This window comes from Lissotriton vulgaris, chromosome 7, assembly GCF_964263255.1.
Source record: "Lissotriton vulgaris chromosome 7, aLisVul1.2, whole genome shotgun sequence".
Taxonomy (NCBI): Eukaryota; Metazoa; Chordata; class Amphibia; order Caudata; family Salamandridae; genus Lissotriton; species Lissotriton vulgaris.
In genome coordinates this window covers 652,832,122-652,976,300 of record NC_141695.1, presented here as the reverse complement: position 1 = coordinate 652,976,300, position 144,179 = coordinate 652,832,122, and positions in this window count along the sequence as shown.

The window sequence follows — 144,179 nt, the reverse complement described above, 5'->3', positions numbered from 1 at the left end:
ACCGCCAAGAGTCACCATTTCCAGGCACACGCGCACAGCGTCCCCGGGACTGCATTTCCCGGTGGGCTTAGCGGCGGCGCGTCCCTCCCACCGGGAAACAGTGCCAGGAGGCGCATTAAAACAGTGCGACCCCGGCAGAGCGGGGGGCGCCACTTACCAGGACTTGGGAGCCGGGACGGAGAGGACAGACATGCCGACACCGCCAAGAGTCACCATTTCCGGGCACACGCGCACCGCGGCTCCAGGACTGCATTTCCCGGCAGGCTGAGCGGTGGCACGTCCCTCCCACCGGGAAACAGCGCCAGGAGGCGCATTAAAACAGCGTGACCCCCACCTCGCGGGACGCGGGCGGGACGCCGGGCTAAGCCCGGGCAAAGGGCGGGCCCTCTGTGGCCCTCAGAGGCCGGAAGAGGCAGGGCAGGGCTCCCCCACCTGTCTCTTGCCTGCTTACTGCTGGATAAAGAAGGTACTCTTTTTCTGCTACCATAGATCCCTAACAGATTTTGCCCCGTTTACTTTTTGGTTGACATTCAAGGATTATCATGGTTGCTATGTAATATGTTGGTCTATCGCCGGAGTCTTCTTATACCACATAAGCAAGGCGCATCATGAGTGGCAAAGAAGGTATACAAAATGTTAACTCCCAGGGGGGGCCTCGGAAGGGGACTCTGGACAACTTCCTATTCAGGGTTACATCGGACATTCAATGCGAACTAGAGAGAGTTGAACAAAGTCCTTTAATAGAAGCCATAGACAGTTCCCAATCCCCTCTAGCGGTAGCAGACCGATGCCAAAATCTCACCCTATTGGACGAACTTAATCAGCTCTGCAAAACTGTATATGTCGATGTTGACGAGGGAAACAAACAATCGGGTGCCTCATTCATACCTAAAGCAAGTCTCCCGGGAACCCCCCTTTTTTCTCCTGCAAAAGACAGCACTAATTCAATAACAAACCCTAAAATTCCTTCCATTAAAAGAAAGCGTAGAGGTGTCAAACTAAGGGGCAGACTATCAAAAAAACAAAAATTGTGTTCTAGTCCCCCCCTAATTAACAGCAACACCTCAAAATTACCCAGGGCTTGCTCAATTCTAAATTCCCCCTTATCTACCTTAACACCTGTCCTACTGGACCAGATCGAACTTCTTGTCAACTCCTTATTATCTCCACTGGTAAAAAGAATCATGGTATTAGGGGATAAGGTCAATAGTATCAGAAAAAAACGAAGGAGAACCTGAAACTCTTAAAAAGATTAGCGGGATCGAAAGAGGTAGAACCTCTAGTCACTACTGAAGTTCCCAAGCTTCTGGTACAAAGCGTTACTCCCTCAGCCAAGTTAGTTGCCCTAAAACGCCAATAATAGCAAATACTCGGTACCCAATACGAAACTCGGTAGTACCGCAGAGGACAGTTAGTAGAGTAGGGCTGACAAATGCTCCCACGCCCTTAGAGGGGACTTTTCCTAATCATGGCTATACGCAAAGAAAGTTTACCCACATTGACCAACCGCCGGAGGCCGCCCCTTATGTGATTATTCTCTCAGGCGTGCCCGAATTAACCAATGGAAAGATTGAAGGTCAAGGGGAACTGGCAAATAAGGTATCCTCCTGGCTAACCAAGAACAGGCCCCTTCCACCAAACATTGAAGGGAAAATTGTAAACGTTAGAAGGGTGCAGTGGTTGGGACCTTTATCTAAAGATACTGTGGCTGATCAGATTATTGTAAACTTCAGGGACCTCCGCGTTGTCCAATATTTGCAAGGCTGGCAGCCACAAGTAGGAGACGGCCCTATAACTGTTTGAGCACTGAGAGATTTTTATCCTAGAACCGCACACTTGCCCCCTGTAAAGAACTATGGTAGAGGCTATAGAGGCCATATATCCACCAACTCTAACATTCCCACCTGTAATCATTTTTTCAGAATGGCACGTTAAAAATGACTCCTAGCCTGGGGTTAGCCTTCACTTAAATAAGCTTTTATGAAATCTGGAATCCCGCATATTCTGAAGCCCATTTGTAATACTGTGATGAACTTATTGTCTACACTAGGAGAACTGTGGAGGAGACAGTATTAAGTGTGGAAAAGTCTTTATGATTAGATCATTCTCACCAAGAGACATTGAGGGTTGCTTCTCTTTTTACTTTATCGTTCCTTGATACAGTATTTTTCTTTTATTATGTATTGTAATGAATGTATTTTAACTTTTGTATTGTGCTTTTATGGTTGCTTTTTTTCAACCGAATAAAGCGTGTTGATTGAATAATGAGTACGTGAGTGGTGGTTCACCGGAAATCACCTTGAACTTTGAAATTTCTTGCTCAAATGTTTCTGTACTACAATGTTGTACTCATACTCAGATTAGCTTTATTCGATTTTCATAGTATAAAAAAATCATAAAAGCAAGAACACACATATATACATTTTTGCATTCATATATTAATAAATAACATTTAAGTTAAAAAGTATTAAACCAAGTTATAGTAAATCTAGCAAATGTAAAATATTAGCTAATCATTGAATTGCGTTTCCTTAAAACATTTTTTAAAAACCTGTCATAACCATAGTACATGTGACATTTCCCAACTGCTGCAAGCTAAGTACGCTGGCCTACATTGCCACCATGCTCCCTGTCTCAGGTATTGTTTGATCCATCTACTGCAATCCTTTTCGTACAGTTTGCAGAACAACACCACATGAAAGGTGGTTTGAGGTGACATATAGTCACATGGGCAAGGGGCTAAAGTTCAGCTCCAGTCTTTTTTAGTTGGGAACGTGACTAGCCGATGAAAAAGGTTAAACCTGAGTCTAGTCAGGATAAAACGATCAAACCCTAGGGTGCTGAGAGTTAAGTATGGTTGTATTGAATAACAGGTCAGTGACAATTGATGTTCAATTACCGTTTTCTTAGTAATCTCCCCTGTGCACCTTAGCAGGCCAAAGTGATTCATGCATAATTTTTTTAATACTTTTTTTGGAACCTCCCGGATCAAGTCCGGGTTACTAAACCACTCAGGCCTTTGGAGGTCAGTTAGCATTTTCTTAACATACTCAAGCCAGTTAACACGCTTTGAATTATCCAGACCCATGACATCTCTAATAATACCCTGGTTTAAGCCAAGGGCTTCTGAGGCCCATGCTCTCCGCCAAAGCAGAATAGGTTGCAGTTTAATCAAATCAGTTATGTGGTCCATACCTAGTTCGGCGTGACAGTTATATACAGAGGTGGCCTTAGGGAGAGCTAACAGGTATCTAAAAAAATTATTTTCTGCAGTTTGCAAGGATGATATATCCTGATACCCCGAGATCCCTGCCCCATACAATGCGATGCTTCTACATTTGGCCACATAGATATTTAGCATAATTTCAGGGGGTCTTTTACCTAATTTGGTGGAAAAATGAATCAGCGCCGCTATGGATCGTTTAAAGGATAGGGTTCCTCTTCTTAACCTCAGGTCCCCAGGTGCCTGATCCATCGATTAGTACCCCCAGGTATGGAAAGGTTTTAGTGTGTTCGATTTGGAGACCTGCCACTTTGAGGTGTTTACAGCTTGCACAACCTTTACCACAGCACATCACAAATGATTTCTTAGCATTAATTCTGAGGCCCCTAACTTCCATAAATTCTACGTACTTCAGTAGGGCCCTCTGAGCACCCACCTTCATTCTAGCCATCAGTACCGCGTCATCCGCATAAAGAAGGGAAACAATCTGCTTATTACTATACTTTGGAGAATCAATTTTACTGTCCCCCAGTTCAGCCTCCAAATTATTTGTGTATAGTGAGAAAAGAAATGGGGCAAGCACGCAGCCTTGTCTTACCCCCTTCTCTATGCAGAAAGACCCCGTACACTCCCCCCTTAACCCGTGTCTTACTTTAGCGGTTGCCCCTGAATAGAGCTGCCGAAGAAAAAGCACAATGGCGGGCTCGACATCCATCTCCTCAAGTATTTGCCACTGCTTCGCATGCTCCACGCAATCAAAAGTGGTTGAGAGATCGACGAAAATTGCGTAAAGACATCCCTCTTTAGCCCGGGTATATTTCCCTTGCATCATTACGAAGTTCAAAACCTGCTCCACTGTGCCCATCCCTTCCCGGAACCCGTACTGAACAGGGCTTAAAATGCCATGTTCCTCAGCCCACCTTTGCATTTTGTTTAAGACCACTCTCCCTGTGATTTTCATGAGCGAATCTAATCGAGATATGGGTCTGTAATTAGATGGGCTCTCCCTGTCCCCCTTTTTACATATCGGAATTATGATTGATTCGAACCATGTCTTAATGAAGCCTTTGGCGCAACATGCTTCTAAAACCCGTGTGCAAAGAGGGGCCCAAAGATCAACATTCATTTTGTAGATGTTATTAGGGATCCCGTCTGGTCCGGGGGCTTTATTATTTTGACTGGAGTTTGTTGCTAATTGTACTTCTTCGAGGGAAAACTCCATGGCAATTGGGAGATGGTCACGCTCTGTTAGAAAATACCATTTTGCCTCGGCCTCATTCGTGGTAGCCCCTTTTATATTTCTATAGACATCGGAGAAAAAACCTATCCATGTTTTTTCATCTATGGCTATTTCAATCCTTGCTGCCTCCTTGTTAGTAAAAAAGGGTGAATTAACTGCCTGCCAAAATAATTTGGAGTCTCTACACATTTTATTCTCATCTAACTTGTTATAACAATATTTACAAATTTGTTGATCAGAACCCAAATCAAAACAATTTTCTACCAACAAATAAGTTGCAAGTTCCACCCACTCCTTATTATTTTCCTTTTCACATTTTAAATACAGTTCAACAGTCCTGGTCTGATTTTTATAATGAGTACGTCGACAACAAATACAAGAATAATTTGGTGTTTCACCGGAAATCACCTTGAACTTTGAAATTTCTTGCTCAAATTTTTCTGTACTACAATGTTGTACATTCTCTTCCACATTTCCTTCTATTAATGTATCTATTTCTCCACTGTGTTCCTCAGGATCAAAGTAACTAACCTGAATTTCATCACACACGTTTGTTACATCTGATACAGATCCATGCAAAAGAGCACTGTTGAACTTTTTTAACATTAGTGCTGGACTTTTTGCATAATACAATGTTCTCACTAATTTCCTCATTTCAGTATGATGTACTGCTAACATCCTGAATTGGTGAGAAATACTTCAACATATTTTTTTAGAAAGACAAGCCAGAGAATGACCTTGCAAACCAGTATTTTCTCTCACTCTGCAAGGGTCTAGTCCTTGCAACATCTTAATCTTTTGTTTAACACTTTTCTTAGTATAGTTACATAAGAAATTGCATAAAAAATCAATAGATTCCTGCCGTACACTACAAATACTACTGCAATTCCCAGTGTACACTGGACCTTTAGGACGTCTCCCTAAAATTTTATCAGCTAACACCTCTTCTACATTTCTAGGAACAATTTTCTCTTTCTCAATAGGACAACCATTTTTAACCTCATAAGCACGACCAGTAGAGTCAACTGCATGCAACAAATCATTACTCTGAAAATAACTCTCTTCATTAAAAAAAGGCTCAGAAATTGAAAAAAAAATCTGAAAAATTAATTCTGTTAATTACTCTTCTCCACTTACATTTGGCCTTTATTAAATGGATTGGCTTATCTAGTGATCAAATTATATTGATGACTAAAACAAAAAGTTTTTTTTCAATTGAAAAGCTTTCTCAACAACTTTTTCAATACATTTCTTTTTCTTATAAAATACAGTATTTTTTTTACAATTCTTTACTACTTTAGTCAAATTAGTCAATACTCTATTATAGAACATCTTCTTCCTTATTTCCTTATATTGGTTTTTCCTCCTTTTGCTATACACGGTTTTTTCAACAGATGATTTTCCATGGTCCTTCTCTTTCCTCTTAGATGCAGATACAGTAATACTATTTATGCCTTTGTGCACACTACTCTTAGGCCCCATTAGGATGACGGACGGACAAAGTTGCTTGCTATGGTAGGGTGGGAGTCGCGATTCTCCCACCCTACCATAGCAAACAGCAGTGTCACAGGGGTAGGCACCCCGGGACACTGGGGAGGTGTCGGTCCCCAGGGCCATCAAAGGCTCCACGAGGCATGCAGCACCCCTCCTCCCAAAATTGAAAAGCCCCAGGGGTTGGTGGTCCCCAGGGCTTGGGGGTCCGTCACGGACCCCCTATATTCAATAGGCAAGTGGGGGGGGGGGTGCTTGAGCCCCTCCACACAGCATTTTTTTTATACAAATAAAAGCCCCATGGAGTGCCAGTCCCCGGGGATTTGGTGGGGTGTGAGCCCCCCCACATACTTTTCAAAAAAGCCCCAAGGGTGGCGATCCCCAGGGGGCCCCCCATTACATTAAAAAACTGCCCCCGGGATTTGGCCCCCCTGGGGGCTAATTAAGAATAAAGCGAACTTCGTTTTTTTTTCTTTTACAGCGCGTACGCGAACCATACGCGTACCCTGCGATTTAAAAAAAAATAAAAAATTTGGGGGGATTTGGGTGTCCTTATGGTACCCCCTGAGCAAGCCTAGGGGCTCAGGGTGTTTCTACCCTGCTCCCTTTGAGTGTTTTACACATTTGTTTCACAGCTTTCTTGTGCCTCTGTTCTACCGAGGCACAAGATGGCTGCCAACACTTCCTGATTTGGAGTGTTGACAGACAGTTGACAGCCAATGACCATGCAGCTTATGCTCGTAATGGTGGCTTTACTGTGCGCTTAGCGTAAGCGTACGGTACGTGCCTATAGATATATCTATGATTTTACTTTGGATTTTCACAGGAACTACTGAACAGATTTATACCATTTAACAAAAAAAGGGTGATCTACGAACTGAATTCTACCTCTCTGCCAAATTTGGTGTAATTTCGTTCAGTCGTTCGGGCTGTAGCCCTGGCTAAAGGTCCTATGGAAAATTGCATGGAGAAAAAGGGTTTTTGGACCCCCCTTTTTTGTCAGCCCCCGCTTCAGGAATCGCCCCCAAACTTTCAGGAAAGGAGCAGAGTGAAGCGGAGCAGGCCATTTTCTTGGAGAAATTCACGAAGATTCATTGACTGGCGCCAAAGTTAATCCAAATAGAATGGTGTGGATTTCCTATGGAAACTAGGTCCTAACTATAACTACCTACTGGCGACCGCCAGTAGGTAATATGTATATATGTTTGAGCACTATGCTCTGATTCATCCTTTGGCACATGTATTATGCATGCGTTATTTGTTTTGACGTCACATTTAATTTATTGCTTGTCTGTATTATTGTAACACCCATGCGGCCTGTTTCTTTAGGCGCTTGGGCTTTTAATCTCAATTTAACTCACTGCCTACTCCTGACGCATCATGTGACCAAGCTCCGTACGCAGAGCGAAACGCGTCAGGGAGGGCACTTGCTCTTTCACCTTTTGCACAATAAAATGCACTGCTGACACTGGACCATTGTGCTGGCTGGATGATTTAACATGATTTAACATCGTATCTTGCTCTTTGAGGTTTATGAGGTCTGCGCCCGTTTGAACCGCTACCAAGAGCAGTTGGGATCCTGCTTGTATATATATATATATATATATATATATATATATATATATATATATATATATATATTACTTACTGGCAGTCGCCAGTAGGTATATATAGTTAGGATTTTTTCTCTATGGAACTTTTGAAAATTCTATGTCTAATAACTTTGGCGTTTGTGGACGGAATCGGCTGAAATGTTCAGGAAAATGGCACATTTTGTTTCTGAGCAGCCCCTTAAAAAATTTGGGGGGGTTCCGTCATGGGGGGGCCGAGAAAAAAGGGGGGGTCCCAAAACGCGTTTTTCCCATTCATTTTTCCATAGGGCCTTTGGCCTCACTTTTAGCTCGAACGGCTGAATGGATTTACACGAAACTTGGCAAACTTATAGGGACTGTTAGCCCGATGTGCCTTTGCTGGGTCTCAATATATGTGCTCCAGTGGATTTTGAGAAATTAACGTTTTAAAAAACAGATATATCTGTGACAGCGTCCCAGATAGCGCACCAGATCGCGTACTTTTCGCGTAACTGAGCTTTTGCGTAGCGAAGCTGATCGGCTCTCCGGTGTCTGTCAACATTCTAAACAGTCCGGTGCGGCCACCATCTTGACTCTCGGTAGGATCGAGAGACAAGAGGAGGAGAAAAACGAAGGGGGAATTTAATGAAAGGGGGCAAGGTAGATCCTTCTTGACCCCCTAGGAATGATGTTGGGGTTATTAAAGGGTCCCGTGGGGCAAATAATAAAAATTTGATTTTTCGCGGTAGAAGCGCTTCTCGGTTCGCGAGGGTAACAACCAACATGCGTTTTCCCTGTGACAGGGCACGTTCTTTAAGAATTGCCATCTGCACAGCCGTCAAAACTTTCTCCACAGTGGAAAAGCGCAATTCAGCCGAAGTGTACAAGTGTGACTTGTAAGCAATAGGTACTGTGTCTCCTTCATTAAAAGTCAGGTACGTGAAACCCACCGTCCCAGGGATAACTCTTATCACCAGGTTGGTCTGATTATCACGAGTCAGTAAGAATTTAGAAGCGAGCAGATCAGCTTGCAAAGACTGCAGAATAGCCGAATGCTCTGGCAGCCAGCATGATTTGGAAAAAGATGGTTGTATCAAAGCATACAAAGGCTTGATACACTGGGCATATTCCGGAATGTAAGTTCTCCCGAAATTTAAAAAGCCCAGTAAAGATTGTAATTTTTTCAGTGTTGTCGGAGCGCGCAATTGTGCGCATTTCTCCAGGAAGTGAGGAGCCAATCCCTTTCCTTCATTGTTAAGCTCGTAGCCCAGAAACAACACTGTGTACTCAGCAATGTGCGATTTTGCAAAGTTGAACTTGTAACCTAAGTTTGCAAAGGTACAAATAATTCCGTTTACTCGGCATAGATCATTTGAAAATCATCAATGTCCAAAACGTCCTAGAAAGTCATTTTTGTCATTTTTGAGGAAGAGAGATAACCTACAGTGGTACGGGGTCGTTTTCGTTCGTACTAGGGGGCCAGGTGACATTCGTCCGGGGTGGCTTAGGGGCATTCAAAACAACTTCCCTGATACAGGTAGCATATAAAGTAGAGGCTAAATACCAGGATCTTTATCGATTGCTTTATGCTGTAGAAAAATGAAAAACACACAACAAACCTGGACCATTCATATTTTCAATGTTTCTGCGTACTATACTTTTTAACCCTTAACTAATTGAGCTGCTTCATTTCACCTGCTTTTAAAAAAAAAAAAATCGGAAACAGTGGCCATTTCTTCGAAACTTACCAATCTACGCATTACAACTACCTTTGCTTTTTCAAAAACCTTTAATAAAAATGTTGGTGCCCAAATACGGGCTTACAACTCCGTGGGCCGGCCACGGAGCAGGCTGGAACTGAAAATGGGGGGGGTAATTATTTGTGGAAAACATAACAGAGAGTCAGTGGTCGTTGATTTCATAGTAAAAAGTGCGACAAGTGCAACAAAATCATATCGATAATTCATTGTGAGCAAGTACCAAAAGTGTTGACAATTCGAACCTTCAATAATAAATACAGTAATCAATGATGCATTAGAAGTTAATATCAATTCATTGTTCGAACGTGTAATCAGTACCCGTCCCATGTCAATTCATTGTTCGAACGTATAATCAATACCCATCCAGGATCAATTCATTGTCCGAACATATAATCAGTCTTATCCCATATCAATTCATGTGCTAAAAACTGCATACATATCTCATGATATCAAGGATGAGCAATCGGGGCACAACAAGGAGTTGAGAGTTTCATTTGTACCGGCGCCATTTTGGGTGAGGTCAGGAAGGTTCAAGTATAGTCAAAATGTCTCCACCAACTCGTGGTTGAACCGGGACCTCTTTCGGCAGTCCAAAAGTTTTCGTTGAAGGGTAGCAGAGGGGACTGGTGAAATGAACCATCAGTGAAAGTGGGGTGGGAGGAAATAATCTCTCCTACCGGGTCATACTGGTGTCCCACCGGAACAGATCAAGTTGGTAGTCTTGCAGGATTTTGGTGATTTCAAGACTGAGGCCGGCGCCGGCATGAGCGCGCCGACGTCCCGCGGCTACGTCGTGGTCGTTCCGTGGGTGATCATGGCAGTCATTCCCCATCGGGGGTCGGGGGCCCCCGTGGCTCTTTAGAATCTTCAAAGTTGAGGAGAAGGTTTCTGGACGCAGGAAACTAGAAGCGTTGTTGCACCGCAACAGTGAACGAGACCCCCGCTGGGTGAGCGGAGCATCATTGCCTTGCAATAGTGGACGAGACCTTTTGTCGGGTGAGTGCAGCGTCGCTGCATCGCAAGAGTGGAGGAACCCTTTTGTTGGGTGAGTGGAGCGTTGGGGGTGCAGCTGAAGGGCCCCCACCTGTGGGGGTGGGAGAGGCTCGTTCGCGCCGCCTCTCCCTCCCAGCGCACCCCACGCCGACACCTGGCGTTGATATCCGTGATGTCCAGGCCAGGCGATAAGAGGGGGGGGTCGGAGGCAGAGGCAAGACATCCCCCCCGTGGCCTGCAGGGCGTCGCTTCAGGCCCGAACGGGGAGCTCATATCAAGCACACGTGGGAAGCGGGTCAGCGAGCCAGTCTAGAAGAACACCTCCGGCCTTGTTGACTGAAACTTCATGGACTCACACCAGGAATTCAAGGCAGCAAGCACGTCGCCAAGTGTAGGAAAACCTTTACAGTATTCAGCAAACGTGCCGACACCTGGCGTTGATATCCGTGATGTCCAGACCAGGCGATAAGAGGGGGGGTTGGAGGCAGAGGCAAGACATCCCCCCCGTGGCCTGCAAGGCGGCAGAAGAATGAATCGGGAGACCAGTACATTTTGGGCCATCCACCCCACGGCTGATGGCGGTTAGCCGGGCCCCGCCCTGCACGTGTCGAGGCCTCATCTTCCGGATGGGCGTAACTGTGGTCCTGTTGCACTTCGGGAGTTTCCGGAATGGGGGTAGGTATCTGCTGATTTGTATCTATTTCATGTTACCGTTATTGGGCGTGGCGGGCGGTGGGACAGACATGCTTGGAGCAGTGGGGGGGTGGCGGAGCCTAGCTACTTCGTGGCTGTCGTAACATCAAGCTTGGCTTTTTTCACCACTTAAGGTATTGGTGAAATTGTTTTTGATGGTAAAATGATGTGACTCCTGCAATGTGTTGCTTTTGCGGAACAGATATATGATGTAATTGTGTTGTTAATATTACGGTGTATATGTAAAAAAATGATGCATAAGTGTTGCACGGGCATTGTAGATACTCTCCTATGTGTGCTTAGCAATTTCAAGTCACTTCCCCCGGGTTCAAGGGCCTTGTAAATACGTCCCCATGTGTATCTGGTCATTTGAAGTCATTTTCCTTGTAGTGTAAGGCCCTTGTAAATACGCCCCCATGTGTAAAATTAATTAATTTGCCCTTAAATGTTGCGTTTTCTGTAATTTTACCGAATCGGTAATTTTACCGAAAATGCAAGATTGAAATGTGGGTAGCCAATTTTCCATTGGCACATGGCTTACAGAATCGGTATTTTACCATGGAATACAAATCCATGGTAAAATACCGATTCCTGTGTACATGCACATCTGTGCATGTACACACATGCCATGTGACAGACAGACATGTCCTTAGGGCATGTCTGTGTGCCACATTGCACACATGCCCGTTTTGGGGGTGCTAGATGGTGTCAAAGTGATACCCCCTGCACCCTTGACAAATTCGGTATTTACCGATTCGGTAAATACTGAATCGGTATTTGAATTGAATCCTATGGGCTTCAAGGCCCATAGGATTCAATAGCAAATACCGATTCGGTATTTACCGAATCGGTAAATACCGAATTTTTAAGGAATCGGTAATAAATCAGATGTTGGTACTTACATCCCATTTACCGATTTTGAAATACCGAATCGGTAAAATTCGGTAATATTCGGTATTTCAAAATCGGTAAATGTGATTTACCTACATCTGGCCCTAGGTGTATTATTGTTTTACATAAAATGTTTTAAAACTTTGTTTGAAATCAAATGCATGCAGACTTAGGGCCAGATGTAGGTGGTCGTTTCAGGCCATTTACCGACCGGTTACGGCCGTTTTCGGCCGTTTCCGATCGTTAAATGGCAAATCGGTATGTAGGGGCTTAAATCCAAGGCCACGTGTAGGTAAATCTACATTTACAGAATCGGAAAAATTATTTGTTTGGTAAAATACCGAATCAGTAATTTTACAGATTCTGTTAATTTGTTATGTAGGGGGGAGTCTTCTGAGTCTCAAAGGCCTTAACGAATCGGTATTTTAGCATGAAATCAAACTTCATGGTAAAATACCGATTCCGGTGTGCATACACATGTGTGCTCGCACACCTATGTCATGTGAAAGGCAGACCTGCCCTTAGGGCTGGTTTGCTTGCCACATGGCACCTGTGCCTGTTTTGAGGGTGTCAGAGGGTGTCGAAGTGATACCCCCTGCACCCTTGTGCATACTTTTTTTTTTTATAGCATTGTCGAATCTAGTTCTTACTGTTATTGATTTACTGTTTGGTAATAGTGGTTAATAAAATTTTTTATTATATTTCACCACAGATTCAACTGCAGATTATTTGGGAATTAGACAATGCCGTCTAAGGATAGAATTCGAAAGGCTACAAAACGTCAAAGACAGCTTGACCCCGGGAGCCGGCCGCCTATGTCGGGTGCGATCTCAGGCTACACCAGGGCTATAAGACTTGGGGAGGGGGTCGAAGCCAAGCGTCTTCTCCGAGTCCGTGCCATCACACCGCCCCTCGGGGGCCTCCGTCAAACGGTTTAGGGAGGTACCGTATCACATTGTTTTCAAATGCAGTCAGGTCCACAAACGGCCCCCACTTACTTCGAGAATAGTGAAGCTGCAGCAGGTGCAAATAATGTTTAGACAGTGTTACAAGCGCTGCTCAGAACTCTGAAGTATGGCACCCAACATCCAGGACTTATGCCATTTGTGCAAGGCAGTGACATCGAAGCAACTCAGGGACCAAAACCATGAACGAACACTCATGTAATAAAATTTTACTATTGATGCTTGACTGAGGCCAAGGAGATCAGAGTGCATGAGTCTCATGCTCGATCGATTGAGCTAGCCGGATCGGGCAACTAAAAGTATAAAATAGTTATGTAAATAGTTATTTAATAAAATGTTTTACCCTGTTACTTTGCTGGTGTGTTGTATATATTTATAATATTTGCATAGGGTTTGTCGTTATTTTGGGTTGGGTGGGTGGCGGAGCCGAGCTGTCTTGCAGCCATCATCGTGTGGAGCTCAGTTCATCTCACTAGTTTCGTATTTCTCATGAGGGGTTGTTCTTAATGTTTCTATTTTAGCTAGGTCAAAAAGAGATCCCATTAGTGGCCTACTGATTTTGCTCGATTCCTTTTGTTTTTTAAAACGATTTTTCACTATATGCAAAGACTAAACAGAGTATTGCGACTCTGTGCTTGTTTGTAAATAGAGAATGAACCAAAGAGAACCAATTCTAAAACAGTAAATGCTTGGATAACAATCAATCAAATGGAGAGAGAAGCAGACACGACGGATTAGAACGGGGGCAAAGGCCTGTGTTAACTACCCTTCACTATCTGCAAAGAGAGAGTACTGCTAAGAGAAAAGTGAGGGAGGGGATGGGGGGGGGCAGCGTTCAAAGTACATCAGCGTGCATAAATACGAAAATGTTTTTACCTATCACGTACTTCACATTTGACAGCTTTTGGAATTTGCTATTAAAAAACCATTGAAATTCACTGAAAAAAACATAGGTTTTATGCCATATATAGTTAGGGATTAGCATTTACAAAACCTTAATTTACTCGCACAAAACCATAAAAAATGTGCATATATAGTTAGATGCAATAACTATATATCGCGCACCCGCAATCCACTGCTGATGATGTCACATATTACATCATTCATGACATGGTCAGTGACATCACTGATGACATCACTGATGACATCTCAAATGACATCACTGATGACATCACTGATGACATCTCAAATGATATCACTGATGACATCACTGATGACATCTCATTTGACATTACTGATCACATCACTGATGATATAATTCATGTGATAATATGATCAACCTCTTCAGACTCTAATATAACCTTAGATACAATCAGTGTAAACAGACACTCACAGACTGTCACTTATCCATGGAGTTACTCACACACCTAGTCAGTCATGCAAAGAATCAATCACACCTCCATTTTCTCAACTATACAGTTATACACACCTTACTTATTCAAACATATACTTACACATATTTGCTCTCTTATACAATCCCTGATACATGTTCACAATGATCCATACAGCCACTCACACATTCACTGGCTCTTATGCACAGTTATTTATATATGTCAACGCTCACATGTACTGTGTTTTACATATGTACTTACTTTGACATGTAGCACTGAGAAATCCATTCAATCACCAATACACTTATGCAGACAGTCAACCGCCCATTCAGCTGTTTCCACATGCACTTTTGAACCCATACATCTAGTGAATCAACTACTCACACATCTATGCACAGAGTCATACACCTCGCCGCCACCCACACACACACTCAGTCTCCCATACAAATACTTGGCCAAACAATCAATAACCCTTTTAGTTACTCATATAGCTACTGATTAACACATGCAGCAGTTTACAGAACAACAGACATAATGATGCACAAATTAAGACAGTTTAGTCACTTACCCATGCACTCAGTGAGACACATTTAATCACTCACTCATACAGTCAGTCATGCACCTACTAAATCCTTCATCCAGACACTTATACATCCACTTATTCTTCAATATGTAAGACATATTTTAACACACAGTCACTGGATGATGTCATCATTGATGTCATCAGTGATGTCACTGACCATGTCATGAATGATGTAATATGTGACATCATCAGCAGTGGATTGCGGGTGCGCGATATATAGTTATTGCATCTAACTATATATGCAAATTTCTATGGTTTTGTGCGAGTAAATTAAGGTTTTGTAAATGCTAATCCCTAACTATATATGGCCTAAAACCTATGATTTTTTCAGTGAATATATATATTGCTGTGCTGTGCCGTGGTGTGCCGTGTCCTCGAGAAAATAAACTACATTGCTCACCTGCACCTGAGGTCTCCTCTCTTCTTCCTGCGCTGCGGTATCCAGGACTGGGCTCCGGGCGAGAGGTAGCGGGGTTTGCTACACATATATATATATATATATATATATATATATATATATATATATATATATATATATATAATATATATATATATATATATATTACCTACTGGCGGTCGCCAGTAGGTATATATAGTTAGGATTTTTTCCCTATGGGATTTCTGAAAATTCTATGTCTAATAACTTTAGCGTTTGTGGACGGAATTGGCTGAAATATTCAGGAAAATGGCACATTTTGTTTCTGAGCAGCCCTTGAAAATCTGGGGGGGTTTCATCAAGGGGGGGCCGAGAAAAAAGGGGGGTCCCAAAACGCGTTTTTCCCATGTTAATTTCCATAGGGCGGTTGGCCTCACTTTTAGCCCGAACGGCTGAATGGATTTCCACGAAACTTGGCAAAATTGTAGGGACTGGTAGCCCGATGTGCCTTTGCTAGGTCTCAATATATGTGCTCCAGTGGATTTTGAGAAATTAACGTTTAAAACAAGATATATATCTGTAACAGCGCTCCGGGCAGCGCTCCGGTTCGCGTACTTTTCGCGTTACGGGACTTTGCGATGCGAAGCTGATTGGTTCTTCGGTGTCTGTCAACATTCTAAACAGTCCGGTGCGGCTGCCATCTTGTCTCTCGGTAGGATCGAGAGACAAGAGGAGTCCAAAACAAAGGGGGAAATTACCATAAGGGGGCCTAGTAGATCCTCGCTGACCCCCTAGGTTTTATGTGGAGGTTGTAAAAGGTCCCAGCAGGGCAAAACATTTTTTTTTTTTTTTTTTTTTGCGTGGTGAGCGCCTAGTACGCGAACCGGAAAGCGTTCTGGGCAGCGTACTATAAGGATAATAGAATGATAGATTTTTTTAATACTGTATGTTAATTGTTTGTTGTTTTTGTTGTTTTTTTTGTTTTCTTTATTTTTAAAGTTTTTTTTTTATTTTGATTGTGTTTCATAATTGATTAAACTTTCTAACATTTCAGTGTCAGATATTTCAAAATTGAATATAGGGTGTAACATGTCCTCATTTTGAAGCAGGTTATCCACTGCTTCAACACATTGTAGTAGTTCCTGGTCTCTACTTTGATCCATAAAATCATCAATTTTTTCTTGGCTGCTCTCCTCCAGTACAATTGTAAATTTTACTTGTTGTTCGCCTTCCATTTTGCCTGAAATTATGATTAAAAAAATATATATTAGTATAGATAGGGCTCTGTTGGGATTAATTTTAGATAGGCAGTTTTTATCAGTGAATTTTTCTTTTGGCAGTGTATAGTTTCAGAGTGGAAATAGGACTATAAAAAAGTGTATGTGATTTAACCAAGACAAGCCTAATTCCATTCATAACTATAACAGAGAAGTCTATCTAAATCCATAACTACTACAGAGCGATAGTGTATATCTATCAGAAAAAGTCTACCATATCAAGTTATAGTGCACAATATACTTCAGTTTTAAAAATAACAACTTACCTTCAGAAACAAGTTGAAGTGTTAGGTAACTATTGAAATGTGATGTACAACAAGAAGTAGTAGTCAAAATGGCTGTGTTTTCTTCTCTTCCTTTATATATATTCAGGTATATAACCAATCAAATATCAGGTAATAAAAGTAGAAAATGAAAGTAACATTTTCATTGGTTGTCAATTCCAACACTTCAGATGTGTTTTGTGAAGTAATTTACCTCAAGGTATTTAGAGAGGTCTACAGGCTTAATGGCTAAATGGAATTTCAATCAAATTTGTGAAAATGAAAGGGATTGTTATGTAGTATAAGCTAATCTATATTTGGTGAGAGTGTCTCCAGTCGTTTTTCTGTGAATTACTTTCCCACCTTTTTTTTGGACCGCTTCCCGGGAAGCGGTCCGGTTCGCGAACTAGGAGCGTAACGGGAGTCCACCATTTTGTGTTTCGGTCGAATTAAGATATAAAATGGAGGGTAAATAATGTTCAGAAAGGGTAGAAGGGGACACGGTACAAGTATTTTGACCCCCTAGGTTTTCTGAGGGTGGCTGAGGAGGACCATATGTGCGGAGAAAAAACATTTTTTTTAAAATTTTGCGCGGTTAGCTTCCAGTTCGCGTACCGGGTAGCGCTCTTTGAGCGTAGTTTGTTGAAAATTACAGAAAAAAGTTAGAGAAAAATAATAATTGTGAGTGATCAGATGAAGGGTAGCTCTGAGAAGAGCTTTTGGGTTTATGGTACATTTAGGTACTTATAAGTAGGTACCAATGCACAGTCTTAAATTCAGAATGAAAATTCTGTTGCCCTCATCTGAGAAGTGAACTCCATCTCCTCTGTAGATATCTTGCATGTAGTAACGCAAGTTATTGTTGTACAAGGAGCCCATTCCATGGTCTCTCATGTAAGCTGAAACAGATTTGTTTACATGCTTCCTCGCTTTCTCAATTTGTGGACAAAATTGGTTGGACCACCTCCATTTCTGTCTTTGGCATATATTGGAATATACCAAGGCAGTTTGAGGAAAAAGTGCCATTAATTGCTAAAAGGTGTCATTTAAAAGCATTTCCAGACCTACCCTAGTCAACGTGCCCAAATCATTACCTCCACAGTGCACTATTAACAGGTCAGGTTTTGGCAAATGCATAAAGGTTTTCACCAATGGTATCAATTGGTGACATTTTAATCCTCTTTGGCCCAACCACTTAATTTCCACATCTTGTAAATTGAGGTTGTGTAAATTTCTGTTCTCAGCATACCTTTGAGCCCAGTGGATGTAACTATGTCCAACAATCCAGACCTTAAACATGGTGGGAGAAGGTTGGGCTGCAGTCAGATGAAGTGTGGTAATGAAAGGGCAGTTGAAACAGTAGGAGTTTGTAAAGAAAAAAAACTGTGGATTTCCAATGCTAATGATTCATTAGCAGTGATTGGTGCATTTCCATTTCTGAAAACAGAAAGTTAGGGTGCATGGATGTGTTCTTTGAAAGATGTAATTTGAATGGTCAAGGAAGAAACATTTAATGAAAGATTGCACTGGATACGCAGGTGCACTGAGAGTTCAGAGTTCAATTGAAACATTGTTGTGTGAATTTGCAAACATGAGAGGTCTTCCAGGAGGTGGTTGCTATGGAAAAAAGGCAGAGAGGGCAGAGGGGGGAAGGGTTTTGATTTGAAAAAAGTGAGGGAAGAGTTATGATTGGCTAATATGAGAGATATGTGAAATGAATATCTGTATTTCTGTGCTTTCAATAGCTGCAGCCTCTGGAGTGCATCCTTTTTCTTCTGCTGAAGACAATTTGGTGTATTTCTGAGACTGTTTTCAAAACTCAAAAAGTATTTGCTAAGGTGAGAAAAGATTTATTTATTTTAGATAGAGAATAGTATGATTTGAAGGGGAAAATGATGAAGAAAGCTGTGTTTTTAAAATGTGGCTTTGTCTCTAGTGATATAGAAATAGATTTTGTTACTTTGAGAAATTGTAATTGCATATTCGGTGTAGCATTCTGGCATGCAGTAACACAAGTTATTGTTGTACATGAAGCCCATTCCATGGTCTCTTATGTAAGCTGAAACAGATATGTTGTTTTTAAAAACGATTTTTGAAATCAATTACATTTCTGGATATGTACTGCTAGAGCTTCATAGGTTGTTTTGGGTCATATTTATAAGGCATTTGAGTGTCTTTGATGTTATTTTTTCCTTTTTAAATGGAAAGCATTCCTCATGGGGCAAGTGTCTTGTAAATACGCTCCTACCTGCGCTTGGCAAATTTAGATTTTGGAGTTACATAGCCATGTTAATAATGTCAAAAAAATGGTGCTAGGGCATTCCAGAAAACGCTTTCATGTGTCTCAAGGACATTTTCAGTCATTTCCTCTTGAATGCAGGTATACAATTGATTTATATGCTGTGTTTAAAAACGATTCTTTTCTATGATGTTATTTTTCCTTTTTAAATGGAAAGTGTTCTTCATGGTGCAAGTTTCTTGTAAATACGCTCCCACTTGCGGTTGGCAAATTTAGATTTTGATTATGGGAGTTACATAGCCATGTTAATAATGTCAAAAAAATGGTGCTAGGGCATTCCAGAAAACGCTTTCATGTGTCTCAAGGACATTTTCAGTCATTTCCTCTTGAATGCAGGTATACAATTGATTTATATGCTGTGTTTAAAAACGATTATTTGAAATCAATTACATTTCTGGATATGTACTGCTAGAGCTTCATAGGTTGTTTTGGGTCATATTTATAAGGCATATGAGTGTCTATGATGTTATGTTTCCTTTTTAAATGGAAAGCGTTCTTCATGGTGCAAGTTTCTTGTAAATACGCTCCCACCTGTGCTTGGCAAATTTAGATTTTGATTATGGGACTTACATAGCCATGTTAATAATGTCCAAAAAATGGTGCTAGGGCATTCCAGGAAACGCTTTCATGTGTCTCAAGGACATTTTCAGTCATTTCCTCTTGAATGCAGGTATACAATTGATTTATATGCTGTGTTTAAAAACGATTTTTTGAAATCAATTACATTTCTGGATATGTACTGCTAGAGCTTCATAGGTTGTTTTGGGTCATATTTATAAGGCATATGAGTGTCTATGATGTTATTTTTCCTTTTTAAATGGAAAGCTTTCTTCATGGTGCAAGTTTCTTGTAAATACGCTCCCACCTGTGCTTGGCAAATTTAGATTTTGATTATGGGAGTTACATAGGCATGTTAATAATGTTCCAAAAATGGTGTAAGGGCATAATCAAAATCTAAATTTGCCAACTGCAGGTGGGAGCGTATTTACAAGAAACTTGCACCATGAAGAACGCTTTCCATTTAAAAAGGAAAAATAACATCATAGACACTCATATGCCTTATAAATATGACCCAAAACAACCTATGAAGCTCTAGCAGTACATATCCAGAAATGTAATTGATTTCAAATAATCGTTTTTAAACACAGCATATAAATCAATTGTATACCTGTTTTCAAGAGGAAATGACTGAAAATGTCCTTGAGACACATGAAAGCGTTTTCTGGAATGCCCTAGCACCATTTTTTGGACATTATTAACATGGCTATGTAACTCCCATGATCAAAATCTAAATTTGCCAAACGCAAGAGGGAGCGTATTTACAAGAAACTTGCACCATGAAGAACGCTTTCCATTTAAAAAGGAAAAATAACATCATAGACACTCATATGCCTTATAAATATTACCCAAAACAACCTATGAAGCTCTAGCAGGACATATCCAGAAATGTAATTGATTTCAAATAATCGTTTTTAAACACAGCATATAAATCAATTGTATACCTGTTTTCAAGAGGAAATGACTGAAAATGTCCTTGAGACACATGAAAGCGTTTTCTGGAATGCCCTAGCACCATTTTTTGGACATTATTAACATGGCTATGTAACTCCCATAATCAAAATCTAAATTTGCCAAGCGCAAGTGGGAGCGTATTTACAAGAAACTTGCACCATGAAGAACGCTTTCCATTTAAAAAGGAAAAATAACATCATACACACTCATATGCCTTATAAATATGACCCAAAACAACCTATGAAGCTTTAGCAGTACATATCCAGAAATGTAATTGATTTCAAATAATGACTTACTTCATTGGTAGGCCTTCACATGTATTATCTCCTTTGTTTTCTTCAGTGAAAATCTTATCTGCAACCATGTGTTGGCCTCACCTCAAATAAACAAAACAGGCGATGGACCGAATGTGGATCAATGACACACATTCACCCCAGTCCAAAGATCTGGGCCTAAACAAACCTTTAGATAGGCCACACCTTATCGTCATCCTGAATTAATCATTTAAAATATTAGGGAGAGATTTATGATTGTTGTATGCCTGTTTTGTACCACTGTGTGTCATTTTTGTGATGCAGTGCTGGTGCAAAAGATTTGCTATGTTAAATAATAAGTAGGGCATTAAGTTTTTGATGACTGTTATTCATTTACTGTTTGGTAATAGTGGTTAATAACATTTTTTATTATATTTTTCCACAGATTCAACTGCAGATCTTTTCATATTTTGAAAAATGCCTACAAAAAATAGAATTAGAAAGGCTAGAAAACGTCAAAGACAGCAGGATGATCTTTTATTGCAGCAGTCCTCTTCCCCAAATACTTATCAAAACACCAAGAAAGCTCCGGGTAAGAGCACAAAATCATTCTTAAGAAATATTTTTAGTAAAAAAAGTATTTATCGCAAAAATATTTCAGTTCAGAAAAAGAAAAGCAATTTAAATGGAAAGGAAAGACCCATCAAAAATGTTACTGGTAGAGGAAGAGATAACTCTGTGCATGATAGTAGAAGGAAACAACAGTTTAGGGACATTCGAAAACGAATGTTCCGTAACAGGATAATAGTTAATTTATTAAAAAATATTAAGAAAGGCCAACAGAAAGTGGCATTTTATAAGAAGAAGAAAAATGTAGAGAAAATTATTGATCATGCTTTTGAAATTAAGCGAAAGTTGTTTATTTTGGTAATCAATAGAATTAGGAAACTAAGCAAGGTAATTTCTGATTTCAAAACAAAAAGTAGATGGAAGAGAGTAGTAAATCGTAGTAACTTTTGTGAATTTTTTTCCGGAGAATGGATGCATAGTTCAAGTTGTGAGGCATTTTTTAATGAGGAGAGTTATTTTCAGGATAATGATTTGGTGTTTGCAGTTGACACCAGTGGTCGAGCTTATGAAGTGAAGGATGGTTGTCCAGTTGAAAAAGAAAAACTTGTGACAACAGAGACAGAAGAGGCGCTAAGTGATGAGGTTTTAGGAAGACGTCCTAAGGGTCCTGTGTACATTTGGAAGTGTAGTTCTATTTGCAGTGTGCGACAGGTTTCCATCAATTTGCTTTGTGATTTTATACGGACATTTAATAAGAAAAGTTTGAAGCAGAAAATGAAGTTGTTGCAAGATTTAGATCCTTGCAGAGTGAGACAAATGACAGGTTTGCGTGGTCATTCACTGGCTTGTCTTTCCAGGAGAGTATGCCAGAGTGTTTTGCATCATTTCAGGATGCTAGCAGTGCATCATAATAAAGTGAGAAAATTAGTGAGAATGTTGTATTATGCTAAGACTCCAGCAATTATGCTTAAACAATTATGTGCTGCTCTTTTGCATGGTTCTGAAATAGATGTGAAGAATATTTGTGAAGAAATTGAGTTTTGTTACTTTGGTAGTAAAGATGAGAATGTTCAAATTGACCCTGAAGTAGAGGGTAATGTTGAAGATAATGTACAGGTTTCCAGAACAGATAATTTTCAGAAGGAAATTGCCACGTTTCAGATGAAATCAAGTGAGAGGCCTAATTTCACTTGTGTATGTTGTCGACGCACTTATTATAAGAATCAGACTAAGGTAGTGGATTTTTATGCAAAAAGTGAAAGGGAAAATAATAGTGAATGGAAGGATTTTGCCACATACTTGATGGTAGAAAATTATTTTGATTTGGGATCGGATCAACGTGTGTGTACTTATTGTTGTAATAAATTAAACCAAAACCAGATGCCTGCTAGGGCAGTTCATAATAATCTGGAATTGGTTGAGATTCCTTCTGAATTGAAGGATTTAAATACTTATGAATCTATTTTGATTCAAAGTATCCATCCCTTTCAGGCTATTGTAAGAATGGAGCCAAAGACAGGGAAGTTGCCTCCAGCAGATTTACATAGAGGATTAAAGGGAAGAGTTGTTTATTTGCCTCTAGATTTGAACAAAAACATTAACATAATTGGAGTAGAAAAAGTGAAAGAGGAACCTCTGGTTATCTTGGTTAATGGGGTTCCGACAAAGAATAAGAAAATATGGCAAGATTTAGTGGATGTTAGGAAAGTCAAAAAGGCAACAGTGTATTTGAAGAAAAATAATAAGTACTATAAGAATGTATATGTTGCAGAAGAGGAAGTAAGTGATGAAGAGGATAGCGATTTGTGTGCTGGCCAAATTGAGAAAGTAGAGGCCTCTAAAAGTGAAGAAATATATGAACATTATAGTGTTCATCCTTTGCATTCTAAGGAAGTCATGGGGAATGCTATTGAGTTGTTTCAAATGAAACAAGCCAAAGGGAGTTCCATTAGTGTTTGGGAGGAAAGTTTGGAAGCTCGGTGTTTCCCACAGCTATTTCCCACAGGTCGAGGAGGAAGATATGATGAGCGATCTTATCAAATTCCTGCGTCTGAATACCGAACTTTACGATTGTATGCAGAAGATCCTAGGTTTCGTCAATGCATTCCCTATTTGTTTCATCTCCTGTTTGAAAGCGATCTGTCTGGACTGTCATATGCAGTGAACCACATCTTAAAAAGTGGTATACAGATGCGAAATATCTCGGCAAGGGACTTTATGCATAAAGTCAATGTCCAAGACAGTATTTTGGATTCTCACTTAATTAATCTCATGGCGTGTCAGCGTGGTACTAATGAGTACTGGTACCGTCGTCATGGTGATTTAAAATGTATGCTGAGGAACTTAGGAACTCCGACATGGTTACTCACTCTGAGCTGTGCCGAGTTTGGCTGGGAAGACTTACTTGAATTTCTACGAGAGGCAAATGGAAATATTGAAAACATTGAATTCAAGACACCTGGAGAACTGTGTTCTTTGGATCCAGTGAATGTATGCAGGTACTTCAATCATAGATTTGAAGCTATGATGTCTTTCATCACAAATAAGAAGAATCCACCTCTTGGAGAGGTGTTGGATTTCTTCTGGAGAAAGGAGTACCAAGCAAGAGGTGCTCCTCATATACATATGTTGTTGTGGATCAAGGATGCACCTAAATTTGGAACAGATCCGGATGACTTAGTGATGAATTTCATAGAACAGTATTCTACGTGTGCTGTTCCAAACGCAACGGAGAAGAAAAGCCTAAGAGAACAAGTTCTACGTTTCCAAAGCCATCGTTGTGGAAAGTACTGTCGTCGTAAATTCAGAAACAAGGACAAGTTCTACACCAAATGTCTTTTCAACTTTCCACGACCGGTGATTTCTAAAGGAAGAGTGAACAGTTTGATGTCTTCACTGCGACATAATGTGACGAGGAAATCACCCAAAAATACATACAATTTGAAAAGGAACGAAGAGTCCAAGTACATCAATGACTACAACCCAGTGATTTTGTCCATGTGGAATGCTAACATGGATATACAGTTTGTGGCTGACAACTGTATGGCTGTGGCTCGGTATGTGACATCTTACATCACCAAAAAAGAAAAGACAGAACTGAAGGATATGTGGGAGGACATTTCCCATGAAAAGAGCCTCAGCAAGAAGTTGTACAGTTTCAGTCTGAAGATGTTGTCGCATCGAGAAATCGGAGCTTACGAATGTTCGGATCGATTGTCTTCAGCAAGTCTCTATGCCAAATCCAGGAGTATTGTTTGGGCGAGTCTTGGTCTTGCTGCAACGCGAAATCGAGTTCTAAAACCTGTCCGGGAAATTGAATATTTGGCAGAAAAGGAACCAAACAGTACCGACATTTTGAAGACCAACATGTTGGATACATATTATCCAAATCGAAGCAGTCACCTTGAGAATGTTTGTCTATATGAGGTTCTACAAAATTATATATTCAAGAGGAACATCAAAGAAGATATTGAGAAAGGAGTGTATGCTGTAATTGGAAGTGAGGGATGCCTGGTCAAGCAAAGAAAATGCCAATTAGTAAACCATCGAAAATTGAGTGGCGAATCTCCAGAAAAAAAGGAGTTTTTCTATTTAGCACTTTTGCAACTTTTCAAGCCTTGGCGTGCAGAAGAGGAACTGCTTGGAGATTTCCTCTGTTACGAAGACTCTTTCACTGCTGCTAAGGAGACCATAGAATGTCCTGCTTTTCCCAAATATCAAGAAATGCTAACTTTGGAAATTGAGCAGGAAGCAACGATTGCAGCCGAGATTGCCAGAGACAGTTCTCAGGACAGTCAGAGTTCTGTTTCATTGAGTTAAGATCCACTTGGAGGACCTATTATCGAAAATTAAGCTGCCACTGCTATGAATGAAGTGGAAAGAGCCATGGCACATGCTCAGGAGGATTCAGTTAACTTAGAAGACTTGGAAAAACAACTCAACGTTGAGCAGAGGAAAATATATGATGAAGTTACCAAGCAAATTGAGCATGGATTAAGTCATGAGAAGAAAGAGTGCTCATGTACATCGTTGAAGCCTGTCCGACTGTACGTGAGTGGAGAAGCGGGAACTGGAAAAAGTTTCCTCATTAAAGCAATTTCTTGTTATTTGCAGGAAAGGACTGAGTCATCGCTGTCTTGTGTTGTCACCGCTCCTACTGGACTTGCAGCACATAACATTAAAGGTATTACTTTGCATCGTCTACTGATGCTGCCGGTGGAGCATGACAACAAATTACAATACCACAAGTTATCTGGGGATGCTTGCTGTGAAGTTTCAAGAGTCTTGAGGAAAATGAAACTACTTATCATTGACGAAGTAAGCATGGTTTCCAATGTCATGCTTGCCTTTGTGCATTTGAGAATGCAAGAAGTACTTAAAACTGAATATGATGTGTTATTTGGTGGCAAACACATCATTGTTTTCGGAGATCTTCTGCAGCTGACACCAGTAAAAGGACAACCTGTGTTCAAAATACTCACGCATGAAGATACCAGGAAGTGCCTAGGGAGCATTGGCAACGTCAATATATGGTTAAACTTCAATTATGCTGAACTGCATGAAAATATGCGTCAGGCAAAAGATGAAGATTACAAGAATATTCTACAAGATATTAGAATTGGAAAAGTGACCGAGCATGGAAAAGAAGCTTTAAATGCACGATTACTTTCAAATTTATATCCCGAACAAGAGATTGTGGCTGAGAATATTTTTCAGAAAATTACTGAGAAGAAATCCGGAATATGTTTGATGCCAACTCTTGCAGAATGTGCCATCTTCAACAACAAAATGTTGAATTTAGAAAAGCAAGAGATTGTGAAACTTGAAGCTATTGACAAAATAGAGCATATGGGATCAACAATTATTTTGTCAGAGAATTTGAAATCAAAATTGGATTCATTAGAGAAGACTATATCTAAAACAGCGGGTTTTGAAAAGACTTTGAATGTGTGTTTAAATTGCCGAATTATTTTGAGAAGGAATTTACATGTTGAAAGAGGTCTGGTAAATGGATCAATGGGTAATGTTGTTGATTTTGAGAAATACAGAAATAGGGATGGAATAGAATTTTTAAAAATTAAATTTGATGGCATTGAGGAAGTAAAGCTAATTGGTCGTTGTTCTGCTAGGTTTTTGCTTGTTAAAGACTTATATGTTCGCCGTAAACAGTTTCCTGTTTGCTTGGCATATGCGGTGACAATCCATAAATCGCAAGGTTTAAGTGTAGATAGTGCATTGGTGAATATTGGCAGTTCTGTGTTCAAGGAGGGTATGGCATATGTGGCATTGTCACGAGTTAGAACTTTATCGGGATTGTACTTGATTGACTGTGATGTCACAAACATTTGTGCGGATCTAGATTGTGTTAAGGAATACAATAGGTTAAGAAGAGAGTATGCGCCACATTTGCCTCAATATCCTTTGTTTGAGAAACGTGTGGTAGGCCGGAAACGTAGAAATATCAGTAATAGTAGGGAGATTGTAGCAAAAAGACCAAAAGTCAATGAACCGAAAATTGTTAGCAGAAAGAAAGTGGATTCTGTTGAAGATGTTGTTGGTTTTCAATTTGAAAACAGTTCTGGTGTCAACTGCTATGCAAATGTAGTGGTTAATGTTCTCTTTTCACTAGAGAGTTTAAAAGAACAGATTCTGTTGAATTCAGAACAAATTTTATGCTGTTTGTTGAATTCTGTTTTTGAGAAATGTAGCACTGATCGAACAAAAGTAGAAAGTGTGTCTAAAGTTCGTTATCTGTTAGATGAATGTTCAGGTCAAACAGACTTCTCTGAAAATAATCAGCAAGATTGTCAGGAGTTTTTAATGTATATGCTTGATGTATTGCAAGATGAGGGTGTAGATGTAGATCACCTGTTTGGGCTTTCTTATCAATGGCAGCATGACTGCGAGAACTGTATGGTATCAAGTACTACTAGTGTAGACTCAGAAAGATTTATATATTTAACTTTGCCAGACAGTAAATCAGTCTCCTTTAATAAGCTAGTAAATGCAGCGGATCACAACATGGAGTGTAGCCAATGTAAATCTGAAATGATGTCAACATTATTTATACGTAGATATGGCCAGTATGTCATTTTAATGATCCAACGATGTAGGCCTGATGGATCAAAATTGTCAACTTTAATAAAAAAATTTGTGGCTTCTCAGCTGTCAATATCAGGAAGGACTTTTGTAACTGTAGCAATTATCTATCACGATGGTCCTTCAACAACATCAGGACATTATACAGCTTATTTAAAGTCTCGAAACGGCTGGTCATTCTGCAATGATTCCGTTGTAACTTTCAAAAAAAAATTGCCGTTTGACCTTAAAAATTCTTACCTGGTGTTTTTAAAACCAAAATTTTAAAGAAAGAATCTTGGGATTTCCTGTGAGGAATTGCAAAAGGTTCATCAAGTAGAGGGAATGTAAGTCTGCAATGCTGTCTAGATTATTGGTCCAAAACTTTTAATTATAATGTCAATTTAAATATCCAACTATATAAACCTGATGCAAAGAAGTCTGCTTCATAGTAAGCAGAATCAGTGTCATAGGAAAAGGAGAACATGAGTGACAAAGAAGGGTAAAATATTAGTAGTCCAGGATTGTGAAAATAATCTTAAATGTTTTCTTTTTGAAAGTTGCGAAAATAGAAAATGACGGGATTTGATTGGAAGAATTACAAGAGTTGCGAATCGCTGCAACATGATTTGGCCTAGTGGAAACATGTGATAGAATGTGAGAAGTCTTTTCTTGTATGTAACATATTTTTCAAAACGATGGAGGTTTTCTTTCAGAAAGTGGCGGGCTGAAAATATTTATAGCACAACAGAGTGGACGCTGTTCATAGGAGATCCTTCGACGTCATTGAAAGTAAGTTAATTTTAAGGAGTTTTGAATTCAGATTTCTTAGGTTGTATGGGTTTTTTAAACACAATCATTTTGATTGTGGTTTTTTTTCCCCGCTGTTATATGATGAATACCTTCAAGTCACTGATTTAAGTGAAATTTGATACATTCTGAGAACAGCAAAAATAAACCATTTAACATGTATAATTAATGTTCTGCTTTTTGTACTTATGATATACATTTAGAAATGTGAGGTAGATATGGAGAAACTGAGGCTTCTGTAAGTGTCAAAGTTAATGCTTACAGTGCTGCATTTCTGGGTACTGTTTTTTTTTTGAAAACTGAATAGACCTCACCTTAAAGAAACCTCTTGTAAAGACATATCTGTTTCTACTTGAACCTTTTCCCTTGTCTTTTCAAATTTTTAAATACATGTTTTAATATTTTTGAAATGTTTCTTCTCTCTTTTACAGATTGAAAGTATGACAGTTAACAAGAATTATAAGGTAAATGTTTTCTACTCTTTTAACCCGCAATCCACTGCTGATGATGTCACTGACTATGTCATGAATGATGTAATAAGTGGACATGACTTACTTCATTGGTAGGCCTTCACATGTATTAATGCATACACTGCTGCACTTCTGCGTACTGTTTCATATGCTGAACTACATCTGTACTATGAGATACCTAAGCTAAGGCAACACAGGTGATGTGATTGTGAAATGAGGAAAAGAAACTCCACGTTTTTCAATTACATTACTTGTGTTTTCTAAGTTTACGAATGACATTGTGCAGATGAATTTTAGGTCTGTCTATGGACACAGAAGAGGTCTGGCCGTTGTTCAAGAGTGAAGTGGATATGTTTTACTTCAATGATAGGCCTTCACTTATATTATCTCCTCTATATTCTTCAACAAGTATAAATTTGATATGCAACCCTGAGTAGGCCTCACCTTAAACAAACTTTTGGAGAGAACACACCTTATCGTCATCCTGAATCAATCATTTAATCTATCAATTTTAACATCTATTAGTTCTACTGCTTCATTTCTTTAATCCTTACTTTCCTGCGTTTGCTACTTCTCTCATTCCTTTCTCTATTACTTAATTATTCTACTCCTTCCAGTATTTTTCTCAGTCCCTCTCTTTTCATACTTCTTCATTATTATTCACTCATTCTGTCTCTATTAATGTTACTGTTTCTGAATGATCTCAAAATTTTTTTAAAACAAGAACAGTAAGTATAAGGGTAGGAAACAGACAGTTATGTTACAAGAAAGACAGCTATAGGAACTAAACAAAAGATACTGTTACTCGCAATCCACTGCTGATGATGTCACTGACCATGTCAAGAATGATGTAATATGTGACATGATCAGAAGTGGATTGCGGGTAACAGTATATTTTGTTTACTTCCTATAGCTGTCTTTCTTGTAACATAACTGTCTGTTTCCTACATAACAATTATATCCTTTTACTTCTCTTCTTAGGTAAATAAATCTATTAAACACCATTTCTGGTTTAAACCCTATAGCTGTCTTTCTTTTTACATCACTCTCTGTTTTCTTCTCTTGTAATTACTCCTTTATTTTTTTTTTTTTTAAATTTGGGGTTAGCTCCCGGTTCGCGTACCGGAGAGCTAACCGGAAAGCGAACTAAAAAAAAACAGCTTGCCAGAGTGTTACACTTTCTAGCAATTTTTGTAAAAAGGGGAGGTAGTTCTGAAAAGAACTTTTTTTTTTTTTTATTTTATTTTTTTTTTACTTTTTTGAACATTTATTTCATTTTTTTGTATTTTTTGAACACTTTTTTGTTGTTTTTTTAAAGGGAAAGAACAGAAAGAGGCATTGAAAATGGCTCAACAGGAGCAAAAAAAATGTTTTAAACTTCTTGCGTTTGGAACATTGGTGTTTCTCGAAAGCCAGATTAATCAATTTCACACTCATGTTAGCGCATGAAATTAGTGTTCCACAATACAAGCATGTCAGCTTCAGATGCACAAAATTTTTTTGTATGTTGGGCACTGTTTCGTTCTTCTCTGCCACTGACAGAGACAGATCAGAAGATGTTGAAGGCACCGAAGTTGGGGGGTTTTGTTGCAGTTCACGCATCTCTCCACGACTGTAGTTCATTGGATGCCACCTCTGCATATGTCGGTGCATTGTGTGATTTCCAAAGCTGTATTTTTTATTTGTTCCTCGGGATAATTTTTGTTTGCAGATAAGGCACGTAGCATATCGTGCATTGACTTTTTTTTCTCCAGAAGGAATGCTAAAAAATTGCCATATAAAGCTTTCTTTCCGATGAAATACCCGGGGTAACTCTTGGACAAATTGTGGTCCCTCTTCTTCCTCTCCGTCTTCTTCTTCCTCTTCCTCCTCTTTGTTTCCAATACATTGTGGAGGGGGTCCTCTCTTCCTATTAGGAGATGGGGGTGGTGGTGGTGGGGGTGCAGAAGCTGAAGCTACTATTGAAGCCATCACAGAAAATTTTCAGGTCTTCCTTTCTCAAAGTTGAAAGTCAGAGTGAGAAAAAAGGTGGGGGCTTTCATCATTTGGGAAAAGAAATAGTTCTAAACCAACGAAAAGTGTTATTTTTAGGTCATATGACCTAGTCTTACATCATTAGGAAACCAAAAGTGAAATGAACCAATGAAAAGTTTTATAAACAAGTCACATGACCTGTTCCGCTCACGTTACGCGGAGCGCGCCGCGCCGCGGATCGCTTCCGGTTCGCGGCCCGGAGCACTTCCGGGAGCGCTAACGCGGCGCGTCATAAGACGCATTACGCGACAACGTGATACGTCGCGCTTCCGCGACGCGTCACAATGTTGATTTCTAACGCGGCAGTTGCGCTAAAGGAACGTTTACCGGTTAGCGGACCGGGTCGCGGCATCAAATTGAGCTAACGGAAAGCTGACCGGTTCGCGGACTGGGAGCGAAACATACATTTTTTAAAAAAAAAATGGATAAAAAACATGTAAAATATATTTTTGGATTTAAAGAAGAATACATTTTACAGCTACAGATATTAGCTTTTAAAAAACCAATAAAATTCACTGAAAAAACCATAGGTTATAGACCATATATAGTTAGGAATTAGCATTTACAAAACCTTGAAAAATTCACTGAAAAAACCATAGGTTATAGACCATATATAGTTAGGGATTAGCATTTACAAAACCTTATTTTACTCGCACAAAACCATTGAAATTCCATATATAGTTAGTTGCACTAACTATATATCGCGCACCCGCAATCCACTGCTGATGATGCCATATATTACATCATTCATGACATGGTCAGTGACATCACTGATGACATCACTGATGACATCTCAAATGACATCACTGATGACATCACTGATGACATCTCATTTGACATTACTGATGACATCACTGATGACATCTCAAATGACATCACCGATGACATCACTGATGACATCTCATTTGACATTACTGATCACATCACTGATGACATCATTCATGTGATAATACGATGAACCTCTCCAGACTCTAATATAACCTTAGATACACTCAGTGTAAACAGACACTCACAGACTGTCACTCAACCATGGAGTTACTCACACACCTAGTCAATCATGCAAAGAATCAATCACACCTCCATTTCCTCAACTATACAGTTATACACACCTTACTTATTCAAACATATACTAACACATATTTACTCTCTTATACAATCCCTGATACAAGTTCACAATGATCCATACAGCCACTGACACATTCACTGGCTCTTATGCACAGTTATTTATATATGTCAACTCTCACATGTACTGTGTTTTACATATGTACTTACTTTGACATGTAGCACTGAGATATCCATTCACTCACTAATACACTCATGCACACAGTCAACCGCCCATACAGCTGTTTCCACATAAACTTTTGAACCCATACATCTAGTGAATCAACTGCTCACTCATCTATGCACAGAGTCATACACCTCCCAGCCACCCACACACACACTCAGTCTCCCATACAAATACTTGGGCAACCAATCAATAACCCATATAGTTACTCATATAGCTACTTATCAACACATGCAGCAGTTTACAGAACAACAGACATAATGAAGCACAAATTAAGACAGTTTAGTCACTAACCCATGCACTCAGTGAGACACATTTAATCACTCACTCATACAGTCAGTCATGCACCTTTTAAATCCTTCATCCAGACACTTATACATACACTCATTCTTCAATATGTAAGACATATTTTAACTTTACAAAAACATACAGTCACTGGGTGTTGTCATCAGTGATGTCATCAGTAATGTCATTTGAGATGTCATCAGTGATGTCACTGACCATGTCATGAATGATGTAATATATGACATCATCAGCAGTGGATTGCGGGTGCGCGATATATAGTTAGTGCAACTAACTATATATGGAATTTCAATGGTTTTGTGCGAGTAAAATAAGGTTTTGTAAATGCTAATCCCTAACTATATATGGTCTATAACCTATGGTTTTTTTCAGTGAATATATATATATATATATATATATATATATATATATATATATATATATATATATATATATACACACAGACAAATTCACTGAAAAAACTTCACTTTCACACATTTTATAGTTAGCTGGACATTTCACTCATACAAAAACTTTGAAATTTCCCCGTTATAGTTAGTTCAGATAACTATAACTCGCGCTGATGCTGATGATGTCACATATTACATCACTCATGACATGGTCAGTGACATCACTCATGACATCACTGATGACATCTCAAATGACAGCACTGATGACATCACAATTAAAAAAAAACAATGTTTTGCCCTTCGGGGTCCTTATGAAGGCCTAAGGGGTCAGGGAGTCTCTACCCTGCCCCCTTCACGTTGCCCATTATTGTTTTTGAATCACTTCTGCCTTGAGGGTGTGTGCAACGTGCGCGCACCTCGCAATTTTTTTTTTAAATGGGTTTTTTGCCCTTCGGGGTCCTTCAGGAACCCCATGAGAAGGCCTAGGGGGTCATGGAGTCTCTACCCTGCCTCCTTTTCACATTTTAAAAGCATTTGCGAAAATCGGGTATATCGTCATTACGGTCGCTCAACGTGACTTGAAAACAACACATTTGATTGGTTCATAGTAGTTTCTTTTCCAAATCTTCAAACACCCCACCCACTTCCCTCACTATCTCTTTCACTTTGCTGGGAGAAGGATCTTTGGAGTTTTCTTCCTGCTTTTCAACTTGTGAAAATGGCAGAGCAACACCAGCCAGAAGATACATCATCTGATTCAGATATTGACATTGTTCCAGAGCAGCCACTTCCTAAGAAGAGCAAACATTCATTTATTTGGAAATTTTTTAAGTATCCAGAGGGGCAGAATAAAGATAATGCCCCTAAAGATACCTGTACAATCTGTGGAAGTGTGCTTTCAAGAGGAGATCCGAAGAAGCATTACTCATTTAGTATACATACAATGATTAGGCACGCAAAAAAGTGCATCCGGTTAACTTTGCAAGGGCATCAACTCCAGCCCTTGCAGCCAACCCTCCAGAAGCTGCCCCCAGCACCTCTTTTCCAGGAGCATCTCCTTCATCCACTGCTTTGGATATCTGGCCACTTTTGAGTAATGTACATATACGTTGCAACTTCTGCACGCCCGTGCATGCGCATTGGTTAGCAGACGGCGGCGTGAACGAGCAGAGGGAGCCCGGAACACCGCGGACAAGGTAAGTGCATTTATATTTATTTTGATGTGCCCATTTAATAAAATTAGGGATGTTTGGGAGGGAGGCGGGTGGCGGGCAACTTCGCTACGCCCAAGGAGTGGGCGTAGTGCTGCCTGCGAAGGGCGAAGTAGGCAACACTACGCCCACTTCGTGGGCGTAGCGAAGTCCTTCGCCCAGGGTTAGTCTGCATAGATAGTGCACAGAGGATTGTCGCAGTGCATATGTTAGTGCCTGCCTATTTGCATGAGTATGTAAGTAGTGACTGGATTATTACAGTGCTGCAAAGAGACTGAATGGTGAATTTATAAGTTCTTGGCTATTGGCAGAGTGATTGAATAAGTACATGGTGCTGGATGGGTGATTGGTGGAGTGCAAGGATACTGACAGGACGATGGCTGCACTGCTAGAGAAGTGCTTAGGGGATTGTAGCTGTGCATGAGTTTGTGCTACTGCTTTACTATTTTACAACTACTTTTAATGTTACACCTAGGCAAATACAAAGCAGGAACCATTCACATTTCTCTGCTATAAGTCTAACCATATTACTAAAACATGCATGGATATCTCTGTACCAATACAATATGTACACCTCAAAAAATTCACAGAACAAACTTCAAATTAGAACCAAACACCAACAATGATGTGGCATATTTCAACTGTACCTATCTAGAGACTTATAAAACTAGTCTAATCAGAAATACCTTAATTCAACATATGCAAGTAGAGACAAACTTCACACACAACTCCATGCACACCTTTAAACTTGACAGACTGCACTTCCAATTTGAAAGCAACACCTAAAATTATGCGGTATACTACAAATGTATATGTGATTGGAGAAGTCTAAAGGTAGTACATGTGCACTGCAGGAGGAGTCCATAGATCCTGACAGGGTGATTGCAGGAGTGCAAAAGTAGTTTCTGGGTGATTACATAACTGCATAGGTAGGGACTACATAATTTTTAAAGTGCATCAGCACTGCCTAAATGATTGGAAGAATGCATAGATCCAGACACTGTGAGTAGAGCAGTAAAAGGATAGTGCCTGAGTAATTAAACCAGTGTATATCTATTGCATTGAGGAATCTATGACTGCAGAAGTATGTCTGGGGGATTACACAAATACATAGGTAATGCCTATTGATTCCATGAGTGCTACAGTAATGTCTGGGAGGTTTCAGGAGTAAATACAAAATGCCTGAGTGACAATATCTCTAAAAACATCTCATACCTCACTTTTGTGCTGCTGCTTTACAATTACCTATACTGTTACACCTCGCCAAATAGAAAGCTGGAACCGTTCACATGTCTCTGCTATAAGTTTCAAATTATTCCTGAAAACATGCATGGATAGGTCTATACCTTACCACTATGCACACCTCATAAATTCACAGATCAAACTTTGAATTAAACACTAGAAATTATGTGGTATATTTCAACTATACCTCTATAAACATAAAACATAGTCTAATTACTAATACCTTAACTCAACATATACACTTCTAACTTGAAAGCAACACCTACAATAATGCGGTATAATACAAATGTACATATCCACACACTGAAACAAACTACCATCATCAGTAATCCATATGCCAAAATGCACATAATAATATACAGAATCTATATTAAACAACTTTAAATACATTACATTACAACAAACTGTAATAAACATTTCTACATTTAATATTATATGTCAAATTTCAAAGTTCATGTGATTTGTTATTATGTAGGGAGAAACAAACTACCATAATCAGTAATCCATATGCCAAAATACACATAGTACTATACAAACTCTATATTAAACAACTTTAAATATATTATATTACAACAAACTGTAATAAACATTTCTACATTTAATATTATATTACAAATTTCAAAGTTCATCTGATTTGTTATTATGTGCGGAGAAATATTTTACCTTTAAAAACAAAGCCAACACATAATACACCTCACACATTTATTACTCACCATTCAAATTGATTTGTAGATTATTAAGTATCAGAAGCTCAGAAAATATTTATTTATGCACACAATAAATATGTATAGCACTTATCTCAGCAAAGCAAAACACACAAATGTCAAAGTTTCCCTCTCTTGTGGTAAATAAAGTATTACCCTGTCATAATTTCTATACTTGAACAAAGGGTCATTAAATGAGAGGCAGAGTCCGTGGTGTCCGATTCAAAAAGGGCTTTATTTCAGTAACTCGAGTTAAGGGAGAATCGGTTCCATCGCCACTAAGGTTCAGGAAGGGTCTTCCTGAACTTTATTCACAGAGTACAATACTTATACTTTCAATCTTGTACATAGGGAGGAGCGCTCCAGGCAGAGCGAGAGAAAGAGAGAGATAAGAGCATGTGGGCATGTATGAGGGCGTACATGTGGGCGTTCACTTGAGGAGTCATAGGTGGGAGGGGGTCTGCATGGCCAGCTGGAACCTTTGCCCTACTTGTGTGCGCATCTTGGTCATGACGTGCAACTAACGTGTAACTGGGGGAAAGCTGGGGGGAGCTGACTTTCGATCTAGTAGAGAGGCCTTCAGTGTCAGGACGACCTGCACGTCTGGTATTATCTGATATCTTAGGTTCGGGGATGTGTTATCTGAAGTAAAGGTCGCTCTTCACCAAGAGCCGGTGTGGGCATATATTTCATATATTTCTTTGTTCATTGCGCAGGGGCTTTGAGTTTTCTATGGATGTGAGCTCTGCAAATCACTTAAACGGAGACAGAAAGGCTAGGCCCTATCTCAGCAGACGGGTTCTGTTTACCTTCTTCACCAGGCAGGAATGTGATTCTGTAGAGCAAGCAGATAACTGTGTGCAAAATACTGTCTTGGCACTCCGTGCTGGGCCCCTCTCGGCTGTGCCAAAAGTATGCGAGAGGTCCGGGATACGTAGCTGAGCTTTCAGAGTGTCTGGAGGCATGAAACCTTAATTCGGGTCCTGGCTCAGGCTGAGCCACAAAATGGGTTCATCTCGATATAATAAACGTGCACAATGCAAACACATGGGTAACATAGGCCTCAGTGCAGAATTAACGTTTCTTTCATGGGAGACTTGGTAACTGACATTAACTGACATCCTAAATGTGGGACGGAAATGCAGAGGCATTATTATTACAGACATGGGAGGGAAAATGCATGGATGACATGCAAGTACACTAAACATGGGGTACACGCAGGGGACACATTGGCCATGTAAAATTTCATTTTCCTCACTCTTTCTACCCACAAAATAAAAAATCACATTGCTACTTAGATTATTTCAAATTCTAAAACACATTGTTATTGGTTACACATATCAACCCTTGCCAATTGACTTCTAACTGAACCCAAAGTGCTTCTGGAATTTTTTGAAGTCGCGACTCCACCGTGCACCGAAAGCCATGGCACAGCAAATCCATACAGGAGTTTAAAAATATATTACAAATAATCACATTTTTTTCAATAGCACACCACTTCTAAACGTAGCACTGACTTGGGCAATCTCACTGCAATAACATATTACTTTAATATTTATAACAAATTCATAATTCAATGACACACTTAACTTTCAACCCTACCCCCATTCTGCTTAATTTCTGTTTCCATAGTAACAGTTCATGGAACACTCAACTGAACTCACAGCTCACAAGTTCAGCATATTTTCAAGTTCACCACTCAATGTTGCAAATACAAACAGCATGTGTGGTTGACATTACAAAATATGAGCTTTTTCTATCTACTGTACCTTCCAAACATTTTTTACTAACCAATAAGAAACTTGCTATTTAAAGTCAGAAACATGTACCCTATTTTTTGCTGTACAACGTTCTTAAACGACCAATCATTGCTCTTTTTCAAAAACTGCATTTTATCCACCATTTTAGATACCTCTCATTCTACTAAATGCCTACTTCAGCTACAGACATCTTTTCAGTGCATCGAGACTTCCCTTCAAGATGCTTAGAGTGTGGATTGTGGGACACTGCTATGTTTCCTGGTGCAAAAGTTATGCTGAACACAGAGGTATTGACAAAGATCTAGCTTTACCAAATTTTAGCAATACATGGATTGGATAAAGAGGATTAAAGTGGCACCAATTGATGCCTTTGGTTAAACCTTTTTAGATCTCCAACAACCAATTGACCGCATGATTGTGCACTGTGGTGGCAATGACCTAGACACATTGACTGGGGTAGGGCTGGAAATGCTAATGAAGGACACATTTGCAGAATTGAAGTTGATTTTCCCCCAAACTTTGTATACTCTAACATATGACAAAGACAGAAATGGAAGTGGTCCAATCAATTCTGTCCACAAAATTAGAAAGCTAGAAAAAATGTCAAAAAAATGTTTCTGCTTATCTCATAGACCATACGATGGGCTCCATATAAAAGAACAATCTGCATTTTGATATGGATGACATCTGCAGGAGTGATGGTATATACTTCTCAGATAAGGGAAACAGAGTCCTTCTCAACAACCTAAGGCTCTGCATCAGCACTTACATGTAGATACAAAAAAAGTCACTAGATGCATTTGGTCGCTCAAAAAAACAAAGCATTTATTTTTGAGATATGTATCATGCTTATATGTATAGATGTTGGGTGGTTCTACAAAGAGCCCTTGTATTTATTGAGAGATTTTAGTAATTAAAGTAAGTACCCATGCATAGTCTAAAGTTCATGAGGAAGACTTGGTTTCCTTCATCTGTAAAATGTACACTATCTATTTAATAGTTGCCATGCATATTGAAACGCAGATTGTTGTGGTAAGAGGACAATATTCTATAGTCTCGTAGAAAAGTTGAAAGATTTATTCACATGTTTATTCACTTATCTGCGCAGATCAGGTGTTCCAGTCTTCCCCTATCTTGACGACTGGTTGTTGAAGGCGGGCTCACCCCAGACTCCTACCTACATACTACGGTCGACCTCTTGCACCTGCTGGGGTTGTCCATCAACTTGCCAAAGTCGCACCTGTGCCCCTCTCAGAAGCTGCTCTTCATCGGAGCGGTTTTGGACTCTGCGCAGTTTGGGGTTTTTCACTCTGAACAGCGGGTTCTGGATATTTAGGCTCTGATTCTGATCTTTCAGCTTTTATCTCGGGTCTCGGTCAGGTTGACGCTGTGACACCTGGGACTAAAGGCCTCCTGTATCCTAGTGGTACATCACACAAGGTGGCAATTGAATAAATATAAACATAGGCCACGCAGTTTGCCTCCCGTAATACACAAATTTCAGGGGGTGGTGGTTCCCGGGGCTTGAGGGGGATCGATGAAGCCCCGGGGGGTTGGACGTGAAAGTGGTGCAAGGGGGTTGTAAATCTGGTACACAGCGTTTTGTTCTACTTTGCTTTCTTTCTGTGATGTAGAAGATCCTGGTAAATATAACGGTTTTTATACAGCCAGTAACTTGTAACCATAACCCCAAACGGCTTTCTGCCTGTTACCATAGTAACAGTTCATGGAACACTTACGTGAGCACAGAGGTTAAAAGTTCATCACACTACGTTGCTAATGAGTTAGCTTCAGAATTATACTTCAAATTATAAATATAATTTCTATTGTTGACTGTTACCCCCACAAAAAAACAGACGTATGTACTTTTTTAATTAACTTTTATTAAAACAATAACTGGAACTATAACTAAAAGAGAACAATACATAACTAGAACTATAAATAACAAAACAATATAATAAACAACATATATGGACAACAAAAGTAGTATTGTAGTTAATGTGCAAAACAAAAAAGTAAATTAGTGTTTAAAATTAGACTGATGTGACAAAATGAGGCCAAACATTACAAGTCAAAGTAACACTTGACGATATTTATATATTTTTTAATGTTTGCAGTGTACCTGAAATGCTTCCACTGGCATTGTACATGCATACTAGGTATGGGCGGAAAATCCGTTTCGCTCGCGGATTTTGCGGATTTTCGGGAAATCCGCAATCCGCGAGATTCGCGAATCTCCCGCAAAATCCGCAAATCCGCGAGCAGCGGATTTTGCTCGCACTGCTCGCACTGTTCGCGTGAGTTCGCGGCTTCCCAGTACAACTTCGCGCCCCGCGAATAAGTGCTAAATTGCAGAAATACGATCTTAGCAAAACTGAAACTACGTGCCAGGTTCAAAAGTTCAGGCTCATCATTAGTAGCCATTTCCTGTAGTGCTTCCTGAGGGGCCCCTCCAGAGTTCAGTTGCCAGTTGCAACTATTATGTGACCCTGCTCTGAACCTCAGAATAGTTACACATATGCCACAAAGGTCCTGAATTACAGCTAAGGGAGACAAGCAGGAGCCAGGCTGGAAGTTAAAATCCATTAATCAGCCCCTAATTCATTATTGTCAGTTGGGGCAGGGCAGGTGTTGTAACTAATTTTGCAACAATGAAAGCACTTAGCAAGTGCAAAAGATCACTAATCAGGGCGCACTAAGGAAGCAGGTGCCAGCTAAAAAGATATTCTGTGACACATTAAGCAGCCCCAAATTAATTCAGGTCACTTGGGGCAGGGAAGGTGTGCTTTGCTTTGCCGAAAATAATGTACACTGGACAACCAGAGGGTGTGGTGATGAAACAGAGGGTGGCATGGGTGGGCCAGAGGGTGGCATGAGTAGTCAGAGAGTGGCAGTGGTGACAGAGAGTGGCAGTGATGAAGAAGAGTGTCCCAAACAGGCTGGACACGTAGAAACAACAAGTTCGCAAAACTTGCGACCCGACAGGTAAGTTCGCAAATTGCGAAATTGTAAAAACCCTCGCGAACTGGCAGAAACACGGGCGAACACAAAAAAAAAAAAATCCGCAAATTCGCGGGAATTCGCGGATTTTGCGGATTGCGAATTCGCAAATCCGCTAAATTCGCGAACGCGAGATCCGCAAAATTCGCCCATGCTTAATGCATACTTTGGCCCACCCTTTTTATCAATTTTTGCAGTTTGAGATATAACTTCCTTAGTTGTATATATCCTCCTATTCACTTTGCATGTTTATGCGCACAGCTCTTATATTGCTAGGTACATTCATCGATCTACAACACAATTAATCTTTACATTTAATGTGCTATCGTTCCAGGGACTAGTACCCTTGTTGGTGTTACCTCATACCTAATTGTCATGTGTGAGTGCACAGTTCTTAGTGTGTATAGCTGTTGTGTTGTAATCAATGAATATACCTAGCATTATAATAACTGTGCGCATAAACATTCAGAGAGAATAAGGGGTAATACCAACTAAATCTCAGGGGTACTAGTCCCAGAAATGAATTGAAGATGCATAAAATGTAAACAGTCATTATGAGTAAGCACAATAAATTGAACAAGATACACACTTTGCAATTGAATTAAATAACCATAATACATGCTCTTGTAAATAATTATGTAAATATGTATAAATTGTCAAAACTACATGTCCCATAATGCTAGATCATGGCAGATATGGGATAAAAAGTAGAAAGTAAGGAGGGCTCACTGACAGTGAACAAAGCCGGTAGGCTGAAACACGTTTGTGTGAGTGTTGCAACTTGAAATAAAAAAGCAATAATCAAGAATTTTTGTGTGCCGCGTACTTTGGAGTAAAATTGATGAATTGGGCCAGGATGGATTGAGCACGCAGATTTTTGTGGATCGCTTTGGAGGGAAAATATATATATATATATAATGGCGGATAGGTGTTTGGCTAACTAAATAATTTGCACCATCATTTGGTTCTCGCTTCGTATGATTTTTTGGCTGAATGAGCTGATTCTGGACGTCTACATACCTCATATATATGTATATATATATATATTCAATGAAAAAACCATTGGTTTTAGGCCATATATATTTAGGGATTTGCATTTACAAAACCTTATTTTACTCGCATAAAACCATTGAAATTCCATATATAGTTATAAGCGCTAACTATATATCGCGCACCCGCAATCCACTGCTGATGATGTCACATATTACATCATTCATGACATGGTTAGTGACATCACTGATGACATCACTGATGACATCTCAAATGACATCACTGATGACATCACTGATGACAACATCCAGTGACTGTATGTTTCTGTAAAGTAAAAAAATGTCTTACATATTGAAGAATGAGTGGATGTATAAGTGTCTGGATGAAGGATTTAGTAGGTGCATGACTGACTGTATGAGTGAGTGATTAAATGTGTCTCACTGAGTGCATGGGTTAGTGACTAAACTGTCTTAATTTGTGCATCATTATGTCTGTTGTTCTGTAAACTGCTGCATGTGTTGATCAGGAGCTATATGAGTAACTATATGGGTTATTGATTGGTTGCCCAAGTATTTGTATGGGAGACTGAGTGTGTGTGTGGGTGGCTGGGAGGTGTATGACTCTGTGCATAGATGTGTGAGCAGTTGATTCACTAGATGTATGGGTTCAAAAATGCATGTGGAAACAGCTGTATGGGCGGTTGACTGTGTGCATGAGTGTATTGGTGAGTGAATGGATATCTCAGTGCTACATGTCAAAGTAAGTACATATGTAAAACACAGTACATGTGAGAGTTGACATATATAAATAACTGTGCATAAGAGCCAGTGAATGTGTGAGTGGCTGTATGGATCATTGTGAACTTGTATCAGGGATTGTATAAGAGAGTAAATGTGTTAGTATATGTTTGAATAAGTAAAGATTGTATAACTGTATATTTGAGGAAATGGAGGTGTGATTGATTCTTTGCATGACTGACTAGGTGTGTGAGTAACTCCATGGATGAGTGACAGTCTGTGAGTGTCTGTTTACACTGATTGTATCTAAGGTTATATTAGAGTCTGAAGAGGTTCATCGTATTATCACATGAATGATATCATCAGTGATGTTATCAGTCATGTCAAATGAGATGTTTTCAGTGATGTCATCAGTGATGTCATTTGAGATGTCATCAGTGATGTCATCAGTGATGTCACTAACCATGTCATGAATGATGTAATATGTGACATCATCAGCAGTGGATTGCGGGTGCGCGATATATAGTTAGCGCTTATAACTATATATGGAATTTCAATGGTTTTATGCGAGTAAAATAAGGTTTTGTAAATGCAAATCCCTAACTATATATGGCCTAAAACCAATGGTTTTTTCATTGAATTTTCAAGGTTTTGTAAATGCAAATTCCTAACTATATATCCACTATAACCTATGGTTTTTTCTGTGAATTTCATTGGTTTTTTAATAGCAAATATGAAAAGCTTAAAAATGTCAAGTACGTGATAAATAAAAACATTTTCGTATTTATGCACGCTGATGTGCTTTGAACGCTGCACCCCCCCCCCCTCCCCTCTTTTGTCTTAGTAGTACTCTCTCTTTGCAGATACTGAAGGGTAGTTAACGCAGGCCTTTACCCCCGTTTTAATCCGTCGTGGCTGCTTGTCTCTCCATTTGATTGATTGTTGTCCAAGCATTTATTGTTTTAGAATTGGTTCTCTTTGAACATTCTCTATTTACAAACAAGCACAAAGTCGCAATACTCTGTTTAGTCTTTGCAGATAGTGAAAAATCGTGTAAAAAAAATAAAAGTAATCGAGCAAAATCAGTAGGCCACTAATTGGATCTCTTTTTGACCTCGCTAAAATAGAAATATTAGGAGCAACCCTTCATGAGAAATACGAAAATAGTGAGATGAACTGAGCTCCACACCATGAGGGCTGCAAGACAGCTCGGCTCCATCACCCATCCCGCACAAAATAACGACAAACCGTATGCAAATATTAAAAATATAGACAACACACCAGCAAAGAAACAGGGTAAAACATTTTATTAAAAAACTATTTACATAACGTTGGTTTATAAGATGATGTCAGTAGTGGACCGATGTGTGAATAGATCGAAAGCAGCACAAGGCTCCAAGATCCGGATGGCAAGCTCCTGGATGTTGGGTGCCATAGTTTAGAGTTCTGAATTTGAGCCTTTTTGAATGTCTGTGCTTTGTTGAATCAAATTTGCGGCTTGACACAAAGCTGACTCAAGCGTTGCTACTGATGCTATGCAGACCAAAACTGGTTTTCAGTTTGTACATTTTTCTAGATTTTTAATCCAAGTTTGGTTGACTTTGTAGAACGATGGCTTCAAATTTTCAACATACGGTGTGGTGGCGCTGACTGGGAGGGGGCGCTTCGCTCCTGCCCCCTCCCCAAGTAAGATTTTCATACGTGAAAGTACGTTAATGGTTTTGGTCCCTGAGATGCTTCGATGTCACTACCATTCTCAAATAGCATAAGTTCTGGATGTTGGGTGCCATAGTTAAGAGTTCTGAGCAGTGCTTGTAACACTGTCTGAAGCTTATTTCCACCTACTGCAGCTTCACTATTCTCAAAGTAAGTGAGTGTCGTTTGTGGACCTGACTGCATTAGAAAACAATGTGATATGTTACCTTCCTAAACAGCTTGACGGAGGCCCCTGAGGGGCGGTGTGATGGCCATGGACTCGGAGAAGACGCTTGGCTCCGACACCCTCCCCAAGTCTTATAGCACTGGTGTAGCCTGAGATCGCCCCCGACATAGGCGGCCGGCTCCCGGGGTCCGGCGGAACTTTTTGCCTTTTGATGACTCTTCAATTCTGGACCTTGTCCCACAATCCGTTTGACCTGAAGACAAGCTGTAGTGGGGCGCCCCTTTATCGTTTTAGTTGCCATTCCGCCCGCTTTAGCTACACTGTGCTTCTTCCACCATTCAGCTGTTTACCGCCCGCTCTTGCGACTACAGCGTCTCGCTCACCATGTAGTTGAGATGCGCCCGCTCTTGCGGTGCAGCGATAGGCGGCTGCCACAGGACTCTCAAAATGGCGGCCGGCTCTTCGGTTTTGGGCCTGGTCCACTAAAATGGCCCTGGGACACCTTGGAACTCGAACGCTTGTCTGCTAGGGCTTGGGTCCCATTCTCGAAAAGCGTCCCCTCAGCCGTGAAGATTCTACAAAAGTCTTGGGGGCCTCCGACTCCCGCAGGCTTCTGGTGGGGAGCGGCTGCCATGATTGCTCGTGGAATGGCCACGACGGAGCTACGAGATGGTAGTGGTCTCATGCTGACGCCAGCTTTAGTCTGAAACATCCAGAAACACTATAGACTACCAATTCGATCAGTTCCGGTAGCGCCCCAACATGACCCGGAAGAGAAGAACTTGCCCTCCCCTCTTTGACTGATGGTTCTTGTTGCCTGTCCCCTCTGTTGTCATTTAACAGAACTTTTTGGACTGCTGAAAGGGGTTGTGTTCTGAACGCTGGTTGGTGGAGACATTTAGACTATATTCTTGACCTACGTTGTCGCGTAATGCGTTTTATGACACGCCGCGTTAGCGCACCCGGAAGTGATCCGAGGCGGGGCGCGCAGCGCGTAACGTAAGCATAACAGGTCATGTGACTTGTTAATAAAACTTTTCATTGGTTCATTTTACTTTTGTTAATTTAATGATGAAAAGCTTGGTCATATGACCTAAAAATTACGCTTTTTATTATTTTCGAACAATATTTTTTTTTCAAACATATGTTATAATATTCCAGGCTAATGTACTTTCCCGGAAAATTTACAACTGTCTTGCAAGTAAAATATATTCCTTTTTCGAGAAAAAGGGCGTTTCTTCCTTCCATGACGGAGCCGTTGAGTAAAAGAGATTCGGCCTGCTGTCTTAGTCGCCGATACGCCTGATTATCAGATTCTTATCGATCACTTTATGTTGCAGACATGAAAAACACAACTGCCCTTGACCATTTATCTTTACTGCGTTCCTACATATTATACCTTTTATCCGTCATGTAATTGGACTGCTTTATTTCACTTGCCTTTTACTGATTCGAAAACAGTCACTAAAAGTAAAAACTTTACAAATGTAAATACTACTACCGTGTTTTGTTTTAAAAACCTTTATTGTGAAAATGTCAGTATACAAATACGGGCCTATAACCACGTGGGCCGGCCACGGAGCAAACTGAAATCGTATATGATGAGGAGACATTTACACTGTAGAAGAACGTAACGAGCGGGCCATTAGGTGACAAGAACAAAGGTGTCTAACAGTTGCGGAATCGGTGGACGTACATTTTGTAATTAAAATACGACAGGGCCACTTACAATAACATTTTCTAGATATACATTTGCGGGCAAGGAGTTACGAGTCCCATTTATACCGGCGCCATTTTGGGCGAGGCCGGGCAGGTCCAAGATATAGTCAAAATGTCTCCACCAACCATCGGCCAGACCAGAACCCCTTTCGGCCCTTTATGCTACAAGATGGTGTCTTCCATTCAGAAAATATTGGTGGCAGCATTTTGAAAGGAAACAGAAACAGCCGTTCTCCTAGTGAGTTTCACATTGTTACATTTAGGAAGAATGTTGAAGAGTAGTATGTGGAAAATCTGAAGCCATTTTTCTACAAACTCTCAATCAGACTTGGATGGAAAAAAAAAACCTGAAGAATGTACAAACTGAAAACCAATTTTTGTCTGTATAGCACCAACAGTAACGCTTGAGTCAGCTTTGTGTCAAGCCGCCATTTTCATTCAATCAATAGCGTCCCCCTGCACACATTCAGGGACCTGGTCGTGTCTTCAGATGAAACGCATTGTAGGAAAAGAAGCAGAAAGGAAAAGGAAAAAAGTTCCGCCGGACCTAGTGAAGCTGCAGCAGGTGCAAATAAGCTTCAGACAGTCTTACAAGCACTGCTCAGAACTCTCAACTGAGGCACTCAACATCCAGGACTTGCCATTCGGATCTTGGTGCCTTGTGCTGGTTCCGACCTATTCACACATCGGTCCACTACTGACATCACCTCATAAGCCAACGGGGCACCCCACGCCGACTTTCGGCGCAGCATTGTAGGATGGCCACACCAGTGCGGCAACTTGCTGGACACAACATCGGGGCCATCCAGATCTCGGCGCGTTCGACTCACTGTACCGCAACAGTGACCGCAACTCAGCTGGACACGCCGTCTTTCGGCGCAGCATTGTAGGATGGCCACACCAGTGCGGCAATTTGCTGGACACCACCTCGGTGCCATCCGGATCTCGGCGCGTTCGAGTCACTGTACCGCAACAGTGACCGCAATTCAGCTGGACACGCCGTCTTTCGGCGCAGCATTGTAGGATGGCCACACCAGTGCGGCAATTTGCTGGACACCACCTCGGTGCCATCCGGATCTCGGCGCGTTCGAGTCACTGTACCGCAACAGTGACCGCAATTCAGCTGGACACGCCGTCTTTCGGCGCAGCATTGTAGGATGACCACACCAGTGCGGCAATTTGCTGGACACCACCTCGGTGCCATCCGGATCTCGGCGCGTTCAAGTCACTGTACCGCAACAGTGACCGCAACTCAGCTGGACACGCCGTCTTTCGGCGCAGCATTGTAGGATGGCCACACCAGTGCGGCAATTTGCTGGACACCACCTCGGTACCATCCGGATCTCGGCCCGTTGTGCTGCCTTCGGCCTATTCGCACATCGGTCCGCTACTGACGCCGCCTCACGTGCCAACGGATTTTCTATGCTTTTTGTAGCCCTATGCCGCATAACAGGTCATGTGACTTGTTTATAAAACTTTTCATTGGTTCATTTTACTTTTGGTTTCCTAAAGATGGAAGGCTTGGTCATATGACCTAAAAATAACACTTTTCATTGGTTTAGAACATTTTTTTTTCCCAAACGATGAAAGCCCCACCTTGTTTCTGGATCATTCAGACTGAAGCTGGCGTCAGCATGAGAGCACCACCATCTCGTGGCTCCGTCGTGGTCATTCCGCGAGCAATCATGGCAGCCGCTCCCCACCGGAAGCCTGCGGGAGTCGGGGGCCCCCAAGACTTTTATACAATCTTCACGGCTGAGGGGACGCTTTTCGAGAATAGAGCCCAAGCCCTAGCAGGCAAGCGTCCGAGTTCCAAAGTGTCCCAGGGCCATTTCAGTGGACCAGGCCTAAAACCGAGGAGCTGTCCGCCATTTTAAGAGCCATGTGGCAGCCGCCTATCGCTGCACTGCAAGAGTGGGAGCAACTCAACAACATGGTGAGCGAGACGCTGTGGCCGCAAGAGCGAGCGCAACTCAGCTAGATGGCCGCCACCTGGGGAGGCCCGTTCACGCCGGCTCCCCCACGCCCCCCCCCGGGCCGCCGCACGCCAATTTTCGGAGCAGCATTGTAGGATACCAAAACCAGTGCGGCAGTTTACTGGACATCACCTGGGTGCCTGTCGTACATGTTGTGTCAGCCATGTGACACTGGACACAGACCGCTACTGACGAGGCCTCCCCCCGCACCACCCGGGACGCCCCACGCTGTTTTTCTGTGCTGCATTGTAGGATCCCTAAACCAGTGCGGCTCCCAGGCGACATCACCTGGGTGCCGTCCAGAACTCTGCACGTTGTGCTGCCTTGGGACTATTCGCACAACAGACCGCTACTGACGAGGCCTCCCCCCGCCCCACCCGGGATGCCCCACGCCAATTTTCGGAGCAGCATTGTAGGATCCCTAAACCAGTGCGGCACCCAGGCGACATCACCTGGGTGCCGTCCAGAACTCTGCACGTTGTGCTGCCTTGGGACTATTCGCACAAAAGACAGCTTCTAACCATTGTTGCTTTTTGTGTTGAGAAATGTTTAAATGTTTTTAGTTTTTGTTCCGTTCGTTAAAGTTAGTAGTTAATAAAGTTTTATAACCTTACTTTGTTGGAGTGTTATCTATTTTTTTTAAAAACGGGTGAATGGGGCCTTGAATCGGGTTATTGTCATGTGTGGGCTTTGGAAGTGTGCTGCTGCAGGATCGGACATTTCAAACTCAAATGCACGTTCTTTTTCTTACCTTTCCGAAGCATGGAGCGCAATAGCAGGCAGAGAAAGGGTGATGCACGTGTTGAACACTACCTGACCTGGCAAGTTGCTGGCAGTGCCCCCCCGCCCGCTCCTGAAAGAGGGCACACACACACCGCCGCCCCGAGTACTTCACAAATCTTTAAATGACCATGCGCTTGTTCATGAGGCTTAAATGGTTTATCACCTCTTCTAGAACCCCTGCATCGACCCTCTGACGTTTCATGGAAAAATTACCATGTAACACAATACCAAGCCCTGTCAGCTGAAACCCCCAAGGAATCGTGGGGCATATTATCAAGGGGGTTTATCTCCGCTTTTTTGGCTTTAAAAGCCATGAAAGCGGAGATAAAATTATTTCCCTATTACCAAGCTGTCGCTAACACCAGTTAGTGACAGCTAAAAGGAGATAGCGACCATCTTGGGCCCCGCTTTGCATGTCAGTGATACTTATCACTAATGACATGCAAAGTGGCGTGCCAAGATGTTAGCGACTGGAAACAGTCCCTAACATCGCTACCTTCTATTACCAACTTTTGGAGATATTCGCGCTAAGCGCGAATATCTCCAAAATCTAACACCTGCCCTGAGCAGTTCTTAGCCATGTTATCCAATGGGAGGTGGATAACATGGCTAAGAGCATTAGGTCGATAATACATGAATATCGCTGACTTTTCTGCGATAATAGCAAGGTTTATCTGCGATAAAAATCGCCGATGTGCGGCGATAATTTTTGTCTCTAAACAAGTTAGAGACAAAAATTATCGCTAGTTGTTCGTAATATGCCCCCGGGTTTTTGCTTGCAGAAATCGGGAGGCGGGAGACTAGCACTGAAATCAGTAGTCACACGCCTGAATCAGGAGGATTGGCATGTCTGAATTCTCTACAGCTGGGGCCATAAACTACATCCGCAGGCTTAGGTGATAGCCTGGGACCAGCCTGGCATCTAAAATGGCTGCCGTGCACGACAAAATTGTGGCATTCGAAAAAAGGCAAGATGGCGCAGCCGCTGGAAGAGATGTATCAACATATATCAGCCTCCTCAGCCACCCTCAGGAAACATAGGGGATTAGGATACGTCTCCCGCACCCCCTTATACCTAGTACTTTAATTAACGAAGCACAAAATGGCGAATTCCCGTTTCGCTACCAGTTTGCGGCCCAGTTCGCGGCCCGTGAAGCGCTTCTACCGTGAAAAATCATTTTTTTTTTATTTTCCCCACGGGACCCTTTAATAACCCCAACAACATTCCTAGGGGGTCAAGAGGGGGATACCTTGCCCCCTTTCATTAAATTCCCCCTTAGTTTTTCACCTTTTCTTCTCTCTCGATCCTACCGAGAGACAAGATGGCGGCCGCTCCGGACTGTCACGCAGCAAAAAAAAAAAAAAACTCACGCACAGCCGCTGGAAGAGATGTATCAACATATATCAGCCTCCTCTGCCACCCTCAGGAAACATAGGGGATTAGGATACGTCTCCCGCACCCACTTATAACTAGTAATTTAATTAACGAAGCACAAAATGGCGAATTCCCGTTTCGCTACCAGTTCGCGGCCGCGCTTCTACCGTGAAAAATCATTTTTTTTTTATTTTCCCCACGGGACCCTTTAATAACCCCAACAACATTCCTAGGGGGTCAAGAGGGGGATACCTTGCCCCCTTTCATTAAATTCCCCTTTCGTTTTCCACCTCTTCTTCTCTCTCGATCCTACCGAGAGACAAGATGGCGTCCGCTCCGGACTGTTTAGAATGTTGACAGACACCGGAGAGCCAATCAGCTTTCTGCGCGCAAAGTTCCGATAAGCGAAAAGTAAGCGGACCGGATCGCTGCCCAGAGCGCTGTTACAGATATATATCTTGGTTTGAACGTTAATTTCTCAAAAACTACTGGAGCACATATATTGAGACCAAGCAAAGGCACATCGGGCTAACAGTCCCTACAATTTTGCCAAGTTTCGTGCAAATCCATTCAGCCGTTCGAGCTAAAAGTGAGTCCAACCGCCCTATGGAAAAATGAATGGAAAAAACGCGTTTTGGGACCCCCCTTTTTTCTCAGCCCCCCCTTGACGAAACTCCACCAAATTTTCAGGGGCTGCTCAGAATCAAAATGTGCCATTTTCCTGAAAATTTCAGCCGATTCCGTCCACAAACGCCAACGTTATTAGACATAGAATTTTCAGAAGTCCCATAGAGAAAAAATTCTAACTATATATACCTACTGGCTATCGCCAGTAGGTAATATATATATATATATATATATATATATATATATATATATATATATATATATATATATATATATATATATATATATATATAAGCGCACAGCTACCCCTGGAAAGCTGTGCCAGCGCTCTGGGCGTCGGGAAGATTTTGCAAGGCGTTGCCCACAGTGACATAGTGGTGGGCTAATATGTCACTGGAGCCTGGAATCGAACTGTGAACGCTGTTGTTCAAAGTCAGGTATCATAGCTGCTGCATCACACTTTTTCCACACTTATATGGTAATTACTGCTAATTAGGTTTTAAACATTGTTAAGTTATAACTTATAACAGACTACTGTTACAGTTAGTTTTTCACTACAAAAAGTGTGCATGTATTTATAAAATACATTTAAAACAATATAGGTTTCAGGGACATTATAGTTAGAAATTAGCATTTATAAAACCTTTGAAATTCACTGAAAAAAACGTAGGTTTCACAGACGTTTTAGTTAGAAATTAGCATTCTAAATACCTTTTAAATTCACAGAAAAAACCATAGGTTTTACAGACGTTATAGTTAGAAATTAGTATTTAAAAAACTTTGCAATTCACTAAAATAAACATAGGTTTCAGGGACATTGTAGTTAGCTGGACATTTCACTACTACAAAGGCTTAGAAATTCCACTGGTATAGTTAGTTCAGCTAACTATAACTCGCGCCCCCGCAATGCCCTGCTCATGACATCACATATTACATCATACATGGCAAGGTCAGTGACATCACTGATGACATCTGAAATTACATCACTGATGACATGAGTGATGACATCATCCATGTGAAAAACTGCTGCACCTCCTCACACTCTAATATAACCTTTGATACACCCACTGTAAAATAGAGACTACCATTTACAAAACCATCAACAGACTAATACTAGTTACTACATATGCACTCACTAATTCCCAGGTTTACACACACATCCACTCAATGACCCATGCAATCACTTATACATGCAGTCACTCATCAATACAACGCTATCATATGCACTCATACACGTATTCAGACACTCACAGACTGCCACTCACCCATGGAGTTACTCACACACCTAGTCAATCATGCGAAGGATCAATCACACTCCCATTTTCTTATCTAAACAGTTATACACAAACCACCTCACTAATTCATACAGGGAGTAACACATACTTACTCTTTTATATAATCACTGATACAAGTACACATATCCATACAGCCACTCTCACAATCACTCACTCTCACACACAGTTATTTAAATACACCATCACTCACATATACTGCCTTTCACATATGTAGTTACTCACACATCTACCACTGACACATCCATTTACTCACCAACACACCCATACACACAGTCACCCACCCATACAGCTATTTCCCAATGCACTCTTGAACCAATACACCAAGTGAATCAACCACTCACACATATATGCACAGAGTGACGCGTCTCCAACCCACCCACACACACACACTCAGTCTCCCATGCAAACACTCAGGCAAACAATCAATAACCCTTATAGACACTCATAGAGCTACTGATCAACCCATGTTCTAGCTTACACAACAACAGACAGACTTATACAGACAATCACACAGTTTAGTCACTAACCCTTGCATTCAGTAAGACACGTTTAATCTGTCACTTATACAATCAGTCACACACCTCTGAAATCCTCCATCCAGACACTCGTTCTTCAATACATCTTGGCATATATATATATATAAAACATATTTAAACATTACAGAAACACACAGTCACTGGATGATGTCATCAGTAATGTCATCAGTGATGTCATTTGAGATGTCATCAGTGATGTCACGGACCATGCATGATGTAATAGGTGACGTCATGAGCAGTGCATTGCGGGGCGCAGGCTATAGTTGGCTGAACTGTAGTTTTTTCAGTGAATATAGATATACATACATATGTGCATGTGTATTGAACAAATGCTGTTTCATGCTTAGAGTATACTAAAAAGAGGAAGGGAACCCTATACAGTACCCAGATGTTTGGGGTGGGGAACACCTCCTTTATTTAGAGCACTCTACAACACCACCAACACTCTAAATCTGCTCACATCAAAGATGTGTTTTTCTAGCAGAGTTTTCAACCATAGAAATAGCACAGTGCAATCCACAACAGGATTGAAATGTGACAAAACTTTGTCTGTGTGCCCAATGCTTCTAAGGAGGGTATTTGCTTAGTATGGGTGGCAACGGTGAAGAATGACTTTTTCTTTGGCCATCTTTGTTTTCTTTGCAATACTTCCTTGAAGGTGAGGGTGGTGTTCAGAGTGGATCCAAGTGACATGCCATTGGGTGAAAGTTTTACTTCCACATTACGGGGTCGATTCCGATTCGGGAAGCAAATCCGTACGACGATTCGTATTCGTAGGCGTTTCCGTAGGAATCATACGGATCCGTCCGAAACACGTAATACGATCCGTTGCGAGAAAATACGTCCAAATCATTGCGAACCATACGAAAATGAAGGGTAAATCCGTACGACATTGACCCACACAGTGAACCATACGATTCGTAAAAATGCCGTACGACCCGCCAAGTACGATCCGGACCGGGGAATTAGTACGCGATTCGTACGGTACACATCGCGTATGAGCAATTTGTACGGAGGACAACACTATCACATATGCACCGTACCCCTAAAATCAAGGGGTGTAGGCATGGGGTGTACTCACCGTACACCTACGACCTTGGGGTATACGAACCGTACCCCTACAGTCCATACACCTACGATCATGGGGTGTACGCACGAGCACATATGCTCCGTACCCCTGAAATCCAGGGGTGTACGCACCGTACTCTGATGCACCTTACCCCTGCAATTATGGGGTGTATGCACCGCACCCAGGAGAGTCCATTTCGTACGCATTTCGAGGCAAAATCTGCTTTTACAGACGTTTTAAGCTCCTGTACAAAAAGAGTCAAACGGAGTGTTGTCGATACGATTCGTACTTGCTGCATCGGAAAATTCAGGTTCGATCCCTATGGACATCGCGTACTGCGCATTCCGAATGCGATTCATACGGATTTGTGAGTTGTATGGTCTTCGGTACGATTCATACGGAGAACTGCTTTGGGTACACATCGTACTACATCGTATGTACGGGTACAGTTCTACATACGATTCACACGGGAAAAACCTCCGTACGGCTATTCGGAGGGCATTTTACCAAATCAGAATCGACCCCTATAAGATGGCTGGATAATGTCGAACTGTTTTAATGCACAGCCATTACCTTCAAACTAAGCGCTTGAACTGAAGAGAAAATACACATAATTTTACAAAAAAATGTATAAGTAGGCTGATTTTCGCTACACCATACTAATTAAAGCTTACAGAGGATGCCCTTGGAATTTTATTATGTTAGCAGTAATATCTAGATTCAATGGTCCCGGGATAGTAACAATACTTATTAAAAATATTGCTCAATTACCAAGTTTGATACGGCCCTGACAAAAAGCCATCCAAATAGCTTTTAGCCTTTGCACACACCGCAGTTCTACATTGCCACCTGCATTTGCTTTCTGTTTAGGCCCGAAAAAATGCAAACGTGAGTCACAAAAAATAATACATTTTCCTGGAAAGAATTATTATACGACCATAAACGGAACATTTACCATAGTAAAAACCAATTCTGTAGCAGAGGCAACAGAAATTACTTCTCTTGAAATGGCAGTGCATGACCTTTCAGGACAACAGTAGTACTGACGTGGATGGTCATTACATATCTTCCTGTCACATAAGAAGCAACATCTCAACCTTCTTGCGCGTCTATCTAGCTGCTTATGGGGCTCAGCAATGTTCGCACTTTTAGATGTGCTTCTCATTGTACAGTTGCGCTAGGAGCTAGCACTCTTAGTCACATTTTCCAATGTTGCATGTTTCTTATGTAAACAGTTATAAAACTTTTATGGCCTTTATTTCAAGCGCACTTAGACAGTTATTTTATGAAAATACTTCCAAGGTAATCATGAATTTCCCCCTTTCAAATGGATTTCATAATTTGTGAGAGTTTGTAACAAATGGTTAATAGGCCAGTCTTTATAACCCCATTAGAGCTCACTATCCATACCCATTACCCAAGATAAAGAAAAAGTTCTCAGATGTCCCACAGGAAGTGATGGCTAAGACAACATTTGCCTCTATGAGACAGATGATAACATGCTTGAGAGTTTCTCTACCTGCTGGCTAGAGCAAATCTAAACAATATTTTTACTCTGTAGAAAGTTATTATTAGTATAGCAGACATTCAGAAATGTTCCATGAGGCATCAACCATAAAGTCACACATGCAGAGAAACAAATACACCTAAATACAATACATTTGCACTATGCCACAGACATCCCAGTGCCTATGCAGGCATATCAGCAAACTTAAATGCATCACAATGCACAAAGGCCACTAGTGATACATTTCACTGTGAATGAGGAGGCATAAGCAGATGTTAATCAATGGAGTACATGAAAATGTGCAGCACAGGTTACAAAGTAATGTGCATAACAGTATAAATGGTGATGTTCAACAAAGGAGGTAGGGCTATGCACATCTCAGGGTAGTACAGAGTGATGTGGCTCAATGGAGCATGCAGTGATGTGTCTCATGAAAACACTGTTGAGAACATTGAATTTTATGATGAGAGAAACACTGGGGGATAGTCTGAAGAACGTGTGATAATTATTGCTAAATTAGCTTAACGCAACTCCTAGCATCGCTGTCCATCGTGGGAAAGAAACGCTGTGTTAACGTTGTATTCCCAACACGGCGGTACCATTCAACAGTCTCACAATAACGCATCAAATGACTGTGTTAGAATTAACGCGATGCCGCAAAAATGCAAAACACGAAACTGAAATAAGTTGCAATGAGGCCAATCGCAATACAAAAATCAGCAATAGCAAGTGACAGGCCTGCAATTCCCACGCGTCATGACAGAAAATTTCCCATAAAAGCAGAACAAAAAAAAGAGAAAAATAACAGAAACTGCAGAGCACCATGGATGCACCCCGACTGCGTGTAGAGGTCAACGCGAACCCCACAATCCCCGCAGATCACCAGCAAGGAACCTTGGGGGAAGGCCAAGGAGAAGAAGGATGGGAAGACGGGGTTCAGTCCGTAGGAAAACCGGGTCGTCTTCACGGAGGTGACAGAACACTAGCAACAACTGTTCGTCCCCTCCACTGTGTCATTTGCAACACAAAGGGAAAATGGCATTCCATCGTGAACAACGTGAATGCAGTCAGACTGTCAAGGAGGAAACGGAGGAGGTCAAGAGGCACTGGCATGATCTGAAAAGCCAAACAAGGTAGAAACCCGCTGCCAACAGTAAGGCAGTAGGCAGTAAGGCAGGAGGAGCTGGAGGAAATAATGGCCACAGTCATGGAGATGGTGCAAGAAGCTGGGAGTCCAAACACAGCTCGATATTACCTGACACAACATCAACAGGGTGAGTAACGACCAGGGACGGGGGGAGAAGGGCACAATGGCACACAAGCACAATGATGTGTAGCACACTGCACACCCACAAGGACCCTGGATCATGTTCCTGATCTCCGTGGCATACTGCAGCACACATACAAACACCAAGAAGTCCCCCGTCTACCATGTGCCCTAAGGGGTCCCACCCCACACATCAATAATCCCACAACCAACACATGCACATGTGTGAAACCCAGCAAAGATGCGTATTTGTGAGCCAAACTGACAATGCAAGTGACACTACATGACGATCAGCATGGCTTCCGTACAATCATCATGAAATTGTGCACACCACAACACTTAGGTGGCTGAGTGTGGACCACATCTCGAAGGGAGCAGGTCACACTCTGACACATCCACATGCACAAACCCCTGACATCAACAATACATCTACAGACAAACAATGCACAAGAGTACCATAACCGTCCAAAAGCACAAATGACCTGTCTCCAACATCTCAGCACCGTAAAAGCACAAAAATCAAAGGCACGCCACCTCAAAGGGATAAGGGGCAGCAAAATCACAGCTGCAGGGGATACTCTCTCACAATGCAGCACACACACATAGCAATAACAGCACATCCACTTTGATGACAATGTGGTTCAAAGTGCAACACTTACACTGCAGAACAGAGGACACAACTGGGTCCGATTGCGAATAGAAACTGGCCAATCACATCTGACATAGCAGGAAACTGTGAGATGAAAATGTACGTGTACAACTTCACATCTGTCATGTAGTGCAAATATCCACTGTCCCGCATCAAATAGTCAGCTCCTTCCAGTCACAATGTACATTGTCATACAGACTGTATGTAAACTTGAACAGCGCACCAACATACATGTCAACACAATGTCAAAATGCATCTCCCCTTCACATTGCAGAGGGACAAACAACACCTCCAGCAGAGTAGACCAGACAACTCATCTGTGATGCTGAAGAGGAACTCCACACCTGTGACACCGACGCCCTACAACATCTCATGGACAGATTAGGCAACCCACTTCCAGGAGCAGGGCAACCTAGCTGGTTCGAGAAGACCCCGCCCCTTGCACAGACCACACAGCAGGAAGCACCCACCACCACGGCTAGCTCTCAGCTCCTCACCGAAGCACACATCGCATTCCAAGGCCAGGTGTTAGACTGCCAGAAGAAAGTGGCCGAACAGGTGCAGGTGGGGTTCGATCTCATGATAGCCGAACTAGATCACATATGTGGGTGTCTAAGCCCCTTCAGGTACCACTTACACTCCCCAACAGAGACCTACACTGCAACTGAGACACATGCATTTGTACATTTTCAGTACTGAACCACGCCCAGAACCCTGGGATAATCATTCACACCCCCATGCTGGACTTGCGTACGCCGGCCCAGTTCACTCCATTTTACGTATTGCATGGAGGCTGACAAAGCTACATGTGCAAGGTCTTACCTGCTGCCTGCGGTGACATGGTTGCATCTGCAGTACACAGCACAAGTAATGTTGTAGGGCACAGGCCCCCATGCATACATAATGACCACACAGACACATTCAGATAGTTTTTGGAACTGGCTACGGGCACTTGCACCCGGCACATTTATTGTCAGGGTCACATGTACAGTTAAGCCTATGCTGGATGTGTGTGGGGTGAGTGTAAGCCAGCCCTCACAGAATGGTCGGTGCTGGCAACAACTTGAACAGTGATCACTATTAAGGCGGAACCAGAAAACACCAGCATTACAGAAACAACTGTGAAGCATCATGGTGGTAGCCAGAGCAAGGACAGAGGTCAGCCAATATGTATTTAGAAGTGTCTGTGAGTTGCAGTGCACTGTGTTTGGGGCACCAGAGTTGAGCATGCTCCTGTGAGTATGGATATTCCTGCTGCAGCTGCAGTGGGGTGCATTATACCTGCATCATCTTCCTCATCATCGTCCCAGGTCTTACACACTGTCTGAGGTGACATTGTTGCGTGAGCTGTCCACAGCACAAAACTCAATCGGAAAGGGTCAATGAGTTGTGGTGCACAGAGTTAGTGGGACTTGAAGAGCTGAGCAGGTTATCAAGCAGATGATGGCATCCACAACAGGTGTGAGCAACTCTGATAGGCTGGCAGCAAGATGCTTTAGACTCTAGAAGTTGTTGGTAGGAGGTGGTCCTCGCTGTGGTGGCATGTGCGTCCTGCGGTGGTGCGACGTTTGGGCAGGTCAGGACTCGATTTGATGTGTGAGCCCGGGTGGACCGGAGCTGAGGCCGGAGGCAGCAGTGGAGTATATCAATGAAAAAGGAGTACCTCAGGCCTGTATCACGGAGGCAGTGATTGTCTGAGGTGGCTGCCAAGGTCACCGGCCTCGGGCTTAGAGCTTGCACGGACATGTGGTGGGCCCTCTTTGACACACGCCGGTGTCCACAGGTGAGCAGTGTGACCTGCGTGTGCAGGGGCAGGCAAGACGGGTCTGGGGACCAGCATCCTGGGGTGCAGCAGGCACACAGGATCGCAGGGAACACCGCTCATGGCTACAGCCTCATGGTGGGGTGAGAGGCACCGCTCAGTTCCTACATGCTTTTTATTCACACCCTTCGCTAGTATGGCGTATGCTGGGCCAGCCCACTCTGCTGGCGCTTACCGGGAGGGACGTAAAAAGCTACATTTCCCCGATCTTCCCCACTGGCTGGGGTGACATGGTTGTGTCCACTGTCCACTACACTCCAAACACCAGAAGTGTATGCCAACATGGATATGTCTAAGGTCTGCATACTGCAGGCTGGCCAGCACATCCACGCAAAACACACAAAATGATGGACTGAATGTTGCACAATGGCAAAACATTCACCCCCAGTCACAGATCTGGGTTTAATCCATCGTTATTTTGCCACCAAGCCACCCCAGTTCAGACATGGCCATATGCAAATCAGTCTTGACCCTGTGCCTCATGGGAACAGTCCAGACCGAACTGCCAAGCCATGTCTTCCCTGGACCGGAATCAAGCATCTTAGAACCAGTTTCTGGCTATTAGCCGTCTTCAGCCAGGATAGCTTGACTCCAGTGGCCTAGTGAGCAAGGGACCCACGTCTGGACATACCCTTCCCACATAGGGTGAACAGAAAAACACACAAGATGATGGACGGAATGTTGCACAATGGCAAAACATTTACCCCCAGTCACAGATCTGGGTTTAATCCATCGTTATTTTGTTCACCAAGCCACCCCTGTTCAGACATGGACATTTGAAAATCAGTCTTGACCCAGTGCCTCATGGGAACAATCCAGACCAAACTGCCAAGCCTGGTCTTCCCTGAACCGGAATCAAACATCCTAGGACCGGTTTCTGGCTATCAGCCATCTTCAGCCAGGCTGATAGCATTCTGTCCATCAACTGTTTTTTTTGCATTTGTCATCCCGAGTTGGAGGGGTATGCTCAGACGTGAGTCCAGTGCTCTCCATTCCACTGGAATAAAGCTATCCAGGCTGATGAGGGCTGAAAGCCCGAAACCGGTCCTTGGATGCTTGTTTCGAGTCCAGGGAGGACCTGGCTTGACAGTTCAAGCTGGACTGTTCCCATGGGGCACAGGACCAAGACTGATTTGCATATGGCTGGATTCAAACTGGAATGGCATGGTGAACAAAAAAACGATGGATTTAGGCCCAGATCTCTGTACTGGGGTGAATGTGTGACATTGTTCTGCATTCTGTCCATCACCTGTTGTTTTTGCATTTGTCACCCCGAGTGGGACGGGTATGCTCAGGCGTGAGTCCTGTGCTCCCCATGCCACTGGAATCAAGCCATCCAGGCTGATGAGGGCTGAAAGCCCGAAACCGGTCCTTGGATGCTTGTTTCCAGTCTAGGGAGGTCCTGGCTTGGCAGTTCGGGCTGAACTGTTCCCATGGGGCACAGGATCAAGACTGATTTGCATATGGCTGCGTTCAAACTGGAATGGCATGGTGAGCAAAAAAACGATCGATTTAGGCCCAGATCTCTGTACTGGGCTAAATGTATGACATTGTCTGTATAGCGCTGGGGAACCCGTCCTGGCTTTCCCTGTGAGAGGGCACCCCCAAGGTTAAGCTAGGCATCCCCGGCGCTGCTGGGGCCGTTGTGGAGATTAAGCAAGCTATTGCCCAGAGTTGCAGAGTGGGACCCATGGTTAGCGTAGGCACCTAGGCGAGAATTATCGAGTCCGCGGACATTGTCCCAAGACCCTGCCGCGTCGGAAATTGAACCCTGGTCCCGGGCCGACTTCTGCTTCAGGGTCTGCCGCTTCTAACCAGTGAGCCACACTTCTCCACGTTTGTAACGTGTGCATTACCAGAATTGTGAGTTGCACGATTTTGGAGTTGAGTGTATGGTGTGTCTATTTGGTACTTACAATGATCAGGGCATTTCCGTAGGTGCCATCTTCGAAGCGCCAGTGGATGATGGACTGTAGGAAGATGTAGGAATAATGCACACTGCCTGGGTAGTTGCAGATGACATTGGTGATGAGTCCCTGGTGGTGCACATTGATGGGATGCGTGTGCTTTCGGTTGCGGTATAAGCCTTACTTAGTATCCAGCTGTTTCTGCGCAGTTTGGGGGAAGTGAAGGTACTGGGGTACCAAGCTGATGATGGCATCCAAGACATGTGTCAGGAACTTTGATAGGGCTGGCTGTGAGACTTCACCGACTCTGGTGGTTGGAAGGTACCAGAGGCCAACAGATGCAGCACAGCCAGCAGCTTTGTCTGTGGAGGGATGTTGGTTGCCCACTGTGTTGGTACCGTCAACCTGTGGGCAATTATGGTCAGGATACGGAGGATGGTTGTCCTTTTGAACCTATAGTGGCCAATGACATCCTCTGGTGTATGGTCCGTGAGGCTCTTGTCATTTTCTGAAAGTCCCCTGTCTTTGTCTGCGCTGTCTCTGTGGTAGTCCGTGTGGTAAGGGGGCCAGGCCTGGGGGTGTTGGCGGTGGGTGTTGTGGCCATCTTGGGGGTCCAAGCTGCATGATCAATAGCTCCATGGCATCTGTTGTTCTTCAGGTGTGGTTCTTGGCTGGGCTCCCTTTTCTGTGCAAGTTGTGGTCCAACTTCAAACCTGGTAAGTGTTTTGTGATCTTATCACCGATCTGGCTGGTCCTTGAGAATGTTGTGAAGTTGTGTTGTTGCGGCTTTTTGCACGGGAACGCCTACTTTGTATCTCATTAACATAGTTGCTGGTGTCATCTGTGGCGATGCTTTTTGCAGCTGCTATCGCAGGTAAACTGGTGCTATCAGCTGTTAGCACCAGCTTGTGAATGGGGCGATACATTTATTTCCACTTTGGCTGCAATAAAGTACCAATATTTCGGCGATAAGTCCTTGAATAAATCCCCCTGGGTTTGTGCTTGAGGGGAGCGTTGGGAACAGGGGTAATGCATAATTCAGTAGCACATGTCTGAGCACAGCGAGGGTCACGGTTGCTTATCAAACAATGAAATTATTGGAACAAGGAATGGGTGAGCCTACTGAACTGTCTTAAAAAACGATGGCCCTTATGTACAAATAATAATAATAATAATGATTCAAAATTTTTGATTCCTTAAATGGAAGGTAGAAAATGGATTTGCGCACTGACTTTCAATGAATCCATAGGTATTTTGATGTCCAACCAATGTATTAATACGTTGATTCTCAACTACTGAATCGTAGTGGGTCACAATTCGAAGTACCTCATTAATATGGATGTGGTGGGCATACCTTGAAACCCACTATGATTGGCTGCAGTGGCAGACCAGGTGTCCTGCTCTGGTCAGCAGAACAACATGACTGTGATTGCTTTTAAATAAAGCATTATTTTGTTTTAAAGCAGCCCATTTTCATCAAAGGAAAATGGAATGTGTTAAAAAAAGAGAGAAATGACACATAACTTTCTTTAAGACTAAGCAGTGGACTGACAAACCACTGCCTGCTCAAAAACAATTTTTGGGAAAATTCACAAAGGGAAGTGGTCGCTCGAGGTCCTCCTTTACATTCGGATTTGGCTTATCACCTCTTTTAAGTATGTGGAAAAATACTGATGTTTTGCAACCGGATTTTGGTTGCAAAACATTAATACACCCCTCAAAACTTTGTTATTTGGAAGGGAGACCCTTATCACGCCCCTTCCAAATACCGAATTAGTATTTATTCCCAAACTCAACTTGTGATTTAATAACATCTTACTGAATTGCAGTTTGGGTTTGCAGAATACAAAAAAGACATGTTGTGGTCCGAAATGCTCTGAGTTTACGAATCAGATTCTTACCAACTGTAAAATGGTTTTGTACATGAGGGCTTATGAATTTTAACAAACATTGTGTCGTAAAATGCACAGTTTGGTACTATTTTGGAAAGTGTGTTTAAAGGAAGGGTCTTTGATTGAGAATCAGGGACCAGATGTTTAAAGGATTTTAGCATTCACAAATTTGAAGATTTGCAATTCGCCATAAGGTATGGGTGTGTTAAGGATGTCCCTTCCTAATGCCAAATCACAGTGTTATGTGTGAATAGTTTGCATCTGAAATGCGGTTGCAAAACCTTTGGATTTTATCACCTACTTCAAGAAGGTGGTAATCCATTCACAAATGGGAAGGGGTCACCAAGGGACCTCTTAAACTTCATGAATGTTTGGAAAAACATCTCTTAAGAGCAGGCAGTGGTACTACATATAACTGCCTACTCTTCAAAAATGAAAAAAAACGTTTTCTTTTTCTTTTTGAAGTGCATTTTGTTTTCCTTTCAGAAAAACAGGCTGCATGTAAAAAATGAAATATTGCTTTATTAAAAAGCAGTCACAGACATGGTAGTCTGCTAACTCGAGCAGGCCCCCATCCGTGTGATTTTTGTGTTTCCCTATGGGTCTCTATCCGAGACCTCCCTCATGAATATTAAGGTGCTAGGTTTATTTGCAACCCAATATCAATCACTAGATTGGTGTTTGAGATTACCAAATAGCGACTAGCAAAAATGCGCTATTTGGCAATCACAAATGATACACTATGTACATCTGGCCTCAGGTGACAAAAAACAGAGTACAACAATATTGTGAATTGTAATCTTAGCTCCTAACATTACAGATCTAAGTTTAAGTGCAGCTAATGTTGAAATATGAGATTTAGACAATTTTAAAAGAAGCAGCAGTTGCACTAAATACCTTTAAAAGAAAATCTGGTGGTGAATGGGAACAAAAAAAGATAGATAAAATGTTCCTAATTTACTAACATTACTTATGCATGTAAGGGCAATGAGTGTGGGACCAGCATGATCAATTTTCATGAGGGATCCAGGGGAAGGAAATATGCCTCTTGAAACTTTGCTGTTCGTTTGCTGCTGTTCGTGAGAGGAACCAACCCTTCGCCTGCTCCCTAGTTGTGGGGAAAGAAACGCTGCGACTTGCAGGACCCGCTCCGCGGGTCCCGCTGCGCCAGGAGCAGCCGGGGAGAGGAGGAGAAGAACCAACAGACCCCTCCCGCATCGGCAGGGCTGCGAGCAGGCTAGCAGGGACTCCATTGACCAGGAGTCCCTGCGTGGAACACCTGTGGCCGCTCTCCCTGCCGGACACGCCCCCTGACAGCACAAAAGCTGTCCAGTGCTCCCAGCCCCTGGGAAACTTTGCTGTTCGTTTGCTGCTGTTCGTGAGAGGAACCAACCCTTCGCCTGCTCCCTAGTTGTGGGGAAAGAACCGCTGCGACTTGCAGGGCCCGCTCCGCGGGTCCCGCTGCGCCAGGAGCACCCGGGGAGAGGAGGAGAAGAACCAACAGACCCCTCCCGCACCGGCAGGGCTGCGAGTAGGCTAGCAGGGACTCCGTTGACCAGGAGTCCCTGCGTGGAACACCTGTGGCCGCTCTTCCTGCCGGACACGCCCCCTGACAGCACAAAAGCTGTCCAGTGCTCCCAGCCCCTGGGAAACTTTGCTGTTCGTTTGCTGCTGTTCGTGAGAGGAACCAACCCTTCGCCTGCTCCCTAGTTGTGGGGAAAGAAACGCTGCGACTTGCAGGACCCGCGCCGCGGGTCCCGCTGCACCAGGAGCACCCAGGGAGAGGAGGAGAAGAACCAACAGACCCCTCCCGCACCGGCAGGGCTGCGAGTAGGCTAGCAGGGACTCCGTTGACCAGGGGTCCCTGCGTGGAACACCTGTGGCCGCTCTCCCTGCCGGACACGCCCCCTGACAGCACAAAAGCTGTCCAGTGCTCCCAGCCCCTGGGAAACTTTGCTGTTCGTTTGCTGCTGTTCGTGGGAGGAACCAACCCTTCGCCTGCTCCCTAGTTGTGGGGAAAGAAACGCTGCGACTTGCAGGACCCGCGCCGCGGGTCCCGCTGCACCAGGAGCACCCAGGGAGAGGAGGAGAAGAACCAACAGACCCCTCCCGCACCGGCAGGGCTGCGAGCAGGCTAGCAGGGACTCCGTTGACCAGGAGTCCCTGCGTGGAACACCTGTGGCCGCTCTCCCTGCCGGACACGCCCCCTGACAGCACAAAAGCTGTCCAGTGCTCCCAGCCCCTGGGAAACTTTGCTGTTCGTTTGCTGCTGTTCGTGAGAGGAACCAACCCTTCGCCTGCTCCCTAGTTGTGGGGAAAGAAACGCTGCGACTTGCAGGACCCGCTCCGCGGGTCCCGCTGCGCCAGGAGCACCAGGGGAGAGGAGGAGAAGAACCAACAGACCCCTCCCGCACCGGCAGGGCTGCGAGTAGGCTAGCAGGGACTCCGTTGACCAGGAGCGCCTGCGTGGAACACCTGTGGCCGCTCTCCCTGCCAGACACGCCCCCTGCCCTGTCAGCACCCTACATAACTGGGCGGGGTAGCCGCTGCGCGGGAGAGCGCCGGAGTGTCCGGGGCTAAGACCGGGCAAAGAGCGGGCCGTTTGAGGCCGTTCGAGGACATAGAGGACTGGCCTGGCCCACCCCCCTTGGTTCTTGTTACTTGACTCGTCCCTTTTTCACCAGTAAGTACTTTGTGGGCACTGCAATTCAAATATATCATGAGTACACGGGGCAGTCGCAGTAAAACTGCAATGGGGCTGAGTAAGCCCAGCGGGACTTTGGATGATTTCCTAGGGAAGACTAATCTAGCAATTGATGCTGAAATTACCAAAATGCAGAAGAGGGTGTCACTTGAGCTTGATGCGGCACGTAGGCTTTCTCAGACCTTTGCCAATTCTAAAAAATCTTCCCTAGGGAAAATCGCGTCTGCTGCATCTCCACAACATGCTTCTTGCCCTCCCCCAATGATAATCCATGCCGATGTTCACCATGCTCCCCCACCTCCTTCCCTTCCATTAGAGCCTATACCCACCTCAACTTCTGTGCCCCCTAAAACTTTCGAGGGAATCGCGCCCACTGGACCCGGAACTGCCATTATTTTTCCGGACAGCCCTGACCCTCCTGACCTTTCTCCCCCTGTAGCAAAGAATAAAAACAAAGATGGCCCAACTCTAAAAAATAAAAACAATGCAAGATCTGCTTATGCCCGTAAAAAAGCAAAAATTGCAAGGCTGCAGTTCTTTAATAACAGGAGAACACTACCCTCCACGGGGGAGACCATACAAGCGCCAAATTTGGATAACCACCTAATAGGGGAGCACAGGGAACACAGTAATCTTAACGTGGTCCTTGACCCTATTCAAGGGCCTCTCCCCACATACGGTGAGAAACCAAACGAGGGAGGGCAAAGTGAGCCAGGGAGGGATAGAGACAAGGGGGGTGATGACGAAGATTTTCTCAAGATAGTCTGGGGTACATTAAAACAATTACTGTAACCTTTAGAACTCAGACTCTCACGTATCGAGAATAATCTCCTTGAGATGGACAAGACCTTAGTCTCCCTGGCCACCCTTAGCCTAAAACAACTGGAAGCAACTTATCCTCATATTGCTGAGAGTACTCCTCAGGAGGATGACGATGGTAATCACCCGGCTCCAGAAACTAACGTTAGTTCCCTTGCCCCTGAAATGCTGCCCCCGGTCTTGCCCCTACCCCTACCAAATCCGACCCCAATACCCAAACCCCGCTCTAAGTCAAACGTCCCCTTTCCCCTAATACCAAAAATCCCAATACCAGTGGCAAAAGGCCCCGAGAACCAGACCTTACCCAACCCTATCCCTAAGGCTGCCCACAAGCCCAATAAGACTAATATGCCACCTACTGCGCGCATAACCAACCAGTACCATGGTCGTCAGAACTTTCGTGGGGGCTACATTGATCTCCCTCCTGACGCCGGGCCCTATGTCGTCATACTGGCTGGTGTACCACCACTTGACCCGCATTCCATGGAGACCCAGTGGTCCCTAAAGAATAAGGAGATTCACTGGCTCAACATCAAAAGACAGCTCCCCAATACTGTTAGGACTAGGGTTCTAATGGTTAGGAGAGTGCCATGGGTGGGTCGTACCTATAAATCCATACCTGGAGACTGCATAGTGGTTTCATTTGCAGACCCCCACACGGCCCAGCATATCACTATATGGGACTCACAGGATACTGACCACTCTATTGTCACCAGACCCCTCACTTTTTTCTATCCCCCAAAACAGACTGCTGAGCCACCTGGGGCTTGGTCAATAGCCCACAACCGTAGATGGAAAGGTCATGGGGATGGTTGGCAACCCATTAATAACTGGTGGGAAGGAGCGCCCACTATGAACAGGTTTGAGTGTCTGGACCAGGTGGATTGACTGGGAATTAGTGTCGCTCCAATCCCTACCAATGCCCAAAATCCCCTAACGGAGACTGTCCCGAGTGAAAAATTAATGCCCATACCCCAAGTTCCAAGCCACATTGGGATAGACCTAAACCCCCCTGAACAGCACGCTCTTACTGCACAGGTCAAACTACAGGGAGACCTTACTCACCCGCAAGTTCGGATAGGCACAACGGGGATTGCAGGGCATCATCCACAGGAAATTGGAAACCCAATGCACTCTCTCCTTTCTTGGAATGTAGCAGGCCTCAGTAGTAAGATCACCCACAAACCTTGGCTGGAGATTGTGCAGAAGTATGGCATCCTATGCCTACAAGAAACCTGGCTTATAGAGGAAGTGCACATGTTGGGCTACCGAACCTTCCATTCCCCAGCTGTGCCATCAGCCCAGGGCCGCAACAAGGGGGGCTTGTGTACATATATCTCGAACGTAGGGGATGTAAAAGTTTGCGATTTCCACTCCAATCAGTACTTCCAAATCATACTGCTTAAATGGGGCACTTCGCAAAAGGTGATTCTTGTGAATTTTTATAATAATTTGCCAATTAGTGAGGTGGAATCAAATTTGAACATTATGATCCATCATATTCACAAACTGAGAGATCAAGGTTCGGGGGATCACATAATGTTGTGGGTGGGTGACTTCAATTGTTCCGTCTGTCCATCTTCTGAGCTAGGTTTGTGCGGCCTGTCAGATCTCGGGGAGGACGGTCCTCTGCACTTCTCCCACACCAACATGGGGTCTCTTCTTAACAATGTTATAGTTACCTTTGACCTCACTTTTATCAACCAGGCATGCTCCCCCCCGGTTCCCTTTGCCCCAACGTACAATGGAAGAGGTTGTAAATCCACAATCGATTTTGCCTTGATGTCACCCACCCATCCTGATTTTATAACTTTCTGAGAAACAGGGGATGACCCCATGAGTGATCATTATCCCATCACCTTCGGGGTAAATCTCATGGAGGGCAAAGTAAAGAAACCTAGTAGGGTTCTATATCCATTTGAAGTTACCCTAACTAAGACCAACGGGTATGTAATTAAGTGGGAGAAAATGAACCCAACATCCTTCTTCCAAAACTTCCTATCCTCTTGCTCCACGGACATACTTGCTTGCTTAGAGGAAGATACCGACCCAAAGAGCATCATGGTTGCTTTTTCTAACATTCAGCGCCATATAAAAAATGCACTGACTAGGAACTGCAAAGACAACGGGAGGCATACTCGTGGGTGGTTTGACTCTAGATGTACATCTACACTGAAAATCTTAAAGAAAGCTTTGTCTGCCGACCCAAAAGATAGGGTTCAAATTCGTCAAGCGAGGCACGATTATAAGCTGGCAATTAAACAGCGGAGGGCGAAATTGAAGCAGGAGGCCTGGGAAGCTCTGGGGGAAGCCGCCAGGAACAAGGACAGCAATGCCTTCTGGAAAGTCATAAGATCTGTTTACAACTCAAAAGATAGAGATAACTCTGTAGAAGTGGCTATAACGGCTGAGCTCTCGGTAGAACATTATGGTAATCTTTATTCCAACACTACACAGGGTAATGCCCCAAACCCATGCAAGGTGACTTCACCCTCAGATAGCATAATTCAGGATAACCACCTAACTGTCTCTCCAGCACCTCCTTACCCTATTGAACTGGTATTTACCACATCAGAAGTGGAAGATGCCCTTAGAGAAAGTCCTTCAGGTAAAGCCCCCGGCCCTGACCACACCCCAGTGGATCTCTATAAATCAGAACCGGACTTCTGGGTTCCCTTATTAACTAATGTATTAAATATGGGAAATAAATGCGGTTTCATTACCACCTGGTCGGACGCAATCGTAGTCCCCATATTTAAAAAAGGGAACAGGGACGACCCGGCTTGTTACCGTCCAATATCGCTATTGGACGGACTTATGAAAGTTGCTGGCAGGATTGTCCTTAAGAGGATACAACACTGGGAAGAAGAGAAGAAGGTTATCTCGGAGTTCCAATATGGGTTCCGAAAGGGTCTAGGGACATTGGAGCAATGTCTAAACTTGTACCTATTAGTCTCTAAATACACGCAGACTAAAAAGGGGACCTATTCGTTACCTTTGTCGACCTCAGCTCCGCATTCGATTGCGTGGACCATGCGATGCTCTGGTCGACACTGGAAGACATCGGGGTGGACTCAACTATCCTCACATTTATTAAAGAACTATATAGAGAAGCGGGGGCCAGAGTAAGATTTGGGACCCAGGGGCAATGTTCACAAAAAGTTGCCATAAACAGAGGGGTGAGGCAAGGCTGCATACTTGCACCCTTGCTTTTCACATTTTACATAAACTCTATCGCTGAGAGCTTAATAACTCTGACAAGCGATTATCCGGCTGTTAATGGTAGGCCCGTACCCATTCTTTTATATGCAGATGACGCGGCAATCATGTCTAGGACAAAAGTAGGTTTGCAGAGAGCAGTAAATGAATTTTCATTCTACATGGGTAAAAGAAATTTAAAGGTGAACATTTCCAAAACTTTCTCCATGCCCTGCTCCCAAAAGAACAACAGACCATCATGCACAATATATTTAGATCAGCAAAAGATTGCCATTACAGACACTTTTTGCTATTTGGGCATTGTGTTTGACAGGTGGGGAAGGTGGAAACACGCAGTGTCAGCTAGGAAACTCGCCTTTAGCCGTGCCATAGGTGCTTTAAGAACCTTTGCAGCCAAAATCGGGGGTAAACCTATTCAAGAAATGTTACAGATCTACCGGGCAAAGTGTATAGCTACGGCTACATATGGCGCAGGTCTCTGGGGTTTCGAGAATGTGTCCTCATTACAAACTTGCGAGAACATTTTCATCTGCTACTTATTAGGTGTGTCCAAAACCACGTCAACTTTTATGATTCACATTGAGACCGGCGTTAAACACCTTAGCGACATTATAAAAATATCACCCTGTTTGCTCTGGCATAAGATTTGGACCACAGAGGAGTGCAAATTGAATAGAAACCTCATAAAAGACTGTATGGCTTTGGACGGTGCAGCAAAAGTCAAGTGGCTGCGATACGTACAAACGACGTTTTCTAACATTGGCCACTCTGAATTTTATGATGAACCAGAGACCCTACAAACCTTGACCAGACCGGCCCTTAAAAAACTATTATCCATACACTTAGAGAGTGCTAGATGGGACACTGAGAAACTCAAAGGCACAACCCTGAGCTATCAGCAAATTACCACTACTGAAGGCCTACAATCTTACCTTGGGATTGAAAAAGCACCCTATGCTCGCATGCTTTTAACTAGGCTGCGCCTAGGGATTTTCTTCCGCTTGGTCACTTTGCCGAAACAGAATGACTGGGCCTCATTGAAATTAATATGTCCATGCGACGACAATTCAACACAAAGTAACATTCACATCATGTTCTTTTGTAATCTGTATACCAGCCCGAGGAAATTATTTCTTCTACCTTTACTTAAACGCTGGGGGATAAGAACATGTAAACCTGCATATTTAAAATTATTGCTTTTAGAAGATGTGGATGTTATCTTTGCTGTTTCTCGCTTCTTAATGTCAGTGATGAAATTTAGAAACTCAATGAGTTAACTAACACATGTTTATAGTGACTGATTAGTGCAAAACGAGGCCCTTCATCCAAATGACTGCTCTAGATTTTAATTTTTGGAGAAATGTTTTATCTATTTTTGTAACTTTGTTCATATGAAAACTGTTCTTAAATTGTCTGCATAAATTGTATTTGTATGCTTTTATGATTTATTGATAAATCGAATAAAGCTTATTTGATTTGATTTGATTTTGACACTTTCTTCCTCAAAAAAAACAAAACGTTACAATTATTTTCTTAACCTTGCCAACACAGATGTTTCACAATTCAATATGCGCAATATTTAACAAAGGCTTCCACACAAATGCAAAGGAATACATGTACGAGATGCACTGTTTTGCTGTTGACTATATCCTTAATATAGAAACATTTCCTATTTGGAAAGGGATAAGCATGTTTGCAGGACTAATTTTGTAAGAAACCAGGCCCACACTTGTCCCAATGCAGAATATTCATGGGATCCAAGTACGAAAAACCAAAGGATTATTGAGGGTTTGCTCTGCACCTTCTCAATTTTCTGGCTAAAAGCATTTTCTCTTTCTCTTTCTGGCCCAACCACTGTGCCTCAAATACTTTCCGACACCACTTTTGAATGTCTAACCCCTCTATGAAAATTGTACGGAATGAAACCCAGAGCATACAATAGCCAAGGGCCATATGACAAAGGTACCTTACCCAACCACAAGACAAAAAAAGAAATCCTTGCATGAATCCTCAATGTGAAATCAAGCTTGTAAAGTGATTCTACCTATTCTCTACCCTCTGTGCTGACACTAAACAATACCAGCATAGTATTGAGTTCTTCCTTACCACCAATACCCTTAGTAATAATCTTAATGGCTAACCTCCACAACTCATGTAGTGCTGAATAGTGGTAAAACATGGATCTCATTTGAAGCTGTAGTGCTTAAGGGATGGCAGCTTCCTTTAAGGGTGGATTCAACTTCATAAATTGCCAGCCTATCATTAAAAACCTAGCATTAAAAACCCTCAATAACCGGTCGATTCTGCTATGACCCCTATTCATACGTAGGAAACAATCTATTTCCAATTGATTGTTAAGCGTGATTGAACTTGCATGTGAATATTGTGATGTTATTCAACTGCGGTGGAGCTGAATCTCATAATTAGAAGATTGGTGAAATATGTAAACTTACATCCCCTAATATAGGCCTTTAAAGTATCCAGCACAATAGAAATTGAATCCGATTTAAGATTAGTCTCCAGGAACTTCTTCTTCAATTAAGAGATCTTAGGCCCAATTCACAGAACTAACTTAAGATAAAATCCTAAACTTACTACTACCATGTTGGTATTCACAGAAGGCACTTACTCATTTTGGTATTCACAGAAGGCACTTACTCATTTTGGTATTCACAGAAAACACTTACTCATCAATGAGTAAGTGCCTTCTGTGAAAACCAAAATGGTAGTAAGTTTAGAATTTTGGCTTAAGTTAGTTCTGTGAATCGGGCCCCTTATTTGTATATCCTTCATCTGCGAGAAGTCGCCCCACCATGGCATCTTTGTACAGGTGGGGGGGGTGTTTTATTGTCAGAATAAGATGATTGTGACGGGACACCGCCTGGGGGCATAGCTGAATATCAGTAGTACAAAGCATATTTATAAGACCAAGGTTATGTTGATTCTCAAATAGTGTTTATGTATGTTTGAGAGGTAAGGAAAGTCAGGTCCCTTAGGTTTAACTGCTCTCCAGATGTTGACAAAACCATGTATGCTCATCAATGTGATGATGGACTTATGAACATTATTTTTTCCATTGCAGATGTTTGACTATACATATGGAAAGACTATTGGATAAATACTTGTGTATAAGATAAAGGAGAAGGAGAATAGAACTAGCAGAGATCAGATAAAGAGATTCTGGAGCAATTTTCTGTGTTCTATCAATCTCACTCTAGCACAGAAAATCACCTAGATTTTGATGCTATTTCCCAATATTTAAATATATTGGGAATCCCGGCATTGAGCAGAAATCAAGGTGACATACTGGAGGGCAGGTAAACATTGAAGAAGTCAAGGCACCTATCTTATCACTTCCGTCTGGCAAAGTTGCCAGTCAGGATGTGATTCCAGTGGAATTCTACAGATTATTCATGGATATAACTGCTCCTGTCTTTTCCAAAGTCATTAAGAATATTGATTAAAAGCAGGTAAACTTGGCAGCGGAATAGTATTTCATTGTTACTAGATACTAGTGCTGAACATACAATGATAATGCATGGACAACAACCAATAATGTACATAATGATGCTGCAAAGTAAAACTGCATGAATCACCCATGAACCCCGGATTGCATCCACCCAACCCTCTCTTACTACTACTACAGACCATCAATTCCTAAACATCCTTACGACATACAGTCCCATTATCAGTGCACACAAAAAGAAAGCAGGCAAGGTCAAAGTACAGAGATTAAGATAATGAGAGATACACTGCAACAGAATGTACCACATTCCTCGAGACAGCATTGCTAGAATTAGTGCAGTGAGCTAATGAAGCACAGTGTGATTGCATCCACACCTGCACAGGTGAGGTTCTATGCCATCTGCTGGCAGAGAGCAAGAAAAGACAAGCTACACATTTCTAGCCAGTATGGCACAGATAGTGGCCACTTTCCTGAACTCATTGTAAAGGTCAGCCCCAAGGCCACAACATTATTTTCACTGGATTTGAAAAGTGTTTTTTTGAATTGTCATGTAATGGAAAGCAGAACACAGTGCACCGCCTTCCCTTCTGTGGTTATTTTTATGTCTTTAATATTCTTCTCCATGGACTGGATCCAACCATTTTCCTCAACATAGTAGCAGGAATCACTGCAAATATCACCTGCCACCAAAAAGTCGCACAGAATGTGGAAAAATAACTAATTTCCTATGAAAATGAAATACAACACCTAGCAGATGTTGCGGAGGTATGCCAGGCATTACAGCATGGTAGGCTATTGATAAATAAAGACACATTAACACTAGAAAAACCCTCACTAAAGTTTTGGGCCTCTCAATACACCAGAAAAGGAAATATATTCTACAAGACAGGTTGCAGGCTATAATGATGCTGTCCCTAACTGCATGTGTTAATGACCTTCAGTCCAAGTTAGGAATATTATATATTCTAATGAACATTTACACCGTTGTTTGCAAGATATATTAAACCCCTATATGACTTTTTAAGTGCCAATGTAAATAGAAAAGATAATATGAAGTATGCTTGATAATGTATGTGCACAATGGCAATTACTGTTTGCAAAAGCATGCTGGAAGAGAAGACATTCATACAGACTTGAAATAAAGATTCCTGCAGACTCACCCCTTGTTATGTTTTTTTATCTCTTTCCAGCGCCAAGAAGCCTTCGGGCGTATGTGTGCTTTATAAATTTTTAATAACATAACATAACATAACATAACAGACTGTAGTTACAAGACCAAATAGTGTTTGTACACATGTCCAGGTATATTTGAGCAATGTACATGAACAATAACTAAGCAACCATTATATGACACACAGTTTTGAGTCACAGTCTACAGTTCATAATACAGTTGTACAACGCCTCAGGAACGTCGGGATACAAGACAAAGCACTAGATTGGATCATCTCGTCCCTCGCCGGAAGAACCCAGAGAGTCCGTCTCCCCCCTTTCAGATCAGAGGCCACCGAAGTCATATGCGGCGTCCCACAAGGATCATCGCTCAGCCCCACCCTCTTCAACGTCTACATGAGTCCCCTCACATCCATAGCATGCCAACACAACCTCAACATCATCTCCTACGCAGACGACACCCAGCTGATCCTCTCCCTCACCAAAGACGCAACCACCACCAAAACCAACCTACACGAAGGGATGAAGGACGTAGCCGAGTGGATGAAGAACATCTGCCTGAAACTCTGACAAGACAGAAGTCCTCATCCTAGGATCATCCCCCTCTGCCTGGGACGACTCATGGTGGCCCCCGGCCCTAGGCAACGCACCCAAACCAAAGGACCATGCTCGCAACTTGGGATTCATCCTTGACTCCTCCCTCTCAATGACCAGACAAATCAATGCCGTCTCATCATCATGTTTTAACATCCTACGCATGCTCCCAAAGATCTTCCGTTGGAAACAAGGAAGACGGTCACCCAAGCACTCGTCACCAGCCGTCTGGACTACGGAAACACCCTCTATGCCGAACTACCAAACTGCAGAAAATACTTCAATGCATTCAAAACACCTCCGCTCGACTACCTCGCCACAACCACATATCTGGTCACCTAAGAGACCTGCACTTGCTCCCCGTCAACAAGAGAATCACGTTCCGCCTCCTCACCCACACACACAAAGCCCTCCATGACCTAGGACCCAAATACCTCTACCAGCTACCACACTGCTGCGCTCGCGCTGGCACTAGCGCTGTGTATTTTAAGACCTCCTCGTTTTGTATTTCTGTTTACTTTTTGTTTTAACTTACCCCTGATTTTAAGTCTCTTGCCTGTAGCTCGCGCCCCTCATTCCCCTTACCGCATATAAAAAGTGCATTCTTTGCCTGCAAAGCACCACCATTTTGGTGGGTCCGGGTCCTGAGGGTCAACTTTGGACGCCATCTTAGATTGGGGCATTTCATCCGGCGGCGGCCGCCATCTTGGAGCGGACTCGCTCGCTAAGGGCTGACTGGAGCGCCTATTTAAGGCGGTCCTTTGTGTGGCGGCGGTCTCTACCAGCTACCACACTGCTGCGCTCGCGCTGGCACTAGCGCTGTGTATTTTAAGACCTCCTCGTTTTGTATTTCTGTTTGCTTTTTGTTTTAACTTACCCCTGATTTTAAGTCTCTTGCCTGTAGCTCGCGCCCCTCATTCCCCTTACCGCATATAAAAAGTGCATTCTTTGCCTGCAAAGCACCACCATTTTGGTGGGTCCGGGTCCTGAGGGTCAACTTTGGGCTCCATCTTAGATTGGGGCATTTTATCCGGCAGCGGCCGCCATCTTGGAGCGGACTCGCGCGCTAAGGGCTGACTGGAGCGCCTATTTAAGGCGGTCCTTTGTGTGGCGGCGGTCTCTACCAGCTACCACACTGCTGCGCTCGCGCTGGCACTAGCGCTGTGTATTTTAAGACCTCCTCGTTTTGTATTTCTGTTTGCTTTTTGTTTTAACTTACCCCTGATTTTAAGTCTCTTGCCTGTAGCTCGCGCCCCTTATTCCCCTTACCGCATATAAAAAGTGCATCCTTTGCCTGCAAAGCACCACCATTTTGGTGGGTCCGGGTCCTGAGGGTCAACTTTGGGTGGCATCTTAGATTGGGGCATTTCATCCGGCGGCGGCCGCCATCTTGGAGCGCACTCGCGCGCTAAGGGCTGACTGGAGCGCCTATTTAAAGTCGCTCCCTCACGCGCAGCGGGACGCGCAGATGGACGCCTTTGCTGAGCCTGAGTCTTGCCGGAGTCCTGCCCGTCTGCGCCCGTCAGCGTCCCGGAGGCATCGGGGCGGCGGGGGACGGCGGTCCGGTCAGGTGCAGGCGAGGATGATCTGCTACACCTCGGCGACGCTGCGAGCTATGCAGACCCATTCCTGCTCTTGCCGCTCTGTTTACCCGGGGCGTTTCAAGGGTAAACGGCGCTGCCCGGGTTGCGGCTGGTCGCCTACTTGGACACCTGTCAACGTCCTTCGGCCAGCTGTGGCCTGCGTGAAACATCTGTGCCTGCTGCTCAATACGAGGTCTGTAGGCAGCCATGCCCTGCATATATATGATCTCCTTGTCAGGGAAAATCCCTTATGTCTTTTACTGACGGAAACTAAGGTTGGGAGAGGCGTCCAACCCGGACATTTTCTCAGCCATCCCCCCGGCGTATAACATTTTTCGCCAGGACAGAGCTAAGGGAAGGGGCGGTGGAGTTGCTGTAGTGGTGAAGAAGAGCGTTTCCTGCTCAGTGCTCCCCCTGAACTCCATAGGGGGCTCAGAGTCTCTTGCTTTCACGCTTAGACTGTCCCCGGGCCAAGCTCTGAAGGGGCTGCTGGTATACAGGCCGCCAGGCCCTGTGGGCTCCTTCTTGGAGGACCTGCAGACAGCTATTTCTGAGTTGGCGCTGTCTACAAAGCATTGCGTCGTGGCAGGTGACTTCAATTTCCACCTCGACGTAACGGACGACCCGGACACTATTAAACTGCTGGACATTACATCCCCGCTGGGCCTCGTACCGTTTGTGTCGGGTCCAACACATGAGAAAGGGCATACCCTAGATCAAGTATTCTCGTCAGTCCCGATTGCTGATATCGAAACCTTGAAGGTGCTCTGGACAGATCATAGGCTGATTAGGTTTTCCATGCTGGAGAACGGGCGATTGGACAATAGCGCCCCCAAGCTGCCTAGACCAGCCTCGAGAGCGTTGCACAGAGTGAGGCCCGACATGTTGGAGCAGGCGCTTGTGGACCATCCATGCCACCTTTCGGGTGATCTGGAAAGAGACACTGAGGCTCTGCAGCTGTGGCTGACCGAAAGGTTGAACGATCTTGCCCCAAGGGCAGCCCCCCGGTCCACGGCAATACGGCAATCTGTGCCATGGTTCACGGAGGCGCTGCGCGTGGCTCGTAGCCACTGTAAGGTGGCCGAGCGGGCCTGGCGCCTTCTGTAGGACGGGGAGGCCAAACTTGCCTATAGGGCGGCTGTGAAGGCCTATCACCGGGACATCCTGGGAGCTAAGAAGGAATATCTGGCTAGGAGGATTGAGGCGTCTGCGAACTCCTGCAAGGAGATCTTCACCATCGTGAAGGAGTTCGCGACCCCCAGCTCCCTCTCGCCCCCGCTAGTATCTTCGGATGCATGGGCATGCGATCTCGCTAGTTTCTTTTGCCGACAAGATCTAGGCGATTCAGGCCTCCTTCGTGGAGAGGTCGGAGGAGGGTGCGGCGGCCCCGGGGCGGGACGCGGTCCATCGTGCACGCCTGTAGCTGTGCTGTCAGACTTTCCAGCTGTCTCCAGCGAACGGTCCAGGTTGCTGCTGGCCAATCTTAAATCTGGCTCGCCACTAGACCCCTGCCCTGCCAGATTTTTGGCCGGAATGGCGGCAGTGGTGAACCCTTTGGTCAACCCCATCCTCAATGCCTCCCTGAGGGAGGGGAGTGTCCCTCGCACCTGGAAAAGGGCGATGGTGATCCCCCTCCTGAAAAAGCCGGGTCTTGACGCCGAGGTTCTGGCCAATTATAGGCCAATTTCACGTCTCCCGGCTCTAGCCAAGATCACAGAAAAACATGTCCATGGTGTCCTGTCAAGCTTTTTGGAAGCTAACAATCTGCTCCATCCATCCCAATCCGGATTCCGTCCTAACTTAAGTACGGAAACGGCTTTGTTGGAGGTCTCTGAGATCATCAGGGAGACCTTGGATGCTGGCGGCAGGGCCATGTTGGTCATGTTAGACCTGTCGGTGGCTTTCGACACCATCCCCCACGAGGCGCTTCTTGCCAGGCTTTATGACATCGGCCTTAGGGGGACGGTGCTCAAATGGCTCACATCTTTTCTTGAGGGCCGCCGCCAGACGATCTGGGTCTCCCAGAGCTCCGCCGAGATGCCGCCATTGGGAGTCGGGGTTCCACAGGGCTCTGTGTTGAGCCCCACGCTGTTTAACATCTTCATGTCCCCTTTGGCGGCCGCGGTGGAGGCACATGGGTCCCAGATCGTGTCCTACGCCGACAATACGCAACTCCTCTTCACATGCAGTAAAGATCAGGCGTTTGATGGAGAGAGTATTCCGGGCTGCCTGGGAATGGTCTTCGACTGGTTCCAGCGGAACAGTCTGAAAGCCAATTCGAGTAAGTCGGAGGTTTTATTCTTCGGCTGTGCCACCGATCCTGAATGGCGGGAATGGTGGCCGTCTGATATGTGTCCTCCTGTACAGTCATCATTGGTTGCCAAAAACCTGGGAGTCAAGCTGGACAATCAGCTTTCGCTGAGAACGCATGTTCTCGGTCTGGCCGGCACCTGCTATGGCATTTTGAAAATGCTCCGCAAGTTCTTACCACTGCTGTCTCTGGAGCATAGGCGGATTACTGTGCAAGCTCTCATTGGATCCAGGCTGGATTACGCCAATGCCCTCTTCCTTGGCCTTCCTGACTATCTGGTCCAGCGCCTGCAGGTGGCGCAGAACTTTGCCGCCCAGGCAATTTTCGACCTGCACAGGCGAGCTCGAGCTTCCGGGTTGCTACAGACGCTCCATTGGCTGCCCCTCCGGAAGCGGATCATGTTCAAATCTCTGACGCTGATGCATAAAGCATTGTTTGGCTCAGGTGCTGGATATCTGCAGCGGAGATTGGCCTTCTACCGTCCAGCCTGCTCTCTGCGGTCTGAATCCCTCTTTAATGCTGTGGTTCCGCGTGTGAGGAAGGCCCGCGCTGGGGGGCGCTCTTTCAGCTGTAAGGCTCCCCAGCTGTGGAATTCGCTTCCGCTGACGCTACGCAGCACCGCCAATCTGCTTCAGTTCAGGAAGAGTCTGAAGACCTGGCTTTTTAACCTTTAGGCCTTTTTGTTTTCCCCTTCCCATCTGGTGTTTGTTTGTGCTCTGTTGTGTTATTCTACTCTGAGCTGCATGTGGAAAGCGCCGGGACACTCACTTGAGTAGCCGTGCGCTATATAAACGCATTATAACATAACATAACATAACATAACATAACATAACTCGCCTGACCTTTTACACTCCCTCCCGCCAATTGTGATCGTCCGACCAAGCCCTCGCCGCGATTGCACGCATCCGAAGAGCCACCATGGGAGGAAGATCCTTCTCCTACTTGGGGGCCAAGACCTGGAACTCCCTCCCCACCCACCTCCGTCTTACACAGAACCACCTCTCCTTCAGAAAACAATTCAAAACCTGGCTGTTCGATCATTAACGAACCAATCTCCCTTAAGCGCCTTGAGACCCTCTGGGTGAGTAGCGCGCTATATAAATTCCTAACTTGACTTGACTTAGCAATGAAGCAAGGTAGTCAAGTGCTCAATAACCATGGGAAAAAGAGGTAGTTAGATTACTCACATAGAGCCCATCCGGGTGCCCAGTAGAAGGGAAAACTGTCCGGTATCCGGGAAACTTCCACTACTATATTAGAAAGCCAAAAATATTGATTAAGATCTATCAACCCCTACTGAAAGTTCTAATTTTCGGAAAGTTGCATCAAGGGAATGCCAGCAATGTCAGAATAGTCAAACGGACAATGGATAGCTGCTTCACAGGGCAGAAACATCAGGGGGGATATGTACAAAATAAGTGGCAGAGAGAGGCGTTAGCCATCATGGTATACCGCCTCACTGTGCCACTTCAGAAATACAGGGCTGCACCATATTACAATCTCAGCAGTAATCATTAAAGCATTTAGGGGCTTATTTATGAACCCTTGCGTCACTTTTACACCGCTGGTGCCTCACTTTTTGAAACGCACCAGCAGAGTAAAAAATGTGCCTTGTTGCACCATATTTACAAAGTGACGCATCTAGGTAGATGCGTCTTTTTGTAAACCCCTGCACCACATTATACCTGCGCCAGGTATATTGTATGCAAGGGGGGTGTTTTGACGCTAGAAAGAGCCATAGAAGTGACGCAGTGAAATCTATAAGATTTCACAGCGCCATTTCTTGGACCCTAATGCGTCAAAATCTTACGCCTGCCTCATGGCAGGCATAAGACTGACGCAGGCACTAACAACATGGGACTTGCCCATGTGAAAGTACACATTGCAGGAGTTGCGTCACTTTTGTGTCAAACTCCAGCAATGCGTCACTTTTGCGCCTACAGATACGTCAGAAATACTGACGTATCTGTGACTTCTTGCGACATGATGCGTCATACTGTAAATATGACGCATCGTTAGTGTTGCAGGGGGAGCGCAGTGAAAAGTGACGCATCGCTGTTTTCACGCTACGATGCTTCACTTTTCATAAATGAGGCCCCTGATGCTTGGGGGGCCACGATTGAATCTGCCCTGTTTAGCTGGAATGCTATGTCCAGCTTTTATCCCCTCTTGTGGAAAGGGTCAATAGTGAAACCTATTTTTTAAAAATGGAGCTGTACAGGCCAAATTCACTATAGGCAGATCAACCTTCTTGATATTTCACTAAAGATCTTTTAAAGATTATCATATCTAAGATTGAATACTTGGCTAGTGAAACTAAGAGAATTCCTATAGAGCAGTAGGGCTTTCGGGAGGGTCATTCTACCGTAGGTCATTGCTTTTCATTATGGGCCATTATTCAGAATGCCCAGGAGGAAAATCAAAATCAAAGGTTTTGCTGCTGTTTTGTAGACTTCACAACAGCCTTAGAATCTGTGGATAGGGATAGAGATAGAGATACGCTATGGGGTAAACCTTCTGCTTGGGGGCTCCCATTAAACCCCCTTAGTGTACTCCAATTTTTGCAATCTGGTAATCTGGCCCAGGTGGAGTTAGATAAGTCGGGTTGCTTATCTCAAAGAATCCCCATTAAGCATGAGCGGAAAATCCGTTCCGCTCGCGGATTTCGCGGATTTTCGGTAAATTCGCAATCCGCAAGATTTGCGAATTTCGTGCAAAATCCGCAAACGAAAATCCGTGAACGGAACGGATTGGGTCAAAAGTTCCATCTGACTTTTGTAACTCTTTTAGAATGGCGCCGGCAAGCTGCCAGAGCCATTCTGAAATAGTTACAAAAGTCAGCTTCAACAGGAAGCTCTAATAGATAAAGTAAAGCAGGTGCTGCTCAAATTCAGTTACACAATCATTAATCACCCCAAACTTGGGGTGATTAATGATTGTGTAACTTAATTTGACCTTCAACTGGAGCACCTGCTTTACTTTATCTATTAGTGCTTCCTGTTGAAGCTATTTCTAGCAATTTTAGAATGGCGCTGGCAGCTTGCCGGCGCCATTTTAAGTGGGGCTGAGGGCAGAAGGGGACAAAAAATGAGTGGGGCAGAGGGCAGAAGGGCACAGAAACAAGTGGTACAGAGGGCAGATGGGCATTTAGCAGGCAAAAAAAAAGACCCGCGAAATTGCAGAGCGCCTCGCGAACACCCGCGAACACGCAAAGCGCCTCGCGAACACCCGCGAACACGCAAAAATGAAAAAATCCTCACATTCGCGCGAATTCGCGAATTTTGGGGATTGCCAATTCAGAAATCCGCAAATTCGCGAATTGCCAATTCGCAAAATTCGCCCATGCTTAATCCCCATTGACAATACCCTTCGGCAGGCGTGCATTTTAGCACTCCTGCTCTTCAGTATTTTTTTAGCCGACCTACCCACCTTTATTTCCCAATCTAACTCTTTTTCCTTCAAAATCGGGAAACAGCACATTGTCTGTCTGATTTATGCAGAGGGTTTGGTTTTATTGGATTATACCCCTATTGGCTTGCAGAGAAAATTAAATGCTCTACACACTTTTAGTAGGTAGAACCAGATTCAATTTAATTTGGAGAAGACCAAGATTTTGGTTTATAGGAAAAGAGCAAAGAAATGTAACTGGAATTTAGATTTAGGGGAGGTGGAGCAAGTTGACCAATATACAAATTTGGTCTTAATATTTAGGAGGAACTTGAACTGGGGTAAGCATTGGGATGCCATCAAGCAGAAAAACTTATTGCAGGCTAGATGTCAATCAAGTTTAATAGCAGATTTGGGGGACTTTGTCATCTTCCATTACTAACTATGAAGGGAAGATACCTCCACTGGGTCTATATGAAGGAGAGATTTTTTCTCTTTACCAGACATATGAATGGGACAGATTAGATGGGGTAGTGCATAGAAGGCTTCAATCCCTCTCCCAGGGTACCATGGTTCAGGCCATAAGGACAGAGTGCAATCTGGTCTCTTTTTGCCTGATGGCTTTTACTCGGGCACTACGATATTTCAATAAACTCCTGGAGGATGATGAGGTGTCTAAAATCTCCACATTTTGCTGGCAACAGATTAAATGCAGCAAACAAATGTGGGCAAAGGCTGTAAGAAATAGATTAATATAGCCTTATAGCCCGCCTTAGAGGTCTATACCGGCTATTAAAGGCCCTCTAGAGCGGCAAGGGCCTTTAACAAGGGAGAGGGGCTTTAATAGCCGGTATAGCCCAGCTACAAAGGGCTATAAGGCTATTAGAACATTCTGCCACTAGAGGGTAGAATGTTCTAACAAAAAAGAACAAAGCCGTAGGGAGCCTGAGGCTTCTTGAAGCCTTTGTTCACAGTCAGAGCTGTGAACAAAGAAACATTGGAATGTTGGAGCTCCAGGCTTATACCAGCCATTATAAGCCCAGACCACTGCATTGTTTTCAATGGAGCTCCCAACATTCTAATGTTCTAATATAGCCTTATAGCCCGCCGTAGCGGGCTATACTGGCTATTAAAGGCCCGCTGAATCGTTAAAGGCCAAAGCCGAAGGCAAGGGACTTTAACGAAACAGCAGGACTTTAATAGCCGGTATAGCCCTGCTACGAAGGGCTATAAGGCTATTAGAACATTCTGCCACTAGAGGGCAGAATGTTCTAATAAATTAAACAAAGGGTTCTCGAAGCTCGAGGGGATAAAATCCCCTCGAACTTCCAGAAGCCTTTGTAGAACATTGGAATGTTGCTCTGCAGGCCTTTACCGGCCCGTAGATGCAGGGAGCTGTAGCGATTGCCCTTAGCAGAACGGCGAGTTGCCGTAGACATCATGTTTTAAGTCATCTAAGGAAAAACTACCAGTCCCAGAAGGCCAAGCGGCGCTGGGAACAGGCACAATGGGAAGAACTTACTTAAGCTCCGCCCTTTGAACAAAACAGGGCTCTTCAATCCTGTTCCTGGTTCGTTCCATGTATGTTGTGCATCTGGAGTTCTGTCCTGAAGGAATCGTGACTAGCCTACTTGTCAAGAGCAATCACCCGCCACGACGACGAAGTGCCTGCGTGGCCAGAAGAGCAAACACCCGCCGCGACGACGAAGTGCCTGCGTGGTCAGAAGAGCAAACACCCTCCGCGACGACGAAGTGCCTGCGTGGCCGAATTAACAGTGACCCAACGCGTTCCTGTGAGTATAACAGATCCGCGCTTGTTTGGGAAACATCGAGGAGAGCGGGCTCGCTCTCTTCTACTACCTTTTATCTTTTTGTCCGTTTCAAAGCCTAAGTCAATACTTGTGCGGGTCGCACTACTCTTAGTTGTTATCATTTGGAATCCTAGAACTACAGGCGTGTTGAGCCTGCCGCAACGATATTGCTATATTCACCCAAAAGGAGTATTTTGGGTTTATCTACAAACATTGCCTTGTCTAAAAACCCTTACTGTGAAAAGATCTACTTACCAGATTTTCCTCGCGGAATCCGGGTTGGAAAGTGAATTAACTTTTCACCACCTGTGGATCAGACATATCTTCCCAGTATAACCTCAGACTTCATTTTCACGGAGTATTCTTTCCCCAACAGTGGGAGGTCTTCCCAGTAAAGCCGCTGAACCTAGACATCGAACTGAAGGGATCAGAGACACCCACATCCTTCCACTTAAATTCCTTGTGGCCTCCGGCTGTGCGCGCTCCAATAGCGGTGATTGTCCCATTGTTGGGTGTTGTGCAGTGGGAGGTAGCGAGGACAATCATCCAGTCGTTCCTGCTGGGCATTGGATTTAGTTTAGTGGCGCATGCGATTTCTTGCGCTGCTTTCAATTGTTACAGATTGACAAGCCCAAGAACGCTAACCAGCCCGGACGATGGATACTAATACTGTCCTCACTTCCTTGTTGGAAAGTTTCACAGAGTTACAAACAGAGGTCCAGACATCTCGTGCTGAGAATCAAGCCTTATATAAGGAGGTGTCGGACCTACGTAGAGAAATGTCCGATCTTGACCATAAGGAGCCGAGTGCCAAACCTTTGATTCGGCCTGCTACCTTACCCCCTCCTCCTTCATTTCAACCAGGAGGAACGTTTGCTGCCCCTTCTACGTCCACGGACGCCGCCCCCACGGTACACATACTGCAGACCCATGGCATACCTCTAGCTCCTCCCGAAAGGTATTATGGAGACCCCAGAAAGTTTGAGACATTCCTAAATCAATGTCCCCTTCATTTCCTCTGTAAGCCTCAAGTTTTTCAGGAAGAATCATCCAAGACCGCCTTCGTAATGTCCTACATGGGAGGAAACGCATCCAGTTGGACCATTCCTTTGCTGGAACGGAATGATCCTGTACTACACAATTTTGCCGATTTCTGTCTTGAATTGCGAAAACTGTTCGACAGAAAGTCCCTCATGCTATCATTAGACCGGGAGCTGATGACATTACGCCAAGGATCACAGGATCTGTTATCTTATATTACGACCTTCAATCGTCTCATAGTAGAGACAGACTGGCCGGCCCAGAAACGGATCTCTCTGTTCTACCAGGGCCTTCGGGGAGAACTGAAGGACGTATTAGCTCAGGTGGTGCAATTGCCTTCTACATGTGAAGAACTTATTGATCTAACAGTACAATTGGACCACAGATTGTTGGAACGGAGAGGGGATCGGAACAGAGGGGACACTAGGTATTCATATCCTCTAGTCAGACCCCGACAAACGGGTGAAGAAAAAATCAAGCCCCAAGAAGGGCCAGAACCCATGCAAATTGGAGGAATCCGGGGCCCCCTTACCAAGGAAGAAAGGGACCGGAGAAGAAGACTCAAATTATGCATGTATTGTGGGAAAAGCGGACATTTTATTAATGAATGTAGAGCTCGGGCTTCTACATTAGGGAAGAACACCTTTCCTAAAGCGCAGGCCACCTTGAGGATGGAGGAGCCATCGGAAAACTGAAGGTCTTGGATCAGACAGAGACCACTGATTCAAGACTCCAGTCCATTCCGGTCTCCCCTTATGTAGCTAACACCCTTCACCCTGCAGTAGCACACATGAATATTAATGTGTCTCTCCAGGTGATCAATCAAAAACCCTTCCAGGTTGACGCCCTATTGGATTCGGGGGCCACAGGAAACTATATTGATCAAGGTTATGCCATTAAAATGGGTATCCCCTGCGACAAGAAAATAATGCCCGAGATGGTCAAGGCAGTGGATGGCACAGTCCTGTCATCAGGACCTGTGACTCAGCATACCCTGGCATTGTTAATGGAATACGGAGCAAATCATTATGAATACATCCAATTCGACCTCATAGACGCCCCTCAATTCCGGCTCATTCTAGGCATGCCCTGGCTTACCTTACATGACCCTTCCGTATGCTGGTCAACTCGCACGGTAAGGATGACATCCAAATACTGCCATGAACATTGTCAGAACAGGGAGGATCTCCACAGTTTTTTCGAACCCTCGCCTGCCTCTTACTTAGCGGGGGCCTGCTCAGTCGACAGATTCTGCTGTGCCACGGTCTTACCGGCAGAGTACCATGAATTCGCTTCTTTATTTGACAAGAAAAAAGCTACTCATCTGCCTCCACATAGGGCATATGATTGTCGTGTGGACCTTGTTCCAGGTGCAGATCTCCCCTGCAGTAGAGTGTATGCCTTGACAGAAAAGGAGACACAGTACCTGAAAACCTATATTGATGACAATTTGGCCACTGGGTTTATCAGACACTCCACCTCCCCTGTGTCTTCTCCTATGTTTTTTATTCCCAAGAAGGATTGTGAGGAGTTACGTCCATTTATAGACTACCGAGCCATAAACAGGGTGACGATTAAAAATCGTTATCCATTGCCCTTGATTCCCGTTTTAATGGACCAACTCAAAGGGGCACAGTACTTCACCAAACTCGACCTTCGAGGGGCCTACCATCTTGTGAGAGTAAAAACCGGGGATGAGTGGAAAACGGCATTCAGAACCAAATTCGGCCTCTATGAATATCGAGTGATGCCGTTTGGCCTCTGTAACGCCCCTGCCGCATTCCAGTTCTTCATGGACGAGGTGTTGCGGGGGTGTTTAGAATCTTTTTGTATCGTCTACATCAACGACATTCTGGTTTATTCAGCCACTCTCCCAGAGCACATAATCCATGTCAAGGAAGTATTGGAGAGGCTGCAACGAAATTCTTTGTATGCCAAACTTGAGAAATGCCTTTTCCACGTCCAACAGGTGGCATTTCTGGGCTATGTGATCGATGCCCAAGGGTTTAGGATGGACATGAGAAAGGTCGAGGCCATTCTTACCTAGAAAATACCGCAGACCGTCAAATCCGTTCAAAGCTTTCTTGGCTTTGCCAATTATCATCGACGCTTCGTTCAGGATTTCTCCAAGATAATACATCCAATCACGTCCCTCTTAAGGAAAAATGTTTTATTCAGATGGGGGCAGAAGCAGAAAAGGCTTTCCAAACCCTCAAGGAGAGATTCACTCAAGCACCTATCCTTCGGCATCCGGATCCCCAGCTGCCTTTCATCCTCGAAACAGATGCCTCCCAATATGCTCTTGGCGGAATACTGTCCCAGCGTCACCCTACCACCGGACAACTTCATCCAGTGGCGTTTTATTCAAAGAAGCTCACTCCTTGTGAAATAAACTATACCATCACGGACAAGGAGCTCCTGGCCATTAAAAGAGCATGTGAGGAGTGGAGGCATTACCTCCTTGGGGCCGTGCATACCGTGGAGATCATTACAGATCATCGCAATCTCCTGTTTTTGAAAACAGCAAAGGCCTTGACGCCTCGTCAGTTGAGGTGGACCCTTTTCTTTTCCGACTTCGACTTCGTTATCAGATATAGACCTGGAACTCGGAATGGGAAGGCAGATGCTCTCTCTCGATTGGGGGAGGATGGCACCTTAAGTCCTGTTGAAACACCTTCTATACTTCAGGGCATCGAGAACACTGAGGCCTCCATTTCGTTAATCACCTCAGACGACTTTCTTGAGGACGTTAAAATCGCCCTCACTGACCTTGACATACCCGCATGGGTACTTGAAGAGCCAGATCATCGCTGCGAAAAAGATCAATTAGCGTACCATCATCATGCTTTATACATTCCCCGAATTGAGTTGCAAAACAAAGTGATGGAATGGGCCCATGACTCAGTACTGGGAGGTCACATGGGGGTATACAAAACAATCGCTACTGTGGAACGATCCTTTTGGTGGCCCAATATCCGTACTGCTGTGAAGGAATATGTAAAAAACTGTGCGGTGTGTGCGCAAGGTAAATCGTGTCATGCTAAACCAGCGGGGTTGTTGCACCCTCTACCTATTCCGCCCAAACCCTGGCATACCTTGTCCATGGATTTTATTGTCGAAATGCCTCCATGTGAAAAACAAACAGTCGTCTTAGTGGTGGTAGATCATCTCACCAAGATGGGACACTTCATCTCTCTACCGGGTTTGCCTACCTCCGGAGAATTAGCGAAGGTATTCTTGCAAAACATTGTACGTCTGCATGGGCTACCCAGTGTGGTGATAACGGATCGGGGTACACAATTCACCTCTCGATTTTGGAAGGCGTTATGTACCATCCTACAGATAGACGCTCGCCTATCATCCAGCTACCATCCGCAAACGGATGGTAAGACAGAACGGTTGAACCAAACCATAGAACAATACCTAGATGTTTCACCTTACTAAACGCCAACGACTGGACCACCCTTTTATGGTTGGCGGAATTTGCGTACAATAATGCAGTACACTCCACTCTGGGATGTTCTCCCTTTTTCTGTCTAAACGGATTCCACCCAAACATACTTCCATTTGAATGGCCTGTTCATTCCCTAGTTCCCGCCATCCAGGAACACCACGCTCATCTCCGGGCAATCTTGATAGAGGCTCGGAACAATTTGAAAAAGGCACAAGACGCCCAGAAAACTTTCGCTGACAAACGAAGGTCCCAGGAACCCGAATATAAGGTCGGCGATAAAGTCTGGCTTTCTACTCGTAACTTGCACCTGAGAGGAGTGAATAAATTGAAACCTAAATACACAGGTCCGTATGGTATCTGCGAGGTGATAAATGCTGTGGCCATGAAACTCTCCTTGCCTGTGTCTTGGTCCATACATCCAGTTTTTCACGTATCACTCCTACGGCCTTGCCTACCTAGTGTCCGGTTGCCAGAGCACCCTGGCCCTGTGGAAGTGGAAGGGCAGGAGGAGTATGAAGTAGGGTCCATCCTGGATTCTCGTATAGTACGGGGTCGGGTCCAGTACTTAGTCGAGTGGAAAGGCTACGGCCCTGAAGACCGCACATGGGAACCTATGGATCATTTGCATTGTCCTGATTTGGTTGCGCTTTTCCATGAACATTATCCCGGTAAGCCAGGATGACCGCCGGGATGGCAGTCCTCGAGAGGGGGTTCTGTAGCGATCGCCCTTAGCAGAGCGGCGAGTTGCCGTAGACATCTTGTTTTAAGTCATCTAAGGAAAAACTACCAGTCCCAGAAGGCCAAGCGGCGCTGGGAACAGGCACAATGGGAAGAACTTACTTAAGCTCCGCCCTTTGAACAAAACGGGGCTTGTCAATCCTGTTCCTGGTTCGTTCCATGTATGTTGTGCATCTGGAGTTCTGTCCTGAAGGAATCGTGACTACCCTACTTGTCAAGAGCAATCACCCGCCACGACGACGAAGTGCCTGCGTGGCCAGAAGAGCAAACACCCGCCGCGACGACGAAGTGCCTGCGTGGTCAGAAGAGCAAACACCCGGCGCGACGACGAAGTGCCTGCGTGGCCAGATTATCAGTGACCCAACGCGTTCCTGTGAGTATAACAGATTCGCGCTTGTTTGGGAAACATCGAGGAGAGCGGGCTCGCTCCCTTCTACTACCTTTTATCTTTTTGTCCGTTTCAAAGCCTAAGTCAATACTTGTGCGGGTCGCACTACTCTTAGTTGTTATCATTTGGAATCCTAGAACTACAGGCGTGTTGAGCCTGCCGCAACGATATTGCTATATTCACCCAAAAGGAGTATTTTGGGTTTATCTACAAACATTGCCTTGTCTAAAAACCCTTACTGTGAAAAGATCTACTTACCAGATTTTCCTAGCGGAATCCGGGTTGGAAAGTGAATTAACTTTTCACCACCTGTGGATCAGACATATCTTCCCAGTATAACCTCAGACTTCATTTTCACGGAGTATTCTTTCCCCAACAGTGGGAGGTCTTCCCAGTAAAGCCGCTGAACCTAGACATCGAACTGAAGGGATCAGAGACACCCACATCCTTCCACTTAAATTACTTGCGGCCTCCGGCTGTGCGCGCTCCAATAGCGGTGATTGTCCCATTGTTGGGTGTTGTGCAGTGGGAGGTAGCGAGGACAATCATCCAGTCGTTCCTGCTGGGCATTGGATTCAGGTTAGTGGCGCATGCGATTTCTTGCGCTGCTTTCAATCGTTAGAGGAGCCCTCCATTGTCTGCAATGGAGCTCCCAACATTCCAACATTCCAATGTTCTAAATACTGTTAGGAACCTCCATTTAGATAGTGGTATAATTACATCTTGGTACCCCTGCCCAGGGAAGTACAAGTTTAAAGAATCTGTTGCTTTGGTATCCAAATTGAATGACCAATCTTATCTGCGCATGAAACCATCCATCAGTTTCTCAATTTTTACACTGGGCCGGGACACTGTTTTTCCTTATTAGTCACAGCTGCCAAACCAAGGGTTGTGAAATGTAATATTAAGGGTCAGGGTGGGTATCCAATTTATTCATCCCACCTATACTGGACCAGAATCCAGGAAAATAGTGGTCTCTTTCGCTGCCTCCTGAAATCTAAATGTTCCCTCCTGCATATATTAATGGACTGTGTGTTCTTAGGAGAAAAGTTGTTGAGCTGTTGACATAAATGCGATACTTAAATATGGCTGTTGGAATTCCTCGGTGATTTTTTTAGAAAAAAGTCAACCTGTACACCGGGTTATGTGTATGTTCCTTATACTCTGTCACATATTACAAAAGGGTATAAATTGAAGTGCCGTGATATGTGTTTCTGAAAAACATCTATTTATTGATTATTATTTTTTAGCTTTTTCCACACTTTTTGTAACACTTATTTACAGTAAATCATTTTTTTGCATATATCTACATAACAATTGATATACTTATTATACAATTCAAAACAACAATAGCATATTTTTGCCCATTACAAAACTAGATCCAACGCGTTTCGGCGGCTGGCCTTCATCAGGAGTTTTGTATTCTGCTATGTCGGTTTGGTACTAAAACAGTAGAAAATACTTAATTAATTATACTCAGCACTAGAACAATCTATATTATGCAACATGTGACAATGGTTATATCTATATTATGTGCATTTTATTCTTTTAATCTGATAATGAGCACTCTCTCCTTGCTCCGAAAGCTCTCTGCCCTAGATACTTACACTCTCACATTAAAAGATGCTATCTGCAAATATACAAATGCTAATTACATATATACAAATGCTAATTACATATATACAAACATGCAAATTATGATTACATGCAAAATACACTAAATTCCATTTCTCTCCATATTATCTGGTTTGCCATATTTCATTTTCATGCTAACCATGAGTCTTTAATACATGAATCTTTAATACATGTGGAGTCTGAATGTAAATGACTCCAGATTAGCAACCAGGGGCTCCCATGGGCCATTGACCAATCGCTCAAATGCACTGACTAGATGTATATCCTACCTTAGAACTCTTCAGGGCTTTGTATATATGGTGAATATGTGCAAACTCATAGTGGGGGCACGGGATGCAGTTCTTAAAAAGGGGTAAAATCTGATGAAAGACATGTGAAAACACAGACTAAGTAATCTGGGGGGGGTATTTTTTGCCTGTATTGGCACAATCACCAGTTATGTATTGTAATACCTGTGTAATGAACTTTTCAAATCGCGGTCTGATAATTCAATGGTGCCTGGAGTAAAGCCGTGAATGTTCAGCCACTCCCCAAAGTTCAGGTACCAACAAAAAATGGAAACGAATCTACCAGGGAGTAAAAATATTACAGAATATAAGCACATGGGCGGCCATGGGGTGAGGCTTACTATGGCAGGACTATATGAACATAGATTACCTTACTAGTGGCTTTCTTATAGAGATGACGCAGTTGAGGTCGGCTCTGTGCCCTCAGGGATTCGTGCAGAAGCGGATGCTGCAACAAGGGCAGGTTTTATACAAATTGCACAATTGCTAGCATACTGTACAAGGGTAGCTACTTAAACGGTGAATATGTACTGTTAGATGTACCTGCTAAAAAACGGCGGAGGATTGTATACACCTGTAGAATAGGACCGCGGAGAGATCGTGCTAGATTTCACGATGAGGCTGTTTGTTGTCCGTGGTTGGCGCAGACGTAAAGGCTGAGGCAGGAGTAAATTTTATACAAAACACCCGATTAGTGACATGCTGCGCAAGGGTGACTATATAAACACTGAAAATGGGCCTGTGGCTGTACCTGCTGATAGTTGGATGGATGATATGTACGCTGCTCTGTATTAAACAAGATGCGGAGAAGTCCTGCTGGATGGTTGGATGTGGCCAAGCGGCAAAGGTGAGATCCTGTCTGTCAGGGCCAACAGAGAAGGAGTAAAAAAGATATTTTAAATTCACCTGCTGTATGTATTCAAAAATGCAATATGATCGCAATGACCGGCAAGATTACGCTACTTTTGCTAAATAAGCCGGCATGTGGGACTAGTCTCTAAATATACTGGCGTGGCGGCTAGCGTCTAGCAACAAGCGGCTAGTATCAGATGGATAAGTGCCGTCTGTGGTCCTGTTACGGCCACGAGGTGGTGGGTGGTATCTATCCTAGTCTACCATGCTAGGCAAGCATAGGTACACTTACCTCCGACGTCGCCGATGCAAGGTTCCGTCATCGAGACCGGGCAGTTTAAATATCCCACAGACACCCTAGTACTGACTTAGCAGTTCGGGCATGACGGAACCTTGCATCGGCGACGTCGGAGGTAAGTGTACCTATGCTTGCCTAGCATGGTAGACTAGGATAGATACCACCCACCACCTCGTGGCCGTAACAGGACCACAGACGGCACTTATCCATCTGATACTAGCCGCTTGTTACTAGACGCTAGCCGCCACGCCAGTATATTTAGAGACTAGTCCCACATGCCGGCTTATTTAGCAAAAGTTGCGTAATCTTGCCGGTCATTGCGATCATATTGCATTTTTGAATACATACAGCAGGTGAATTTAAAATATCTTTTTTACTCCTTCTCTGTTGGCCCTGACAGACAGGATCTCACCTTTGCCGCTTGGCCACATCCAACCATCCAGCAGGACTTCTCCGCATCTTGTTTAATACAGAGCAGCGTACATATCATCCATCCAACTATCAGCAGGTACAGCCACAGGCCCATTTTCAGTGTTTATATAGTCACCCTTGCGCAGCATGTCCCTAATCGGGTGTTTTGTATAAAATTTACTCCTGCCTCAGCCTTTACGTCTGCGCCAACCACGGACAACAAACAGCCTCATCGTGAAATCTAGCACGATCTCTCCGCGGTCCTATTCTACAGGTGTATACAATCCTCCGCCGTTTTTTAGCAGGTACATCTAACAGTACATATTCACCGTTTAAGTAGCTACCCTTGTACAGTATGCTAGCAATTGTGCAATTTGTATAAAACCTGCCCTTGTTGCAGCATCCGCTTCTGCACGAATCCCTGAGGGCACAGAGCCGACCTCAACTGCGTCATCTCTATAAGAAAGCCACTAGTAAGGTAATCTTTGTTCATATAGTCCTGCCATAGTAAGCCTCACCCCATGGCCGCCCATGTGCTTATATTCTGTAATATTGTTACTCCCTGGTAGATTCGTTTCCATTTTTTGTTGGTACCTGAACTTTGGGGAGTGGCTGAACATTCACGGCTTTACTCCAGGCACCATTGAATTATCAGACCGCGATTTGAAAAGTTCATTACACAGGTATTACAATACATAACTGGTGATTGTGCCAATACAGGCAAAAAATACCCCCCCCAGATTACTTAGTCTGTGTTTTCACATGTCTTTCATCAGATTTTACCCCTTTTTAAGAACTGCATCCCGTGCCCCCACTATGAGTTTGCACATATTCACCATATATACAAAGCCCTGAAGAGTTCTAAGGTAGGATATACATCTAGTCAGTGCATTTGAGCGATTGGTCAATGGCCCATGGGAGCCCCTGGTTGCTAATCTGGAGTCATTTACATTCAGACTCCACATGTATTAAAGATTCATGTATTAAAGACTCATGGTTAGCATGAAAATGAAATATGGCAAACCAGATAATATGGAGAGAAATGGAATTTAGTGTATTTTGCATGTAATCATAATTTGCATGTTTGTATATATGTAATTAGCATTTGTATATATGTAATTAGCATTTGTATATTTGCAGATAGCATCTTTTAATGTGAGAGTGTAAGTATCTAGGGCAGAGAGCTTTCGGAGCAAGGAGAGAGTGCTCATTATCAGATTAAAAGAATAAAATGCACATAATATAGATATAACCATTGTCACATGTTGCATAATATAGATTGTTCTAGTGCTGAGTATAATTAATTAAGTATTTTCTACTGTTTTAGTACCAAACCGACATAGCAGAATACAAAACTCCTGATGAAGGCCAGCCGCCGAAACGCGTTGGATCTAGTTTTGTAATGGGCAAAAATATGCTATTGTTGTTTTGAATTGTATAATAAGTATATCAATTGTTATGTAGATATATGCAAAAAAATGATTTACTGTAAATAAGTGTTACAAAAAGTGTGGAAAAAGCTAAAAAATAATAATCAATAAATAGATGTTTTTCAGAAACACATATCACGGCACTTCAATTTATACCCTTTTGTAATATGTGACAGAGTATAAGGAACATACACATAACCCGGTGTACAGGTTGACTTTTTTCTAAAAAATTGCATTATCCCTACTAGGGTTTATCCTGTTAGGTAGGGGCCCCTTTTCCTTCCAAAAATAATTATTCTCGCGGCTGGACCGTGAGGGGTCTAATTTGGATCATTCTATTGCACTATTAGGCAATCTCCAGTATCAAACCACAATTCGGAGTATCTCCCCTTCTCCCTCCGATAGTTCACCCCTAGACAGCTTTAGCTCCACTAGATTTTACTTATTGTTGCTTTTAACCGGAACTACATTTCCTAGACTCCAAACAACTACACGTCTTTCCATTATGGCCAAATTGCCTTCTTTTGGCTTCACAGATGAACAGTACGCCAACATGGTAGGGAGTACAGTCTCCTTTGGTGATTCAACAACACTCACCAAAGACAAAAATGATGATGTCAACACTTTACTTGGCTTAAGAAAAAAACTTGTAAGAATTGAACAGCATGGTCAATTCATGCTGAAGTATCTAAAAGCGGGAGTGATACCACAAGGCCTGCGTGTACGTAATATACCCGGCCTTTTTGTTCACATCAAAGAATTCCTGGAGCGCTGGGCTCTTATATCCAACCGGTGCTCTAGGGACCACATGATGTTAATTGTGGAAACTTCAAAGAATATATTACAAGATTTGGCAAAAGAAATATCTGATCTAGAGGAAAAAATTAGAAATGCAGGTATAGTAGAGGATATGAAGAAAACACTTGATGATATAGAAAAAGACCTTAATTCCTACTCCGATTATTTGATAAAAAGAAAAACTGATAAACTGCAGAAAGATATTAAATTCTTTACGAAAGATACAACATATCCCTATCCATCAGATAATTACTACAAAGAGAGTGAAGAATCTTTCGATAATTGGGGTAATCAGTTTAATAAAAACAACAGAAAAACTAAAACTTTTTCACAATCATCTGGATCTGAGGATGAAGGGACATATTATGATGGAGGATATCAAGGAGGATATCAGGGAGGTAGACCGAACACCAGATATCAGAATAGGAGATCTTTTTTAGGCCAACGTCCTGTGGGCAGAGGGAACTGGAGACCGCGATACCAGCCGCGCTTTCAGAGTGCTCCAACCCAGAATTATCAATTCCCAGTACATCAGCCTATGATGCAAGAACAATATCTGGAAACCAGGAACAACCGTTACTGGAGGAATTAGAACAACTACCCATCTTTAATCTTTCAAATCAGGACCTCACGGATGACACCATATCGGTGCTCTCCAAAGGTCTTACCTTTTCCCCCCATGCAGGCCTTAATAAATTTGACCTCTTTCGGGATCTACAAACCTTCATGAGAAAGATAAGACTTAAATTCTTTTTCTCTGGACAAGAGAATAATACCGAAGAATTCAATCTTTCTGGCCTAAAACCTAAATCAGTGTTTACACCAACTCTAGACCAACTCCCTCCTCAAGTAGCAATTTTTGAACAGGTCATATACAACAAGTTTGCTAATCTTACCACATATGTACCTAGAACTCCTTTCAATCTATCTTTGAACCAGTATAAGGCACTTGAATTGATTAAAAAAAATAAAAATATCACAGTAAAAACCTGCGATAAAGGAGGAGGTATCGTGGTATATGATACACCTAGATATGTTCTAAAAATGGAACAGATGTTGAGTGACTCCCGCTTTTACACTCGTATAACCAAAGATACTACTGCGAAAACCAAAGCCAAGATTAAAAAGTTGACAGATAAAGCACTCAGAGACGAGGAAATTTGTAATAAGGAATGGCAATACCTGAATATAGACAACCCGAAACTGGCGAGTATATACGGCATTCCTAAGGTGCATAAAGACACTAAAGACCCACCATTGAGGCCAATAGTTACTACTATTGGTACCATAACCGAACCCTTAGCAAAGTACATTGATGCCGTTCTACGCCCATACATTGCTCTAATGCCAGGTTACGTGCAAGACACCAGACAAATAATAAATTTGGTGGAAAACATCGAATTCTGCAATACTTCCCAAATATTAGTCACTATGGATGTGGAGGCTCTCTACAGCAACATTCCCATCTTAGGTGCACTAGAGGCCACACATTGGTTCATCCAAAAACATAAGATTTCCTGTCCATCGATTTTCATTCTGGAATGCCTTAAGATTGTGCTTACTGATAACATCTTTGAATTCCATGGTAACATCTACAAACAACAGCAAGGAGTCAGTATGGGCGCTTCCTGCGCCCCTACCATAGCTAATATATATATGTCCCGATTCGAGGAGATGTACATATTTAATGAAATAGCGCCATTCTGTGAATCTGTGACCAAATGGTCGAGATACATAGATGATGTCTTTTTTATTTGGGTAGAGAATGAAGACAGTCTGGAGGAATTTTTCTTGTGGATAAATGAATGTGATGAAAACATCACGTTTACCAAACATGAAGACAGGGAACAAGTGGAGTACCTGGATGTTGTCATTAAGCACCTGGAGGGGGCCCTTGCCGTTGATCTATTTGTGAAGCCAACGGCAAGGAACACCCTTCTCCATTATGACAGTTACCACCCTACTGTGCAAAAGAATAGTGTACCTTTCGGTGAATTTTTGCGCTTAAGACGCAATTGTACGAGTATCCTTGACTACGATACAAAATCCACAATGATGAAAGCCAAATTTCTTGCACGGGGATACCCTAACAAAATCATAAGAGATTCATATAAGCGGGCCCGCTTTTATGATCGACAATGTCTCCTTGAACCCAAAGCCACCAAAGTAGTCCCCAATCTGATCTTTATAACCAAACATTCAGTACTTAACAACAGAATAAGACAATTGATGTATGCTAACTGGCACATTTTAAATGTGAACCTCTCTAAGACAGAACAATTGCCTAAACCAATTTTTGCGTATAAGAGGAACAAATCTTTGGAGGACCATATAGTAAGATCTAGAATGTTGACACCTAACAGAAATGAACATCAGATTTCCTTAAATATGCAACCAGTGACAGGCACGTATGGCTGTAGTAACTGTAAATCTTGTCAAACAGTTTTACAAGGGCCTAGTCTTACATTTAATAAACAACAAGTGAAACCAAGGGATCTCAATAACTGCAGGACTAGTAATGTGATTTACCTCATTATCTGTCCTTGCCAATTGGGCTATGTGGGCCAAACTGGTAGAGCAATCAATGTGAGACTAACAGAGCATAGATCTGCTATACGAACAAAGAAACTAACTGCTCCCATGGTCTCACATTATCTGGATCATAACCACACTCCAGATAACATGCAATGGTATATCTTGGAAAGAGTGGAAGTAAAAACTGGCTTAGATTTGGATAAAGTCCGCAAGATGCGGGAAGTCTATTGGATTTTTTTGCTTGGAACATCAACCAATGGGTTGAATTCAGAAATCCCATGGGAACAAGCACTGTTATAATATTCACACACAAAAATAGACTTAGCTTTTAGTCTATGGCATGTTCAACTGTAAGAGATAATACTACACATGTCCTGTTGTCAAATTAAAATGAAAATGTTGAGAGAAAATGAATAAGATCTGTTGACCTATGATATCATTAACTTTGAAAGATTAAGGAGACATATACAATGATTTTGTCTATATTATAGATGGGTGGCCCTTCCTTATCTAATTGTGCAATCTATCTGTACTGCTGTATATATTCTTGTTTATTCTCCCACGTCCTAAGTAGCAGTATTTCCCATATCAGGGGCTCCCATGACCTGCATATTGACTTTCAGCAATCTTGCATACAACTAAGTCAACCGAGCAGGCCTTTGCACCTTTAGGCCCTTAGTGATTTCTGCACATAACTCAGTCCATCTGGCTGACTTTTGCACCCTTTCAACATGGCGGCCACCGTTACACCAATTGGTATACTTCACCGTTCGCTACTTATCCCTCACTCCTGGTACACATTGTACTTTATCCGAACATGCTCGCGCCGCATATAATACTTTAATATTGGCAGTTATATATTAAACAGCCCTCTAGATATTGAGATATTCTTTACCATCTTCGGGCCCTTTTATATACATATATCGCTAATAATCTTTACCCTAGTCGTGGGTCATCCTTGATATTTAATATATTAATCACACACCTTGCCTTTACTCCCGAGGCCATAATACTCTCAGGAGGGTTTCCATGTATCAATTACACTCATAGATGGCGGCTCGTTCGTGGCAGTAGAGGCTTCCACCTACTCGCTGTTTCGCTTTCACAAACATCGCGAGATCGGCTTTACTACGTCACATGGAATCGAGACCGGGCAGTTTAAATATCCCACAGACACCCTAGTACTGACTTAGCAGTTCGGGCATGACGGAACCTTGCATCGGCGACGTCGGAGGTAAGTGTACCTATGCTTGCCTAGCATGGTAGACTAGGATAGATACCACCCACCACCTCGTGGCCGTAACAGGACCACAGACGGCACTTATCCATCTGATACTAGCCGCTTGTTGCTAGACGCTAGCCGCCACGCCAGTATATTTAGAGACTAGTCCCACATGCCGGCTTATTTAGCAAAAGTTGCGTAATCTTGCCGGTCATTGCGATCATATTGCATTTTTGAATACATACAGCAGGTGAATTTAAAATATCTTTTTTACTCCTTCTCTGTTGGCCCTGACAGACAGGATCTCACCTTTGCCGCTTGGCCACATCCAACCATCCAGCAGGACTTCTCCGCATCTTGTTTAATACAGAGCAGCGTACATATCATCCATCCAACTATCAGCAGGTACAGCCACAGGCCCATTTTCAGTGTTTATATAGTCACCCTTGCGCAGCATGTCACTAATCGGGTGTTTTGTATAAAATTTACTCCTGCCTCAGCCTTTACGTCTGCGCCAACCACGGACAACAAACAGCCTCATCGTGAAATCTAGCACGATCTCTCCGCGGTCCTATTCTACAGGTGTATACAATCCTCCGCCGTTTTTTAGCAGGTACATCTAACAGTACATATTCACCGTTTAAGTAGCTACCCTTGTACAGTATGCTAGCAATTGTGCAATTTGTATAAAACCTGCCCTTGTTGCAGCATCCGCTTCTGCACGAATCCCTGAGGGCACAGAGCCGACCTCAACTGCGTCATCTCTATAAGAAAGCCACTAGTAAGGTAATCTTTGTTCATATAGTCCTGCCATAGTAAGCCTCACCCCATGGCCGCCCATGTGCTTATATTCTGTAATATTTTTACTCCCTGGTAGATTCGTTTCCATTTTTTGTTGGTACCTGAACTTTGGGGAGTGGCTGAACATTCACGGCTTTACTCCAGGCACCATTGAATTATCAGACCGCGATTTGAAAAGTTCATTACACAGGTATTACAATACATAACTGGTGATTGTGCCAATACAGGCAAAAAATACCCCCCCCAGATTACTTAGTCTGTGTTTTCACATGTCTTTCATCAGATTTTACCCCTTTTTAAGAACTGCATCCCGTGCCCCCACTATGAGTTTGCACATATTCACCATATATACAAAGCCCTGAAGAGTTCTAAGGTAGGATATACATCTAGTCAGTGCATTTGAGCGATTGGTCAATGGCCCATGGGAGCCCCTGGTTGCTAATCTGGAGTCATTTACATTCAGACTCCACATGTATTAAAGATTCATGTATTAAAGACTCATGGTTAGCATGAAAATGAAATATGGCAAACCAGATAATATGGAGAGAAATGGAATTTAGTGTATTTTGCATGTAATCATAATTTGCATGTTTGTATATATGTAATTAGCATTTGTATATATGTAATTAGCATTTGTATATTTGCAGATAGCATCTTTTAATGTGAGAGTGTAAGTATCTAGGGCAGAGAGCTTTCGGAGCAAGGAGAGAGTGCTCATTATCAGATTAAAAGAATAAAATGCACATAATATAGATATAACCATTGTCACATGTTGCATAATATAGATTGTTCTAGTGCTGAGTATAATTAATTAAGTATTTTCTACTGTTTTAGTACCAAACCGACATAGCAGAATACAAAACTCCTGATGAAGGCCAGCCGCCGAAACGCGTTGGATCTAGTTTTGTAATGGGCAAAAATATGCTATTGTTGTTTTGAATTGTATAATAAGTATATCAATTGTTATGTAGATATATGCAAAAAAATGATTTACTGTAAATAAGTGTTACAAAAAGTGTGGAAAAAGCTAAAAAATAATAATCAATAAATAGATGTTTTTCAGAAACACATATCACGGCACTTCAATTTATACCCTTTTGTAATATGTGACAGAGTATAAGGAACATACACATAACCCGGTGTACAGGTTGACTTTTTTCTAAAAAATTGCATTATCCCTACTAGGGTTTATCCTGTTAGGTAGGGGCCCCTTTTCCTTCCAAAAATAGGAATTCCTCGGTGATTACAGTCTGTTAAACAGAGTTTTAATGATGAACTGTAGTGGTTTGGCAGTGTTGGGTAGCTAGGATGGGGCTTTCCTAATGATTTTAATTGTCATTTGTGTTTTAGGATGTTTTATGCACATCTGTCTAAATAACTTGCTCTTACTCTGATACTTACAACAATATGGTGCAGCCTTGCATTTCCCCCTGCAGTGGCGCTACACTTAGCAGTGTAGCGCCAATGCAGTCACCCTTGTACTATTGTGCAAGGGTGTCTGTGTTCAGGGGAAGATTGTTTATGTGAAGGAACCTGCACATAAACAATCTTGAAATGACATTTTGTCACATTTATGTGTGCAGCTTAATGCAGCACACATGGAAGTCACAAAATGTTCTTTTTTAAAGATTGTTTATGTGCAGGCAGGATCACCTTCCTGTAAATAAACGATCCAAGGCTTTTTGCTTTTTCCATATGTGCTGCACCAGGCAGCACACATGGAAAAGCAAAAAGGAGGAGAAATAAAGCATTTCTCCTCGTTTTGCCAACATAAGACCAGGTTTTCCCTGTTATGAATGTTGGCACTGCCTCCTGTTTACGCTGCCCTTGTAAATAGGGGGCAACATCAAAATCAATGGGTGTTGAGGTCGAACTCCCACCGCAAAACCCACTACCCATTCCTTTCACTTGAAGCATAGCGTGAAAGGGGGCCTTATTTACAAGGCAGCGATAAGCCATGTTAAGTCGCTTTACGCTGCCTTGTAAATAAGACAAAGCCCCTATCGCCATGGAAATGTCACAATTGTCAGAGATCACAAACCAAATAAACATTGTCATAGACTCAAACTTTGTTTTTCAAAACTGCACCATCTACCTCAATGACTGGGCCACACGAGTATTCCATAGTTCAGGTGGGTGACTGGTCAAATATGAAAATCTCTGAAGAATGGCACATGACCTTGCATTCCACCTTGACAGGATTAATGTGATGAAAATAAAGGCACATCATAAACAAGGACATTTTGCAGCAACAAACGCAATTACAAACGCCCTTGCTGCAGAAGGAACTAGCTTGGGCATGGTATTTCCAAACAAGAACAACCACAGTAATAGACCGCAGAGTCACTCTGTCACACCACCCCAATTTAAATAGCAAACAACAAGTGAAGAAAAGTTTCAATATTAAGAGAAAGGCAGTGCATCGATGCTGAAATCATAAACATTTGAAACTGTTTCTCCTATACGGCACCCCGACACTACAAGAAGTAACTATGGCACCCAGGGAACAGTCATTCACCTGTGCCACTACACTTGTGCCGTAGTGGCAGAGAGGTAACCGTAGGTGGGTGTACATCCTCCCATGTTAATTACTGTTCCTCAAAAAGTAACCCACGAACCAGTGAAGGGTGTTCACTAGTTCTCACACTTAATCCTGGGCGGTTAGATATGGGAAGATGCTATATGAAGCAAGTAGTAACTAACCACTAGGGAGTGTGGATGAAACACTTCCTTTCTGTTTATATTACTCATACACCCGAGTGGTGTCATGCTTCATAATCCAGTCACCCTGACCCCTATAAGTCTGGGTGGGCTTGACCGTATTCAAGGAAGCTCTTGGTGAAAAATAGCCAAGGGGAGTTAAAGAATCAAAATCTGCAGGCAGATCCCGATATCCCTTTATTCTGGGATCTGCCAGAGATAGTATAATGTACAATTTGAGGGGGGGTCAATAGGATTGTAATGGCCCTATGACCCTAGTGCCAACATGTTTCAGTCCTTGATTGGCCCACAAGGGTCCTTTACTTTCAGCAGGGCAAGCGAGAGGGGTCCTCCCTGGTAAGAGTGAAAAAGGGGAATTCCCTATTCTACATCAATAACTCAATGGCAGAAAGCTGCTGCTTAGAGCAAACTGAATTATTTGTCATTTAGAAGTTTCTCTACTCCATCTGTAAGTGAAAAGCAACAAGAAAAAAGGTCATAGTATAACATTGTATTATACGCTCGGCTCTTCCCATGTGTGATGTTCTTGTGGTAATACTCATGCTGTCAAGACGATTGGGTGTGCCGGTGACATCACTCAACATACCTAAATAGTATATGTATCCAGTAGTTTATAACAATACCACAAGCGACTAGGTGGTATATATATATTGATGTGGCGATAAAGATCGCAATCTGTTAGTACTCACACTTCATAATCTGTCTGTAAAAAAAGCCCATTCAATGGCCTGTTAACCCAAAATTGTAGGGAATGGATGAATATAGGGACTTCACGTCAATTATACACAACAGCTGACCCTGAAGATTTTCTACTGTTAATTTGTTCAAATGGTTCAAAAAGTCAGTGCTGTCTCGTATGTATGTAGAATCTCTTTCTACAAAATCTTGTACATAATGATCTATGCATTTGCCATTATTCTCATGAATAGACCTTTGTGTAGATAATATTGACCTGAATGATGGTCTCAATGGAAGTTTATGTGTCTTAGGTATCATTTATGTGGTAGGAGCAGTGGGATTATCTGGAAGAAGACATCTCTTTTCAGTCTTAGTGATGATAATGCCAATACCAGCTTGAGTGATTATAATTTTCAATGCCTTAAGAAATTCATAAGTGGGGCTAGCATCTAACTGTTTATAGGTTTCCAAGTCTTCTATGTGTTATTGTATATTCTGATGGTAAAGGCCATAGTGTATCAGAATCAATGGTCAGAATCCATTTAGACACTTATTTAAAAACGTATTCTTCCATCGACCTTTACAAATACATATATAAAACATTTTTATTTTTCAGAAAGACACACATTCACTGGATGGTGTCATCAGTGATGTCATGAGTGATGTCACTGACCATGTAATGAGTGATGTAATATGTGACGTCATCAGCAGTGCATTGCAGGCGCGCAAGTTATAGTGAGTCCAACTAACTATAACGTGGAATTTCAATGGTTTTATGTCAGTAAAATTTCCAGCTAACTATAACTGGTGTGAAACCTATGGTTTTTTCAGTGAATTTACTAGGTTTTTTAAATGCTAATTCCTAACTATAACTGGTGAGAAACCTATGGTTTTTTCAGTGAATTTCATAGGTTTTTCAAATGCTAATTCCTAACTTTATATAGGGCCTCATACCTATGTGTTTTTTAGTGAATTTTTAAGGTTATTTATTAGCAAATGTCTATAGCTAAGAAAGGTATTTTTTTCTAAAAATGAATCCTATATTGTATATTAATGTAATACTTTTTTTTTAAAGTATATATATATTTTTTTATGTTTCACCCTGGTGCGCTCCCGGTGCGCGTACCGGTGTGCGCCCCGGTGCGCGTACCGGGGCGCGTCCCGTTAGCGCACCCCAAAAAAAAAAGAAATAAAAAATAATGAAGGAGTGAGCATGAGGAAGGGGACAGAGAGAGTGGTGTTAAGAGAAAGAGAGCCAGAGGGAGGAACAAAGAGGGACTGTGTAATAGATAGTAAGACTGAAAAAAAATGTGAGAGGAAGTAACTGAGAAAAGGAAAATGAATAAGGGAGCAAAAGAAGTGAAGAAAGAGTAAGAAGACTAAAGCAGAGGTACTGGAAGAATATGTGTGGGTGATGAAAGTATAGGGAAGGAGAGTAAATGATGGGGAATGAGGGGTAGTGATGGAACCAGAGAAAAGGAACAGCGGTAAGGGAGGGAAAGAAAAGAGCAGTGAGTTTAAGTAAACAGGGGTGAAAGAGGGTGGATAAAAGTGAATAATGGTAAGACATGGGGAGTGATAGAGAGGAAGAACAGAGAGAGTAAAGGAAGGAGTGACAGAAAGGGACTAAGTGAACCAAAAAAGAAAGGTATGTGAGGGAGTGTGGGTGAGCAGGGGGACTGAGAGAAGTTGAATGTGGTAGGAAAGTAAGGAAAAAAGAAGTAAACATGGAGGATAAGAATAAGTGAGGGAAGCAGAGTAAGGAAACAGAGATGAGGTAGGGTGAGAGAAAAATAGTGAGGTTAAAGCAAAGAGTGATGACAAACTACATTTTTTTAGTCACACTTACCATATAATTAATGTAAACTTAATTACATATTTTTACTACACTTTGTATCTGTGAAAGAGAGAAGAAAAAATAAGTTATAATTAGTAAAATATATATTTTAAAATAGAAGAGACAGGTCTAGAGGTAAAAAATCATAAAGTGTACTAACAAATAAAGCAAGAGTGAAGGATACAGAATGGAAAATAAAGTAATGTAGAAGGACAAAAGAAGAAAAAGAAAAACATGGAGGGCAAATGACTAAGAGTAAGGCAGATACATTCAGTGACAGAGAGGAAGAGAAGAAGAGAGAAATGAACTGAAGGTAAGTAAGATAGTAAAAGAATGTGAGTTAGGAAAACTAAATCAGGAAAGAGGAGGAGTAAATAAAAGGAGAATGAGTGAGAGGGAAAGGAGTCTAATTGAGGATGCATTTACAAGAATGAGGAATAGAAGATGACTGAGAGTGAGTGAAGGGGAGTCACTGAAAACTTCAACTGCTTTCACAAAGGTAAGTTGTTAATTTGGAAGGGGAACTATGTTGTGCACTTTAAGTTAATTTGGGAAAACGTTTTCTGATAGTTATATACTGTCCCTCTGTAATAGTTATAGATTGAGATAGGCTTCTCTGTTATAGTTATGGATTGAGTTAGGCTTCTCTGGTATAATTATGAATTTACTTAGGCTTCATCACATGCACTTTTTAATAGCTCTACTTCCTGCCTGAAACCATACACTGCCCAAAGATAACTTCACTGTTAAAAACTCGGAAGTACCTGTCTGAACTTAAACCCAACAGTGCCCTAACTCTACTGATATAGTTATTTTTTATGCAATTTACAGCAAGAAAATGGAAGGAAAAAGACAAAATTAATATTTCTTTCGAAAGGGTTGTTGAGAACAATCCTGAGGAAGATATGGATGACTTGGACTTTATGGATCAGTCTCTGGACCAACAATTACCTGACAGTGTTGAAACAATAGAATCATTGAATCAAAATGAGGAGATTCCAGATGATCTAATGTTGGAAGTTCTTTTAAATTTTGAAAAATCAGAACAATAAATTTATATTTAATAATTAAAAATTGTTTGAGACATTATTTATTATTATATGTAATTCATGAAATAGTACCAAAATGATTATAATATAAAGTGAGACATATAGTATACTGTGCAACTTTTTTGTGTTACATAATACGTTTGCGCATAGTTACTTCCTTTCTCCCACTATATTATCTCCAATGTGTATTTGACATCTCTTTTTCATCTCATGCCTCCTTTCTCTCACTGTCTGTCTCTAATGCACCATATCACCGCCAATTTTGTGTAGATTCAGAAGAGAGTAAAATGTAATACTTGAAAACATCATAAGGGAGCAGGGCAGACTACCCATCATCTCCTAGGCCTTCTCAGGGAGGGCTTAACGGATCTATTTCTTCTTTCCTGACAGACTATGGTATGGATTCCATATACCACATTAACATATGTAACAACATGCAAGATATATACAGAGGAGTATCTACAGAGGAGAGGGTGTACAACACAACAATTCTATTCAGAGGTACCCTACCTATAAGCACTTTACATTAATATTTTACTGTTTCAATGCGTTTTACCCATGGTACGCCCCCCTGGTACGCTCCCCGGTGCGTGTACCGGGCGCTCCCCCCGAGAAAATAAAAAAAAATGTTTTTTGCCCCGCGGGGCCCTTTTATGGTCCCCACATCAAACCTAGGGGGTCAGGGGGGGTCTACCCTGCCCCCTTTTGCTCATTTCCCCCTTTGTTTTTGCCACCACTTGTGTCTCGATCCTACCGAGACACAAGATGGCGGCCACTCCGGACTGTTTGGAATATTGACAGACACCCAAGAGGGTATCAGCTCTCTGCTCGCGAACTCGCGTAGCGCGCCCGTTGCGCGTACCGGGGCGCGCTTATAGATATATATATTTTATTGAACCTAAATTACTCAAAATCCACTGGAGCACATATCTTGAGACATAGCAAAGGCACATCGGGCTACCAGTCCCTACAATTTTGCCAAGTTTGGTGGAAATCCAATCAGCCGTTCGGGCTAAAAGTGAGTCTAACCGCCCAATGGAAATTAACATGGCGAAAACACGTTTTGGGACCCCCGTTTTATCTCAGCCCCCGCTTGACGAATCCCCCCCAAACTTTCATGGAAAGAGCAGAGCGCCGCGAGGCAAATTTTAGGAAATTTTCAGGCAGATTCCTCAACCGGCGCCAAAGATATTCACAATAGAATGTTGCAATGTCCCTATTCAAAATATTCCTAACTATAACTACCTACTGGCGACCGCCAGTAGGTAATATATATATATATATATATATATATATTCTCCCTCTCACACAAGAAGAAGCACTCGCTGGGGTGAGTTCACAAAATTTATTGTTGATTTCTGCAGCAAACAAGACGCATTTTAGCAGTCGTCTTTGTCACTATCAGGCATGGGAAAAACGGACATAATGTAATGTGTTGCCCTTACAGTTATAGTCATGAAAAAAGTACTTTGTGCAAATGCACAGTTATAGATATTTTAGGGCATGACTTATAGTTACTTGAGATATAACAAATTAATTTTAGTGGAGTTGTTCATTGAAAATGGTATCTTTTAACTGACATTTTCAAGTAAATATAACGTCCTTTTTCAGTGAAGTTTTAATGTTTTCTTAAATGCAAAGTAAGATTTTTCGCAATGGGCGCGGCCATCTTGTTTTTTATTCATTGCTATGGTTCTGGGCATGCTTTTTCAATCCTCCCCTAATCTTTGCAATCCTTTGTTTCTTTTAACTTTTTTTAATATTTTTTACTCATTATCCATCCCTCTATTTTTCTACAGCTATATTTTGTGTTTTTTTCAACTTTTCGTTACCTTAAAAACTACTTTTTTACCTCTTTTATTTTATTTACTTTTTCCCTATTCTTTCCTATTTTTTATTTTAACTTTCCTGTCCAGGAACTTGGCAAAGGGAGCCGGGAAGAATCAGAAGGGGAAGGGTCCCGCATCCTGTCCCCGGCTCCCATGTGGGCGCTTAAGGGGGAGGCAGTAATAGCCTGGGGATTTTCAGCACGGTGGAGGTGGCGGCACTAGTTTTTTTTGTCCAGCACCACCTCCCCAAGACTGTTGTGGCAGTCGGCAGGCTCAGTGCCGGGTACGGGCTCCAGGAGCGTTGCAAGCTATGGGGGAAGGTGTGCCGGGTCATGTATCTGGGGTCCGGCGCATCTACAACCAGGCGACGCACTGGTTGTCCGACATCCGGGACCGGGAACTCGACCTGCTTAGCGTGGAGATCCCTGGGCTTGGTGAGTAGTAGTAGCTATTTAATCACTACTTTGTTCTCTCTTGCTCGGTGTCTTTTATGATATTGCAAATATTTGTTTTTTCCTGAAGAGCAAAAATGCTGCTGATTACATTGCAGGTAAATTATGTTTGAAAAGCTTCTGTGATTGCAGGTGCTCGCCTTATAGTGCTGGAACCGCAACTCTGGCAAAATAGGACCAGCTAGAAGCCTTCCATTTAGGGAAGACTGTTGCCACAAATTCTAGATAACCCACCCCTTCCACGAAAGAAAAAGGGAGTAGGTCCAGCCCTTGCATTTTAGCCAGCTTTGCGTTATACAGACGTACCGTTGGGTGGTTCCGTTCAAAAGGCGCCTCCAACCAAAACATTCCGCTAATGATGGGCTGGACCATTTTACATGATGATGATGATGACTTCTTCAAACCAGTTAGGCCCAGTGATGTACTTTTTTCATTGGTGTCTCTCCCAGACTCTTAGTGTGCCTCATACATGTAGCAGAGGTAGAGGGTGTGGGCGCTACCACTACAGTGCTGATGCCAGGGGTACTGGGTGTACCAGAAAAAATGTCTGTCGCTTCTTCACTTCCCTCTGCACGATCAGCCCCTCGTCCTCATCAGATGCAATATCAATGGATACATTTGGATTTGTTTTTCTTTTGGCTTCCTCGATCTTACTTAGGTGCGCCTCCCACTGGATAATGTGGTGTTTTTTTTTCTCTCGCCTCCGGTACCATAGTTGGTACCAAGCTTACCCCGACTAACTAATATTTTACAAATCGAATAAACAACCATGTTTTCCGTACTTTGGCTAACAGTAAAGAAGTCACAAACTGTGGACTGGAAATGTCTGCTGGTGGTGGAGGTGCTACTTTGACTTTCAATGCCAGATGATGTGGAGGATGGGCGTGGCTGAATTTGTTTCTGTTTTTCACTTACAGCACTACTACTTGAGGTCGAGTTGGATGGAGGTCCCTGCCGGCCCTTCTGACTAAAAAATATGGAAGCTGTAGGTCGTGTTGGTGTTGTAGTTAACTGCGTTGGTGGTGGTACTAGTGCTACTTGGAAACATGCAACATTATCCATGTTCGCCATGGAGAAAACTCATACTGCACCTAACCTTTTGGAGGAGTTTGATAGGAAGGTCTCTGAATGGCTGCATCCAAGAAATCGCCTAGTTGGTTATGTTTCCACGGATAATGGCAGAGTGCTGTGTTTGGCGCACAGTATTAACATCGTGGTGCAAGATTTCTTGAAAAATTAGTCAGCAAGTTATGGACCACCTACCAAAGAATCTGCACACATTTCAGCCATTCTTTTAAGGCCCGGAAGCAGCTGAGGAGCATTCAACATGAACGTAGATTGCCAGTCAAAGGACTCATTCCGGAGGTGGCAACTTATTGGAACTCAACCTTTTACATGCTTGAGCGTATGTCTGAGCAGTGCAAGGTTATCAATGAGCATGTCTTTCGACGGGGTTCTACAATGAAAGACATGAGGCTAGAGTTGGAGGAATGGAAGCTAGTTGCAAGCCTGACCGACATGCTTCGTCCTTTTGAGGTCTTCACGCGTGAAGTCAGCAGGGACTGTTCTTTGGGCAAAGTTATCCCATTATTGGTCATGCTAGAGCACCAACTGAAGGTGGTGTCTTCAACGTTCAGAGATGATGCTGAAAAGCAAGACGCATATCAGTTGGCAGAAAGGTTATTAAGCTGCCTAGTTGACAATGAAAGGCTTAAAACATACATACAGAACAATATTACATTTGTGCCACTATTCTGGATGCACGGTACAAAAAGGCAGTGGCCAGCAAAGCATTCTTTCCTTTTGATGAAGCAGATGTTTCAAAGTACAAACATTGGATACCTGTGTCAGCCACTCAGTTTGAAAAAGATCTGTAGAAAATTCAAGGAGACGGCAGAAGTCCAACTGAATCAGCAGGCCATCCTGCGTCAAGTTCCACTTCTGAATCTATGGCAGAAGGGAGTTACTTTCCCTCACAGCCATTAACGACACTAGCAGTAACCGTATCATCATCCTCACCTACACCAGGCCCAGCCATAATATTGTCGGAAGCGGATTGGCTAACTCATCAAGGGTTTCCTCGCTCCAGTGCTGCACAGGCCACAGATGGTACGCAAAGCCGAGCAACCGTGGAGAACCTTGAGTTGATGGTGCAGGCCTATCTGGATGACCCAACAGAGGTCTTTGTTATTCAGAACCCATTGCTGTATTGGTATCCAAAAAGGCCTCTCTGGCCACTGATCACCAACCTGGCTCTAAATTATTTGTCTTGACCACTCGCAAGTGTGTCTTCTGAATGTGTTTTCAGTGCTGCTGGTACCATTTTAACTTCAAAAAGGACCCGCCTCTCACCCAAAAATGTGTAGAGGTTAACACTGATAAAGATGAATCAGTACTTCATACCACCAGATTACAAAATACGTGAATACACAAAGGAAGAAGAGGACACCGACTTAGGTGATGGACGTTCTTCTCTGTTAGCTGACCTACTCCCGTATCAAATCATAGAGTTTGAGGACGAGCTCTACTTCCCCGACTCCCACGCCTAAAAATGACTTCCTTTTTTCGTCCTTATTCACTTTTATTCCTGTGTCTTTCTTTGTTTTGCAACTTTTACCACAACAAAACTCCCACAACCAGTCCATCAGCAGCACTGTCTTCATCTTATTGTCCTTATTGATTTGAAGGTGCCGCAGTCAGCATTCCTGAGGTTCACAAGTTCACAACTCAATCATGCTCCTCTATCTTCCTCCTCCAGACTCCACCTTTCAAATTCCCTCAAGGCAGATGGATGGATTACAAATAATCAAGAAACTTTGTTTTCATAGACGAGTCCCCTCAAGTGGGACTGAAATTACTGACTGACTACATGCTTGCTGATTGCTGACAGAGTTAGTAGTGTGGCTCAATGGTTAGAGCAGCAGACCCTGATGCAGTAGTCTGGCTGGGACCAGGGTTCAATTCCCGCCTGGTGGGCCTCGGGTTCAATTTCCTCGGACCTGATAATTCTCGCTTCGGTGCCTATTCTAATCATGAGTCCCACTCTGCACCTCTGGGCAATAGCTTGCTTAATCTCTACAATGGCCCCAACAACACTAAGAATGCCTGACTTCACCTTGGGGCTGCCCAGGAGTGGGCTCCTCACAGGGAAAGGCCAGGAAGGGTTCCTTGGCGGTATTCGTACAAGCGCCGAGGTGCCTACGGGTAGTCTTGCGCTATACAAGTGTGTAATCATTTCATTTAATTTCATTTCATTACTTCTAAAAATTGACAGGAGAGGCTGCCCTGTGGGCCCTCACTTTCCGAAGAAGATGCGGACAAAGAGTAGAACAGGTAATGAATAATTGAGAAGATGGCATGTAGTGGACAGCAATGGCTGTTTGGCTCTGATGAAACCAATTGCTGTTTGGTTTTTTTTGTGCATAAAATGAATCATATGTCTTGTCTTAGTTATTTATTAATCTTTTACACAGTATAATGTGTACTACTCTTTTTTTTACCTTGTTTAATTCAAATTGTACTTCAAATTCAGGGACCACTATGTTGCATTTTACAATATGCAAAATGTCCTTGGAGTGGACTCACTTGCCAATATACCATGATGATTGATTAAATAATATATATTTTTTCTTTACAGTCACTCACTGGGATGGATGGATCATCAGCGTCAGTTTACGGAAGAACTATGGACAATTTGTGAGTGGCAAACAGGTAAACCAGTCTACAACAACACTACAGCAGAACTACATGTCTGTCTTAAGCATGGGCAAATTTTGCGAATCTCGCGTTCGCGAATTTTGCGGATTTGCGAACTCGCAATCCGCAAAATCCGCGAATTCTCGCGAATTTGCGGATTTTTTTTTTGTGTTCGTGCGGGTTTCTGCCAGTTCGCGAGGGTTTTGTACAATTTCGCAAACGCGAACTTACCTGTCGGGTCGCAAGTTTTGCGAACTTGTTGTTTCTACGTGTCCAGCCTGTTTGGGACACTCTTCTTCATCACTGCCACTCTCTGTCACCACTGCCACTCTCTGACTACTCATGCCACCCTCTGGCCCACCCATGCCACCCTCTGTTTCATCACAGCACCCTCTGGTTGTCCAGTCAGTGTACATTATTACGGCAAAGCAAAGCACACCTTCCCTGCCTCAAGTGACCTGAATTAATTTGGGCCTGATTAATGTGTCACAGAATATTTTTTTAGCTGGCACCTGCTTCCTTAGTGCTTCCTGATTAGTGATCTTTTGCACTTGCTAAGTGCTTTCATTGTTGCAAAATTAGTTACAACACCTGCCCTGCCCCAACTGACAATAATGAATTAGGGGCTGATTAATGGATTTGAACTTCCAGCCTGGCTCCTGCTTGTCTCCCTTAGCTGTAATTAAGGACCTTTGTGGCATATGTGTAACTATTCTGAGGTTCAGAGCAGGGTCACATAATAGTTGCAACTGGCAACTGAACTCTGGAGGGGCCCCTCAGGAAGCACTACAGGAAATGGCTACTAATGATGAGCCTGAACTTTTGAACCTGGTAAGTAGTTTCAGTTTTGCTAAGATCGTATTTCTGCAATTTAGCGCTTATTCGCGGGGCGCGAATTTGTACTGGGAAGCCGCGAACTCACGCGAACAGTGCGAGCAAGCCATAAAATCCGCTGCTCGCGGATTTGCGGATTTTGCGGGAGATTCGCGAATCTCGCGGATTGCGAATTTACCGAAAATCCGCAAAATCCGCGAGCGAAACGGATTTTCCGCCCATGCTTAGTCTGTCTATTCATGGTATGTAGTGGTTGAGGGTGAGTCAGTGTACTGTTGTTGTTATGCCAGGCAGAGTCCACTCCAGATAGCAGTTCATGTAAAATTGCGGCTATGTGGCTTGCTGCATACAATTAGATATGCTTTGTCTGTCTGACAAAGAGCCTAGGTATGCTACATCAGGTTGTTTTGCGGGCGTGTGTGTTTGGTTGAAAACTAAGGGAAAACTAGTCGTAGACCTTCTTCTTCTTCTTCTTCTTCTTCTTCTTCTTCTTCTTCAAAGAGCGCAGTGGTTCAATTTTGTTCTCCTTTGCTGAGATTCTTGGGAATCGCTGGAACAAGTGTCGAGGTAATTTTCAAGAGGATCGAAGTAGTGGAAGTGCTGAAAAAAGCAATTTTTGGTGAACAGCGCAAGTTGCCATGTTTTGAATATACCAGTATTACATGTTTTTGGGGGGGCTCTTTGGGGCTGTTCTAGATTTGTGAGGGTGAGTCAGGGGGTCTTGGAGCACTGCTGGGAAGGTCTAATTTTGATTGCAAGTGGTTTGAAGAAAATCCATGGTGGAAAAGGGGGGTTTGGGCCTAGTTGCAGACAGCGTTTTGGCAAAATTTAAGCTGAGGCCTAGCAGTATTTCGTATTTTTGGGGGGCTGTTTTGGGGGTTCTAGGTTTTTGGGGGTGGGTTTTGGGGTTTGGGAGCACTGCTGGCACAGTATAATTTTGATTGCATTTGTTTTTAAGAAAATCCATGGTGGGAAAGTTGAGTTAGGGCCTAGCAGCAGAGCGCCTTTGGACTGAATTGAAGGTAGGCCCTAAATTTTCTAAGTGTGAGTTTTTGCATTTTTGCCTGTTTGGGGGTGTTCTACATTTTTGCGGGTGGGTTGACGGGTCTGGGGGCATTGCTGGGAAGGTCTAATATTGGGCGCAAGTGATTTGGAGAAAATCCATGGTGAAAAAGTTTTTCAGTTTTTTGCTCACTTGCCTGTTTTTGGGGGGCTGTTTGGGGGGGTTATAGGTTTTTGGGGGTGGGTTTTGGGGTTTGGGAGCACTGCTGGCACAGTATAATTTTGATTGCATTTGTTTTTAAGAACATCCATGGTGGAAAAGGGAAGTTAGGGCCTAGCTGCAGAGCGCGTTTGGACTGAATTGAAGGGAGGCCCTACATTTAATGTGTGAGTTTTTGCATTTTTGCTTTTTGCCTGTTTGGGGGTGTTCTACTTTTTTGCGGGTGGGTTGAAGGGTCTGGGGGCATTGCTGGAAAGGTCTAATATCGGGCGCAAGTGGTTTGTATAAAATCCATGGTGAAAAAGTGTTTCCGTTTTTGCTCACTTGCCTGTTTTTGGAGGGCTGTTTGGGGGAGTTCTAGGTTTTTGAGGGTGGGTTTGGGGGTCTGGGACCTCTGGTGGCACAGTATAATTTTGATTGCATTTGTTTTTAAGAAAATCCATGGTGGGAAAGGGGAGTTAGGGCCTAGCTGCAGAGTGCGTTTGGAGTGATTTGGACTGGTAGGCTGAAAATCTTCTAAGTGTCACATTTTCCTTTTTTGCTTTTGGCCTGTTCGGGGGTGTTCTACCTTTTTGCGTGTGGGTTGAGGGGTCTGGGGGCATTGCTGGGAAGGTCTAATATCGAGCGCAAGTGGTTTGGAGAAAATCCATGGTGAAAAAGAGGGGTTAGGGCCTAGGGTTAGGGTTAGGGTTAGGGTTCTAAAATCGCAGTTTACACTCTACACCTAGCTTGAGGGGAAAGATCCGCAAATTTCGCCCACACTTATTTATCATTGAAAATGAGACTCAGAGTACACACTTTCGAAATTATGCTTGTATGTTTTGTAATACTGTCGACTCTGAAACTGAAAGTGTTATTTTTGCACTACACAGCGTACCATATATTTTTTTCTCCGGGTTGTTTTAATATCACTTCCTGTTTTTTCATCAACAATTACAGGCCGGCTTTTACCCTGTGCAATGGTAAAAAGGATGACCTTAGTCTTAGCGTCCCGCAATTCAGCATCCGCCAGGCAGGCAGTGGACAAGGTGTCTTCTGGTCCCCAACATTGATCGTCAGAGCGTCAGATTGAATGGAGGAGTACCGCGAAAAAGAGGAATGGCTGGATGCATGCAACTTCCCAATTTCAACAGGACAACTAAAACAACATACAGTTACAGTATCCATCTTCATTTCTACTTATCTTTTAAGTAATGTTATTGCTGTGAACTTCCGTGTGTGACTCTGTGCATTTGTTTGCTCTCTACTTCAATTCATCCCTCCAGCAATTGTATACTTTTTTCTTTGCTATTTTTAACTCATTTAATGTACTGAGTGGTTCTTCTCTCTGAGGGCATCAGAAATGGCATAATTACTGCAGCCCTGTACTGTCACATTGTTTCTTCATAGTTAGTACATTGTAGAAAGTACTACTTACTTTACAGTAACCTATCCATTTAGCAAACAACTTCATGCATGCAGTAGTGCATGCACTTCCTTTATGTCCCTTAACAGATTTATGGATAGCTTTGTATCCAAAGATTTGTTTATCTTCATTTGTTGTTTGTCCATGCTGTGTTTTTTTTCCTCTCTCCACAAAACTTTCCCTACAAACCCGATTCCCATCCAAGTTTCAAACCCTAACCCTTTTCCCCCGGGCTGTGTGGTTTTCATTGAGGTGTGAGTAAATTCCAACAATAATTCCACACACTTGCTTTGGAAGTTAAGGTCAAAGCAACAGAAAATCAATTTCAAGTCTGGTGAAGGAATCTGAGGAGATATTCTTACTCAGCTTTACATAGACCCAGGACTATTTGAAAATCAAATCTGATTTTCATGGGCGCCATCAACTGTATTAATCATCAAGAACATCCTCCTCCTACACGTGGTGAATGATTACACTGCTGTGTCCTTCACCTTCAGTACTATTTCTTGTAGTAGCCAAAGCCAAACTCCACTCAACTAGTATACTTTGGAAACTTTAGCATTTGTTAGGCTAAATTATGGCACTGTTCTTGTGTACTATGCTATATATCGTAATGTTGTAATGATCTGCTCAGGCCACTCAAGGTTTAATTATCTTTTTTTTCATATGCTGCTACTGCCACTGTGTACCACCACTACTACCACCACAACGATACCATTTCATCCACTCAGGATTGCCAAACTTCATCGCCAGTTGCCATGCAGCCAGCTCTGTGCCTAGCCCTAGGCCTATTCTCAAACACAAATCACAGGTAAGATAAGCGTTTGGGGGAGGAAGAATAATGGAGTAGGAGGAGAAGGAGAGACTGACGATAGTACTACTAAAGTAGTAGGACAATTGAATTCACTAACTCTGTGTGTGGCACTTACTTTTGTAAACATTTGGGCGATTACTTAAGACAATTTGAATGAAGCAGCCAGTTAAGTTTCAGGAAAACAAATGTACAGTTCACCCCCCGGCCTCCCCCGCAAAACAGTAAAACGCGTATGAAATGTTTAAGATGAAAGTAAATAATTATTTCAATCCATAACAAAAATAAACTATCCCACAAGATCCGACCCACCCCCCTCCCTAACTGCAAAGAATGTCTGTGAAAAAGTCCCCAAAGTCCAAGAAAAAACCCAACTCCCAATTCCCACCCCCCCAAAAGTCTTTAAAAAGGGGCAAGGGACAGTCTTTCCTCCTCTACTGCTGCCAGCGATGTCCTTTGGCCAGGTGGGCCTGTAGCTCCCCGCGTAGGTTCTTCTTGAGCAGGCTCTTCATTCTCTCCATCTCCTGCTCAAGGTTGGACACCCTGAGGTTTAGGCGGTGGATGGGGGCCTTGCACCTGCTGTGGGGGCAGCTGATTTTTTGGCTGCTTGGCGGTGGCGGGTGGCTGCGGTACCACGGCTCCGTACCGCTGGAGGCTTGCGCTGACTGACTGACCCAGGGAGCGCAGGGGAGGATGCAGCTGTCCCGGTGAATGTTGTGGTGGTCTGCGACTGCGTGCCCTTCTCCTCCTGGGCCACCGGCCACCGATATTCGGTGACAATCGCCTCCAGCTTCCTTTGCCGGGCCCATCTAGCCAGATACTTCCTTGTCAGTTTAGAAGGAGCATCTATATGAAGAAAGAAAAACATACTGTAACCAATGCTCTTTAAGATTAACACAAAATAATTCAGCAGAAGGTTTTGTCACAATAGAATTAGCAACTTGCAAGCACAGTACATGACATTTGTGGCCTGTATCTATCTAACCTCCCACTTCTTCAGCCTCTGCTATAACATTAGTGGGAGTTTCAGGAATCAATTCTTCGAGCACTATATGGACTCACTACATTAGAGTCGACTATGACAGTACACCAGTCTTATTCTTCTTCTTCTCTCTTGTTTAGTGAAATTGGTACAAAAACATCTGGAAGCCGGCATAATGCCAGCGCAGTCAACTTCCACCCGAGAAAAACAGACGCAAGCCATGATGACACAGATTTGCATTACTGTACCAGTCCAGTACATGCAGGTAGTGAAGCTCTTACTTTTCTATTACGGTTGGCACTGAGAATTAGGCCTGGGCGAAGCACTACGCTACGCTTGCGGAGTTTGCAAAGTTTGCGCAAATTCGCACTACGCGAGCTGCACGTAGCAGTGCGAACACGCGTAGTGCAGCGTAGCGTAGTGCAGCGCTCATTTTTTGCTTGTTCGCGGTCCTGAATGTCATGTTCGCGACCGCGAGCAAGCAAAATGACATCCCGGCGAGATTCTCAACTCGAGGAGGTAAGGTTTCTCATTGTGAGTAGTTGCGCATGCTCGCGACCGCTCTCAATGAGAAACTACCAGTTCGCGTTGAGAAAGATGCAGCTCGAGTAATAATCTACTCGAGCAGCAGAAAACTACAGCTTGCACTGTGCAAGATGCAGTTTTCAATGTTTACACAGTGCCGGATGCTTGTCCGCACTGTGCAATCATTGAAAACACATCTTGCACAGTGCGAACATGCTACTACGCAGCTCGCGTAGTGCTTCGTGAAGTTCACGTAGTGCGAAGTGCACTTCGCTTAGCGCTACTTCGCGAACTACGCCCACCCTTACTGAGAATACTCTGTTACAAGGGCTACTGCTTAATTAAATTTACTTTCACCCTACAGTGCCAATGACTACTAGAAAAGGAAAATGAAGAAGATAAATAATATGATTATCTATCCCTTAACAGGATATTTGCTTACATATGGGATGACTTTAGGTGCTTTGTTTTTTATTGAGTGAACACTGATAGGCCACACATGAATGACAGAGTTGTACTAAAATTATTAACAGAGGTAGTGAGTGGCCCCCCTAATCGCCGGATATATGCTGTGCTTGCAATACAAACTACTGCTACTATTCACAGTAGTATTCGGACAAAATTACAACTTCTTTTCCATGCCTTTGCTACACTGGAACGGACGTGTGGGTGCGGTGCTACATGCTCTTCAAAGTAACACTTACTTCATCAAGTGAACGTCTACTCTGTCTACATACACATATGCTATCTATGAGTCAGATAGTACCATGAACCAGGCATCCATTCAAAGTAAATGTCAATCATTCTTCTTAATGTCTCAACTGGACAAACCTTAGTTTTTCTCATGGAAAAACAACATTTTCATTTCATTTTGGAAACCGCAAGCCATGCATCTGTGCTTGACTTGCATTTGAATTTGAACCAAAGGATATATTGCGCACACATACAGTTTCTGTTTCACCCACCCAGGCAGTCCTCTTCCCTTTCTCCTTCCACCCATCCTTGCTTCATCCTTCAACCGGCCATGCATCATATTACCAGCCACCTCGGGCAGCATTCAAAAACACGTATCATTCTTTGCCAGTCATCATTACTTTTAACTCGCTCGTCATTCCACACTTACTTACACCGTTCTTTCCCTTTTTGTTCATCCCATTCATCAAGTTCATCTCTGATCTGACTTGGCTTCTCGATAAAACTTTCACAGCTGAGTTGAAGTCAACTTAGAGGAGGCTACTACCTGGTTGATAAAAACTTAGTTTTAAATGTGTAAGTCTTCTTAACAGTAAAGTATACTTGTACTGTACAACACATACACCCATGCAGAGAGCACACTCTGCAGTCTGCAATCTCAATAAGTAAGGAATATAATAGCTTACCACTGCCTGCCACTCCAGTGTCATCCCCCACAGCAGTTCCCGCTGGCTGTTGCACCACCTCCGCCCAGGAGTGCTCACCTCCGCGCTGGCCCCGGCACCGGTGGATGGCCTTGCCGATAATCCACCTAGAAAATACATTTCAGATTCTTAGATGCCATATACCCCATTCCCTAGTATTTTGTCTAGGAATGAAAAAATGTTACTACGACCACACAAACAAATTTAATAATTTGTGACTCTCTAGTCTAAACTACAAATTGCACTTTTTTCAGGGAAGGGTGTTTTTTAGTTATGCTTAGCCGTAACATGTATTGCTACACTTTTTGGCGCAACTGATGAATGCTTGCTTTTTAACACGCACCATTTTTCTCATAACAGACAGAAGCTTCCCTTCTAAGAACAAGAGCAAGATCAGATCACCATCACTTGGACGGAGTCAGCAATGATTCAGCACCACAAAGAAGACTTGAAGTTCCAACCAGGTGAGGGATCGCCCACAATTAATGTGTGAAATCACTAAGCACTTTTCAATTTTCAATCCACCGTTTATAGTTTATGATGAACTTGATTTTAATAAATGTTTTTACTTTTAATAAATCTTTAAAACTTACATAGACTCTGTGGTTTTTGGTCATGAGTGAGTGAGCGGAAGGGTTTGCAATTTGCAAGCATGAGTCTGTGGCTCTGAGAGGTCGGGACTCTGACTCCGTAGTCTTATGTCCTGGGTTGTATAATCATTAGGGATCAATCATCGATGAATTTGGGAGCTAAATGACTCTGACACACTAGCTAGTCAGTAAGGATATGGGGGTTCAAATTCTGTTATGACTGAGGTATGTTGAAAGTCTAACTGCGCCTATTATAATTGATAAACAATGCACTATTTCGTGTCCATAGTTCTGTTCATGCAGAATAGTCCCTGCAACAGTTGTAGTATGGATTGTCCTCCTATCCAATCAAAAAGTAAACTAGTGTCTTATTCTTTCTTGGTGGCCATTGACATTTTATTGTTTGGAATTGTCAAAGCATAAACATTTAGAAGACTTCAAAAGACATTATGGACAACTCAGAGGACTGTACTCAGTGCATAGAGCTATTGCTGAATAGAATGGGAGTTTTGTTTAACACCTTTTGCCAACTGTGCAAGCTTAGTTAGCTGCACAGACAGACTAATAATATTCTCGTAGTACCACAGGGAGTAATAGTAGAGGCAGGATAAGAATTTAGAAACAGTCTACAAGAAGATCAAAGACGATTTAGAAAAAATCGAATGAGGAACGTTAGGAAAAAATTGGTGCTGTAAAAGATAGGGAAGTATAATTATTAATATTAACAGGAAAACTTACTGGGGCCAGCAGAGGAGCCCTTGCCGGACCGATCCTGGCCTTCCTGATCTTGTCCCTTCTCTGCCAGCGCCGCTAACTCCTCCTGTGTCCCCTTGCCCCTGGGGGGTGCTGTTGTACAACATGAAAGAAAGACACAAACATGGATGATTGTTGTCATTCAAATCAAACATTTCAAAAAAACAATAACAATTTTTTTGGGGGAAATAGACAACAATTGCACTAAATTTATTGACCTATCTGATGTAGTCTACTAGGATATTACTATTGCTGGATTCGCGGACCGTCTACTTGGAAAGTTATGTAACTCACTAAACCAACTACAAAAAGGTTCGACTAGGACTGGCAGGCAGTACTCTGCAGCATGCAAAGTGACAGACACAGTCCATCGTGATTGCAGACCAGTGAGAACACTAAAACGTTTCCTACTAAATAACCAGTCATAATATACTTAAACTATCAATCCACCACCACTATCTCTTCTTAGTGGCAGGAGTACAAAGGAAGGACTGGACTTGTGTCTCTTTGGCAGATTTACAAGCCCCCTGTGGCTCTTTTGCTCCATCATTGCATGACTTCTGTGATGCAGCGGCAGTGCAAAAGAGGTGCCATGGTGCGGGGCATATTACCAACGTGACGCATCTGGGAGATGCATCACATTGTAAAGCCCTGCGCCATCAGGGGGCGTTCCGGCGCAAGGGAGGATGATCCTGCGAAGGAACGCCTCCTAAAAGTGGCTGAGTGAAATCTACAAGATTTCACTCAGTCACTTTTAGGCCAATGCTGCATCAAAACCCTACGCCTGCTTGAAGCAGACGTACGGCTTGACGCAGCATTGGGAAGTTAGGGCACCCCAGAGCATTGCTGGAGCTGCGTCGTGCTTGCGACGCAACTCCAGCAATGCGCCGCCTTTACGGCACAGATGCGTGACTCATCTGTGTCGTTTTTGCCCCATGGTGCGCCGCATTGTAAATGCATATAAAAAAAAATATCCCAACTGGTATAATTTGTAGACAATTAATAAAGATATGCATGCAGCATTATCAAGCGAGAAACAAAGAGATATTTATGATATGTGCTCAAGGCCTCATTTTACTTCAAATTAATCTCAGAGGATTGGACAAATACAATTACAGTTAGTATCAGCACCGCAATTTTCAATTTACAATTTATAATTCAGACAAAACAGCCCGAAGTTGTACAAGGTGCACGAGTGAAGAGGTGAATAACACTACGGCGACACATGTGACAAAGTGATCAGCGTGACCGCCTCGAGGTTTTTGTGCATAATTATATAAAGTGAATAAAATCAAAGTGGTTTCGAGATAATTTAAACTGATTTATTTTCATTTGTCAAATTTGACGAAAATCACTATGGAAGGGGCGCCTAAAGTCTTGCTGATAAGACATCACACCTCGCTGGGTAAGTTGGTGTTTTTTGACATACAATCCACTCACATCGATATTTCCACCACTCTGCCCTCGTCATTAGGAGTCCTTGTGTTCTCTTTTAGATTCATTTCATACCAAAGACCCTTAGAGTGACAGGCTACTCTACTGCCTTCAAGTTTGGAGGAATCCTGCATTCTCACTAGCCACAGAGGAACACTCCTACATACTGGCTTCCCCCACATAGCCGACCTACGGCTACATATGGTGAGACCCTATCCCTTTTGCGCGTCACCCATACCTTTGTGGTGTCTTTTAACTCTACCCCACCTGACACTTACGACTTCTTCCTTCTACAGCACTGCCATCAACCCACCCTGTCCTGAAGATGATCCTAATTTCCCTGGATCGAAATGCCGTCGACTTATCAGCAAGACTTTAGGCGCCCCTTGCATAGTGGTTTTCATCAAATTTGACGAATGAAAATTGATCAATTTAACTTATCTCTAAACCACTTTGTTTTTATTCACTGTATATAATGATGCACAAACACCTTGCGCCGCTCACGCTGATAACTTTGTCACATGTGTCGCCATAGTGTTATTCACCTCTTCACTCGTGCACCTTGTGCAACTTTGGGTTGTTTTGGCTGAATTGTATATTGAGTATTGCAATGCTGATACTAACTGTAATTGTATTTGTCTAATCCTCTGAGATTAATTTGAAGTAAAATGATGCCTTGAGCACATATTATAAATATACAGAGTCTCTTTGTTTCTTGCTTGATTATGCTGCATGCATATCTTTATTAATTGTCTACTAATTATACCAGTTGGGATATTGTTTTTTATATACAGTTCTCTACCCCAATCCCGATGAGGTTGATGGGTTATCACTCCTGTGTTTTTATACAGCATTGTAAATGCGGCGCACCATGGGTGGTGGAGGCGTGGCGCACAATTACTGGCGCATCCCTGCTAATTTGCAGGGATGTGCCAGTAATTGTAAATCAGCCCCTTAGTGTCTAGCATTACGCAGTTCTGTAAAGTACACTCATAGATAATCAATCAGGCCAATGAAATAAGCACAAAATCGAAAACAAGTAAGCATAGTTGCACCGCCACTGAGCAGGCGAGCATTGCACCTGCAATGCAATCACAGAAGATTTTGAAACATAATTTACCTACAATGTAATCGGCAGCATTATTGCTCTTCGGAAAAAAACAAACATTTGCAATATGATAACATAGAGCAGGAGAAAACAGAGTAGTAATTACTGCTACTCACCAAGCCCAGGGATCTCGACGCCTAACAGGTCGAGCAGGTTGTGTTCACGTTCCAGGATATCAGACCACTGGTGCGTGGCCTGGCTGTAGGTGCGCCGGACCTGAGACTGCCGATACATGGCCCGGCACACATTCCCCCACAGCTGCCAACGCTCCCGGAGCCCGTACCCACCAGCGATCCTGCCGCCTGCCGCGATGGTCTTGGGGAGGCGGCGCTGGACATAAAAAATCAGTGCGGCCACCTCCTCCACGCTAAAGATCTCCCGGGCTATGACTTGCTCCGCCCTCAATCGCCCTTTGCCATGGTCCTGGACAGGAATGGAAATAATAAATAGGAAAGAGAATAGGGAAAAAGTAAATAAAAGAAGAGGTAAAAAAAGTAGTTTTAAAGTAACCAAAGGTAGAAAACAACACAAAATATAGATCTTGACAAATAGAGAGATAAATAATGAGCAAAAGAGAGCAAAAACAGTTCAAAGAAACAAAGGATTGCAAAGATTAAAAGAGGATAGAAAAACCAGGCCCAGAACCATAGCAATGAATAAAAATCAAGATGGCCGCACCCATTGAGGACTGTGATATTTCCCCGGCGAGCACGGAAAAACACGCTCGAACTTGTAATAGCGCGCCGCACACAACGCGAGATTGGCAATAGCGCCTGGAAACGGAAATACGCAACACGCACAAGATGGCCGCTCCCATGTATGACCGCATGGGTAACTTCGCGGTCAGCGGGCTGCAAGTGGCCCACGAATACGCAAATAACCCTGCGAACACACCCCAAAAAAAATCTGCAAATTTGCTTTTGCATCAATTCGCGTACCGCGAATTCACGCATTTCGCCCATAGTTAGTCCATGTACCACTCACTACCCCTGGGCATAATGGATGAAAGCAAGTCAAACTGGGTGCAGGACTGAGCAGACTGCCTGGCTTCAAAATGGCTCCTTGACCCCCAGACACATGGCCAGGCCCTGCCTGGACCAGGCCTCAAAATGCCCCCCACCCACATGGCGAGGCCCCCAAAACACTCAAAAAAGTTTAAAAAAACACACAAAAATCACCACAAGCCAATGCCGTCCATGCCCTCAATGATGTTTAAATTCAAGACACCCCACAGAAAGACTTGGTCCATGCACCACTCACTTCCCCTGGGTATAATGGATGAAAGATAGTCAAACTGGGTGCAGCAGCCGCCACTAAGTACCCCTGGGCATAATGGATAAAAGCAAGTCAAACTGGGTGCAGCCCTGAGCACACTGCCTGGCTTCAAACGGCCCCTTAACCCCCAGCTGCATGGCCAGGCCCTGCCTTGACCAGGCCTCAACATGGTCCCCACCCACATGGCCAGGCCCCAACAACACCCCAAAAAGTCGAAAAACACACAAAAATCACCACAAGCCAATGCCATCCATGCCCTCAATGATGTTTAAATTCAAGACACCCCACAGAAAGACTTGGTCCATGCACCACTCACTTCCCCTGGGTATAATGGATGAAAGTAAGTCAAACTGGGTGCAGGCCTGAGCATACTTCCTGGCTTCAAAATGGCCCCTTGACCCCCAGCCACATGGCCAGGCCCTGCCTGGACCAGGCTTCAACATGGCCGCCACCCACATGGCCAGGCCTCAACAACACCACAAAAAGTCGGAAAACACACAAAAATCACCACAATCCAATGCCATCCATGCCCTCAATGATGTTTAGATTCAAGACACCCCACAGAAAGACTTGGTCCATGCACCACTCACTACCCCTGGGAATAATGAATGCAAGCAAGTCAAACTAGGTGCAGGCCTGAGCACGCTGCCTGGCTTCAAAATGGCCCCTTGGCCCCCAGCCACATGGCCGGGCCCTGCCTGGACGAGGCCTCAAAATGGCCCACACCCACATGGCCAGGCCCCAACAACATCCCATAAAGTTGAAAAACACACAGAAATCACCACAAGCCAATGCCATCCATGCCCTCAATGATGTTTAAATTCAAGACACCCGACAGAAAGACTTGGTCCATGCACCCCTCACTACCCTTTCGCCTACTGACTAGTGTGGCTCTACAAGCACCCCAAAATTAAAATAAAGAAAATCCCAATATAGTGAGCTAAAATTCCATGACATAAATGAGATTTAAGTTCAGCAAAACTCACAGAAACAGTTGTATCATGCACCCATGCCTAACCCTGGGCCTACTGGATACCATAATATATTTTTTTTTAAGTTGTGAAAAAGTTTTACATTGTAGTTGCAGCAACTGCAATGCCTCAAACAAACAACACCAACTTACTTGTAAAATCTCTAATCCAAAAGTGATCCAAAGTCCAAAAAGTCCTCAAATACAAATATACAGCAGCAGCCACAAAAAGTAGTCCTTCCAGCTCCAGATCCAAATGAAAAGTGACCAGGAGATGGACAAAGCAATGGGAGGATCCTGCCACCCCCCCAAAAATGGACTCCTTGCACAAATGTCAATCTGAGAAGGTATTCAGAATAAAATCGTTTTCAGAAAGTTTATGCCGCCTGCGGTGGATTTCTTGTGCAGAATTGTAATTTTTGCAAGTTCGGGAAAGCATGCTGTTCAAATCTCAGTCATCTGCACGCCTCATCTACGTGTTCGCAATTGTTTACTCCAGTGATGCTTGATCGCGGTCCCTTATGACGTACTTGCGTTGTCAAACTCTCGCTGTGCAAGATGGCGGGCCGCGATGACGTACTCAGGTCAAAAAACTCTCATGCGATCACGCAGCAAGATCCAAAATGGCGCAGCACACGCAAACCAGGAGGAAAAACAACTCAGCGAACTCAGAATCACGGTAAGTCAACGCCCTGCGCGTGAGATTGTATTTTGCAAGAGCGACCAAGCAAAAAAATCCGCCAACTTGCGAATTGCGGATTTCTGGGCAAATTTGCACAATTTGCGGACCGGTAATTTGCCAAAAAAACACAAATTCCGCGAACGGAACGGATTTTCAGCCCATACTTACCAAAAAAAAAGAATATATACATATATTAGAATATATGACGTTACTTCGCATGCGTTTACAATGCATTCCATTACAACGCGGTCAGTACAACGACTGTGTTATTACCATGCACACCATTGCAACGCAAGTGATTACAACTACTTGCTGTAGGGGGAACTATAGTTTGGAATAGTATAATTTACTATTCCATCTCCAGTCTGTGCAACAGTAGGGAAGGTGTTGGATTTAAAATACAACTACTAAAGCCCTCTACAGCAAGTCATTGTAATGACTTGCGTTGTATTGGTATATGTGGTAACAATGAAGTTGTTGTACTGACAGCATTGTAATGGCACGCCATTGTACCGACAGCATTGGAACCGCTGTTTTCCCATGTATTCTATATATGTGTGCCCATGTACATGAAAGGAGAATATAGACTACAGCATGGGTAAAGGCAATATGTGATGTTTACCATTTTCCTTTATGTCAGCTGCTGTAGCAGCCAATTCACATGATTACCTCTGCCCAGTGCTAGCCATAAAAAATGCTTGTTTGATTTCCCAGATGCTCAAAAGGTCACTGTTAGAAATGGAATTTCTGGTTGGCTGGGACTTGCACCTATGCCAGGCAGAAACCACCACTTTAGTCAGGGCAAGGGAGTTACACACTAACGATAAACCCTGCTCACCCCTTGGTAGCTTGGCACGAATACTCAGACTTATCCCAGAGGCAATGTCTAAAGCGTTTGCGCAACGCACACACAGAAGCAACACACTAGGCACACTACAGAAGAGACTCCAGACAAAGTTATATTAAAAAAATGACTTTGTATTATGCAAAGCATACTAGAATCATAATCACAACATATACACTGTGCCAACTGGCACCAGGCAGTAATTTACAGGGAATTATATACATGACAGAGCAAATCGGGCCACTGTCAGAGCCATCACAAAGCACAAGTAGTAAAAATAACACAACCAGTAACTACTAGTAAAATACTGTACTCTGGAAACACATTATGCATAAACATCATGACATTAGGCATTAACACATTGTGCATAAATCACATTTAGGAGTGCACTCCCCAGGTGAATACATCACCTTTAGCATAAACGCATTATGCATTCCTTTAGGGCCTTGCGCAGTACCAGTACACACAGGTACCAAAAATGACCCCAGGCCAACTGGCCTTCCTGGGGATCCCAATGCCCTCTGTCCCAAGTGTCTGGGCCTCAATGATAGGACCTTCCACTGTCCTCTGGCTGCCTTGGCAGCAAAAGCAATGTTCAAAGCATACTGGGGGCAGGTGATGCAACTGACCCCTTCCTCATTATCACCAAAAATGATGCCCCTTTGTTGCAGCTGCCCGCGCTCTTAAGGTGCAACTGGGGAAATTGGCTTCGGCACCACTATGCCTCTGGAGCCCCACTCTGGGACTCCTACAACAATGCCCTTTATCAACTGAGGCCTCCAAACTGGCCCAAAAAGCAATTACCCAGCTATTGCAGCTGCCTCTGTGCTCTCGTGGTGCAGCTCAGGAAAGCAGCAAGCACTGGCACCAACTGTGCCCTGTGAGCACCGACAATGCTCGGCATCCCTCTGTAAGACTTCCTGGGGGCTAGCTCTGCCCTCAGTCAGGCAGTCCGCCTGACTTCTGGTTTTGGCATCTCTCAGTGGCAGTACAATGTGGGGTAGGCTCCCGCTCAATGCGGGGTGGGCTCCCCCTTTGGTTTTAGAGGCACTAATATGCGGGGTGGGCTCCCGCCTTCCTGCAGAATCGGGGAATCCCTACACTGGAATTACCTCAGTGTTCAAAGCGTACTGGGGACAGGTGATGCAACTGACCCCTTCCTCATTATCACCAAAAATGATGCCCCTTTGTTGCAGCTGCCCGCGCTCTTGGGGTGCAACTGGGGAAATTGGCTTCGGCACCACTGTGCCTCTGGAGCCCCACTCTGGGACTCCTACAACAATGCCCTACAACAATGCCCTTTACCACTGTGCCTCTGGAGTCCCACTCTGGGACTCCTACAACAATGCCCTTTATCAACTGAGGCCTCCAAACTGGCCTAACAATCAATTACTGCAACAAAGGGGCCACTGTAAGACTTCCTGGGGGCTAGCTCCGCCCTCAGTCAGGCAGTCCACTTTTGGCATCTCTCAGTGGCAGGACAATGTGGGGTAGGCTCCCACTCAATGCGGGGGGCTCCCCCCTTGGTTTTAGAGGCACAAATATGCGGGGTGGGCTCCCGCCTTCCTGCAGAATGGGGGAATCCCTACACTGGAATTAACTCAGAACACAGTGGCAGCCCAGGCTGCAGGGCATCAATGCTCCTCCTGTCCATTAGCTCACAGAGCCCTCCAGCAGGGAGGGCCATCCCTTGTGGTGGTTCCTCCTGGGGTCCAGCAGGCAACAGTAGCCCCCCCTAAACAGCACAAGGAAGCAAACTCTCATGGGGTCACAGCCCGAATATTTATACAGCATTTCTCTTTCAAAGGGCTTGGGGAAACTAGTCTCAACTGGCTCTGGGGGGTATTAAAGCAATCTGTTTACCAGGCTGCCACCCTCCTTTGTCAGATGGGGTTCGGTCCTTAGACACACCACAGGTGGGTGGAGCCAGCATTCACCTAGGCAATCACAGACCTATTCAGGGGACTACTCCTCCCACTACTCCAAATGCAGAACTCCCATTCAGCCTAGCGCTGACTCACCCTGCCCTCCCTGTAGCCACATACCTCACCAGCCTCTGTCACTCCAAAGCCAGACATGCAATACACATCAGGCAGGTAGACACAGAGCACACAGAAATAACAACTTCTAAAAGTGGCATTTCTAAAATAATGATAATAAATCTCTGCACACCATTGTGCAGCATTTATTATTATTATTCCAAGCATACCAAACTTGACCACACTGCTCCTCTCATATTATGAATTACCACTGAAACACTTATCTGGGAATCCCCAATGTATTCCTATGAGAGGGCAGCCTCATGGCAGTGAGAATCCAAAATGGCTGTTTGCCACTACCAGGCCATGTCACACACTTTGTAGTGTATCGATTTAGATTCCAGATGCTTTTTTCCGATTCATGCCCTTACATAGGTATAATTCACATTGCCCTTATATAGGGATAGACATCCAGTCCTTCTTTAGGCATAGCCCATGCTACCCAAGTACAGGCATGGCTACTTCCATCCGTTCATCTATGTCACAACGATTTCTTGGAAAACCAGACTCTTAAGCAGAAGGGACTTCCCCTAGCCTAGATATTGATTTCTCCAAGAAACTCATTATTATGCATGAACAACTATTCCTTAGGGGTTTATTTATTTATTTTATTTATTTTAGTGTTATATACAGCGCAAACTTGACCCTTAAAGGTATCAGAGGGCTTTACAGAGTCAGAGAGTCATACAATAGGCGGTATGTCACAAGAGTACTGTACATTATGGGGAGGGGGTGCTGGGTACCAGAGGGATGGGAGAATACAAGGATAACATTACAATTACAATTACTGTAGACACACCCCCGGTTTCTTGGCAGGGCGAGGTCGCAGGATGAGGGCAGTAGTCTCTAAGGTGGTTGTGGAACGGGTTTAGCCAAGGGATTTACCCATGAGGAAGGATTTAGACTCCTTTTTGAAGCTTGTAAGAGAGGGGATTCTTCTGATGGCGGGTGGGATGGAGTTCCATATTCTAGGTGCAGCCCCGGCGAACGTCCGATTATAGGTTTTTTCTTCCCGAAAGCGTGCAGGCTGGAGTAGGAGGGCACTGGCTGATCGTGAATTTCTGCTTCCTCCGGATATCACAAGTTTTTGTGCAAGATACGCAGGGGAGTTTGAGTGTAGGGCCTTGTCCGTGATGCATGCCAGCTTAAGTTGAATCCTAGCCTCGAGAGGAAGTCAGTTCAATGCTTTCAGATGAGGATTGATGTGATCAAATTTCCTTGTGCCGGTAAGTAGTCTGCATTAAGGCAGGCTTTTAAGGGAGCTAGGGAGATCTTGGGTAAACCAGAAAGAGTGGAGCAACCATATTCCAGCATAGAAATAACTAATGATTGGACTTCGAGTTTTAGGTCAGACGCGTGAGGTTCCGTGACGATTTGAACCCGTGTTTTCAATATTGTCGGAAATACATAATATTGGTATCAGCGAACCGCAAATGATCCATTTAGCATATCCTGGTGTTTTCGCTACGCTACGAGCAAGAGCACTCCTTTTATAAACACATTTCTGATCTACCCACGGCATCCATCTTAGATCATGGCCGCCATTTTGTGTTTCTTGCCCTCACATACGCAATAACCTCTGATCACTTCATTTCGATTAAGGACACATAGCCTTAGCCGGAGATTCACCTCTTTCATGACACGTGCACCTTAAACCAGATCACGCTGTAGCTGCATGACTCGACAAAGGCTGCCTCCTCTGCCCGAGGCCAGTCCTGCTAAACTGGTCTTCGTGTCCATTGTCCTGATCACGATTAGGCGGCCGAAGCCGGTAGCCTTGCCCATTTACAACCTACAAACATCTCTTATCCCGCTTTTCTATCTTCCACACCTGGCTCCGTTTCTTTCTTTCTGAATCTTTATTAGGGGGAGGTAACGAAATTTACGATGAGGCGGTCCAGCTCTTGAATGCAATATTGACAAGGGATTGTGATGAACTAGTGGGAACCCCTCTTCGTAGATGTTTTGTAACAGATTTTATCAACGGTTCCTGTGTACTCCAAATATTTATTGTTTATGACACAAAGGTTTTGGGAATGTACCAACATGTGAAGAATTCGCCTGAAGGCCAAAATTTAGTATATAAGGAGCAACCCTCTTTGTACAATTTGAACAGGCTCCTAGTTACTGCCCATGCGTAGTTTCTGTGACTTCTGTGTCCCTGCAGTAATAAACCTTTGGTCTTTGACGCCACCATCGAGAAGCCCGTGTTTCTGTTCATTTGTGCACCAAGGCAGGTGGAACTCCGGGGTCTTTGGGTGTTGTTCCCTGACACCTCTGGACGGAACCAAAAAGTCCAGAACTCCACGCGTCAAGAAAGGGTTTCAGTTTCCATAGGTAGCTCAGGTGGAATCTGGCAGATTTGGCCATTGAGTTGATGTGGTCTCGCATGTTTATGTTATAATCATAGGTAATTCCCAGAGATTTGGCCGAGTTCACAATGGTCGGGGGACAGTTTGAGGCTGTGATAGCTTTAATCCATGTCAGGATCTGAGAATTGCTTTTAGGCGAGGAGATTAGGAGGAACTCCGTTTTCTTAGCATTGAGTTTGAGTTGGTTGGAAGAGAACCATTGGATAGTCAGCTTCAGGGCCTCATTCAAGGTGGGGATCTCATCAAGAGATGAGATTTTTATGTAGATCTGAGTGTCGTCGGCGTACATATGGTAGGAGATATTTGCAGTGCGAAGGACTTCAGCAAGGGGTTCTAAATAGAGGTGGGAAAGGGTGGGGGACAACGTTGATCCTTGAGGGACTCCCACCATGACCAAGGAAGGAGTGGACAGGTTGCTGTTGATTAGGAATCTCTGAGATCGGTTTTGGAGGTAGGAACTAAACCAGTCGAGGACTGTGCCATATATTCCCATCCTAAATTTGAGGCGTTCGAGTAGCATATCGTGGTTGACTGTGTTGAAGGCCGAGGATAGATCTACGAGGATTAGGAGACAGGTTTTGTCTTGGTCAAGGGCTTGTAGAGCATCATCGACGATGTGGAGCATGGTGGTTTCAGTGCTGTGTCCAGGTCGGAAGCCAGATTGGCAGTCATCGAGTAGATGGAAGTTGTTGACGTGGTGACTTAGCTGTAGTTGCAAACACTTTTCCAGCACTTTAGCCAAGAGAGGAATTTTGGAATTCACTCTAAAACTGTCTGGGGAGGCTGGGTCCAGCGACAACTTTTTCAGAATTGGGAGGACTTGGCCCGCTTTCAGAGAGTCGGGGATTGATCCCTGCCAGAGACAGGCGTTGATCATTAAAGTCCAGCCAGGAATAATGGATTGTACAGCGGTCGCAAGACAGTTTGAAGGGAGCAGGTCATTGTAATGGTTGTTCGCGTGTAAGGTGGAAAGGATTTTGGCGACAGAGTCTTCATCGTAGAGTGAGAAATCGGTCCAGTGTGCTAGATTCTTAGGTGAGCAGTGTGGAGGCAGGGGGGGAGGAGGCGGAAGGTCAAGGTTCGATAGAGGGAGTGATGCAGCACTAAGTTTGTTACCTAAGGTTTTGATTTTGTTTGCGAAATACGAGGAGAATTCTCGGAAGAGATGAGAGACTTGGGGTTTTCTTTCGCTGTTTTGGTCAATTTGGACAAAGAGTTTGCGTCATCTGTTCTTGGCATTTCCTAGTTCCGCTCTGAAGAACTCTTTTTTTGAGTTGAGGATGTTCTTGTTGTATGTATTTCTGGCCTGGCGGTGAAGATTTAGGTGATCGGCCGAGGGGTGCTGTCTCCAGATTCTTTTGGCTTGTCGGAGGGATCTCCTCTCGTCATTGAGGTAACCAGTGAACCATGGGTTTCTATCTTTGACTTGAGTTCTTTTTACTTTAAGAGGGGCTAGGTCATCCAGAATGTTCGACATCGTTGCAGGGTAGTGATCACTGATGTAATAGATAGATAGATATTACATCAGTGAGGTCACTGATGTAATATGTGGGGGGGAGGTCAGATTTGCAGCGGATCTCAAGTTCATTGTGGTCTAGGTTTTTGGTGTCTCTGACCCAATGTTTAGGAAGCACCAGTTGTGGTGCCCTTGTCTTGCGAGTGCCAGGTAGAAGGAAGGCGATGGTGTGGTGGTCAGACTTGTCACAGGGGTCTATAGAGATAAGCTTGACAGTTGCCTCCTTAGAGATGATCCAGTCAAGAGGTGACCCTTTTGAATGGGTTTTGAGAAAGCAAGCTTGGTTCAGGGCTTTAATGGCTTTGACATGAGGATCCTTAAGATCGTTCCAGTGCAGATTGAAATCTCAGAGGAAAATGTCTTTGGTGTTGGAGGAGCTCTTAGCTGTGATAATTTCCATGAGGTAATCAGTGAAGTTGTCATTCATGCCTGGGGGGTGGTAAAAGATGTGCAGGTTGCATAGTAGTGTGGTGTTACTGCAGATTGAGAGGGCTAGATATTCGCAGGAATCGGTAGTGTCCAGCAGTATCCGTTCATTCATGACGTTCATATGCCCGACTTTACGTCAAAGCTGGCATTCCTAAACACCTTCAAGGTATAAATTTACCTTTACTTGCTATAGCAAAGCACAGTGTGGTTCGGTGCAGTTCGACTACCTACTTGCACGATGCAGCTCGCTACAAGTGCCGAAGGAAGCCAACTCTCCAGCTGACGCACTGACCAGAAGCTGTCATCTCCTGCTGAGAAATACAGCTCCAGTGTTTATGACTACCCTTGCGGGGTGTTGGGAAATCGAGTCCGTGAAAGAGATACCAACCTCTCTCATTCTTAGCAGTACTAAACCTTTGCTAAAAGACAAACACCTACTTCTTCCCTGGTACTAGACCTAGGTTAGGTACATTGGGGTAGGCGTATTTTAGAAGCACCAGTTGAGTATTTTAGCCTGTCTTATTTATGTATGTATTTTTACGTCATAGCAACAGACATTGCTATTGCAGTACTATTTTATATTACTGTTTACGCTATACGCATTATACTTTGCATTCTGTTTAACAATTGTAGCAGTTCACCTCTCTTGCATGAGAGAGAAGACTGTTCAATAAACCCCTTTTATTGAAATGCCTGTCTCTCTATTTCTGTGCAACTCTGTAGAAACGAAGCATGCACGATTGACTGAGTAAAATAGTTATCTATTGTTTCCACCACTCTGAAGATATGTTTTCATTTCTATGTAAACAAATTTGTCAAGTTTATGCAGTTGTCAGGAACTAATCCATTCTTGTGTATTCGAGAAAGTTTCTAGTGACCTCTGAGCTAGCTGGCACTCACAATTAAGGTTAGTATACTCGATATAGACATACTGACCTTAGTCCAATGTCAAATCTATAGTGTATATTATTCCAATGCGCAGAGCCTATTGGGAATATAGGAACTATATGACAACTTGAGGCACATGTCCTACCTTCTACCTACAATGCACCATGCATTTGGTACTAGCTAGGGCCTACTTTAGGGGTGACTGACATGCAGTAAACCGGGGGTCACAGACATGGCACACACTTTAGGTGTCTATTCACAGTGGTAGTAACACTGCGCGCACAGGCTCTGCAATGGCAGAGGCCTGAGACAGGTTTGAAAGGCTACTTTGGTGGGTGGCGCAATTAGCACTGCAAGCCCACCAGTAACATTTAATTTACTGGCCCTGGGTATCTGAGATACCACTTTACAAGGGACTGACAGGTAAATTGAATACGCCAAAAAAGTGTAGACCAATCTTACTATTTTCACCACAGAGAGCACATGCACTTTACACTGGACAGCAGTGCTAAAGTGCCAAGAGTCCTAAAACCGGCAACACCATGATAGAAAAAAGGCTAGGAGGAAGGCAAAACGTTCAGCGATGACCATGCAAACAGGGCCAAGTACAACAGTTACCAGGTCAATTGTTTGCTGTGTTTGGTCAGAACCCAGTTAGGTTGTAAATACATTCACCCTCCTCATCTTGGGGTTATAAACCTGACAAGAACAATGGGCTGGAAAAGATACCACGTGCACAAGCAACATCTTTTGGACATGATAAAGCTTAAAAAGAACCAAATTTTAGAATAAACATCTGCTACTTTTGCAGATGTATTACATTTCCTAATGATCGTTTCACAGTGTCAACCACATAGCCTGACAATAGCGACAGACTTATAAGGAGGCTAGGGGGTGCTAAAGGGTGCAATTTTCATGTATATAAAGCTGTTGCTAGGGCACAGTAAACGCCAGCCTGTAGCAGTGATGCTCTCATTAAACCTGGTTCTGGGTACCTTGAACCTCTGAGAGTGTTTGTCCTCATTCAGGAAACTTTCTCCACGGTTGCTCACAATATCACAAAGCCCTGGTTCATGGTCAGGTGGGACCATTAGAGTCAGTCAACCTACGCTAAAAATCTAATTACTTAGATTTTTAGCAATCCTATGCCGGGAATCCAGACAAAGAGACTAATTAGGATGTCAGGTGGACTGTTGCAGATAGAAATGGCCCGACCTTAGGTCAGCAGTTCCAACCACAGGATTATGATGCAACCACCCATTGAGCGTTCACAAACATCCATTTGTCAATGGTAGGTTGTGCTACAGGCAGTAAAGGCCCTCAGCCCAAAGTTTCATTGTAAGCATCCCTGCACCGTGTGGCAGGCACCATCCCGCTAACATCTTGAGAGGGGTTGGAGGAAAGGCTATACCAGCAGGGATAAGGATAACTACAAACAGAGTCTTAGGCAATATAAAGATAAATTGTTGGAAACCAAAAACGACATAGAACAAATTACTCAGGACAAATCTGACCCTAAGGTACTTTTCAAAACTATCTCCAAACTTGCGGCCCCAGTGGCTGCCAAAAAGCCCAAGCAGCCAGGAGCTGTATGAAACATTAGGTAAATTCTTCCAACAAAAAGTAGAAATGATATTCTCCACTTTTAACCTAGCACAAAATGAAATAAAAATGCCTCTAAGAAGGGCACCAAACACACCTGAGTTAGCCTTTTTTACTATACCAGAAACACGTAGTGTCATAAAACTTCTGAACTCCATTCACTCCGGCTCCCCGTTGGACCTCTGCCTGGCTTCATTTTTGAGGCAAATCTCTGAAATAATAGGTTCAACCCCCACACCACTGTTCAATAACATTATTACATCAGGTATATTCCATATCCAGTGGAAGAAGGCCTCTATTCTTCCCTTACTAAAAAAACTACTTTGGACTTTAACGATCGAAACAATTACAGACCTATTTCTAGACTCCCACTTCCAGACAAAATCCTTGAAAAGGCGATAAAAACTCAACTCAGCTCATATCTTTCAAACAACAATCTGCTCGACCCCTCGCAATATGGTTGTAGAGCAGATCACATCACAGAACTGGCTCTAATCAAATCCACTGACGAGGTGAGGGAGGCACTGGACAGAGGAAGAAAGGCTATTATGATCATATTAGAGCTGTCAGCAGCCTTTGACACAGTCTATCACAAGGTCTTGATGGGACTGTTGTCTGAAATAGGGGTTCAAGGACCTGCATGGAACCTTATGCTGATGTTTCTGTCGGAACGCTCTCAAACAGTGGACCTAGAAAATCATAGGTCAAAGCCTTTCTCCTTCCTCTGCGGGGTACCACAGGGATCACCATTAAGTCCAACACTTCTTAATATATATATGATCTCCTTGGCAACCCTGATTAGATCCTATGGCTTTCAGATAAGTACATATGCAGACGACACACAAATAGTGTTATCAATCTCTCAGGGTCAGGAGAAGGAAACTGGGGCTCGCTTTCATAATTGCATGAAGGCCATCTCCCGCTGGATGATGACCAATTGCTCGAAATTAAACTCTGGCAAAACAGAGGTCCTTATATTTGGAAACAACCCCAATATTTGAATGCCAGAGTAGTGGCCAGACGAGTTGGGGACCTAGCGCTGACCAGGAAAGCAAAAAACCTGTGGGGGATTATAGAAAATAAACTCTTGTATGACGACCACGTAAGCATGGTGGTCTCCGGCTGTTTCCTAATCCTCTGGAAAATAAAGAACTTTCTCCCCGAGAGCAGTCACAGGATAGTGATCACAGCCCTTATTATGGCAAGGATCGAATACTGTAACAGTCTTATGCTAAATACTCAAAAAAGGCACATCAATAGATTGCAAATAGCTCAAAATGCTGCAGCAAGATTAGTCACAGGCACTCCCAAATTTGTCTCTGTAAAGACAGAACTGGCTCAACTTCATTAGCTCCCCATGAGGCTAAGAGTAAGTTTTAAGGACCCTTGTTTGGCCTTTAAAGACCTCAATGGAATTGGCTCCAATCATCTGAGGCAGAAATTTGAGTGGTATGTGCCTCTAGAAATATTCGGTCCACAGGAGCCAAACTAGCTGCAACTCCTTAAATCAAAAAGCCCTATTGGTGTGGCAGATCCTTCATAACTCCTCTCATTCAGAAGGGGGCTAGAAACGTGGCTCTTCACTCAGTAACTTTCTCTATATAGACCTCCAGCAGGCGTGCGCAGTGCCAGGACACCCCGGGGTAATCGTGCGCTATATAAGCTCCATTAACATTAACAAGAACTAACCGCAACTACCCTTTCACTGGGAAACTAAATGAATATTATACTAGTTATGTGTCTAATCGATTTTATGACACTGTTTAAAAAGATAGTCAAACTTTTGGGGTGATTTAATGCTCTTAGCGTACCAAAGGTTTAATAACTAGACGTTGACCTCTTCATCTGCTTAACAAGTGGGCATCTTTTCACAGCTCATCACTTTCTAGAGCGCTGGAAACTTATGTACAAGAGTGCCTAAAGATATACACTTCGCCATATTCAGCCACAAGGTTTGGCTCTCAACATATCATATAGAGTTGTAAAGAATTGATGTTAATCAGGGAATTTCTGGCCTTAATTCTTTGGGGTTGGGGCGGAAACACTCTCTGTGGGTTTATTGCCTTTATCCCTTTAGGGCTATGGATGTATCTTAATATATTTGTCTCAGAATTTTTGTATATTAAATGCCTTCAACTCTTGGTCAGACTTATGGCCTGCTGTAATAACAAGATAAATGCAAAAACAACAGTTTGTAGTGTAGTTCCTATTTTCCCAATAGGCTATGCGCATTGGAATAATATACACTATAGTTTAGACGTAGGACTGAGGTTGACTAGGTCTCTATCGAATATATTAGACTTAATTGTAAGTGCCAGCTAGCTCAGAGGTAACTTTTTCAAATTCACAAGAAGGGATTAGTTTCTGACAACCGCATAAACATGATAACTTTGTTTTTAAAGAATAAGAAACGTATCTCTAGAGTTGTGGAAACAATAGATAGATATTTCACTCAGTCAATCGTGTATGCTTCGTTTCATCAGAGGTGCAGAGAAATAGAGAGACAGGCGTTTTCAAGAAAATAATTTATTGAACTGTCTTCTGTCTCATGCAGGAGAAATGAACTGCTACAATCGTAATACTGGTTGCAAAGTACAATGCGTACTGTATGAAGAGTATTATAAAATAATACTGTTAAAGCATGATATGGTTTTTAAAGCCATAAAATATATGAGGGAAGAAGTAAGTGAGGATTAGCCTAAGTTTAGTATTCTTTGCCAAAAATCTCTCCAAGAATTCTCTAAGGGTCTAATCAGCTCCGTACCTTGGTTTTAGAATAAAGGAGGTCTTGGATCTCTCTATCAGAACTCGATTTCCCAGCAACCCGCAAGGGTAGCTGGAAACACTGGAGCTGGATTTCTCGTCAGGAGAGAGGACAGCGTCTCTCAGTGCGTCTGCTGGAGGGGTCTGCTTCCTTCGGCACTTGCTGCGGCGAGTGGTGTCGTGTAGGTAGATAGTCGCACTGCTCCAAACCACTGTGTGTTTGCCTGGGCAAGTGTGGGCATATTTATACCTTGAAGGTACCGAGATTGATGTAAGGTTGGACATAATAACGTCATCAAAGACTCAGTTCTTTGAAAACTCCATGATTTCTTGGATAAATTAATATTCAAGCAAGGGGAAGTCCCTGACTGCTGAAGGCAGGTTTTTCCAAGAAATCGTTGTGGATTTTCAGAACTAGTGGAAGTAGCCATGCCGAATTTGTACTGCATGGGCTAAGTCTAAATATGGATATGATTTCTAAGCCTATATAAGGATAGGGTGATTTATACCTATATCTGGGCACAAATCAGGAAAGTTACACTAGGGTCCTAAATTCATATACAGAATGCAGAACAATGTCATACATTCACCCCAGTACAGAGATCTGGGCCTAGATATCATCATTTTTTTGCTCACCACACCACCCCAGTTCAGACATGGCCATATGCAAATCAGCCTTGACCCTGTGCATCATGGGAACAGTCCAGCCTGAACTGCCAAGCCATGTCTTCACTGGACCGGAATTAAGCATCCTAGGACTGGTTTTTGGCTATCAGCTCTCTTCAGCCAGGATAGCTTGACTCCAGTGCCATGGAGAGCATGGGACTCACGTCTGAGCATACCCTTCCCACTCGGGTTGACAAATCCAAAAACAGCAGTTGATGGACAGAATGCAGAACAATGTGATACATTCACCCCAGTACAAAGATCTGGGCCTAGATCCATCTTTTTTTTGCTCACCACACCACACCAGTTCAGACATGGCCATATGCAAATCAGCCTTGACCCTGTGCCTCATGGAAACAGTCCAGCCCGAACTGACAAGTCATGTCTTCCCAGGACCGGAATCAAGCATCCTAGGACTGGTTTCTGGCTATTTATTCTTGAAGCAGTATTATATTCAGTCCTAGTGGGATAATCTCTCTCTTTGTGTATTTCCTCAGTAGCCATCAGTATTTGTTATATCGCCAAGCATCGCCGGATTTTATCGCAGAGATAACTTGCTATTAGCAACGTTTATCTCCAGCGCGATAAAATTTCCGGCGATAGCGGCGAAATGAGTGAATATCGCCGGAAAACCGGTGATATTCAGGCATAGGCATTATCGCTAATATGGTCTTAGCCTGAATATCCACCTCCCATTGGATATACAGGCGTTAGTTTTCAGCGATATTTGCGCTTAGCGCAATTTTTTTATCGCTTCGCCTGCCTTGCTAACTGTTTGGGTACGCCCACTTTGCATGTCATTAGTGATAAATATCGCTGACATGCAAAGCGGGCCCCAAACCGCTCGCTATCACCTAAAAGCTGTCGCTAACTGATGTTAGCGAATGCTTGCTAATAGGACGATTAAATTATAGCCGCTTTGCGGCCGAAAACGGGCGCAAAAGCGGCTATAATTCCATTTTGCCTGCCTTGATAATATGGAAATTATTTCTTAATTTTTACGTTTGATTTCCAATAGAAAGGGCAATGCCTTTCTCTTTATGAAAGGATATTGTACTTCCTCCATTGTTATCTTTAGAGCTATCCACAAAGACAGGTGAGAATATGTTCTTTCGATTGTTCACTATTATTAGTGCTGGCAGGTTCATGGTTGTTTTAAGAGGAAAAGAGACAATTCAAGATAAGGTACTAAGGCTTTCTCAGAACCTGCCAACCTGTCGTTATCTTTCAGAATTAAAATGGACCTTCTATAGAACTTTTATTGAGCTCGTCTGATGCTTCTGCAACATCTTGTGTGTGCAGCTCCTTTTGTCCTTTTGTAGGTTACAATAGATAATTCTTTCTCAGACAACAAAGGAACGCACTCTTTTCCACCCTGTAATGATTGTTCTTAGCACTTAACTGCCCGCAGTGTATACCACCCTCAAATGAATTCTTTGAAAGTGGTATTCAATCAATGGTACTTTTCGAAAGAACTCAAAGACAGTCATCACTTACTAAAAGTTGTTTAGCACCTTCTGGAGTTCATAATTCTTAGGAAATGACTGGCATAAAATTACTTCAATTCTGAGGTAGCTGCTAACCATTAAAACAGTTGTTGAAATCCACAGTGTAGTTTGAACTCTTAAATTATTTTAGGTCAAATGACCCCCAATTCAATATGTGGATTTTTTACACAGTTTACAGGGCTGTCACCCCCTCAAAGAATTTAAAATCCACATTGGCTAAATACCCTAATATTGCATTACATTCCTATCCCACTCCTCTTTTATGGGATGATATGGAGTGAGGTGTAGTTTTAAGTGAAAGCAAATGGAGCACGAGGGAAGTTATGGAATTTGCTTAGAGCTTATAACAGTTTTTTATAAACCCCAAGCAGGAACAGTTTCAACAACAGAAATACAAACTTTCTAACTGAGATAAATAAAGCCCATTCTCACAGGTGGCTATTGCAATTCATCCTACAAAATGTACAGCCGAGGTTTCAAGCAACGTGTAGGGGAACACAACCTCACTCTCCTCGGTCTTAATCAGAGCAAAGGAGGCTGTGTGCTGTAAAGTCCAGCAGCTGCATCCAACACTGGAGAGTTAGGAGAAAGGCTGAATTTTCCTACCAATCTATCATAATTGAGGAAGTACTAAGGGATGAACACCTGGGAACAAAATGTACTTGAAATTCATAGAACACAGTGCAACAAGATAAATTGCAGTGCTGCCTTGTGTAAATGGGAGACAGCTGAACAGCACCATATCTACCAAGATATTACTCTCTTTGGCTCTCTCCTTATGCTACTGCACTTGAGGCTGCACAGATGCTTGTATTACGGGCAGAATTGCTTTGTGCAAGAAGGTTTACCTTCTTGCATAAAAACAATCCTTCAAAGCATATTCATCTTTCTATGTGTGCTGGAAAATGCAGGAAATAAATACATTTCTTCTTGTTACACCACACTAGGGAAGGCGGAGTGTTTTGACACATTACCAGGTTTACTAGCTTTAGTAAATCTGGGAATGACCCAGAATCCATGAGTGGATGCATCAGAACATCCATGCTGCATCCATGAAATGCCTTTGCCATGCAAGGTAATGCAAGACAGCGCTATGTGCTGCTTTACATTACTCTGTGGTTCCAAAACCACGCAAAGTGGTTTTGCCCTTGCTGAAGTTGAATACTACATTTAGTGGTTAACCTGTCTTTTTATAGCATTCGAAGACTATTTTATGCCATGTCTAGTATTTAATAGTGTTCTTTATGGGAAGGCTCGTGCATAAAGACTACTGATATGTGTGTGGTACTTCTTGAATAGTAACAGAATACTAAGCACATACTTATTTGTAATTGCATAGTCTTCATTTACAATGCAGAACATTTAGTGATTACAAACAAACAATATGAATACTACTGGACTTTACCCAGACTACTATTAACATTCTATTCAAGCTGCATGCTGAATGGTAGTTTGGTGCATTATTCTTTATACTATTTTCATGCCGTATTTATTATACTATTGTGGTGTTTGTGCGGTGTAGGGTTAGTGTTATATGGTTTAGGGTAGTGCTAGGGGATCGTGCAGGGTAGTGATTGAGTGTGGGGATCGGACTGAAGGTCTGGGGAGGGTGTGCGCTGTTGGTAGTTTTTTAGGGTTTAAGGTAGCGTTATTGTGTTTGTGTAGTGTAGAGTAGTGGTTTAGGTTTTAGGGTAGTGCTCGGGGTCATGCAGGTTAGTGTTTGAGTGTGGGGATCGGACTGGAGGTCTGGGGAGGGTGTGAGCTGTTGGTAGTATTTTAGGGTTTAATAATAATAATAATAATAAAGGGGCTTGTAAAGAGCATGGTGACGCCATCCCGGCGTGTCCCCGCGCTTTGGAGAAAAAGTCAGGGCCAGGAGAGGGAGTTAGAGGGAAAACAGATGGGTTTTCAGACGTTTTCTGAACAAGGTCTCTGAATCCGCTAGTCTGATACTCATGGGGAGAGAGTTCCATTCCTTGGCAGCCATTACACGAAAGGAACAACCACCCATTCTGGCTTTCTTGGTGCGGGGAATTTTAAGCAATCCAGTTCCCCCAGAGCGGAGAGTTCTGTTAGGCTCGTAGGGGATAGCCAGATCAGTCATGTAGGGGGGAGCTTTGTGTGAGATAATCCTATAGCACATAAGAAGTGCTTTAAATAGGACTCTCTTTTTTATTGGGAGCCAGTGCAGAGTGGCTAGGGCTGGTTTAGAGCCCCTCTTTTACGGAGTCTAAGGACTAGGCGTGCTGCCGTATTTTGGAGTACTTGGAGTCTCCTGATGTTTTTTTGTGTTGTTCCGAGCAGAAGCACATTTCCATAGTCTATCCTCGAGGTCACTAGAGCTTGGGTCATAGTGCGCCTGGCTTCAAGAGGGAGGAGGTCTAAGGTACGGTTCAAGGTCTTCATAACCCCGAAGCATTTCCCTACCACTTTGTGCACATGGCTGTCATAGGAGAGTCTGGGATCAACCCAGATCCCCAGGTTCTTGGCTGCTTTACAGGGAGTGGGTAGCGGTCCCAGACATGATGGCCACCACTCCTTGGTCCAGCTCGTATCCCTGCCTCCAATTACCAGAACCTCCGTTTTTGAACCATTTAGCTTCAGACAATGCTGGGTCATCCAACCTGCCAGGGCCTGCATGCAGGTTTTAAAATTGTCTGCAGCAATGGAGGGGGCCTGGGACAGGGAGATGAGAAGTTGGGTATCGTCGGCATATGAAACTAATTCAATGCCGAACGATTGTACCACTTCAGCCAGGGGGGCCATGTAAAGATTGAACAGGGTGGGGCTCAGGGCAGAGCCCTGAGGTACCCCCTGTTCTAAAGCTATGCTATCAGAGAGGTACATGCCTCTCTGAACCTGGAAGCAGCGGTTGGTAAGGAAGGCTTTTAGCCAGCCCAGTGCTTCCTGGGTGACCCCAGCTTTGTTCAGACACTGCAGCAAGATGGAGTGTGCCACAGTGTCGAACGCGGCACTAAGGTCAAGCATAATCAGTGCCATAGTCTGGCCCTCATCAGCGCCTGCCCATAAGGTTTCGGTCGCTCTCAAAAGGGCGGTTTCAGTGGAGTATCCTGCCCTAAACCATGATTGGGAACTGTGGAAGGCATTATTTGACTCTAGATGGGCCATGAGTTGGCTGTTAGCTATTTTTTCGGCCACCTTCGCCAGATATGGTAGCAGCGAGATGGGCCGCAGGTTTTCTAGGATATCCTGACTTATGTTCGGTTTTTTCTTTATTGGAAGTACAATGGCTTTCTTCCACTCCGCAGGGAGGGTAGCCATAGAAAAGGAGAGTTGGAGAATGTATCTAAAGTGTTGTTCTAAGACTTTAAGGCTAGCTGCTAGTATCTTGGGAGGGGCAGGATCCCGAGGGGAGCCTGATTTGATGCTTTTACAGATACTAGTTAAGGTTGTGGTAGGAGGGACAGAGAAGCAGTTTAGGCATGTCTTAGCATGAGTGATCTCCAAATTCTCAGTGAAGTCAAATCATTAGCAAAGTTTGCATAGATGTTGGTAATTTTGCTAGCAAAGTATTTAGCAATATTATTGCACGTTTCAACAGAGTCATTCTGGGCAATGCCACCGAAATTTCTTTGAAAATTTTGAAAAGCTCCTTAGAGGAGTTCTCAGCCTCTCCAATGCGTGTTTTGTAATGAAGTGCTTTAGCGGAACGAATAAGTTTGTAGTAACTCGCTTGCGCTTTTTTATAGTGATTTTTGGCTGTGGGGCAGAATTTA